Source organism: Diorhabda sublineata, chromosome 3, assembly GCF_026230105.1.
Source record: "Diorhabda sublineata isolate icDioSubl1.1 chromosome 3, icDioSubl1.1, whole genome shotgun sequence".
In the NCBI taxonomy this organism is placed as follows: Eukaryota; Metazoa; Arthropoda; class Insecta; order Coleoptera; family Chrysomelidae; genus Diorhabda; species Diorhabda sublineata.
The window spans coordinates 22,155,906-22,300,084 of NC_079476.1; the positions used below are offsets into that span (position 1 = coordinate 22,155,906).

Consider the following 144,179-nt stretch of genomic DNA (forward strand, 5'->3'; position numbering starts at 1 on the left):
TCTGTTTTCTATAACATATTTCAGTTTTTTTGATCACACAAAATACTCAGATTATTTAGTCCCGTGTTATCTGTCTAGACTGTTGTCATTAAGGCAATTTTATTTTTGAGTTTTGAGCAAAAAAATCAGTCTATTCCCTTATTTTTTCTGTTTATTTGTTAATTTTATAATCTATAGGATTCAATGGATTTTTTAAACCAAGTTCTACATGGGAGTTATGTGACCTATGACATCGACGTGTTGTCGGGGATCAAGAAAAGCATCAGAAAGTGAAAATTTATGTTCCAGTTCCGAAACCTCTGAACCGGGAGTCATCGGAGTTATAGAGTTTGTAGTATAGAAAGAATGGTAAGGCAACGGCATAGTTTCAGGTATTAAAATTTGTGAATTGTTACAACAACTTCTGATGTGGCTTTCCAAGGCGGTTTTCGAAATGAAACCTTTACTACATATAGGACAAATATTTGGTCTTTCGCCGGTATGCGTTCTCTCGTGAATTCTTAGAGGAGTTCTTTGGGTAAATGCTTTCGCACAATATTTACACACGTACGGCTTTTCGCCCGTATGTACTCTGGTGTGTTCGATGAGTTGTTCCTTTTTTGAAAAATGTTTAGGGCACGTTTGGCATCCATACGGTTTATAACCCGTATGAGTGCGATGATGGAATTTCAGTTTTTCCCTACTGGACAATTGTTTACCGCAAATATCGCAAAGTACGGAAGTATCTACGCCGGTTTCGTTGTGATTTTTCAAGTTATGTCTTCGCAAACCCGATGCGGAAGCATAATGTTTATTACAAATAGTACAATCGAATTTCACTAGGGGGCTACCTGTTAGGATTTCATAATGTGAAGTTCGTCTATGCGACGCTAAAAACCAAGAGAACATGAAATGTTTTCCACATATTTCGCACTGAAATGGTTTTTCGCCGGTATGGAAGTATTTGTGTTCTAAAGCGTGAGTACTAACGGTGAAAGCTTTATTACATATTTCGCATTTATATTTGGTCGCACCTTCGTGGGCTCGAACATGCATTTCTATGTGGTATTTTGAAGCGTTTCTATATGAACACAAATGGCAGTGATATTTACCGTCTTCACTATGAACTATGGAATGTAAGGCGAACGCCACGTTATTTTTGTACGTTTGTTCACAGACATCACATATTATCGGTTCGTCTAATTCTCCGACAGGTGGATGATCTTCGCTAATACGCTGTTTACGTTTCTTTTCTTTCTTTTCTCTTCCAATTTTCTTTGGTTTCTTTATCTCTGTTCCGTCCTTTATTAATTTCTTTTCCTTTCTTAGTTTCTCCTTCATTTCCTTTCTCTCTTTTTTTAATTTTTTTTTGAATAATTTGGTCTTTTTCATTTTTTCTTCTTTTGGAATCCACTCAGTTTCGGAATCAAAATCATATTCTAATTTTATTTCTGGTACAATATTTACCCTAAAAATATATATATTAGTATAACGAAATTAAATACTACAATCACCATCATTTTGTTCAGTTCAAATCAACCATTTGACCTGCATTCAATTTCTAAGTAACATATGATAATAGAAAAACATTGATCCATTATTTATTTCAGAGAATTGCCTTGTAATTTGCGAGATACAGGCTAATAAAGGATACACGCTACTGATTTGTTACAATTTGACAAAACTAATACTCTTGGTGTGTTTTGAAGAGGCTTTAACCTATAAAAGATATAAATGAAGATATGTATAACATTTTCACATTTAGATCAGTACTGAAAATGAACTATTTTACAGTTTGTCTTGAGTACATCGAAATAATAAGTTCAAGTGACATATCTCGAGTTCAAAACATGTATTTTCATTTTAATAATTGTTTTCTATTGGCAAAACTATGTGTGAATTCCTCAGACATTGGACGATTCGGTGACTGAACTTGACGAAGGGAGATTAGTCAAAATGCGCTTTGACATATCCTAATCCTACAAGATTGTGGCATGTTTCAAATTAATATATCGCGGAAAGAAAACTCTATATAATAATGGTTTCGAAAAAACTTTCAGTAAAGCACAAGCTACGAGTACATCGAATCGCACAAGACTGTTTGGAGCAGACAAAAAGTGATTTTACGAATATAACGGGTCATAAAAATCGCTTGTTTAAGTATGACTCTAAAAATAAGCGCCAAAGACAACAGTCGCTGTCACCAAATGATGCTCGTCTGCGTCTTTGACACCCGTCATCCATAAGGTGTTAGTGTCTTTCAAAACCTTAGCAAGGTAATTATTCAATAATAACTAATTTATTAGTCCCAAAGGTATATGCATTTCAAACCAATGGGTTCGGTTTGGATACAAAAAATTATCACTAATGGAAAATAAACAAATAAGGTGTAAAAATTGATTAATTAAACGTTCGATATGGCGTTAGGTAGAAGTTTAGTACGACTTAAAAGTCAAGGTGCTACAGTGACATCTTCAAAAAGACGAAAGTCGATGGAAGAAGAACCACGCAGAGAAAGTCCTTTGAATGATTTCCTTGGTAGTCTGTATTTTATGTTTTTTGCTGTGATGTATTATGAATGATGAATTGAGTTAATTATAAGAATAGAACTGACCGCCTTTCATCTTCCTTATAATTGAAAATTTATCGAAATAGACGTCGTTTGGGGACATAAGAAAATATTTAAAAAGTTGTAACAGACCGGCTAAAAGCTATCCCTGTATCCGAGTACCAGCACTTCTATGACAAATGAAAGAACCGTCTTAAACTTGAATTATATATCTGTCTACCACTCACATTAAATGATCTCAATTTAAGAAATAAATAAAAAAAGAAAACCAGTCTTGAGGTGGATGAGGTGCTATCTTTATTCATTCAACATTAATAATCTGTCTTTCAGAGCTAGTATCATGAATATATGGAGTTTGTGTTAGTAGAGCATCGTTTGATGATAGCAAGATCACCTGAACATCTTCATATTTAAATATACACTATGTAACTAGTAGTAACATGATATAATTTCGGAACGTAAGTTGTTGAGCGAGACACGCAACTTTTTTTACGTGTTGCATGTATTTTTTGATCTCTAATTGATTTAAAAAAAGTTCATTATTGTACCATACACCAATATATGAACCAAATTTCGCTAGGAAAGACTCATCTCTATTCAAACATAACAGTATTCATACTTTTCAAAGAATCCTAGTTTCTACTCTCTACTTTTGAAAAGTATAAATTCATTTAATGAGTCGAAAGTAGTTTGAAGTCTCTTTATAGTAAACAGTTTCCTTGGCATGTACAACGATCTAAAAATCTACATATCTCCTAAACCATAAATTTTATCGAATTAACCAAAGAGTAAATTTTTGTTGTAAAATCAATTGAAAAATCTTTAGAATGTACAGCTTGTCCCTGTAAAAGTTACGGATTGTTAACCATTGGGCTTGAGCCGTCCCCGGCCTTCAGACAGTAAAAATTCATAATGTTGGAATGTATAATTTAGAAAATATGTATAGATATATGTTCTCATTTAAAGGCCTATAAGTCAGAAACGAGGGGTCATATGAGAAATTTTTTTGTCACAGCATTATTTTCACGTCATCTACTCACTCCCGAATTGTTTGTATCAAGGATCGGAGCACTCTGTATAATTAAAATAAAGTTTTATTTTTGTAATATAAAAATCTTTAATGCACTAATTTTATAAAAATATAAAATGTTTTTGGAATGTTTACATTTAGTTTCTATATTTATCAATACAAAAATGATAAAACTCTATTCATACACGCGGGAAGAAATAAAATTACATTTCATTTTTTATTTTTTAGAAACACCACATATTCAATGATATATAGCATTTAAAGGAATTAATTAAAATTCGTTTGGGGAGAGTAACAAGGAAAATAAGATTTCACCATAGCTACTGGAGCTTTTTTTTGTAAAACAATTGGAAACCATTTTTCTACAAAATAAGTTTAGTGAACTATTAAGGCCGTTGTTTCATACATGCGATTTTCGATGCTACGACCCAATTGGTTAGAAATTTTGACGCTAATTCTTATCCAAATACTTATTCTTAACAATCCATCGGACGTCCCATGAGTTGAACTTTTTTCGAAGCTGTACGGTTTCTAACCTACCTTTTTAATGTTCCGATCTTTGTTTTGTTTGGTTATTTGGAGTTGGGATATGAAATTTAAATGAATTAAAATGAATATGGGTTATCTTCAGCTTCTGTTATAAAATAAACAGATAAGGACTAGAGTGCAAAATATTACGAATATTTTGGGTGAGAAATATTTCTAAAAATCAAAAAGTGCAAGGAACATATCATAATATACTCAACGTAAAACGGTTAGATAATGCATGGAAAATATTTGTTTTCGTAATCGTACCATAATTTTTTTCCACATATAACTATTATTATTGTTTGCACTAATATCATAAATAACACAATAATATAACATAATCTGGCAGGTATGAATTCTATATGAAAACAGGAGCTCCGGTTTACCTTGTTCTAAAACGTCTCGTCATTCCAATGCCGCCTAAAAAATTCTTTGGACAAGAAAGTTGGAGAAGTGTGGATTTGATTTTCTTGCAATAACCACAAATAATATTAGTCATTGTAGGTTGAGGTATCTTTAGAAATAAAAATATTTGTGCAGAGTTGAATTTATTCATTTTTCATTCTTGACTTTTAATACTTTTTATAGCCTCGCTTATTTTATTGTCCAATTATGTTACATCATATACATATCAAATTTTCGTATGAGATTCAATAATCAAATTCCATAAAATGAGTTTCTTCAGTTAACTCATTTCAAATATAATAAAATCTCTTGTAATTTTATAAAAAAATTAGTTTTCTTATTTCTTTCCACAAAGAAATCTCTAGAGAAGTTAAGTTAGTACAGTTCTTATACAATTGACCATAAATAAAGTTTTGCAATAATGAAATCTCCCAGTCAATATGGAAGAATCAAAAAATGAAAACAAACAATTAATTCCATTCATTGAGCTATTATTATGGTAAAATTAACAATTTATAAAAGTAGAAAACAATTTGAATAAGATTTTATATTCCAACAAATAGATATTATTTGGATATTATTTATGTACCCAGATAACACAGGATATAACATGTATATACATTCTAATATGCAAATAAGAATATATCAGAAGTCGCATATATATATATATATATATATATATATATATATATATATATATATATATATATATATATATATATATTTCATGTATAATCAATCACGTATGTATATTCATCTATGTGATTATATATAGGAGTGCGGTATGTAGAGGTGTATAATATGATACTTTGTAACCTTCAATGACTTAGTAATGACAGCGTTGTATATGTGATTGTAAATGATGAGGTTATGATTTTGTTCATCCAAATATCGAACTCTTTATCCGTTGTTCCAACCTTAAGCATAATTGATCAGGAAATAATTATCTTACACACATGCGCTTTACAAGAGATTTAAAAACTATAAGAAATATGTTTGGGATTCAAATCTTTATATAAACCATTTATTAAACAATGATACCCACATGAATACGCATAGTATGTACTGAAAATGTAAGTAGAAAGTATATTATTTCGGGTATATACATCTTTTCAACATAAAACATACCTAACTTTGATGCATTTATGTATATCTATAATATATACATAAATGTACAGAGAATTAATGCTGCTAAGATTCCAAAAAAATTTTGCTAGATGACCACGCCACCTGTATAAATGCTTGGGGTTGGAACATTTAAGTCTTTTATTTTTAATAAAATTTCTGATTTAAAATTTGAGGGATGTATATTCTTAGAATATATCTTGGATATTTGAGTATTTTCTAGGCATATGCCAAACGTACACCGTATATTTCTCTAAAAGACTAGGTATATGTTTGTGCTAACTGGGTGTTAATTATTTAATTGTTTAAAAGTAGCTGTAGGCGTATATTCTCGATATATCAATGCGTTCTAATATCTTTGATTTAGTAGTATTTTAGTGCTTCTCTGGGTTTCAACAAGTACCTGTGTTTTATACACAATAAGGTTAATAAGGCTACATTGCAGTGCACATGGCTTTTGTTGTTTAATTTATACAATCCAGTGGAGCCAAAATCGACAATGAATGTGAATAAAAAATTTCTAGCTGTATAGCCTTCAAATCAAATCTTCTTTTAAGATACACTCTACTCCATTTATGTAAAAAAATCTTCCTATAATCTCTAATTGTAGATTTTTATTCAATTATCTGCACTGCCAAATCAATTAACTTGAACATAAAATAAATAAAAAAAAGCAACAGTTACTAAATTTGATTTACAAAAAGACAAATATTTGATAATTTTTATAACAATTATTATTTGGGTAGAAAAGGCATAAACCGTTTTTAATCCTTGGATACTTATTTATCTGTAATAAAAAAATAAATCTCTGATTGTATCAAAAATGTTTACAAACATTTCTATTTTATTACTTTTTTATGCATGTAAGTGCATGTCCCGATTGAGCAGCTTTTGATATAAACCCTTTCCCGCAAATAGGACAATTATAAGGCTTTTCACCCGTATGCGTTTTAATATGATACCTAAACGGAGCCCTATGACCGAAATTCTTCCCACAGTAAGTACAAGTGAAAGGTTTTTCGCCTGTATGCACTCTTTCGTGTTCCTTTAATTGATCCTTTTTTGGAAATCTTCTTGGACAAGAAACACATGCAAACGGTCTGTCCCCCGTGTGAGTTCTTAAATGGTATTTTAACTTTTCTTTTGACGCAATTTTTTTTCCGCAAATATCACATATTACCGACCAGTCAGCACCGTTGTCGTTATGGTTGCTGTACATGTGGCGTTGAAGACCGGGAAGAGATTCGTAATGCTTGTTGCATATCTAAAAGGAAAGAAACGTTTTATTTAATAAAGACAATCAATAATTGAATTATTTTCAAAATAAAGAGGATATATTTTTATATATTTATATTAGAACATAGATATGTGGAGAAAAGTTCTAGAGTAGATTAATTTTACAGTTTCTACGAATGATTTTAATATCAACATCAAAGCTTTGATTTAGACTCACCTTGCAATCGTATTTGGCCAAGGGTTTTCCAAAAATAACTTCGTAATGTGCCGATCGCCTGTGTTTGGTTAATATTCTCGAAAACATAAAATGTCCACCACATATCTCGCATTGAAAAGGCTTCTCTCCAGTATGGAAATACTTATGCTCCTTTGCATGAGTGCTTATATTGAAGGGTTTATTACAAATTTCGCACTTGTACTTCGAAGAACCTTCGTGAGCTCTAACATGGGCTTCTAGACGGTACTTGGAGTTATTTGTGTACTCACAAAAATGGCAAGAGTATTTCTCATCTTTACTATGATTTATGGAATGTAAGGCATATTCGACATTTGTGTAGAAATCTGTGTTGCATTGTGAACATGATAGAGGTATTTCCAGTTTTACTGGCAGAATCGAGGGCTTCCTTTTCTTTTGTTCTATTTTGTTTAAATGTTTCTTTGACGAACGCTTTTTACGGATAATCCTAAAACATAATAAAGTTAAAATTAAAAATCAAATATTGGAAAGAACAGACTTATATTGTTTAATAAGTTTTATCTAAAAATGTTTAGTTTTCTACAAGCCAAGGCTCTATTCAATAATAATAACAATATGAATTATGAAATTAATAGGAACATAAATGATTATCAATGAAATACTTACATTTCTAAACACTATATCACTTAGAGATGCATACAATGTTTTTATTTCTCATTAATGAGGAGAATAAAGGTCAATCCTCACATATCCATGCTGTGACATACCGTGACCTTCAGTGCGGTGCGTGTTCAAACATGAACGACAACGTGACAACTTGGCGCCCTTCATACTGTAAAGAACTGGTAGTTTCTGAGCCAACTTCATAAGAGGCTCGTCGTTCATATTACAAATATGACACGCTGATGGTGAACGTTCTGGTTGTCCAATCGAGGTGGTTACACCAGAAAACATAAGAAAAGTTCACAAATTGGTTATATTCAATCGTAAATTGAAATTGCGTGAGATAGCTGAAACCGTGAAGATATCAGAAGGCAGTGTGTTTACAATTATGCATGAACATTTGACCACGAGAAAGCTTTTTCAAAGTGGGTGCCACGTTTACTCACCGTCGATCAAAAACAACAACATGTTGATGATTCGGAGCAGTGTTTGGCCATGTTAACATGTAATAAATCACTATCCATCACATCTCTTCGAAATCAAAGCGATCATCATCTGAGTGGACTTCAGCCGGTTAACAACGCTTGTAGCATCCAAAGGCACAGCCAGTCAGCTGTTGATCCAAAAGGAGACAATGAATAGCGAATACTACATAGAGTTTTTGGATCGTTTGAATGAAAAAATCAAGGAAAACTGCCTAACATTTCGAAGAAGAAATCACTGTTCCACCAAGACAATACACCGATTCACAAGTTGATGATAACGATGGTTAAAGTGAACTTCGAGAATTGCTTTCTCATCCACCGTATAGTCCACATCAGGCCCAGAGTAACTACTAGCTGTTCGCTGGTTTTGAAAAAATACTCGTTGGAAAGTAATTCAGCTCAAACGAAGAAGCAATTGCTGAAACTGAAGCCTATTTTGAGGCAAAAGACAAATCCAATCTCTGACTAACGCACTCCAACTTTGAATCGCCATTTAAATACTAATACAAATACACAATACAAATACTAATACTAATAATAATGATCCTTACTGTTTCTAAGTATTAGAAGGAGCTCTAAATTTTCTCACGACCAAATTTTCGAGTAGAGACTAATTTTAAATGATATATTGTCCATATTTACAACTTTTTTAATACATTGAATCAACTGACGATTATTATTAAGATATCAATAATGGAAATTGAACTGGTACTAAAAAAAGAGAATGAAACAGAATTATAAATTCATTGAAATAGACATTTATTCATGAGTCATACTAAAATGGTTCAAAATACTACTTCAGTCTTCTTTTATCTAATGAATCATATCGTTTTCAATGTTTTTCTGTTTTTAGCTGTTCTTCAGGAACCTCCTAAGCTTCTTCTTACATCTTGACATTTCTAGAATATATTCCGTATTTTTATATGCCACGATTGCCACTCAATTTCATATAAGCTTCGTTATTATGACCATAAATTTGGTTACTTTGGTTTTTCACATAGAATATTTTTTACAAATTAATAGTCATCGATTGTATCAAACTCTAATCTGTACCTTCCATACATATCTTGGGAAAGGTTCTTGGACTATTTTATATACCACCAGGTGAAGAGGTTTGTACTTCACTTCTTTGGAATGTCAGGCTACAGTCCCATATGTAATTATTGGTACGTTAAGCATATTGTACATCCAGCGCAGTCTTTTCGCGCTAAAAACGTTATAAGAGCTTTTGTTACTATTTACTCTAAGCTTTTTTTTTCTGTTTCGAGAAAGGCCATTCAAACTCAGAAAATATTTTTTCAAGTAAATAATAAAGTAAAAAATCTGCAGCATTTTAAAAGTCAAGCAGCTTTTCTACAGCTCCTTGTATGACTATCCATGGCAGGTTTAGAAATGAAGCCTTTTCCACAAAACCTACAAACATTGGGCTTTTCGCCGGTATGAGTTTTCTTGTGGTACCACAATGGAGCACGATGTGCAAATGTTTTACCACAATCTTTACATGAAAAAGGTTTTTCACCAGTATGAACAGGCATGTGAGCTTGAAGAAAATCTTTTTTAGCAAATTTCTTACCACAAATAACACAAGAAAACGGTTTATCTCCACTATGAATCCTCAGATGAAACTTCAGTTTATCTTTGTTTTTAATTTTTTTGCCACAAACATCGCACATTACAGAACGGTCGATCCCGGATTCGTCATGCTTGCTGAACATGTGCCTTTGTAAACCTGGGTATGATTCGTAATGCTTGCCGCATATTTTACAATCGTATTTAACGAGGGGCTTACCGGTTAAGACCGAATAATGGGATAAACGCCTATGGGCGCTTAGTAAACGACTATACATGAAACGTTTACCGCATATTTCACACGGAAAAGGTTTTTCACCTGTATGGAAGTAAACATGCTCTAAAGCGTGAGTACCTATCTTGAAAGTCTTGTCACACATTCCACATTTGTACAAATTTGAGCCCTCGTGACATCTGATATGTTTTTCGAAACGGTATACGGATTTGAGTTTGAAATCACACAAGTGGCATTGATACTCGTTATTTTCGCTGTGTTCGACGGAGTGAAGGGCGAAATCTACGTTATTGGGAAAGTATTTAAAGCATTTTTTACATTCTAAGGCTTGATTTAAAATTACTGGTTCTACTATAGGTTTTTTATGTATCACTTTACGAGATTTTTTAGTGACTTTGTTGAATTTTCTCCTTCGGCTTTTATTGTTGCGTTCCTTCCTACAAAATAAAATCGTATTACTAATAAAACACGATTATTTGTTTAATTTTGTACTACTTACTTCTGTAAATTGTATTTTCAATGATGTTGTCTAATTTCAAGTGTCACAGAGACACAATACACACATTTGTTTATTTATTGTTTTAATTAAAGCAAGAAACAGTAAATTATATAAAAATAGTTTAAGAACCTTTAAATTTCACAGCTTTAACTTAGATTTTTGCCAATTTAGTACTGCGTCATATTTTTCTTTGTCTCTCCTTTCATTTTATTTTCTATCCTATTAACCTATTGAACTGTTAGATATTCATATTTAGTTGCATATTGGCATCAATTATCGTTAAAAACATTTTTGGGTTTGATTAAATTGTCAACATTGATGGCAATTGTAGAGGAATCACATTACTAAGTACAGTCACTAAGATATGTACGAGAATAATGGGAACAGACTAGATGAACTAGAGGAAACAAAGAAGATTCACAACAAGGATTCAGAGAAGAACATCAACTACATAATTAAATAAATAACTAAAACACAATAAGAGAAGATGGACAGATACATCTGTGATAAGAAATTCTAGTTGGTAGAATAATTTATGCATGAAATGGTACCTTTCATCATTATTTACCTCATTTTCATGGTCTAAGTAACGAAAGCAAGAATTTGATTAGTATTCCTTCAAGGTTAAAAACCTCAAACAATGTCATTATGAATTGAATGAATGAATAATTCATTCCAAAACAAGGGTAAAAAAGAACTACTGTTGGATATTCAAGCGAGAAAGTAAAGATGTAAATCGGAAACAAGTTCGAAGAATCATAAAATAAAAAATATTCGGAAACAAAAGGAGTTAACATAAATAGTAAGTTTATTGTCTCAAATAAGTTTATGTCTGTTTATGTCTTAATTTTACATGCAAATTGGATATGGTACACTTCAATATAGTATATATTTTATAATAGTATAAACATTTTGTGCAGATTACTCAACATAATATAAAGAGTACACCTGGTCTCTCCATTATTCTATGGTACATACAATATCGGTACGATTTCTAATAACTTCGCTGTGACTTTCTATCAAACGCTAGTAACACATCATGTTATTTTATCATCAATTTAATGATTGTGCATATTTTGTATTCAATGATAATTTATACAGATAGAGTTTAGGCAGCTCTGCTATGCTATTAATTTAGAACTGATTATAGTAATAGTAGAATGACATGTAAGTTTGTAACATGCCATTCGGCTTGTTATGTTTTTCTTCAAACATTTTGAATATTCCTCTGTTCACGTATTTTGACCCAGTAGTCAAAATTTAATTCTAACAGTCGAGTTTTTGAAGAAATTATTTGTTATCGACCTCCCACGCTATTCGAAGTATTTGATAAACGTTGCTAAATCGTCCTCTATCTACACTCTAAAAGTGTTTAAATCAATATAAATTCAGTAAAATTTGTGGTTATTTTTTTATATCCGCTAGTAAGTTTTTCTTATATCTTTTTAACTTTGCTTTTTATCTATATTTTTCACAGAATTCCACTTATCTTTATAATTTTCCTCTTAAGCAAATTTTGTATTTTTCGTGTAAATTCGTATTATTCTATTTTCTATTCATTCGAGGAATAGAACGATAAGAATAGAACAGATTTCTGTTTGGTTCTATGTAAAGAAAATATAGTATAGTATACGCTCCATTTTATTCAAATCTGTTCTACCTACTCCTTCCTTCTTTAGTAATTTCCATCTGCTTTTCTGTTCCCTTTTGCATTTTAGCTGCCAAGCTGGAGGTGCCTCGAAGGACTCAACCAGTACACCACAAATTAACAAATTTAACTCAATTCCAACATCTCGGAATTCAGTTGAGGCATGCAACCATCCCGGCATTCCATAGAGATTTCCCAGTATTATATTTAATAGATAGAAATCCAAGTTGTTTTTAATTTGTAACTGCGTGTATTCGCTTTTTATGTTTTTTAAAAAATTTATTTGTTGCTGATACTTTTTTTATTGATCGCAGCAATAAATATTATTTTGGAGAATCGTGTCCGGGGTAGTTTGTTAAATTAACTCATAAGGTGTTTGCAGCATTTCCACCTTTTAATGTCGTTCGTTAAAAAGCTGTTCAATTTAATATTAATTGCCCACCCTATCTAAGTACCAGTTGTTTATATAGTTAAACTGAGGCCGAATACCATTTCATGAGGAAGAGTGTCCAGCTGGTTCCAAGTTAGAAGGTGTTCTCCTGACTTCTACTATCAACTCTGCTTCGAAAGTCGAATCGTTCTTCAGAAGAGAAATCACTTTTTTTGAATCTAATATGTGAAAAGGTCGTGACTTTCAAACATGAAAGAATTTTTTCAAGAGTCCGTTAAAGTGGTTGAAATAAAATAACAATTTGTAAATAATGGTATAATTGAAACTAAAAAATAAAGCATTTTCAAATTAAAAATTTGCAGACATCACTTGATTACATAATCTCTTTTTTGAATAGGTAACTAATTAATTCTAAACACACTCAATTCTTCAAACTTACAAGTAATATCTTCCAAATTATTTATAATTAGGAGTTGCAAAAATAGTTTTCCAAGAAAGCGCCTTGGATTAGTTAGATCAGATCAAATAACTAAAGCCATCTTTGTAATCGGCACAATTAAGCCTATCATAAAGTTATACTCTGCTAATGTTTTTAATACGCAAACTCAATTTCCACCACTGGATCAATCTCAATCTTTGTTCAACCGAACTCCATTATATCGAAGCTTAGACATTTGGTTTATTATAATTCATAGCCACGTTCTATGGAAATTTACAAATGAACATTGAAATTAGGTTGATTAGCTATTTTACTATGATATGCTTTTATTCCGCACAATATTTTCTCTAATTGTATAGAGTCGGTAAAAGTTTGGGTCAATCGAAGTATAAAAAACTTTTAATTCTGTTAAATGTAAATCAAAGTATAAATCTATCATAGATCTTTATCATAATGATAATTCAAATCAACAAAATAAATAACTATTTTCTCTGGAATAAAGTTATAAAGTGTTAAATCTATAATTTGGATCAAGCTATTTGTAATTCGTCCATTCCAACTTGGCATTTGATCTTGAGAATGCTGTAAATACCGTAAAAATTCCCGAAGTATAATTTTTTTATCCATTTTGAGTTGATTTTTTGTTATTTCCAAACATTAAGATGTTTCTCGCCAGCAAAAAGCTTTTCTGGCAAGTACATAGTTTTATTGATTCTCGATGATAGGGAGCACAAACCAAGAAAACTCTATTTTTAAATTTTTAATGGCATTCCTAATCAGGTTTAAATCTTTGACGTGGAGCTCATCATTTTGTTTTAATACTGATCGTTTCAATTCTATATGAAGTATATTCCGATTATAGATGGTGATTGTGGTAGTATATGGAAATGACAAGTCCGTTTGAGCTAACTTGGTCAAGTTTTGTTAGTGCTCAGTAGTGTATTGCGAACAATTGATCAAATCTGATTCGGGAAGTTCTAATAATTGGACCTGGAATTTACTTATTACAATTAAAAACAAAAGTATGCAGACTCTATTCTCGCATATACAAGTACCAAGATAGAATGGTCGAATGATACGCATTTCCCATTGGACACTATAATGACTCAAATTCTTTTCTAAATAAGTGCTCACTATTTAAAAATACAGAAATATGAGTGGCTTCAGTGAAGCTTTTTCGTCAAAAGTCTCTCAAAAAAGCAATTTTTTTTCAAAATTTTTGTTTTTTTATATTATTCAAATCCAGAAACTTTTCAAAAGGGAGAAAATAATTATAAGTATTGTTAAAATAATATTATGTATATAAGGAATGTTCTTCACGGTTTTCTTTGAAAAAAATTATATTTTCGTAAAACTATGTTTTCATCATCGAAGAATTAATTAACCAAGTATTGTTGTACTATACATTTGCTATAAAAGTTCATATAATTTAGATAATTAACCTTATAAATGACAATTTATTATCATTTATCATAAATATTTCTACGAATTTATCTGAAAAACAAACATGTTAATAGAAAATTGAAAATATCTAGTAGAATCAAAACTATTAAAGTAAAAAAGTAAATTTTATCATCTACATACTTTTTAATGAAGAACAGTATATTTATATATCGAAATAAACGATTCCTACTATTCACCTCTGAAATAATTTCGAAAAAATATTCTGCTGTTCTTCAAAGGAGAAAACAATATTCAAATACATCTCATCTGAAGAGTGTGATGTCAATCGACCATTTTGTCGATATTAATATCCCCAATGTTGCAAGGAGGGATTTGTAGCCTCTGACTAGTTTCTACGTTATCACGTCTCATCAGAGTGGTTTAACAACCCTCGTTCGAGTTTGAGGACCGAACTGAAGACAACATCAAAGAGCGTCGCTATTTAGTTCATGTAGTTAAACATTAAACATTATCGGCGACTGCCCTGGATTTCTACCTTACCAGTGCTTCGCAAGTAGAAGTAAGGATGTTGCCGGTGACCGTTCGAAGGGGAATGTTTAACTACATGAACTAAATAACGACGCTTTTTGGCGTTGTCTTCAGTTCTGCTCTCAAACCCGAACGAGGGTTGTTAAACCGCTCTGATGAGACCTAATAAAGTCGAAACTAGTCAGGGGTTACAAACTCTTCCTTTCAACTGCGAGACGTTGGTGATTTTAATAACGAAGCAAAAATCGATTGACATTATGCTCTTCAGAGGAGATGTAATTCAATATTCGTCGCGGCATTAGCCAGGAAAGTAGTTGTTTTTTCCTTTAAAAAACGGTAGTTAATGTTTTTGAAATATTACATTTCTAACTAATTTTGAGAGGTGAATAGTAGGAATCATATATTTTGATTAAAAGTCAGTTCTTTCTCGATATTTTATATCAATAGGAATTAGTTATTTTAATTGTTGTTTTTCAGCTGCAAGCGACTATTTGTTAATTTTATATGGGATAATTTTAAATTTAGAAATGTAGATATTAACTTATTTTTTTTTACATCAGAGTAGAAAAATTTTATTTTGCTATTTTGAGGAGGATATTTTCGTAATTTTTCAGGTTCTGTTTGGCTTTAATTCCATAAGTTCACTGTTATGCTAGGTAGGCATGTATATTTTTTGAAAGAGTTCTGATTTTAGATAATATGAAAAAGCAAAAATTGAAAAAATAATTCAAAATTTGAGCTATTTATGAGAACTTCCGAAGATTGTCTTTTTTACGACTTCATTGATGCGATTATATAAAATTATATATACAAATTGTTACAAATTTTATTTGTTTATCAAAGGATATTCGTTGAACAGTTTAACAGGAAACATACAGCTCTTCATGTGAATTCGCATATTCGCCCTAGAAATGAAGCCTTTTCCGCAAACGCTGCATACAAAAGATCTTTCTCCGGTATGCGTTTTAATGTGATACCGATAGGGAGCGCCATGGGCGAACTTCTTACCGCAATACATACAAACGTAAGGTTTTTCACCGGTATGAACCCTCATGTGAGCTCTTAAAATATCTTTGGAAATGAACTTTCTCGGACAAATAGTACACGGGAAAGGTCTATCTCCAGTGTGGGTCCTTAAATGCTGACCTAATTTGCCTTTACAGGACAATCTCATACCGCAAATATCACAAATTACTGACGTGTCAACGCCATATTCCTTGTGATTATAGGAGTAATGCCCTTTGAGTGCGGTTGAGTTTTTATAAGCTTTATCGCAAAGATGACACTTGTAAATTTGAATATTTTTTTCATCGGCGTGAACCAATTTTTTATGTGTATCTAAATAAACGTTTCGTACGTCTTTACCGCATATTTCGCATTGTACGAAGCTTTTCGCGTTATGAGTTTTTGAATGTTTGTAAGCGCATCTTTTAATTTTGAAAATTTTGCCGCATTTTTCGCATTTCCAAAGATCGTGGCTTCGGATATGATTTTTGAAAACGGATTTTTTATCTTTGGAAAAGTCACACATATGACAGGTGTATAAGTTATCTTTAGAATGACATATAGAGTGCATTCCAAGATCAATATGCGTTTGAAAAGTTTGACCGCATTGTTTGCAATTAACAGGTTCTGGTACTTCGTTGAGATTAACAAATTTTTCTATTTTTATTAAATCTAATTTAATATTTCTTCCTCTTCTTTTCTTCTTTCCAGGTTTTTCTTCTTTATTGTCGTTTTCATCATCGGAATCGAATAGTTTACTAAGATCTGATTTTTCAATATCAATATCTTCAGATTTAAAAGATATCTCTGATTTAATAAATGTTGTATCTTTATCTTCTATTTCATTATTTCGTTTTCTCTTTTTCACTGGTTTCTTCTTTTCTAGTTCCGCCGGCGAATCCTGTGATTTTTTTCTATAAATTCTCTTCTTCTTATTAGCGCCGTCCGGAAACCAATCGTTATCTGATACTGTATCGCTGTCATTCCTTTCATTTTTAACTTGCTTCTTTGTTATTTTCAGTCTTTTTGTTTTGGTCTTCGATCTAAAAATATGTTGATTAGTTTCATACAATTTAATTAGGAACAGGTCCGAATTGAAAGAATGGCAAAATTGAAATTTTATTAAGAACATTTTTATCATCACCTATTATAAAACAGATTTTACTTAATAGATAAAATCGTTTACGAGGAAGGTTTATGTATGTAATTTATATCAATCACTATAGATAATGAAACAAAACATTATATTACATATTATAAATCAAAGACTTTCGAAGCATATAAACATATAACAATAAAGTGATTTAAAAGGAAGATTGTTAAGGTCTTGTGCTTACTGATGTGATTTTCACTAATGTATAGATTGATTCAAGAGGAAGGTTCAGATATATAAATTGTAAAAGTTTGGTGTTACTTACTACAGATTATGAAGCAATCACTATATGTTATTTTTGCTGAATTTTTACGTTGTTTATGATACAACTTAGAAGCTACTGAACAGATATTTCTGCGATTTCCACCAATAGATAGATTGTCTCAAGAGGAAGGTTAAGGTATATAATTTCTGCCTCGAAACAGATGTAAAAGATGCATACTTACTTTCGACATACTATGACTATGAAGAAAATTACGCCTCAATGGTAGAAGTTTGTAATCTCAGTACTGCATGTCATAACAGCGAATCTCAAGCTTTCTGACCTAGTGGTCTAATACACTATTTTTAACGAAAGTACTTTTCCATAAATGGTTTTCCGTCTTCTCAAAACTGTCGATACTGGAACCAATGCAGTCCCCATTACATTGTTAAAGTAGAAGTTAGTATTTCAAAAAATGTTTCTACGAAACTACTCATTCTACATAAAGGATTACTGATTGGCTGAATTATAAGTTTGGTGGAAAATGGTTTGAGAGAATGATTGTGATTTGTTGGCCTGCTAGATCCACAGATCTTATAATAATGAATTTTTCGTGGGTAATTGATTACTGATTAACTGAATAATAAGTTTCGTGAAAGATTATTTGGAAGAATGAATCTGATGTGTTGGCCTGCTAGATCCCCAGAACTTTCAGAATGATTTTTTTTTGTGGGAATTGAAAAAACAAATAGTTTATCAAGATCAAATTCCGAATGATAGTGAGATACACAAAAAGCAGAATAACTCGCGCAGCAGGATCAATTAGAGAATAAGACAACTTCTGGACAATTCCGAAAACAAGTACATAGATATAGGAGGGAAATTATCTGTTACAAAAGTTCATATATCGGGGGATACATTGTATTTGATAGTTTATAGTTGTTAGTCTATCTATTTAGTTAAATCGTATTTTTTTTGAAAAAAGACAAAAATATTACTGTTGAAAATTTTATTTACTTAATTTTAATTACAAATAATGACCCGTAGGATTATATTGTTTGATGAATTTTGTAACTAAATAAATAATACTCATTTTTATCAAGAAAAAACTGTTTGATGATAAATAAATTAGTACGACACTACCCACAATTAACAAATCAATTGAGTCCCCAGAGGGTTTTTAAAAAAACTATAACTTATTAAAAGTAATTCTATTCTCTGAGCAAATCAATTTTTTTTTCTTCTAATCCTTCTCACAAACTGAAAATTATATTCAAACATTTAACTGTTTTTCTAAATTACGTAGCTCCCGGAATATTCAATGAGCTACTGAAGCGATATATTTTATCTCGATAGAACTTATGAAAGACTCAACGATTATAGTACTCTTATATTTCCATATTTATGATAAATATACCCTGATCTTACAGACTCCTCGTCATTCAATTCGACAATATCTACGCTTAACGATTCATCACGCCTGATTTACACGGACCGAGTAGAATGAGTGAGTCAGCGACTTAACATTCGCTCTCCTACTCCTACCTAATGTCGGCAAATCACTTCGTCGAGTAGCGGGAAAGTGGGCAAAACCAATTACTTGCAGGGCGAATCGAATGTTTTAATTGGGAAGCAAGTTGCTTTACCCAGTAGCTACTTTCTCCCCCATAATATGCCCCAGCGAAGCGTCAGTTCCCTGTCAGCTTCTAGGTTAGCTGAAGTTTTTATTTTGCTAGGTTTTTCGTTTATTTAACTCAGAACTTCCCAAACCGCCACTTTCAAAATACTTATTACTAGTTTTAGTTGATACATGTCCCTTATATTATCAACTCGTTAAACAATCAGACCTAACTATGGAAATTTAAGTACACTACTGTTGTACAGCTTTCTGTGGACTTCTGGGAGTGCACCTGAACCACTTTGGAACTCACTGGGGAAGTTTTTAAGATCGTTCTTGGACAATGAATGCTGGTGAAGGAGGGGACGCTGGATGCATTACATGTGGACATGAAAACCTATACTCTAGGTTCCTCTAAATAGTCTAATGGGTTCTTTTAAAACCTTTTCTAAGTTTTTCCTTAAGTTCTTAGCGAGTGTATAAATGTTAAAATTGAAGAAGTCTGTTATCGAGTCATTATAGAAACTCAATGCTAAAACAAGATGTCTGTCAACAGCTACGGTCTGTAATGTGTTAACGACGAGGACTGGATACAATGCTCCAATTATTATAAATGAAGCTTGTGCTGACATTCCTGAATGTTCGACACCTATATATGTGATCGGTGTCAGATGCTAGAGGTGTACAAAATTTAATTTTTGTAATATATAAGGGGTAGTCCTGAAGACGAAAATATGTAACCAGTTTCGTTCGGATCGTTAGAAATATATATCAATAAACAAATTATAAACTAAATACAGTATCATTTCAACAAATCGGTCTTTCGAATATAAGCAACAAAGGTTTGCAGTGAAATCTGTCCGGTTCTAGGTGCCACCAAAGTTTACTTCATGTTTTAGATAACGTTCATGCAGAAGTTGCAATTTTTTTGTTTATTATGATTTTAATATCTATTGAGATAGTTAAGTTGTCAATAAAGAAAGGTTGTTGATTTAATAATATTAACAAAATAAAGAAATGTGCGTCTTAAAACGAATATCACCAAACGAGAGTTTCGATTCGTCATTGGTCACAGAATTTGGGGGATCCTGGTCTATACCCTTATAAGAACAGGAAGCAAATCCACGAGATAATATTCTATAGAATAGATTTATTGAAATCAAAATTTGGATTGATCTTGAATGGTCGTTCAAGGTCGTACAATTTGACGAAAGGTATGTTTGAGAAACTGAATCAAGATTGCAGGTTGAGTAGCGATCTTCCAAATAAGTCCTATCGAGCTCTGAAACACGTTTTATGTTCAAATTGATCGCCTTTTTTGAAATCGAACTTCTGAAACATTTTAGAATATTTAGTCACTAATATATCAAACTCAATTTCCTCATGGTGAATTTATGCACATTCCAAATGAACTAAATTCGAATTTTCTTCTTTTTTCATCTTATCTGAGTGGTGCAGCTCTTCAGATGAATTTTCATGTTAGCTTTTGAAATAAATCCTTTATTACACAAAGGACACGTATGTTTTTTTTCGCCTGTGTGAGTTTTGATGTGATATCTATAAGGAGCACTGTGCGCGAATTTTTTGCCGCAAAATTTACACTCGTATGGCTTTTCTCCCGTGTGAACTCTCATATGCGCCGCAAGGATATCTTTAGCGATAAATTTCTTAGGGCAAATATCGCAACTGAAAGGTTTGTCGCCTGTGTGAGTGCGTAAATGTTGTGGGAGTTTACCTTTACAAGACAATCTCATTCCGCAAATATCGCAAACGACGGAAACGTCGATACCCAATTCTTTATGAAAAGCGGAATAATGTTGTCTCAAGCTACTGGGATTTTGATATTCCTTGTCACATATGGGACATTTGGTTATGAAGTTGGATCTTTCGTTACTGTGCAGTATCTTCTTGTGTATAGATAGACATTGTTTCTTCAAATATTTACCGCATATTTCACATTGTACGGGATTTTGCACGGTATGTGATTGCGAATGTTTATAAGCGCAAAGTCTACTTTTTAAAATTCTGCTACATTTTTCACATTTATAAAGATCATGACTCTTCACGTGGATTTTGAAGGATTTTTTATTATCTTTTCGATAATCACACATATGACACGAGTAGAAACCGTCTTCATTATGTACTGTCGAATGAAGACCAAATTCGATATGAGTTAAAAACGCTTTGGAACAATGTGTACAGATAAGCGGTTTCGTTACTTCGTTCAAGTTTATAAATTTTTCCAATACTAATTCCGGTGATTTTCGTCTTCCGCGTTTCTTTACGGGAGGTTTAGATTCTTCGAAATCTAAGTCAGGTTCGTCTTTAACGAATGTATCCCAATTATCCTCGAATAGAGACGCGATATCGTTCTTGATTTTCTGTTGTCGTTTGCGCAATTTTTTAGATCTAAAAAAATATAGACGTCATATATTTATTAACATGAAACATAAAAACAACATAGATTATGAAACGTTCAATCAATCCAGACGAATAAGTCAAAAAATCTAATTTAAACGAGGTTTTCCGCACCTAAAAATTGCTTTTAGACTTAAGCCTAACGTATGTCGCAATAGTTTATAATAATATAATATTAAAATAACTTTGTTAACAAATAATTGTTTATTTTTTTGACATTGTCTCAAAAACTTCTTTTTTATGTTGCATTAAAATGTTGAATATTTATAATTTGATTGGACAGGTTCCTAAGCACTTCTCAAAACCAGATTATTTCACACAGAAGCATTTACCTTGCTGCAATCGAATTTGAAGGAGGAATATCATGTCTGAACCTCCCAAAAACTGGGGTTTTTCCAAAAAAAAAAGCACAAATTAACAACAATTGGTAAAAAATATTAAGACCAAAGATTTCTAAATATAACCCAAACCAATTAGCACGAATACCAAGAAGCTGTCGTCAACTAAGATACATTTTGCGAATGGGGGAATCATTGTTATGGGTCATGGAATATACTTCACATTTGAAAAGGAAAGATGGTTTTTATAGTTTCATTCGAACAATAAAATAATATATATGAGAAGCGGGGATGGGTAAAAAATCCGCGTTCTTTTTTGCCTATATACTTTGTCCAACGTTTCTCCAATTTGTTATTTCTGAAGGTATTGAAAATGTGTATTTGTTTATGATATGATTGCAACGAGTTAGACAATAATAATAACAGAGTAGATGATAGATGAATTCATGGGTCGTATGTATGCATTGTTCTGGTACAGAAAAATGTTATTCATTTTCCAAATGCAGTATTTTTATCCAAATTTTCATTTTATACACCCCATAAGTTGGTATAATATTTATTAAAGGCTGTGTAGCATTCGCCATGACTTCAAATCCACCTTTTTAGACTCAGATTCACTGTTTTGACTGCTGTTTGATCACTAGTATATTGTGGAAGATCCACGTTTTGACCAAGATATTGAAATTGCGCAATAACTATTCCACGTTGCGATTAATACGAAGTTATACGTTTGTACAAATCTTAGGGGAAACTTATTAATTCAAACGAAATCGCTGAACCATGTGAGATGCCTATGGTTTCCAAAAAGTCTTAAGTAGGATGTTCCAGAAAGTTTGCTATCTTTAGTACCAATTGATAAAGCATTGGTATTTATCAAGCTAAATCTTGGTTCAGCTTTATGAATACTTCAAATCTCAACGTGATAGTTTATCAATGACTATCAACACCGACTTAACAAGTAGTATGTTGAAATTTGGAGGAGGCAAATAATTAATGCCTGTTGACAGAAGATTTGTTGCCTTTTCAAATAGATGCTTTGGGGAGTTGTTTTGGCCATACAGTCACTCTGCACCTATACCTAGAGATATTTTGTACAAGACTCTACAAAATACATAAACTCCTCCCAAACAAGGCTATTTTTTTGAGATTCTTGCGACCCACTTCTCTAGGTGTTAGTACTACTTTAAGGTACTTGAGCTTTTTAGTAAAATGGGCAGGACATTCGCAGAGTAAATGCTCTGCTGTGTCCAGGGCTTGCTTGCCTATCTTCTGAAGATAGTATTTGATGGAGCAGTGATCTGCCAGAAGAGTTACCATCAGTTTTATGTTATTTCTGGTTATCAGGAGAAGTTCTTTAGACTTCTTAGCTGATATACTTATGTATCTTTTGGATTGACTTAGGCCTGGAGTGTTTTTCCAATAAGACTCCATTTGATTATCTAGCCATTCGTTCAGTTCGTTATTGATGTGGCATCTCGTAAGACCACAGTAGGGTTCTGGTCAAAGGTATGTAGTCGTTGCACCTTTTTTGACAAGGCTGTCTACTTTCTCATTTCCTGGTGTTAACTGATGGCCTGAAGGCAACATCAGGGTTACTTTCTTTTTGTTAGCTAGTGCTTCTAGAGTTTATTTACACTCCCATACTAGTTTGCATGTGCAGTAAAGAGCTTTCAGGATCTTTAAGTCGGCTTCCCTCTCTGCTGGAATGGATATGTGCTTTTTAGAGAGGTTTTTAGCCAAACACTTTTAAACACCTTTGTTTATTGCTAGCAACTCTACCTGAAAAATAGTGGGTGGTGTTCGTAGAGTGATGGAGAGGTCCAGAAATGTCCAGTCCAGCTTCTTGCTCCAGTTATTTACTTAAGAGGCGCTCTAGTGGATATTACGAATTAAATATACATATTGGATAATAGTTACCCTTAAATTATCAATTTCCTCCAGCTCCTTCTCTACAGTTTATCTATCGTATCTTGTATACTTAGATTGACATATTACTACAGGCATAAAACAAGTTGGAGTTAATTGTTTTAAAAGAAACTCGAACATATTTTAAAAATTTAATAATCAAATAAAAATGTAAAAATGATCTTGAAAGTTCTATTTAATATTAGACCGGCAATTTTTCATGTGATTTCTCATAGGAGCCTTCAAAATGAATCCTTTATTACAAATCGGACAGTGGTGATCTTTTTCTCCAGTATGAGTTTTCACGTGATACCTATAGGGAGCTCCATGAGCAAATCTCTTCCCGCAATATTTACATATATACGGTTTTTCTCCAGTATGAACTCTCAGATGTGCCACCAAAATATCTTTAGAAATAAACTTCCTCGGACAAGATTGACAGGCGAATGGTTTATCCCCAGTATGAGTTCTTAAATGCTGAGCTAAAGTAGCTTTGCAAGATAAACGCATACCGCAAATATCGCAAACCACCGACATGTCGATACCCATTTCTTTATGGAATGCTGAATAATGTTGACGCAAACTCCCAGAATTCTGGTACTCCTTACCACAAATAGGACATTTCGCTAAAGTTTTGTTATCGGAATGTAGAGATCTTTTGTGTAAATATAAACATTGTTTCTTGAGATGTTTCCCGCACAGTTCGCATTGTACAGTCGTAGGAGTTTGATGAGATTTAACATGCTTATCGGCGGAAAATTTAGTTTTCAATATTTTATCACATTTTTCACATTTAAATACGTCGTGAGTTTTTACGTGTTTTTTAAAAGCGTGTTTGGTGTCTATAGAATATTCGCACAGATGACAAGAATATAGACCGTCTTCGTTATGAATTCTGGAATGATAACCGTATTCCACGTGCGTCAGGAAAGCTTTTGAGCATATTTTACATATTAGTGGTTGTGTGATTTCGTTGAGATTCACAATTTGATCTAAATTATATTCTTTCTCGGGATTTTTTTGTCGCTTTTGCTTATGTTCTTTGTTTTTATTAGTTTCTTGAAAAATAAAGTCTGGATCTTGTGTTCGCTGGGATGTTTTACGTTTAGTTTTCGATGATCTGAAAAATAGAGTATTTCAATAAAGTTTGAATTAACTCTTTATAAACTTTCTGTTAAATTTAATCCAAAAAGATACTTACTCGCTGTAATATGTCTTAAAAGAGCTGCACAAAATATAATCGAATAACCAAACGAGACATAACCGGTATGGGAAGGTTGTGGAAGTTTGTAATGGCGGAATTGCTGATGATCAGATTATCAAAGGATTTTTACCAGCAAAAAGAATATTACTAAGCAAACCGAGTCGTAGGATGTCCTAAGAAAGAGGAGGGCAGTTTACTCTCTAAATTAGAGGTACTTAAAATGCTAGTACGTTTCAACCATCTTCCCAAAAAATAGTCAACAAAAGTGAAGCTACAACGATGGAAATTTGTGTAGACTCCGTCGAGCCTTCCATATACCTCCGGGGGTTTCCCTGCACCACTATTGGAATTACTGTTATAAATAATACACTACTTGTTTGGGAAATGTGTATAGTCTCTCTCCTAAATTTCTTGGAAGTTCACCTGGACCACTTTAGGAATTACTGGTCTAAATTATACAACAACACCAATACGTTGGAGGGATGTATGTAATCTTTCCTTTAGATCTCTAAGAGTTCACCTGTACTACTTTAGGAATCCAACACCTACACGTCAGAAAGATGTGTGTAATCTCCCCCATAGATTACTGGGGGCTCACCTGGAATACTATAAGAACCACTGATCTAACAATAGAAATTTGTGAAGAGCCCTTTCGAGCTTTCCAAGGACCTCTGGGAGTTCACCTGGACCAATCTGGGAATAACTCCCCTGATGATGCAACAACTCCAGCACGTTGCAGGAATGTGTATAGCCTACCTCCTAGATCTCTGTGGGTTTACATGGGCTTGTGAAGACCCTGTCTAGCCTTTCAGGGTTTTCTATGCGTTCACCAGGACCACTTTGGGAATCGCTGCTCTAAATGATGCAAACAACATAAACACATCAGAGGGATGTGTGTAGTTTCTCCCCTAGATCTACAATTGCATCCTTATGAATTTTTGAGCGTTGTGTTGATAATTCTGTATTCCTATTTATTTATCGTATCAATTAAATAAAACTCAAATGGACAATTTTTATTTGCAAACATTAATATACATAATTCCACTTCTTTATAGTGATAATTCTCAATTAAAAATTAATTTTAAAACACGAACTTGCATACTTTCTTATGAGATTCTAGATTATGTTTGGCTATAAATCGTCTGTAGCAATGCGGACATTCTAGATATTCTTCTTTATGGATTTTTCCATGATAAAATAGTCCTGAAATGAATATTCCAAAAATAATATCAATACCACAATTCTATGAACTTGTTTGGAATAAAACAATCTGAAAAAAAATGAAAAGAAATTGTCAGGTATTTGGCACAACAAGAGCAAACTTATGCTCAACTATAGAATTTGACATAGACATAGTCAAATAGGACGGTAGTAAATTCGGCCAGACAGCAAGTGTGGTAAATTCGGCTGTTTAAATAATGAAAGAAAGAAAAACCTGAACTAATTCTGTATTAAAAATTAGGGTAAACCGATTTAGTAAGAACGATTGTCCCTTTTTGGTTTTCGGATACTTACCTGACTCATGTGACACTTTTTGGTCGAATTTACCAGTGAATTTGAAGGTACCTCTGTGAAACTGTAGATCAGTTAATTAATTTGGCCGAATTTTTATCCCCTGGTCAAATGCTTCTCATCATTATATTATATAAACCATATATAAACCAAGACGACTTTTGAAGAAGCGCTTATAATACTCATTCGAACCACGAAAATAGTAATTTTACTAATTAGATGTTCTTAGTAGTTCCGCCAAAAAACACGTGCAATCAGATAAAAAAAGCTGGGTGAGTATTTAAAAGAAGTTTCCCCATTATTTGCATTTTATGAAATATTTAGTTTGGTTTCGATCGTTGACAGTGGCGATTCGCAGTATTGTATTTAATACATGTTCAATTTGCTTTTCGGATCCAGAAACTTCTGCTTGTTTTAATAGAGTGTGAATCTAAACATATATTATAGGATATAGTACGAATCACAAGTCATAGTTTTAACAGCGCTAGTGGTGCTAAGACGAAGTATATCTTCTCCAATAAGTTTAACTAAGAAGGCCAAAATAATCATACAATTTCAGTCCTCATTCTAGCCTAGTATGGGAATATACACTGTAAATAAATTGGGTATTGTAAAAAAGTCACTATAATATTGATACAGAGGCACTACATTATGGAGTGGCCAAAAAAGCAGCATTTATTGGATCAGAATATTTCTGGAGTCATTGGAAAATCAGTAATTGAAATAGCCACTGAGACATGTTCGTATTAGAATTCTAGGCTAAAATGAAGGAATACTCAGTTTCACTAAAGTAGATCTAATAAGTATTTATAGAGTACTCACGATATTACAAAAAAAAATCAATACAAAACGACTATCATTACCACAAAAACTAATTAAAGCTTACAGGTGTTGAAGCGATAACATCAATTGCTCATCAGTTTACGACCGCCATGTTGACGAAGATCATCTGTTTTCTTTGATTATCCACTTCTACAATTGGTCTATATTTTTACAGGAATGAGGATATCCTGAGCTTCTTATAAAAAATTGATTGAAAACTTTTCGCGGCTAAAGGCGAATTTGTGGTTGCAACAAAATGCGTGCTATCTAATTATTGAACTAATGCGTGAAGTTTTTGGCGTCTAATTTGCAAAAATCTAGATCTTCCTTGGTCTACTCGTTTACTAGATTCAACAGCAATAGACATATTTTTGCTGTTATTAATTTAAAGTTTAAAAAATTAATCTAAATAAACGATGATTACAACATAACATTATTTGATTCAGTACAATCAGTTTACGGAACTCCACAACGTATTTGCTGAGATTATTGAGGAGTATTATACTTGAAACTCTTTTATGCTAATGAAAAATATTATAAAAAACGCACCTGATCTATGCTTGTACTTCTTACCGCAAATATTACAGTGAAATGGAGTTTCTCCGGTATGTACAGGCATGTGATAATCTAGCAACGTTTTTGTTCGAAATAGTTTTGGACACGCCGAGCATAAGAATAATTTTTGTTCGTTATGCCTTATCCTCTTGTGATTCAGTAATCCAGCGTTATTGTAAGTACCGTAGCCGCACAATTCACAAATCACAGTTTTCTTTATTCCAAACTCTTCGTGGTTTTCAGCGTAATGTTTTCTCAAGTGTAGTACTCTGGAATAATATTTATCGCAGACGGAGCATTTCATTTTATACTTTTCGACAGCGTGAAAAAATATTCTGTGGTATTGATAGTCTTTTCTTTGTACGGGAATATCGCACATTATGCACTTTATCAATTCTCGTTGTCGTTCGTGTTGCAATTTGTGGCGAATGAATTTGCGATTGTTGCTAAAGGTCGAAGGACATTCGTCGCATTGTAGTTTCATCATTATAATGCCATTTACGTTACTACAGCTGTAAATAATCGTCATGTTCAAGACATATAATGGATTTATTGATAATTTGTTCATTCCAGCATTAGTGGTTCATTAGCAGTTTAAAGAAAAGTTTTCCCGAAACGCATATACGTCAATTTCCTACTTTAACTATATTTTATCTACTACTTAAAATGTATCCCAATACTTTTTCAGTAATTTCCTTTAATTCAGTTAAAATGACATAAGAAACTAAGCAAAAAAATATTTGAGGAACGTCTAATCAGTCAATCGATATGGAAATATTCATATGAATGTCTACCTTAAAGGAATCCTTCAAAGTTGAAGTTACATAGCAAAGAGCCATTGGAGCTTTCAAGTCATAAGATGGTTTAGGAATGTTTAGAAAAAATCATGATCTATACAAAAAGAATATAGATACTTTCCAATGGGTTCGTAACACCCTGCAGTAGAGAGGAATCAAATAGCAGACAGATTTGCTGAAGTAGGACCTGACCCATTTGGTGGAGAATTTTGAACAAGACAATGGAGATAAGGACACAATATCATTATGAGGGGTGGGGTGGTGTTAGAGTAAACAGTGTATTCAGTGGACTTCATAATAATTACCAGAGAGGCTAATGCTGATCCAAAATATTCGTACCTGGAATGAGGAAGGACGGGAATAATGACAGAACCAATGAAGGTCATTTTTCCCTGCGCGTATGGAAGAGAAATTTCTATTTTAAAACGGAGAAAATATTTCAAAAACCTTTCAGTGAACTGATTTTCTATCTCTACAATGTTACTTTTACTTCATTGTTTGTTTGTGAGTGAATCCGCAATTCCGCGCCACAATGTTGAGGTACTTGAAAACATGTTAAATTTAACACAACTACTCAAAACGAATTTTTACTACGCAAGCTCAATTCAGTTACAATAATTTATCAAAATAAGCATTATAATTTCCACGTGAAAATACTTTTGAGGCTGGATATCAAACCTCATAAATTTGACAGTGCAGAGGCGTATAGGGAGTGCAAAATATGACGATTGCGGGAAATTTATCTCTGTACCAAGTTGCATCCCTAAGAAGTTTTAGATCTTCAATATATTGCCAAAAAAAAAAGAGAAAAACTAGTACACTTCTTTGTGTTTATCGAGCTCTGCTTTCAACATTTCCCTGTCATGACCAGGAAATTTCCTCCCACGCTTCTTCTACAGTTTCCTTCACGAAAACCTAATACCAATAACATATTCACTTGTTCGAAAAATGAGAATGTTCCACTCATAAAAAAAATAATTTAATTAGTAGAAGAAGTGAATTGTAAATTGCCATAATTGATTCATAGCCAATTTTTAATTTTTTGTAACTTTTTTATCAACATAGCTGAAAACATGTTTTATGAAAAATTATAAGAAAAAAATTTAGAATAATATTATTCATGGTATGAAAATTAATGTTTTTCCAAATCAATTGACAGTTAAAAAACTTGAGATGAAATTTTAAATTTAGGTCACCTCTAATTAACCTCCCAAAATGAATCAATTGCCTTTTTATTACCATTACTTAATGCCCTTAATAATCTCGTACAGTATACTAAATTTGGTATTTTAAGTTAGAGAGTCGCAAAGAAATTAACTGTTTTTCGAAATTTTGTGCTCTTCTTTGGGGTCCTATAACTTTTCAAAGATGCAACTTCTTATAAAATTGAATCGTCATATTTTGGGCTTCCTTATCCGCTACAATGCTGTGTCGGTTCTATCCGACATTCTATATATCATAAGTTTAAAATTAATTTTACTATGAAGTGAATTTAATAATTATTTGACGTATTTGTAGATGAGAATATTTAAAAATGTATATTTATATGATTTTAAAAATTAAATTTAATATAATAATAAAAATTCTATTTTTTCAATTTACTAATGCATCGTTTAATCTGTCACAGATCTACAGTTATTTTACCCAATTCTAAGCAGTTTTGTTATGAATAGATTTTTTTACAATATATAATTGATTTATTAAGAAATTTTTGGAATAGTAGTATTTTTTTATTCTAAGGGATATTTATATAAAAAAAATTCAGTTTTGAACAATGTTAAGCAAAAAAATAATACTTACGATTTCATTTTTGTTGAGTTGCACTATTCTATCAAAATCTAACGTATTTTCATTATCAAAAATGATAGATAAGTAAACTTCATAAATTTTTGACGTTTTAGGAGTAGAACGAGATTGGTTACAATATGAAGCATCCATGTAATATTTTCCGAAAACAAGTACAATTTATTAAAAATATAAAACCTTTCATTTATGGTAATAAGTTCTGGAAACGGTGATAATTTATATCCAGAACTGTTTTCATAAAAACCAACGAAAATGAAACAATGAAAATTATACAAAAAATATTATTTATTTTCCGCACCACATATTTTTATATGAATTCTCATGTTACTTTTGGAAGTGAATAATTTGTAACAAACAGGACAACTGTACTCACGGATACCAGCTTGAGTTTTCAAATGATATTCTAAACCACTTTTGTATGAGTCAGTTTTACCGTAAATATTACAAACGAACGGTTTGATACCAGTGTGGACATTGTGCACAAGAGTATCTTTTCTCTGGAACAAACTGAACATTTAACTGAACCAGGTGATTTGCCTTGATGTTCTGCCAATTGATGTTGTTTCACGAGATGTTTCAACATCTTCTTCCCGCAAAGGGGGAAGAAGATGTTGAAACATCTACAGCTACTCTATCTATGGAGTTTAATGTGTTAAAAGCTAATTGTTTTAACTTAAGCGGTACGTTACATTTTTTACAAACGTAGTTATTGTGTTTAGTTATGTATCCAATTTTCTTTTATTGTTTCAAAATTACATAAAGTGCAGTGGTACAACTTTTTTTTCGTGCTGCGATGACGAATGGAGACCAAACTCAAGTTAGTTTAGAAATATTCAAGACATACAGCGCAAGTTGTCGGTTCTTGAAATTCAGTTGTATTCGGTATATATTCTGCAAATAATTGTTTATCCAATTCTATTTTAGTATTATTATCAGTCTTTGGATTATCTTGAAGTTTGTTGGTTGTTGGAGGTTCATGGTTCGAAGTTGGAACGTTGGTAATGATTTTTTGCCAAAGTAGTTTTTGGTACCTAAATAATCAATTCGAGAGACATTTTGTATCAATTGGCTGTTACAATTGGCATTTTGGTTGCCAAAATTCCAAAATTATTAGATTGCGTAATGGAACTGGAGCAAAAAGTAATACATTTAACATTTAACACATTCAAGTTAATTATTATTCCATCATATACTTATTTTTGTATTCACTATTATCACTGCACTACCCCTGTGGTTAGGTATATATAGGTATGTATATATTTAAATGAGCTTATAAGACCACCGATGCCCTATAGCACAACACTCATTGAATACGCAGACCCTTCTACAGTGGACTAGACAAAGATGCCCATAAAATTGAAACAACCAATAGAGTCGTAAAGGACATCACAGATTAGACGCACTGGAAAAAGCTACAATTAGCTGCAATGACAACCGAAATTGTCTTAATCACAGCCAGACAATCAGAAGAAAGATAAAGAAAACACACTTGTCACCAGCCAAGAAGTAATTAAATATTAGAAGATTTATTTTGTTATATGTATATTCAGTACCACATTCGTTAAATAGCTAAAGGTAAATAAGACAAGAAGGAATCCACAAGAAGAATATTATTTAGTACTGTACCGGCACAGAGAAAACAAAATCATATGAATATACTGATTAGAATCTAAAAAACACTGGCAGTCATGAAGACCTATCGAACATCTTCAACGAAAGACTACCTAGTAGAAGAGAAAAAAATGCTCTCAAAATAGGGATAAATTAAAAGAGAAGTTCGCAGATTAAGTAAGGAAAAAAATGAATAGACAAAAAATAGTAATAGCAGATCTGAGAATTTTGAACAACGGAGCATGGAGAAGAAAACTAGAAAACTCACTAAAACGGAAAGACGTAACTGAGGTATTGAGGAACAAATCTATACCTCGAAATAAAACCCGACCGTTGTAACTCACTTGAGGCTAATGAAGGGGTTTTAGTCGGTATAGCGCCCGATACGAGCCAAGGACCGTTTACCAAGAAGTTTTTTTTTAATGGAAAGAAAAAAAATCACCACACTAACACAAACAATTACATTATCTGAGGTGAGTTGTCATCTTCATAAACCGAAAGTAAACAACTTCTAAGTAGTTATTATTATTTTCGATGAAACCCGAACAGGATCAATATATTCCTTCAGTAATTCCAGATAGGTTGAGAGGCAGCCAGTGGCTTTTTTTGAGGATGATTATTTGAGACTATTACACAGATATGGATGTTTTTATTCACGTCTAATATCAAGGTCGTAGGGTTTCAACTTCCCTAATTCTAAGTCACTAGAGGCATTGCCGATTTAGCACAATATTAATTAGCACTAACAAGACAACGTTGTGTTTTTTATTGAAATTACCAAAAAGTACTTTCAATATATCAAAACAAATTATGATAACGCAAGTTCTGCAGCTAAAAAAATTGACACCATTCCAGTGCAATTGAATTAGAAAGATCGAGAGATACAGTGGTTTATATTTATCCAATAAATTTTAATGTTGTTTATACCCATTTTATCAAATTTTGCAATGTTTTGTAGCTTTAAAGCAGAACAATCGCAAATACAATATCCAAAATAATTTACTCATCCTTAGGACAAACTTTTTCATCTTATTTTTTTTTGATCTCAAAAGAAAATTTTTAATATATTCACATAGGAACTTTTCGCAAACTTTACTTAACTTAAGACATTTAATGTTACTTACAATAAATTTAAGAGTGAATTTATAAACAAGTAACTCAAAATTTCACTTTCCCGGTAGCAAGTATATCGCAAGTTTTGATATGTAGTCTCCAATTAGCCTTAGAAATGAAACCTTTTCCACAAATAGTACAAGAATAGTTTTTTTCACCGGTATGTGTTTTGATATGATACCGATACGGAGCGTTTTGTCCAAAACCTTTACCACAATACGAACACTTATAAGGTTTCTCTCCTGTATGCACCACCATATGAGACCGTAGAGTGTCTATAGCTCTAAACTTTTTATAACAAACAGTACAAGAATGCGGTTTATCTCCAGTATGGATACTCAGGTGTTTCATCAGTTTGCTTTTACTTGATATTCTTTTGCCGCAAATGTCGCACACTACAGACACGTCTATACCAAGCTCTCTGTGGTTAGCTGAAATATGTTTCCTCACGCTTGACGAGTACCTGAAAATAATTTAATCATCATAGAAAGATTTTTGATGGATAATAGAGATTCTGACTTAGCACCCTTTTATGAAAGGTAGTTGATACTATTCGGAATGAAATTCAGACTAAAGGAAAATACTATGTAGATAATTACAGGGTAAAAGACATAATAGTGACGTTTTTCAGTCTTTCACCATATTTCTGATCAGACCCCAAGATAGTATTTAACCTCAAATACCTCACAGATAGCTCAAATTATGGACACGATCTGGCGTTTTCACAAAAGTTATGCAGGCTTAAAAAACATGTAGAGTCGCATCTTGAGTTTTGGGACAAAAATACTTTTTTGTCCCAAATTAGAAATATAAAGCAGAATCATTAATCTGTATGTAAGCATCCACTTCATGTACATGAAGAAACTATGCGCAGAAACGGGACGGAGCCTCTGAACATGCATTAAAAATCCTGCATATGGCGGTTTTTTCCAGCGTAAGCGACCTATTCAACGTCTGTCTCTTATTCTTATACATTCCCCGATTATGGAAAACTTCCAACACGGTTCTCAGTCCCAAAGACCCTACTAAGTGTGAACCTTGTGGCCTTATAAATTTTTAAATGATTTATCAAGGACAGAATCATCTTCACACTATCGTAACTTATGCAATCAACGCTGCCCCCATAATCATCTATGTCCAGAAAGCTTTCGACTAGGCCGCCACATTCAATAATAAAATTGATATATTCATCTTATTGATCGTTTCATAAGTGTTAAAACGGTTATCGCTTATCTAAACCATTCACCTCATTGACAAGTCCTATAATGCGTATGATACTACGATAACTATTGTTTCCGCCACAGACGTACGCTATCTCAACTTCTGATCCCAAAATCTCCTGATTTAATTATTAAATTGAGCATATTACCTCTACCATGTAATTTCCGACTAATGCTTTGGGGTAAACGTCTTGAGACCCGCAGAGAAGCCATTTACTTAGGATTTACACATATTCTCAATTGGACGTCCGATATGAACACTGTTCTGGACAGAGGTACTCAGAAGTACTCACATAAACTTCATCCAACTCATTACAGAATATAAAGCAAACGCCTACTGCACCCTACAAAACTATCAACTTAAAGGCTCTAGTCTTAGAAACGGTACTACCAATATAAGTGTCGATTCGGCCTCAGCAATACAATCTGAACTCTGTCTAAATGACCTTCAAGCCATTTCACCTACTGAATTAATACTAGATGACCCATTTCTTTAGACCCAAGAGGAAAATTGCCTATGGGCACTAAGGCTGCTAGCGACGTTTTACGAAGAGCTTTTCAGCCGACGATAGTGATTAATATAGTCGCAACTGGATGCGTTCTGACATGAAAACACCTACTATACTCTCGAGAAGCTGTTGGTCGAGCCATTTTGTTTTTATTCTCACTGTCAAAATGAATCTACACGAGATAGTGGACGAGCGCATATACAGTTCCACAAGGAATGAAACTAAAATCGTACAAACCCAGCCGCGAAGAGGAAAATTTTTCCTATGTCAGGGCCATTCCAAAAACATATCATATCCCACGTGAAACCACCCTATTTTAAAAAAAAATAGCCCAACGAGACTCGCAAAAACACTCTACATACAGCTTAGTTTGTATTAGAATTTTTACATTACCTATAAGCTTTATTGCATATTGGACAGAAATGCGTCTGGTTGTTCATTTCATCAGTATGTACAATCTTCATATGAGTCTTCAACGACTGGCTTTGCAAACTTTTACCGCATATTTCGCATTGTACTTTGTTATTTTCCATATGTCTTTCGCCATGTTTATACGCCGAATGTCGTTTTTTGAAAATTTTCTCGCATATTTTACATTTAAAAACACTGTGTTGCAACATGTGCGCTTTGATTTGTTTCTTTTGATCAGTTTTGTAATCACAAAAATGACATGTATACTGATTATCGTTATTGTGTTTTACTGAATGATAAGCGTATTCTCGATTAGTTTGAAAAGACTCGTTACACACTGAACATTTTAAAGGATTAGGTAGTTCGTCCAAATTTATTATGTTAGGATTGCTGTCTTTTTGTAATAATCTTTGTACTTCTCTTAGTGACGGTTTTTTAGGTTTGTGCTCACGTTTTTTACGTACTTTCTCTTCAATTACTTCCGGCTTTTCTTCTTCTACAACATTATCACCCCTCACGTGTCCAATACCTTTTTTTGTAATTTCATTTGGTGGTTTCTCCAATCTATTTACTGATGGATCATCAGTTTTTTTTACTGGACTTTTAATTTTCCTACAAAATAATTTATTTAATATTTTGATGCTGAAAATCAAGTAAACGAATATTTAAAATAGTAAATTTTTCTTCTGGTTACACACTTATTAGCTTAAAATATTTTATTATACTATGAGAACTATTTATAAGTATCTTATACAAAAGTATAATTGTCTACATAAGAAAGAAAGATTACAAATCTAGTTAGATAGTAAGCAAATACAATGGGACTCTCATCGTATCGATAAACAAGCTTTTAAACGTCTTCGACAGAGAATTTTACTGGCTGTCAAGCATCTAAATGATACGTATCGGTGTATCTTCTCTTCATTGCTAGGTAGTTCTTCATTTTCCAATATATCCAGATCCCTTCAGATAAAGCTGCAAGAAGTTTTGAATTAAACGAATCATCGAGAAGCCTGAACTGTTTCAACCTAATACGGTGTATGTGGATCATATCTACTAATCTTGTGGAGTTTCTTCTTATTTAGAATCGCTCTCTATTAAATTTTAGTCATTAATGTAATAATTCAATCACTGTCATCAACAGAAATCTCATAGTGAGGATATTAGCTTTCTATGATCTCACATAAATCCTCACTGTTTTATACAGTCCGATTAATTTAGCAAATCATGCGATGTTTTAGTAATCTAGAGGCTTAAGTAATAACAATAATAAATGAAAGAGAAATTGATCTGAAATGCTTACATCACAATAATAATGAAGAATAAATGAAGAAAAAGATTATTTTTGAACAGATTTGAAAACGTATCACTGTCTATATTTCGGCCTGTATAGAAAATTCGAAAATGCGAAAAGCCTCGTTTTAAAATGAATAGATTGTTGGTTCGTTTTCCTAACTGAGAAGATTACAAACAATAAATTTTTATTTTTCAGTTAGTTTAAAACCGTGGATATCTTATGCATAATTTGTTTTAAAATAAAGCATAAAAGATCAAAAAACTTTATTTACATGTTTTAAGCTGCTGCGCATTTTTGCTGCAATAAAATTTCCAATGACCTGAATAAATTGTCAGGACCAAGACCTGCAAAGACGCCTTACTCACTGGTGATAAAACATCCTAAGCTGTGGGAGAGAAAAAAAACTACAGAAAGGTGAAAAAGTTCATAGGAAAGACAAACCGTTCCGTCTGGGTGACCATAGTATACAACCCTTGAACCTCGCTGGTCATCTTGAAGCTCGGACCATCGCACTTTTGTAACCCACTAGTTAAGAGAGAAAGAACGTCGAAGGTCCAAAAAATACTGAGCTCGGATTTTATCCTAGCACATGATTCAGGCTTGAGTATCATGATTATACGCGGAGCAATGGTCAGCGCTTTGATACCACCATATACTTCTAAATTTTTTGCTATGGTCGCAGAGTAAAAGGTTATAGTACGCTTAAGTACAGGACGTACTGAAGCCTTTCCATTCTTTGTAATAGTAATAATTCAATTAAACATCTAAATATTATTAGTTAGTTTATAAACAGGGATAAAGTCTTCTCTAACATTTCTAAAAACTTTTTGATCTCATTTCGTACAACTTTTCTTGAATTTTCCAAATCTCAATACTGAGTTTCATAAAACATCGGCCGATCTCTTAATCTTCTTGAGTGAAATGAGCCACAAAATAATTTCACCTTTTTAACCAAATTCAAGTAGATCACAATGAATAAAGTTCTAATGGAAGAATACCAGCACATATGCTGGATGTTTGCATACTGCCGATGTCCTATGAAAAGTTATAGATTTTCATTCTTTATCGCTACTTTATTAGCATATAAACATACTTAATAAGCTTGTCAATAAGCTTCTACTTTTATCTAACCAATTTCATTCTGTTGGGATGAATATATTATTCGGATAAAATAAGATTCACATTTTTCTATAAAGAAATATATTTTATTCACTAATAACTAAGTCTTTTCTTACATATGAGCACTTAAGAATATTTTTTACAAGTTATAAGAATACAATCAGAACACATTTAGTCATTAACCCGATGATAGGGTAGGTATCACATACCTAGGGCAAATTGTAATTAATTATAATTTCAGCAAGCTTACATGAAAGTACAAGGAATTTCAGTAATTCATGTGCTTTATTTGACGGCATAAAGAAATCTAGATATGGAATATGTTTCGAAAGCTCACAGAACAATCAGGAAAATAGCTCCTGGAAGTTGATCTGGATACAAACATCTATGAGGGCAGTTTCACCTTTCAGAAATTGACAATACTTTCGTGACAGTTATTATATTATTAGTTTTTAGCATATACCTAACATTATCTATTCAAATTTTACATGGTATTACCGTTAAGTCAGTTTTAATACTTATATAAAAAAGCCCTCAATGTTGACTGAATATGATGGAACAAGAATCCTAATTTTCTTTTATGTAGAGACCAATTCAAGCCGATAAGGAAATGCTACATAAATTTTCTCCTGGGAATTAATCGTACCATGGAATCATGTGTAAATGGTTCTCTCTGATTTATAACCACCAAGACAGTCAATTACTATAACTACTTAACCATTTGGTTTTTCAGAAAAATATCTCGATATTGGACCTAGTAGTCACTACCTCATTCCATAATTTTTTTCCAAGCTAAGTGTTACATAGGCCATTCTTATATTATAGTATTGTAGAATTACTTCTTTCCAGTTGATTTTTCTGAGATGTAAACTCAGCTTTCTAGTGCTTCCTGGTGATTCATTTTGAGACCACCATTTGCTTCTATTAATTCTACTAACCTCAATTATGAACTTTCTCGTCGTACAAATGCTTTGAAGTTCATTGCGCAACTACTTGTATTGAGGTGAATGTGTGTCCCGCCTCATAAGCACACTTTCTGGGTTGGATCAATAAATATTCTCCTGCTCAGTTTTCTCCAAAGAGTCATTGCTATTCTCATGTTTTTGCTATTAAACGATTCCCTTATTAATTAGCCTTTATTAATAAGCCATTATTAATAGTTTGCTTTTTAGTAGTGTATTATTGGCACTGTTCTTCAAAATTTAGTCCTGCCTGGACATAAAATATTACCGCAAATTCGCTTGTTGGATGTTGAAGTTGGAAGCAATAGCCACGTAGCTGAATTGGTAGGTTCATAAAAGTTTGGAGCCCTCATTGAGATCGATGAATACTCAGATTCGTCCATCTTTAGGAGTATTGCTCGCACATTCGAAGCTCGTCTCCCAAGCATACTCTGAGGATGCTCGTCTCAATACAGAAGATAACAATTCGACTTACAGGCGATTCAGACTGGATCAAAAACTTGGCCAGCTTAGGACATAGAGGTCGCTGACCTGACTCTGTTTTATCGATACTGCTACAGCAGATGCTCTTCCGAGCTATCCAACATAATCCCACCACGAGAAGTATTCGCAAAACCTACTCGATAGTCAGACGTGGTTGATTAACACCAAGGCACGTCTTACCCGAGCACTACAACATACAGAAGCTCAACATTAATATCCACATGACAGGCACCGTTAACTTATTATAGGGTTTAACCTCTTGTACTCGTTTTTAAATTTTTCTTGTTTACGTTTCCCACAACAACCTCTCTAGAGCTAAATTGCACAATTGAGATGCCTCGCCCTCTTCTATACATTTGTTACAAAGTTTTTTGTTTCTGTATGGATGGATTCTTAGTCATTGTAATTAATGTTCTTGATCTAGTTTATATCCCTTTTAAACCTTTCAGAAGTTTTTGGCGAAACAATTGCTTGTTTGGATTTTATTTTTGTCATATCTATTCCCATATTCAATTCATAGCCTAAACATCTGTTTGATATTACGAATTGCAACAAAAATTAACTTTCCTCACGTGAATTCTCATTGACCCTGGCTTTTACATCTTTGGATTATTAGCAATGCTCGCTGCAGTGAGAGATATATATGGTCATAGTGTTTTAGTATCAAAGAATCATCATAATTTTATGCCGATATCATCTCCTGAATTTTGACGTATGAATTCATAAACACCTTGACTGAGTTTAAATAAGGCTGCAAAATATTTAAAACTGTTTCTTACAATTGACCTCTTCAACCACAGAGTGTTGGATTCATAAGTTCGTCACATCTCCTACCATTTAAAACCTTTGCCTCTTCTTCCGTACACTAGCTTCGAAGTGTTCAATACATTACTTCGGGTCGGGTTTCTTTTTCTCCCTTTGGATCTATTCCTCCTTTCTCTCGCTTGAATCGCTCTCCTTTACCTTTTTTGGTACGCAGAGCTATCTGAATGTATTGTATGTATCCTCCCACCATGACAGTGTCTGCTGACAGTTCGCCGATGTGCATCATTCACTGTAAGAAAAACGTGTGCGAATCCCTCTCGCTTATCGTGTGTAAGGTACGCTCAAAATATCCATTACCTCACATAAATTGTATTAAGATTATACGCAACTTTGTCATGGTGCCCCTCTATTCGGTTTCTACATTCCTAATTCGAACCTGCTTCAAAAAAGGCAAACACAGTTTCATCTACATCATCTAAAGTGATGGAGATCGTGCCTATATATGTTTTTTTAAGATCGTTAACTCCGTGAAAATCCACTATTGAGTCACTTTAAGTTCAAACCAGCGTTGTCTTTATGGTCAGTCACCGTAATAGATAGAATTTTGCTTTTTGGAACGCATAGAATGTATTTTAGTGAATAAAATAGTGTTAAATGGTCTGATATTACCAGTTTTTGATTAATTATTTGAATATCGCTTGTTTCTATAACATAATTTGCAGATCCAAAAATAATTAGGCAGACGTGGTGCATTGGGGATTAACGACCATACCGACTCTATTTACAGTTACAACTTCTTTTTTGATAAAACAACTTTTCAAATGAATCCTCATGTTGCCTTTAGAGATAAACCCTTTACCGCAAATCGGACAGCTGCACGATTTTTCTCCCGTGTGAGTTTTAAGATGGTAACGGTAAGGAGCACCTTGAGCGAACTCCTTACCACAATACATACAAATGTAGGGTTTCTCCCCTGTATGCACCCTCATATGCGAAGTCATGAGATCTTTGGTAATGAATTTTCTAGAACAGATAGGACAAGGAAAAGGTTTGTCTCCCGTATGGGTACGCAAGTGTTGTCTAAGTTTGCTTTTACACGAAAGACTTTTACCGCAAACGTCACATATAACTGTATAATCTACTCCCAATTCTCTATGTTGACTAGAATAATGCATTTTTAAACCGCTTTTATACAGATAAGATTTGAGACAAATTTTGCATTGATGTTTTAATAAAGGTCCGTCCGAAGCGATTTCCATGTGGATGTTCGCCATGTGCGTCGTTAAACCCCATTCGGAGTTTAACTGTTTACCGCATATTTTGCAATCAAAATCTTTCTCCCAGCTATGAGAGTGATTCAGTGCTGTAGATTCTCTTTTATAGATTCTATTGCATATCTCGCATTTGAATCTTTTATGAGATAGTACGTGTTTTTCGAATGATTTCTTTTTTAAAACTTTTTTGTTGCAAATGTGGCAAGAGTAGAAACCGTTGCTTTCGTGAGTTTTGGAATGGAAAGCGAAATCTAATAGGTTTTCGAATGTTTTCTCACATAATGGACATGTTCTTGGTTCTTCGTTATCAAATAAGTTTTGAATTTTATTTTCTTTTTCTTTGGTTACTTTTATTCTTCCATTGTCTGTATTCAATTGTTGTATTTTTGATTTGGAATTTCGATTACATATCCTATTCGATTTTTTCGTTTTTGTATATTTTCTTCTAGTCTTTTTGTACCTAAAATGTGATTTAATTAATACGAAAACAAACAATAAAAAAACGAAATTTATTATGAAAAAGCTCGAAAAAGACAGTTGGTTATATACAAGACAATTTTGAATCAATCTGAAAATTTAACTCTCCATATTTCTTTCACAACATAGTTCCGTAGCTTCACACACTTTTGTTGTGATCGCTGCAAGTTGCAGCTCGTTTAGGTGCCTTCGGGTTACAAAGACAACGGTGGAGTGAACACTCTCGCAAGATTGGGATCAGCAAATCCTCCAGTGAGTTCAGAATTAATTCTCTCTGTAGCCAAAAGTGCTGCTAATACATTACAAGAGTCTGCTTGCACCAGGCATGAGACAAGTTAAGGTACGCATAGATGGGGCTTCCGTTTCTCTTATCGAACAATTGCTCTACTTATACAGGTACGAAATTCGAGTTTTGACTGGCATTTTAGAAGAACTTTGTCATTTAATACCGCATCTCCTCATTATGGATATCATGGACGTCCCGGAGTACCGCTGGTGTGTGGAAGAGTAAGAAGTTGCATACCATGTCATCTATGTATACCCAACATTCACACTTGGGAAAGCCTCAGAGTTTGTCAAAGTGCCTGTTCGGCTGCAAAAAGGATACCGATCTTTGGTAATTTTACGTGAAGCACGATAAACATTTTGTGACACAATTCATCATTTCCACATTATTTTACCATAGAGAAAATAGTAAAGAGAGAAAGCGAGGTATGGGTCCGAACGGGTGGCAGAGAGAGAAATAACATCGATATACCCTTCTCTATTTCAATCTACTGTATTCTGTTTGGAACGAAATGACATCGAAGTTTTAAGTGGTAGGAATTGCAAAAGAGGAGAATGGCGAGTAGAAGGAGATAGAGAGTGGTAAATCGATGTTCTTTCTCTCTCGTCTAATAGTACAATACAATTTATATGTCACTCACTGTATCTGCAATATTTTCTCTAAGGTTTCTTCATAGTTAAAAGTATAAAAATTAATTCTTAGGCGAAAAGTCATATTTTGACATCCTTGACGAACGTCACGTATATATCAAGTTCAAATAGAAATAAAAAACAAATTTCTCAATAAATTATTTATTTACAATAATCTTACAAACTTTTAAATTTGTACAAAAAGTTACATTTGTACAAAAATCTAATGGGAATCACAAAACTATTGAACTGTCTGAAAATGGTTCCTCTGATATCAGATAATAATTCACATCCTTTAATATAATCGTTTGATTTCCAATAAAATACGAGACTTTCTGTTTTTTACAATAATTATTGTCGGTTATTAATTTCTTGTGCATACAAATGTCTTCATATATCTCAAAAATTAAAAAACCAAAGGATTCAAATGACGAGTCACCGCATGCTTTGAGGATTCGATTCCACGTCTAATCGATCTATGAAGAAACTGATAATAATTCCCTTCATCAAGAAAAAATGTGATTAGGCGTTACCTATATAAAAAACATCTTTGATTTAACATTAACTGAAGAAATTATGAATATAATTTACAAAATAAATTCCAAACAAACATCAATTACTGATGTTTAAAGTATGCGTCTCTGGGAACATGTGTATTCTTGTCAATTATGACAATTCTTCAAGTAAATAACGCCTATACCAGTTTCTGCTATAGCTATATGTTCATGCGCAGCCCATCGCGTACAACTTAACTATGACCATGGGAACATATGTATTATATCAAACAGTAAAGCTGTTTCCTAAGCATTTAACTCTAAATTAATTACTTAGAGCTCATATGGACATGTACGGTTGCCGTGTCCCTCATCGACTTCCATGTTGGGTATCATATTGATAATCATTGCTTTACTTACTGCTACGCGGATAAGCTGAGTTTTCTGGAATCTTTGACGCAGATTTTTTAGCCACGATCTTGTGGGCCGGCCTATATTTCCCGTGCTAATTATTTTGCCTTGAACTACCAAGTGAAGAAAATCTTTACTGGGTTCACTGGGCGCAAACAATGAAGTTATTTTGACATGTACTACACCGGAGTGCACACAATGAACAAAGTGATCACGAAGAAAGTCTGGATAACTTTTTTTCAAAGAGCACACCACCTTTTATATTTTTTACATAGAATCATCAAGCCTACTTATGAATAATTGGGAAAGCGATAGGAAATCGGAAACGTGGAGTCTAGATCTCTTTCTATTCTATTAACTGGACCCAAAAAATCCTTTCATCAAGCAAAGAAGAGCTAAAGATAGTTATTGGTATGGTTATTGGATACTATCCGGTAAATTAACACCTTGAAAACATCAAAGACAATTCTTGTTATTTCTGAAAGGAAATCAATGAGTATTGCATCTTGATGTGTCACACAGATATTTCAGTATACGTGTTTTTGACACAAACTCACCTGGTTTGAGTTATAAGAAGTAGAATTAAGAGAGACCAACGATAGATTAGAGCAATTGGAGAGAAATCTGAAGAAACAAAAGCTAACCATCAAGGGAATTTTTATATAATCAAAAGACAACAATACACTTGGAGAAGAAATGGGAAAATTCATAAACAAAGTTATTGGTTTGGGAATTGAGGCAAAAATAAACAGTAAAGAAACCGTTTGCATGACCGATCAAAACTGTAAGTTTAATGTATTAAATATTATAAAGTGTTGAATCCTTGATATACATATATATGTGTACGTGTATGTAAATTAATCCCTGATAGAGGCACAGCATGTTTTCGTGTGAATTTTAAGATTACTATTAGAAATAAAAGCTTTACCACAAATAGTACAATTATACCTACGATCTCCTGTGTGAATTTTAATATGATACCTATAAGGCGCAGATTGACCGAACCTTTTACCGCAGAAAGAGCAAACGTACGGTTTTTCACCAGTATGCACCCGCATATGCGAAGTTAATAAACACTTGGTAGCAAAATGTCTAACGCATATTGAACAAGGGAAAGGTTTTTGTCCGGTATGTGTGCGCATGTGTCGCGTAAGTCTAGTTCTATTCGATATTCTTTTACCACAAACTTCACAAATCACCGTTAAATCGACACCCATTTCTCGGTGCATACTGGAATAATGTCTTCGTAAACCCGTTTCCGATTCGTAATGTTTTTTACAGAGAGGACAGTCGAATTTGACTAGAGGTTTCCCGGTTATAATTTCATGATGAATCGTATTTAAATGCGTATCTAAACTTTTCGAATTCGCTAAATGTTTACCGCAAATTTCGCATTGGTACATTTTCTCGCCGGTGTGACTGTAGGAATGTTTTAATGCCGCACGGGCTTTCCGGAATATTTTGTTACAAACTTGACATTTGTAACCCGCGTGACCGTTGATGTGTCTTCTTATTCGGAATTTGGTGGCTACGGAAAATCCGCATAGATGGCAGCTGTGTATCTTAGACTCGCTGTGATTTTTGGAATGGAGAGCTAGTTCTAAATGACTATTGAATGCTTTTTTACACGTTGGGCATAACAGTGGTTTATCTAGTTTTAATAAGTCGATTAATTTCATCATTTTTTCGTCTATTTCTGGTTCTGGAACTGTGATTGGAGTTTTTTTCTTAAATTTTTTGTTGTTCAACCTAAAAAATAATGAGTGTTATTCACGAAAGGAGACGGATGAAAAATCAATACTTACTAAGCTAAATCACTGATACTTATGTGTTACAGTGTCGATAGCCATCATTTTGAATATCTAATTAATTTAATATTAATGAAAATTAATTATCATAGTTTTGCATTTGCTTTTGACGTGAAAAAAATACACATTGAGTTTCATGTTTACATTAATTTGAGCTGAATTCATCCAGTAACGAACTCGTCCAGTAATATATACCAAGAAGCTTGTCCTGTTCTAATATATTATCGACTATTCGCGGATGCGCAAGGTCTTTTTTTTGTTTTTTCGTTCTACTTGCTTTCTTGTGAATGTTTTCAAAAAAACAATTTCTAAGAAAGTCTTTTTCTTTGTTTACAGTAATCTATAGATCTCAAGTAACCATAAGTTTTAATATATGAAGCAACCGTAAATCAATTAAGTATTCGATTGCATAAGGACAGTGACAAGTGAATGCAAAAGTTGACTAAAGACTTTATTCAAATAAATTAGATGTTAAGTTTGTACATAAACATTAGTGAATAGTTAAGCGTGTAAGTGTTAATAGTTACTAGTTGGTGTATAAATAAATTACGCGATTAAGATACACCGTTAGTTTGAATTCATATTACCAGTTTTGTGATTGAATATTGTTTATATAAATAAGTAGAAAATTACAATAGAGAATTCGAAAAAAAACCATCAATGTTACTTGATAGGTAGATAGGTCATTTATTTTTGAAGTTAGATGTCGAAAATATACATTCTTATACGGAATAAATTGTCTTTTTGATTGGGCGGAGCTTATATAATAAATTATGTTATTTTTTGTTGTGGAGGCCCTTTTTTTTTAATTAATGGCATCATATTATCTTTCCCCTTATATTATCTAAATTGGAATCTCTAATAGTCGTTTTTAATTTCGACTGTTACATTATGACGTTTACTTGGTACCATACAACCATCAGTATTAGATATAGTAAAGAAAATCACGAATATTACTTACAAAATATTATTTATTTATACATTTGAATAAATATACAATTGAAATATACAAACGAAATGAATCCATTTCTTATATTCATCAAGAATTTCACGTAAACACACAATATTTGATAGACAGTTCAAATTTGCTATTCATTTTATTTTAGTAGTATCAAGTACAAGTATGTATCTTTACTTAAAAATTCATGGGCCTGAATATTAGCAGTGTCTGAATAAGATATATGCTAGGATCACTGCTAATTAAACCTGATGCAGGCTATACGAAGAAACGCGAGTGACTCGTCTAATTGTCACTTCATTTCTTGTCGGTTTATCTTAAGCAACTCGAAGGAGGCGAGGCAGTCAACCATATTCTTCAGCTCGCTCAATTTTTTGCTAACTTCTGCATAGTAAAGACGCGTGAAATTTTGTATCATACTGAAGCAGAGTAATGATTTGTTCATTACTAGAATTTTACCAAATTGAAATCCAAAAAATCCTTACCACAAGGATAAAAACAAAGAGATTACTCCGTGAAATAAATATATATCCTATTGTGGTGTATTGAAGTCATCCATCGTTTTGATTTCCTTTTCTTTACTAAGTTGGAATTTCTGAAATCGTTGGTGATGTTCATACTGAACACAGTGTTATACTACCACTCCACCAATACTCATAATTATCTTCAGAGACTGAAGGAGAAGTGTCAGTATCTGAAGACGATAACTTGGTTATTGGTATGTGCGTCAGGCAGTGTAATAGTAAATGTTGGTGTATTGGTAAGTGTTAAAATTCCTGCTAATTATAAAGTTAACGCAGAAAAAGTGGCACCATTCATCAAATTATATTTGAAAGCATCCGTAGTTTCGGGCTCTTTTGTACAGACTAATGGTAGAGGAGCTTCCGGATCATTCCTTTTGGCATCGGCTACTTCGACAAGAGAAATTTCCGTCAAAACTCGCGGCGGCGTAACTAAATCCAAAAAAAAAATAGTAACCACCGCAAAACAAAACTTCATTATTGGAGGAAATAAATCGAAAAGTATCAAGAAATCTAGTACCACTTCAACAACAATACCTGTTACCGAAGAAATAGTATCCAGAGCCACTAAAAGAATCGATAAAAAAACTTCGTTGAAAGGACGGGTGGCATCCAATACAGCTAGCGCCGTTTCATCCGAAATTAAAACAAAGAAACCTACTAAAGCAAAAAATCCAATAAAGGTAGTTTCTAGTGTAAACAGAAGGTTCATTTTTTCATATTTTTTTTTTTTAGTTAGGTGATATAAACGCCGGGAGACGACGCTTGAATTCGATTACCAAGAAATGGTTTCCATCATTTTTTTTGTTATTTCAGTTTAAGGTGACAAATTGTCACAATACGGGTTGTTAGCTTCGAGGAGGTCTAAAACTTGATATCTGTGGGGCAGTTGATTATTTCGTTAAGGTTTCGGAGGTGACTAGAAAATCTAAGACACCTCGATTTTGATATTCGATTGATCACAATTTTTCATATGAATTTTCATATTACTCAACGAAATAAAACCTTTTTTACATATGAGACAAATGTGAGATCGTTCTCCGGTGTGAGTTTTGATGTGGTATCTATAAGGAGCCAGCTGCGCAAATTTTTTTCCACAAAATGAACAAGTAAAAGGTTTTTCGCCCGTATGGATGCGCTCGTGTATTTTCAATTCCTGTTTTTTGGAAAAACCTTTATTACAAACTTGACACACATGTGGTTTATAACCGGTATGGACTCTTAGATGATATTTCAATTTGTTTCTGGTAGCGATCGTTTTTCCACAAATGTCACAAACAACTGAGTAATCATAACCGAGTTCTTTATGACTCGATGAATAATGTCGTACTAATCCCGAGTGACTTTCATAATGTTTATTACAAACTTTACAGTCGTACTTTTGTAGAGGTTTGCCTGTGATTATTTCATAGTGAGTATTTCGTCGGTGAGCGGTTAAACTCTTGGTATAAGGAAAATGTTTCCCGCATATTTCGCATTGGAAGGGCTTTTCGCCTGTATGGAAATATTTGTGTTCCATGGCATCTTTACTTTGCTTGAACGTTTTTGTACAAATAGGACATTTATATTTATTAATACCTTCGTGTTCTCGCATATGCAGATCAAAGGGAGTTTTAGAAATGTTTGAATAATCGCATATATGGCAAGAATATGTACCATCTTTACTATGTTCTTTGGAATGGAATGCAAAATCTAAGTTATTTTTAAATTCTCTTAGACAGAATTTACATATTAAAGGTTCATCTAAATCTAATGGTTTGGCTAATAGCATAGGATCTTTGGTATAAACTGCTCTGGTTTTTTTTTCGCGTGGTTTGACATCTCCGTTTTCTTTGAGTTTATTTTTTTCGTATTTCCGTTTTTTTCTAACACTGAAACAAACTTTTAATTAATATTTGATATTACAATAGGTATGATTTACAACTTACTACCCATCAAACGTATATAAGAAACAAAAAAACACTTTACTATCAAAAATTATTATTACAAACAAAAAACTCTATTATATACAGTTTTTATCAAAGATTTCGACTACTCACTACAGAATTTTCATGATTTTGACAAAATAATTATGTTCTTTGCGGTAATCGATTTATTGTCTTCAAAAAAAAATTGGTAGTCTCAAATTGGGAAAAGAATAAAAAAATAGTAATTGATCTATGTAAATTTTAAATTGATCCAATTATTTGATTGATTTTTTAATTCATAAACGAAAACGGAACTTTTCTCTTTGAATTAAAGTGATTCCAGATGATTGAAAACGAACGCGTTCGTTACGTTGGCCACTGGAACTAAAGTATAATCGCTGCAAATGACCATTAATATAAAAATAAACCAATGGTAAACTTTATCAGATGTATTCCCGGCTTTAGACGATATAATACAAACGAGGATACTAAATTTTTTCGAATAATACCTTTTCTTGAGACTTTTTTATCTGATTTTCGTATACAAAAAACTGTCACAAGTAATTTTAAAAACATTGAATTCGTCACATATATCAAACATGAATGTATAACACCAAGTTGTTATCCTCTTTACCTATGTTAGATGTATTTTTATGAGGCGGTTAGAGATCTATTGTAGTTTTATGAATCTAGATCGGATCCACCAGCTTTTATCTTACAATGTCTATTAGTTTAGAGACTGAATATTTATTATAGTTCTTTAGAACTGTCTTTCGCAGTTTCTTATTCTGATCCGCAGAATCTACGATGTGAAAAACATGAATTCTAGATACCTATTGAGCTCACAATACTCTGTTGACAGACACAACAGTTTTGACCGTTTTTCTGTCTATTGTTTCGCTTTGACCTAGTGAGTTATTTCAGCATAGTCTATAATTATACTCTGCATATTTCTTGGTGGTAAAGCAGAAGCATTCCGATCCAATGAATGGCATTGACGCAGCTTATTTGGCCATTTCGTTGTTATTATGACCTTCTAGCCCCGATACCCAGGCCACCGTGACTTTATTGCGATTACACAGCGTATTTAGAGCACACCACCCTATATCAGATTAGAGATAACGTCTACAGGATGGAACGCCTTCGGCGCTGCTGTTTGCATGTTGCAATTAAATGATTTGTTCTTTTCTACCTTTCGGTTTCTTTCACAAACTAGTAGATTATCGTTATTTCTACTTAAAATATTGTGTCTAAATTACAAATTCTTCTCTTGATATCGTTACTCATCTTCACGAGTTTTGTTTCATATTTTGTTTACAAAAACTGATGAGCCCGCAAAAGACTGGAAAAGTGAGTTAATGACACATTTTGAATTCCATACAATTATTTACCTGTTGTAGATTTAAATAAAACAAACCATTTTCTTTGAATCTCATATATTACAATTTCAGGTGATATTTTCAGATTTATGGCAATTCTTTACGTGAAGTTTTAAATTTCCCGCGGAAATATATCCCTTCCCGCATATTATACAGCTAAAAGGTTTCTCGCCGGTATGTAACTTCAAATGATAATTAAAAGAGGAACTATGAGCAAATCTCTTTTCGCAATATCTACACGTATATCGTTTTTCTCCAGTATGCACGGATCGGTGCTGTTTCAAATCAAACGGGCGGGAAAAGCTTTTAGAACATAATTCGCAAGGATGGGGTTTGTCGGCAGTGTGAGTCGGCATGTGTTTGTTTAATTGCGCTTTGCTCGAAAAATTCATACCGCAAATTTCGCAAAGAGCCGGCATCGATTTACAAAATTCTTTATGATGACGGAAATTGTGATGGGATAAACCAGCGTGATTACTGTAATGTTTGTTACATAAACTGCAATCGAACTTTTCTTGTTTTCTGCCAGTAATAATTTCGTAATGTATTTTACTTCTGTGGTTTTTCGCCGAAGCTGAGGTGGAAAATGTTTTTCCGCAAATATCACACTCGAACGGTTTTTTGTTTTCGTGGATATATTGATGTTCGTAAGCTATTTTTAGGGTAGGGAATTGTCTTTCGCATAAAGGGCATTGGTACTTTCTTATACCTTCGTGATCCCTTATATGTTTCTCAAGCATTGACTTCTTCTGGTGTTGAAACTCTTCACAGATATGACACTGATATAAATCTTTTTTACTGTGCATGATGGAATGGAATCCAAAATCTATATTATTCGTATATGTCTTATGGCAGATTTTGCACGTCAGTGGAACTTCTAATTCAGCAGGTTTCACTATGTACTGATCATGATCTTGTTGTGGGATTTTGGCTAGGATCCCTCTCATACCATTTCTTCGTGATTCTACTTTTATACGAGCTTTCACTCTAGCTTGTTTTGGGAAAACACTAAAACAAATTTAATTAGATTGACATTCTAAAACAATAAATAAACCTCCCCGACTTTTCTTATTGTTGATATTTGATTTCCAGAATTTCCAGCAGACTAAACAATATACTGCTGCTAATAAAGAAAGAGCCAAGTACTAAACTCACCCTATTTTTAAATTGTTCTATTAGATTGTTCTTCCCAGCGACTATAATTTGTTGAATCAGTAAATTTGTACTTTGTACTAAACAAGACCCGGTCCTAATCAGCTGCTCTCCAACTCGGGTGTCTTCTGGGTAATACTAATCTCTGAACGCGATGTCGCGTTGTTAATCCGTTGCAGGTCTTCTTAACCTTATTCTTTTGCCGAGGGTTTAATCACTTTTACTAAGCTCTTCTCGGTACATTTTGCAATTTCCTGGCTGAGGTTTTATGCAGTTTTCTATCATAAAAATCGTTTTCGTACTGCAGTTGTGGCCTTACGACGGAATTGACCAGAACGTCTTGAAAATGCCTTGGTATCTTCATACTACTTTAACAATCGACTTACTGATCATTGAAGAGCTTTACAATATGCATATTTCAGACTTGATTTTATCTTTCAAGACATTGTAATTTAGATAAACTGTTAATTTCGTGCTAAGCTCTAATCGTATTACTAAAAGATATAGCGTTCAAAATTATAAAAAAAAATATCAGAGTAAATGTGATTGCAAAACCTAAGCTCAGATATTCTCAAAACCAAAAAAGTGTTAATAATAATAAGAAGGCATTTACAATAAATAGGATCTTTTTCCGTAAAACATTGTGCTACGTGTCCACATTTGGAGTACAGGAAGTACAAGGGATATATAATACTGCTTGTAAGGATCATAAATTTTGGCTGTTTCTCGTTATATTTGTTGACGACTTATTATCTTATTATCTTATTATCTTTTTTTTGTTGACCTTTTTGTAGTCTCGTTAGAATTACGACTGCATCTCTGGTCTATATGGTGTCCCTCTTGTTTATTATAAGGGACACGATGGATTCTAACCCCCAATCTAAAATAAACAGCTTAGCCGGAGCAGACTTTTCCGGAGAATACTTCATAATAAGCAGATTTTTCTAATTTGGGGAACATACTACCGATCCAAAATCTTTTTGGTGATGGAATGTGTTCGGGCGATACTTACTTGACGCATAAAAGCGATAACAACCAAACTGGTATGCTTTAGGTTTGTGCTGCAGTGCAAAAAGTTTCACATGAACTACAAGGTCCAGGCTTCATCCATTTTATTACTCCAAATGAGTATGTGAGAATAGAATTGGAATATCTGGACACGTTGATGATATTCAAGCTGCACTTTTTACTACTATTACTACACTAAGACACAATTACACTAATTGGTGCACGTTTCGTTAACTAAATTATCGTTTTCAGAGATAGGTTATTCAAAAACAAAATTTTTTATTAGTTTTATTCTGTTTTTATACTTCCGTCTTGATAATTGTTTTTATGTTTGTGTGGTTGATTGATGGGTTTGATGTTAAACACAAAAAATATTATACAGCGTGTCTTATGAAATTTGTACAGGACAATTTCTCGAAAACTGTTCGCATGACATCGAGAATATCATAAATCGATGTTTTCTGGTGGATCGTGCATACAGAGCAAAATATTGAATGAACATGGAATGTTTAGCTATGCCAAAGTAACTGATACTTATACACGTTGCATCTGTAAGTTCCTCTTTACTATCTAATTTTTTTGAGCAATAATCACGCCAACTTCAGCTTGTTATGAACCCAGAGCAATTACACTGATAACAATAAAAAAGAAAGAAATAAAAAACAAAAAAACGAAATTTTTATCTCCAAATTTAACTTATTCATATATATAATTCATTTCATCATTACATAGCTTTATTAATATTGATAGAGCGTGGCAAGATTTCAGATGAATCCGCAAATTTCCATCGGAAATATATTTTTTCCCACAAATTGGACAATTCTTATCTTTTTCTCCGGTATGTATCTTCATGTGGTATCGATGCGCGGAGTCGTGAGCAAATTTTTTCCCGCAATACAAGCAAGTATACCGTTTTTCCCCTGTATGAATCCGCTCATGTATATTTTTGGTACTGTTTACGGCGAAAGTTTTATCACAAAATCTGCAAGAATACGGTCTATCACCTGTAAGGGTGCGCATATGTCGTAACATATCGCTGTGACTTCCGAATTGCGCACCGCAATATTCGCAAAGAATATTATAGCGATGCTGGTTATGCGATTTGAATTTATGTTTGTTTAATTGAGCCGTACTAGTGATAGTTTCTTCACAAATTATACATCTGAAGGTATTCAATGAGTCATTGAGAATATGAGGGTGATTTTTTCTTTTATGGGTGATTACGGACGCGGAATGGTGGAATCCTCTTCCGCATATATCGCAATGGAAAGGTGTTTGGCCATTGTGCAAATATTGATGTTCATAAGCGACGACTAGTCGTGCAAATTGTTTTTCGCATATGGGACATTTATACATTTTTTTACCTTCGTGATCTCGTACGTGAAGCTCTAAATTAGTTTTATTATTAATTTGGTAGTCGCATATATGACATGTGTACATTTTATTCTTATCATGTTCACATGAATGTAAGGCAAAGTCTACGTTGTTTTTGAAATATTTATCACAGTTTTCACATTTTAAGGGAATGTCTAATTTGGCAGGTTTCACAAAATATTTTCCTGTATTGTCCAACTTTTTGCTAGAAAAGTAGTTTTCTCTTTTTTTCTTTTGGCATGTCCTAAAACATCTTAGATTACAAATATAATTTTATTTAAAATATATTATTAAAAATTAAATCTTTATGATTACGGAGTTTTAAACATATCTATTACTACTCTAAATTAGTATTCCCAATAAATATTCTTTCTGTAGATAAAGTATTTATACGAGGGTGGTTCAAATATAAACCGGAATTTTTGAATCGTAGTGCGAAAAATTTAGTGTTGCAAAAACGGCAGCACTGGATGTTAGATTAGTCAGCTACGAAATGTAAAGAACAGGCGAAACCTCGCTTTTTAGTATACCTACTTACAGCACAAAGTCGCGATATTGCTAAAGGTCAACGCCAGACCGTATACAGCTCGGCCTATGATAAAAAAGTTGAACGAATTAGGTTAGGAAACACTGGATCACCCTCTTTATAGTGCCGATTTGTGGCCATGCGTCTATTATTTATTTGTTGTGTTGAAAGAGGCACTTGGCGAACTGCGATTCGAGAGCAATGGGGTGGTAGAATACCTCGTGCGCGAATAGTTTCGTGATAAGCAGATTTTCTCGAAAAATATATCCGAAAGCTTCAAGAGAGGTGGCAAAAGAATATAGAGAGTGATTAAGACTATCTAGAGGAACTAGAAACAATTTTAGCTCTGTAATTTAATCGTAAAATTGCTGTAGCAAAATTCCGGTCTATATTTGAATCACCCTCGTAGTTTATTTTTTTTTTTTGATGACAAACGTAGAAAAAAAGTAATGATTACATAATTTCAGAATGATCAAATCCAAAACTTATCGTAATTAATATTACAAAGATTTATAAATAAGTACGTTGTTCTGTTACTTTTTGTAAAACTTTTCCTACTGTTTCCAGAATCATCAGATCAAGTTTTCAAAAATTACCTTCCTTTTAAGTGACAAGTCTTATAGTTTCATGTCACATAAACTTTTTTCTCCATACCTTTCTATCTTTTATTTGTTCTTTTATCCTCTTTGTTTCAGCTGTATCTTTCATTCATTCTTTCATTACAATTTTTATCTATTGTTTTAGATTCGAATGTTTTTTTTGGTATTCTGTTTTTTGGGTATCCGGCACATGAGTTCAAACAAGACATAGTCAGATGGGGACGTAAACGTAGAAGAGCTTGGAATGAACACGTGGACAAAATGACCAGAGAAAGAGTAGCAAAGATCGCACGAGACGGTAAACCAGGGACACGACGACCTTTAGGAAGACTTCCAAAAAGATGGGTGGATTCATGGACATCAACATCTCAAGGATGACAAGTTGGGAACTACAGGCATAAGGCCTATAATATGTTAAAGAAGAAGAGTCCATATCATCTCAATTCTGCTTCATATATCTTATCTCTAAGTAATTTCCGCTCCAGTATTCCTCTATATCTTTAATTTATTATTCATTTTCAGTTTTATTTTCTTGGATTGCAATTTACGGGCTAATTGATTTTCATTCAATGTCCATGTCTCTGTAAAACAAGGTACACTTTTTTCACCGTTTTCCTTTATTTTGTGCTCAAGTTTTCATTTATTATTGGGATATTCATATCTTATCAGTTTGTTTTTCTAGTATTTGAATATTATGTATCTTATCTTCTCTTGCATTTTTAATGTCTTAGTTTTATTTGTAATCAATTCTAGATTCATTTTATTCATTCCTGTATTTAATATTTCGAGAATATTAAGTAAATCTTAGTCCCTATGTTGAATGTTTTCATCTGACTCATTTCTTTGTTTTATCTATAACCATTGAGAAAAGAAGTGGGCTTAGTACACATCTTTGTTTAACATCTATATTTGTGGTAAATTCTCTCGATTCTTATTCGCTTTTACCATTTATATTCTCTAATTTGGTCAAAGGCATTCTCCAAATATATGAAGCATAAGTAATTTTTCTTTATTTATGAATGTCTCACTAATTCTAAATAGTAAGTCGTTTGTGCTTCTTCCACTGCCAATACCACATCATGAATTTTCTAGAGTGACTTCGACATTATTTCTTATTTTTTTCTCTACTACTCTAATCATTATTTTTGCTATGCTAGTTATTGTTATACCTCGGTAGTATTTATAATTTCTTTGGCCGCTACTTTTATTACGCAGAAAAGAAGAAGAGGAAGACAAAAAGAAGATTTATTAAAGTAGCTATGAGATATAACAACTATTTTAACAGTAATTTTAAGAAACGGTTGCTTGAAGCATTACACCAGCTATGAAAAAAATATTTCCACACGTTTTGTCACTTACTTAGTTTTTAATTTTTGTAATTTGCGACATAGTTGTTTCTTCATTAATAAAAAATACGAGGTTACCGTTATATTTCAAATTGAATGATACTCAATTATACAAGAATGTCATCTGATAACAAAAAATAAAGGATAGCTATCTGAGGACTTCTCATAAAACGTCAGTTAGATTGGATAATTTTATTGATGATTCTGCATTATTAAACAAAATAATTCTAATCATAGTACAAACATAATTACTGTTCAAGGAATCAATCTCCTATGCAAACTAAAATATCAGGTAGTAAGTATGAAATTACAAATAAGTCAACTAGGTATTATAAATAAAAATTATCTGTTTCGTTTCGTTTTCGTAGAGTAAAGTAATTGATAGAATTGGTGGAAAAGAAAGCGAATTTCATTCGAAAATTCAAGCAAAACTAATGTTCGTTTATGTAACAATCATCTGTAAATAATTTTAATGTTTATCAACAATGTTCGACAATTCGACAATTGTACATTTTGACTGATTCCGTTTATTCAGTTTTTACACACATACATTGCATGTTCATTTGCGATTTGAAACGGTACTTAGATCACTTTTGATATCCTCAGATTTCAAATTATAGTTTTACTTTAGTTTCTTTGTAATATGAGGACAATCTTTTTATGAAGTTAAATGTAAAGTAAACTAAGAGACATTCATAAGCATAAAAATGCATTTAGTGAGTTTTAACCGACGATATTTTAACTTTGCTGGTATAAAAGCCATGCTGGTTCTTTTACCACGAATAATTTTTTTATGAAATGTAAAATGAAGTTTTTCTTCTTTTGTTTAAAACACACCCAACAAAAATCGTTCTCTTATTCTTTTAATCATTAAATCGTTGTGTCAATTATTTTTAATACTAAAAAATACCTAATATTACTGTTATCATCCACGTATTGACAACATTGTAAGAAACTTTAATAGCTTTGTTCTTGGTAGGTATCCTGAACTTCTAACTTATGAGTTTTTATACATACTTGATAAGATTCACTTAAAAAAAGTAACAACACAAAGTCCGAATTATAAACCATTATCAACAATAAATTACCTTGCGATACCAAATATCATAGTGCTTATTCTATTTAATTATTGTTGTTCAAAATACGTTTATTTTAAGTAAATGTTTCGAGTTTAAAAAAGATCTAAGGTGTTCGAAGTGACTTAAAATTCAAATCAAAATTGTATCCCGAGGTTACGAATTCACTCAACACAAACAATAGAGAAAAGAATGTAATAAATTCTGTCTCAACTTCAATGCCATTCAAAAAGTTTTTTTTTATTATTCATCTGATGTGTGATTGAATGATTGAGAGAAAATATCGATATAATACGAATTTTTTAATGTTTATTTGTATAAAGCTCGGACATTTGTCTACGTTTACATAAATATTTACAGATCAATGACGCCCGTATACAAATCAATTTTTAGATTGACGTTGTTATCGTTCGATCTTTTCAACATTTTTAGTTCACATCCCTTTACGTGGTTTTTCCAGGAACTTTTAGCAATAAAAGACTTACTGCAATATCGGCATATGTGTGGTCTTAAGCCGATATGGTTTTTTATGTGATATCTGTAAGGTGAATGTTGTTTGAAAGCTTTACCACAAAATTTGCATTCGTATGGTTTTTCGCCGGTGTGCGTTCTCATATGTATTTTCAATTGAACATCTCTTACGAACGATTTACTACAAATCAAACATCTAAATATATTTCCCGAATGAGCTTTTTGATGCGATTTCAATTTTTCTCTACAAGAAAGTATTTTACCACATATATCACAAATAACAGAAGGATCCACGCTTTTGTGTTTAAGATGTATATGACGGTATAAACCGGATGGAAATTTATAGGTTATGTTGCATTCTTTACACTCGAACGATTTGGATTTATTATGGAGTCCTCGTATATGTGATGAGAGATGTTTTTGGAATTGGAAATGTTTGCCGCATATTTCGCATTGATAAGGACTACCACTAATATGACAGTTCTCGTGGTCTCTTAGTTCGCTTTTACCATTAAAATACTCCTCACAAATTTGGCATTTATATCTTAGACAACCATCGTGGGTTCGGATGTGAGTTTCGATTGTGTATTTAGTTTTTAAAGTAGTATTACATAAATGACAAAAAAAGGTACCATCTTTGCGATGATTAACAGAATGAAAGGCGAAAGCTAAATTAGTTTTGAAGGTTTCTTGACAGTGTTCACATTTGATAGGTTCGTCAAGAAGCGGTGGTTCGTTTGTTTCTTTCCTAGGATTTTTTGCTAACCTGTAACAATTTTGTCGAATTTCGGATTTATTCTTATTAATTGTTCGCTTTAGTTTCAATTTTTTAAGTTTTTGTTTCCTGAAACGCAAAAAAAGATTAAAATTCATAGTCCAAGATATTGACAGAATCGCTCAAGATAGTAGCCTGCCAGATATTTTGATAAATTTCTTGTGTGTAATGGCAGTTCCAATCCAAATAAAGCTATACAGTGTGTTCATAAAATAACAGACGCTCGTGATTATTACAATTTCTGTTTAGAAAATGAAAGTCAATAATAGTATATTACACACCGAGGTGAGAAGAATTATGTATTTTAGTTAATTGTTGGTTTTTATTGTTTGCCATTAAATATTATAATGTTTGTCAACATCTTATATTTAAAAAAATATTTACCTAGAATAGATGAGAATAATTTTAACGATCACAATATTTTAAAGGGCCGGAAATGAGGGCGGGTTGTAGAGGTGTGTAATATGACACTTTCTAACCTTCAATGACGTTAATAATGACAGCATTATATATATGGTTGTAAATAAAAGTTTTTCATATAATACAGACAGACTTAATGTGATAGACGCCAAATTGTGCCACTTTAAGGTTTTTTGTTTAATATAGACATTGTATTCAGTGGAATAAATATTGTTCACCAAGATAGTTTGAAAAAAGTATATTCACCTTATTTGTACCCATAAGGCTAGAAATAATTTAAGCAATAATTGTTGGAACGAAACAATTCTTTTAATTCTGTGAAGTAGTAAATAATAATTCTTAATGTGAACGTTTCGAAATTTATTCTTTTAAAAAAATATTTGATAAAGTAGAAACATAGAAATTAGTTCTAGGATAAAAAAAGATTTTATTGGAAATCAATGATACCAACAAAGGCCTCTTGGTTAACCCTACACTAATTTTCTATCAGTTCTCATTTTTTTGCCTTGGAAGTACTTTTTGTTTGTTACTTTCTTGTTTCTATTATCACTTTCTATTGTATTCCACAGCATATAAAAATCTTTATTAACTTCTTGGGCAGTCGAATTATTCCACAAATATTTTTAGCAAAAGCTTCAAATTCGGAAGTTTTAAAATTCTGTGAATATCGCAATAGAATATTCGCGTTTTCTTTTTTATTTCCATTGTTTACTTCATCTTCTTTGGCGGCATCAACGAATTTCCGTGATTTTTATTCGATTTCATGACTTACTCCTCTTCTGCGTATTTTTTGATTCATTCTCCAGACATATTACTTGCATAAGATTAAAGTAAGATACTGTGTTCTCGAGATACTTGTCCATTATTTCAATAGATGGAGGTCGATACGTGAGATGAGAGCAAAACTACTTCTGCAATGGTATTGGGGTTAAACAACCATATTTCGGTGGCTCTGATTTCAGATAGTATTTTCAGCGGACGTCGATTTCATTCAAACTGATGGTTCACTCAAAAAAAAAAATGCTTTTGAATATTGCTGTCTAATAGCTGCGGTCTGTAAGCTAAACAAAGTGTTGTTCATCAAAAAGTGCTATGTAACTTTCACTTTAGTTTTTAAGTTACAAATATAACTCTGAGATAACAAATTCACTTTATTATTTAATTTTACTGAAATTATCTTCGCTTGTTGTATTAAGTACAATTCTGATGGGCTCCTTATCAACGTCTGTAAGCAGATTATGGTTTCACGAAGTGAGAACATCTGTGTAAATATTTTCGTCAATTGATGACCATCATTTTAAAATTTCGTCATTTGAATTTGAATAAAAAAAAAACTATAGGAAAAACGGGATAGGACGGATGTTAAATACAGCAAAATATCTGATATGTTTAAAATTCTATTTCACCAATTCATCATAAAAAAATCAATATATAGGTAATAGAAATCACAAAAAATATATTATAAAAAAATGTTTAGTTAAAAAGTGATTCTACATTGTTATTAATATCTAGGTGTTTTTCACATGTTCTACAAGTTCTTAGTATTTGTTTCAAGTTATTTTGATGGTAAAAATAAAGTGTATACATAAAATTCCATTCATATAATAAAACTACTAGTACGATTACTAGCAATAGGTTACTGAATTCATTCATTCATTTCACAGCCAATTTAAAATTTTACAATTAGCTATGAATTACTACAACACAATTATTTCAAAAATTTTTGAGCTAAAATTTACAATTAAATTAAAAGTATTCACATGGTGATTATACAGTGTTTCCATAATATGACCTAAGTTGTTAAAATTTGGATTTTTGTTTAAAACATAAATGTACAATGTAAAATAGCCAGACATATCTTTCAATTATCGCATAGAGAACAGCCTAGACTGCATAACTTTGCTTTTTACTGTACTTATAGTCAGTAGAGAATAATTTTGGGAGACTCACGCAGTACTGTACACGATAAGTAGGGGTGGGTAAAATAATTGATTAATCGAAAAATAATCGATTAATCGGGTGATCGATTAATCGATATATATTTTTAAAAATAATCGGTAATCGATTAATTGAAAATAATCGAAAAATAATCGATTAATCGGAAATACTCGATTAATCGAAAATAATCAATTTATCGAAGATTGATTATTTTTCATGATTTTCCCACTTTTGTACTTTTTTGTGTTCCTGTAACCTGTAACTCAATATTCTGTTCTGTACGTATACTGGATCCAAAACTTGACATCGGCAACTTCTTTTTTTTTCTTTGCAGAAACTTACCTATTAAGAATAAAATCCACTCTCTGAGAAATGAATAATAAGAAATATTTGTTTGTTTAATTTGGGTGGGAGTCAAATCATAATGTTATTTTTCAACTTTATAGCTGCCGTAATAAATAAATATTTGTTTTGATTTTTCGATCTCTTTGGCCCGCATTGTATTAAATGGATCACAATTATTGATTATATTAATCAATTACATAAAATTAACTAAGAGCACACTCCCTTTTAATTAATCGCTTGAACCAAATACAAATAACATTTAAACTTATTTAGTTAACTAGATACAAAAATTATTCTTAAAAAGCTCTTTACAAATGGCATTTACCTTAAAAAACAATAGAAAATATCATTATTTTATTTGATGTCACATAGTGTCCAGCGGCCCGCGTCTTTCAAGTTTTTTATTTTATTTAATATAGGTGTCGATGTCGGCGAGAGATTGTTGTGTAAGGTGGAGCTTGTGGACAACATCCTATGAGAATTTGGTTTTATAAAATACAATGTTTCTTGCCTATTTTCATTCTCAAAAATGCGTAATGGTTTTGGTTTAATTGAATTTAAAAGAGAGTTTTTAAGCGGCTTTATTACAAAGTAAAAGACTAAAATAGTTATTTGTATGCTTAGGCCATGAAATACCTTTTTAACGTACCGAAAAAACGATTATCGCCGAGACCGCTTGCGGCCGAGGCAAGATAATCTTGAGGTCGTTAAAAAGCTTCGCGGCTATGGCATACACTATTTTTCATACAATCGTTAAAATAATCAAATAATGTAATAATCAATTAAACGATTAAAAAATGTATTTTCTGAATAATTATTTCAACATAATTCAATATCAGAATCTTACTTCCAAATATCTTCTGTAGGTTCATTATTTGGTTTGTTTTTTTTTTGGGAATCAAACCATAATGTCTTCTGTATGTTCCTAGTGGTATACTCGCCCTTTATCTTATTTTTTGTAGGAATCAAACCACAATCGTTCTTTTGAAGCTTTATTTCCTATTTTCGAATAATCGAAAATTGAATATTTTCGATTAATTGATTATTACCGATTTATCGATTATTTTGGATTGATCGACTATTTCCGATTGTTCGATTAATCGAAAATAATCGATTATTTTATATAATCGATTATATTTTTTGATAATTGCCCAGCCCTAGCGATAAGACTTTTGAATTTTGAGCCGAAATTTACACTGGGAAGTTCACACACATCTCCTGCAGCGGTATGAAGAGGAAGGAGAAAATTAATTGCACCGAATATTCACCACAGACGAAACTGTGAACGCGCAGTATTATATTAACTTCCTAGATAAGATGGTAAACCTGTCTACAGATCAAAACGACATGATATTCCAATCCGTAGTGCGATATTGCTGCGAGACAACGCCAGACCGCATACACGGCGCATTTTATTTGGTCCATTGAAAGAGGCAATTGACGGACGGAGACTCCAAAGCAATGCGGAAGTAGAATCCTTAATGCCAAGAGATTTTTACGAAAAAGACATCCGAATGCTTCCGGAGAGATGTAATGAGACAGATACTGTGGGGAAAAACTGTAATAAATTTCAGCTCTGTAGCTTAATAATAATATTTGAACCAGCCTCGTATTTTCTATGAGTATACCTCAAAACCAATAATGGACCTGGTAAAAATTAGTCAAGAGGAATATAGGATTAAAACGAATCGAGAAATAACTGACGAGCCCTAGTGGCGAAGATGTGAAAACATCCAAGTCCAGGGAGTTATGTTAGAAACTGATGTGTACAGATAGATTATGGGGATTGATCCACCCCAATAAGACGATCTAGAGACTGTTTTTTTGGTGCAATATCATTTTGTCAGAAAAAGTATATGAAAAAGAAAGTTAAAATATTGTATACAAAAATCTGATAATGAACTCAAAATGGCAATACCAAATCTTCTTTTTATAACAGACTTTCTGGAGCTGGTGATATTCATACTGAATACACTGAACAGATTCCATTTTTAGATAACTTCGTAATAAGGAATATTGATAGGTTAGAGTTTGATATATTTAGGAAAAACGCCTATCTATACGTGCAGGTACTTCTCGACTGATTCTTTCTATTGCATTTAACATAAGATATCCAGTTTCCATGTCCTTGTAGATAGTTTCCGGAATTAGCAAAAAGCTATATACCCCGCAACAGCTTTTCAATGCCGATATTCGTCCATTTTTGTAGTATATCTTGCACATTCAGAGCTCGACTCCCAAGCATACCCTTAGAATACTCTACTCAATACAGAAGAGACTTATAGGGGACCTAGAGTTGACCAGAAACTTGGAGAGCTTAGATCATGGAAGAAAGGTTGCTGAGCTACTATCACGGAAGAGGCTCTTCTGAGCTGTCCAATATAATCCTACGTAATGGTATTTGCAAACCTACTCGACAGGCACACGTGGTTCATGACCACCAACGTCAATTTGGAAAACTGTAATCACCTACCAAGGCACATCTTTCCCAAACACCACAATCTACAAAGTTCAAGATTAAAATCCACAGACGAATAAGTGGGTATGGCACATAATTCTAGCGGATTGGTGAATGAAAAACATGAAAAATCATGTGATTAAGTACTGCTTCGGATTCCTTCAAATTCAAGGATTCCTATTTATAAACAAAATATATACTTCTATTTCTTATTTTATAAACAAAATATAAATTCAGTAACTGTACCTAGATTAGATAACCAAATTCACTTACTCCTAAATTAATAAAAAACGATCGATTTTTTAATTACCTATTTCTAATATCTAATGGGAACTTACATGGATGCTATATATTCTTACATATCATTTTTCGTTATTGAATAGACAATATATCGAGATACAAATTCTATATTAATGGTCGGATAAATTGCTAGCGTAAAAATCAAAGTTCGAATTGAAAACGACAAATTGATCAACCACACATCTAATTTTTGATAATTTAAACAATACATTATACATAACAAAAGTTGTCTGGGTTATTTAATTTAGAAAACGATTCTCGTTAAGGTGGAACGATAAAAGTTGACACTAACAAAAAACATCGAACTTGAGAGTTGAAGAATCACTTATAAGGTGTTAGCAGATGCTTTACTGAAGAATTGGGAGAATTATATCGAAACATTTAAATGTTACAAAACTTCCTGTGCAAACCCCAGGAAGTTGATCATCAAAATCAAGTAGGAAGAAGAATAAACGGTCAGAGTTGCTAGGTAAAAAGTTACAGTTTTCTGGTATACCGACATTTATTTGGTACAGTTAATTGGGGCATTAAAAAATCCGAGATCCCTTAAGTAGTGGTATTGTCAATCTACTCTACAGTCTTGACTTGGCACCAAAGTGTACCTTTTGTAGAATCGCTACTAAAAATATGTAAAATTGCTTCGAAGAAAAGTTGATTATTTTCTGGGAAATATTCCATTGAAAGGGAGAAATTGAATCATTGGTTTGACAGTTTTTATGTATGGAGAAGTGTAATGAGTTGATATTACAGATAGAGTGAGCAAGCATGGCTTCGGAAAGGAAAAGAGCTTGATTTATGTATTGTTGTTCTTTACGAAAGAGAAAGCAGTAGATAGACAAATTTACCAGCAACTGTTTAATAGTTTTCAATTTATTTACATTGCACAATTAAATTTATATATAGAATTCGGGTTCAAAACGTCCTACAACGTTGTCAGATGCCACATTACCACTCTTTCCTGTTGTTGCAGTCTTTTCCTTCAGTTTTCTTACACTCAATGGTCTTCCTTTCTTCCTATACCAAATCAAATGTTTTTCCTCAATATATTCTATAATTTTCTTTAGGTTTATTTGCTGTTTTATTGTGCGTTTCTGATTTTATCTAACCTTGACATTATATTTGCTCTTCTAAAGGCGTCCATTGCATGGCTTCTATTTTTTTTTCTAGCTATCTGTCCACGTTTCCGATCCATATAGCAACAGACTTCTAATCCTGCATTGTGGATCCTAGGTTTTTGGTGTTTTCCTATTTTGTTATTCCATTTAGTGATTTAACTATTGTTCTTGATCTGTTTATTCCAATTTTTTTTATAATCTGTCCTTATCAACAATAAGTCCTATATATTTATAGTTTTTATTATTTCGTTGTTTTCTATTCTCTGTAGTTTGCACATTTTACCTGATAATCTGCAAATTTGAGGGTGTATAAACAGGTGTTAACGTCGATTTGGATTTCCATTTATTCTTCCAAGTTTCTGAAACAGATATTTTGAAAAGTGTTGACTGTGAAGAATACCGATACTTTATTTTCGATTGTGCGGACTTCATATCCTTATATAAATTCTGGATGGCTTTTAAAAGAGTATAGTTAATGTTGGTGTGTTATCGTAAGCCTTTTATAAATCTATAAATATTAGGCGTACTGGTCTATGTCCTTTTCTTTTCTTCTCTATCAACTGCGTTGTCTATACAGAACCTTCCAGCTCTAAACCCACTCTGTTCTTCTTTGTAATTAGTATATTCCTGTTCTAATCAGATTTCTTATTTTTCTATATCCCACGATAATTGTTGCATTTTAGTATTTGTTTGCAAGACGCTTTCAACTATAGGCATGCTTACTCTATTTGTAATATAATAATATATACACTGAGACTCAATGTTACTATTAGTAGAAGAGTATAGAATGTATAATATTTCCTGTTAGTTACGTTATATTGAAGATCAATTTGTGTAAGTGAGAGTAAAACTTGAAAAAATTCTATTAACTGATAAATAAACTAAAACGTTTTTCATAAGCATCCAAAACTAAATATGTTATCTAAGGTTTAAAGCAATTTCTTACATGGCTTTTCATTCCCGCGTTGGAAATGAAACCTTTATTACATAGAGGACAAATATAATTCTTTTCTCCAGTATGAGTTTTGATATGGTATCTATAAGGCGACCTTTGACCGAACGTCTTACCGCAATATTTGCAAACATACGGTTTTTCTCCGGTATGCACTCTAGAATGTTCAATGAGGAGATCCCTCATGGCGAACCTTTTAGGACACACCAGACACGCGTACGGTTTATCTCCGCTGTGTACTCTGAGATGATATTTCAACCTACCCATACAAGATATTTTTTTACCACATATCTCGCATATAACAGAGAGATCTGGTTGTATATTTTTGTGTTTGATATTGGTATGACTGGTAAGACCCGTAGATGATTCGAATTCCTTCTCACAATATTCGCAGCGGAATTTCTCCCTCGGTTTTCCGGTTAATATTTGAGAATGAGTTTTGATGCGATGATTCGCAAGTCCTCTAGAGTACATAAAATGTTTACCGCAAATTTCGCACTGAAAAGGCTTTTCACCGGTATGGAAATTCCTGTGTTCATCGGCGTGACTACCGCACCTAAACGCCTTTTGACATATCTCGCATTTATACTTGGTACTACCTTCGTGCAACCTAACGTGGATTTCGAAACGGTCTTTACGTAGATTAGTGAAGCGGCATAAGTGACATGAATATTTGGATTCTTTACTGTGCTCTATAGAATGCAGAGCAAACTCCAAGTTAGTATTGAAGTACTGATCGCATTCTTTACATTTGATAGGTTCTTCTAATTTCACTGGATCTGGTAACGGAAGTTTTTTATAATCTTTTCCGTTCAAGTCTCGCTTTCTAATTTTTGGTTTTCGTCCAGTTGCAGGGCGACCACGTTTTTTCGGACTAAAACAGAAAAATATTTTAGTATTCCCAATGCGAAGCAACATTCTTGATTTTTCTATTGGATACAGTGTGTTCATAAAGTTATTTAATTTAATAATTTTTCGGTTTATAGAAAAAATTTGAATACAAGTTTTCCAAATAATTAAGGACATCGGCAGCCGACCAAAAGTATAAAGAGTGCATCGTTACATGAAATCAAAATTAAAACATTGTTCATGTCAAACCAATGGTAGATTTTTCTGTTATTTTTCCTCTAACGTAAGTACCAATAATTATGGCACAAAATTTTTAACCATATTTTCGTAATAAGTATCTTGACTGAAGCTTTCCATTAACGATAATTACCAGGTTAGTGTTCCTCTACTATATAGGAGTATTTTTCTGCGAACTCTTAGGATCTTAACATCTATTTCCCGTACTATATCATCCCCCACGTGATGTTGAAGTACAAAATCAACTTATTTAGTTAGGCGATGGGTAATATATCTTTCAGAATCTTTAGCTTCCTCCCTCGTCTCACATAAGGTCGGGTCATATTTCTAAATTGGCAAGTGTGAGTTTTTCCCATAACAATGATTCTCTCATTAGCAAATTGTATCCTCCTTAGTTGAATACAGCATCTGGGTATTAGTGCTAATTGGTTTGGGATATATTTATAACTTTTTTTCGACAATTTCTTGCTAATTTCAACAATACTATACTTTTTGAAGTATTCACGCGCAAATTTTCTTACGAAAACCCCGACTCTAACTTTTGCTTTTCTTACTAATCTAATAATTCTTGGGTAACAATTCTTTTCCATTTTTTGGAACGTTTAGACATGGTATTCCTTCTACACATTCAGCTATAGCACGGTAAATGTTTTTGCGTAAAATATTTTGGTTCTGATAAATCTATTTTTAAACTCCTAAATTTTGCCGTCTCTCGCACTACGAAAGAGAGAATTTGGATCTAGGGTTCGTCCTCGCAAAATCTACAAGTTGCATCCTCTGCTAAACCTAGCGTCTTCAATTATACATATACAAGTTCTGTAGAAAATCCTTGCACATTAATTTAGAAAACTGCATTACAACATGATGCTTGTCAAAAATAGTTGCAGCAATAACAAATACAGTTAATAATAACTGTAACAACAATAGTTTAGAAGAGAAATATCTTCAAAAAAGTAATTTAAACGTTTGTATCAGAAAGTTGTATCTACACCACATTACTTACTTATCGTGACGTCTAATGTGTATTTCCATCCGATCTCTCCTTATATTTTTATAATTCGAACATAAATGACATCTATATTTATTATCCGAACTATGTTTAATAGAATGTATAGCAAAATCGACATCGTAATCAAAATGTTTATCGCATTCATTGCAATATATAGGTTGTTCGCGTTTAACTAATTCAGGTAGAGGAGATGAATCCCTTTTTGATTTCTGCATTTTAAGTCTCATTCTCATTTCGGATAAATCTTTGAGTTTTTTCCTTTTCTTTTGCCTACAATATTAACTTTCGTTATTATTTATTTAAAAAATTTTATATTTTATCAAAATGGTCTTACAATTACGTTGATTGTCTTGGTACTACTTGGCAACTGATATACTAAAACTTCCTGGTAATTGTAGAAATAAAAGTTTTATTGAAGGAAATTATTTAGCTGTATTCACTAGAAAACTTTTCACCGTTTATTCATTGTCATTAGTACATTGCAATTAAAATAATTAACAGCCTATATGATATGTCAAATGCTCAGGGCCAACTTAAGGCGTGTGTGGTGGTGGCACACGTGTTGTTTACTGGTGGGACTCGAAAGAAACAAAAATAATAAAAACCTCATACACTGGCGTAGTGGAAATTAGAGTATGAACATAGAAATTGAATTTGTATACCTTTTGTTTAATAAATAAAATGTCGATTAATATACTGCAATGTTTTTCTTATTTAACTATAAATAGTTTCATACACTGAGGTTTATACACAATTTATACACTCAATTATTGCCACTTTATTCATACACTTACACTAAATCCACTAAACTATTCATTATTCACTAAAGTATACCTTATTAGTTAACACACTAATTTATTTAATCACACTTTTTACTTGTGTATCCCGATGTGTTCGTGATGACCACTACGATTGTTGAAGACTCGTAAACAAATAAAAACGTCTTATTTAACATTGATTCTATAAAAACGGCCACCACAGTTATAAAAACAATATAAAGAGATATGTAAAAAAGACATCCTCCGCATCCTTCAAACTTTAAATTCTATAAACATAATAAAACACAACCGGCTTCACGGTCTACGTCAGTGGATGAGTACGTAACAATACGTTCTGTCGCTTTGACAAATGATTGATTGAGTCACATAACTCACAGGACGTTTGCTCTGTGTCTCTCACAACTCCCTCTATTCGTGTTTTCGAAATAATGGGTGCACACGTCTGCTCTCTGGTGTCTACACATCTTTAGTTTATAAAAACAATAAAATATAAGCATTTTTTCGACTGTTAATGCTAGCGAGATTCTTGGGTCGCTCTTTTAAGTGATGCAAAGAGTTTTACATATGTTAAGGGTTAAGATAAATTAACAGTTAAACTAAAGTTTACATAGACATAAAAGGTGTTTTCGTAATATTTATATTCTGCTTAGGAATAAAGCAAAACAGAATAAATACAGCAAATAATGTTATTGCCTAAAAATCTACAATATTTTTTGACTTTGTTCCCTTCTATTGTTACTTTTTTAAATGTAAAAATACTAATAGGATATTATTGTCTAGTAAAATACAACTCAGTTATATTAACAATGGGACGCACCTGAAAGCTGGAGAATCTTCTCTAATTTTTTTATATTGAGCGTATTTTTTGCACTTTCAAATAGGAATAGAAACACTTTATTCGTTTTAAGTCTTCAATTGCTCAGATGCTCAAAAGTTTCTCGTATTGCAACTCTAACAACTAACAGCGAACTCAAAATGTTTTAGGTTTCACAATAACACGAGACTCATCAGTCTTTGCTCAAAAAATCTATTTTTTTTTTGACAGACGATGAGACCGTTCGTTCTATAAAGGGTGAAGCCCTAGTTCTGCTTGATACTTCAAATATCCATATTTGAGACACTATTTCAGTTGTTTCCAAAGTATTAATTGACATTTATGTATATTACTCCATTAGTTTCATTTGTATATCTGATTTTTCTGATAATTTCTTTTTGTATTCCTCGTATAAGACTAAAAAAGATAGACCTACTTAACGGACTGTATAAACTCGCAATCCCAGACTTACAGAATCGATATGCAACCATCAACACATCTGTGTGTATAAATGATTGATTTAAAATAGCAAATTGAACTTAGAAGTAAAAAATACGGAGGAACACGTTTTTACGAGGATGTATTGATATATATTTAGCCTAGATCAGTTTCATGCATAAACAAAATATTGCGTTACCATAGCAACGAACAATAACTTATTAGAAGTGTCAAAGTTTGACGTCAAAAAAGTAAACCAGAGTTACGCAATAAATTAAAGCCGATTTACGAAGATATGCTTAATACCCTTGGTGATCAATGTCCTTCGTATCAGACCATGAAAAATTGGACCGCAAGCTTCAAAAGAGGTAAATTTTCCATTGAAGATGATGACTGATCCGGAAGGCCAGTTTCTATGGCAGTCCCCGAAAATATCGATGTAATTCATGACATGATTTTATCAGACCGTCGAATTGGGCTAAAGCGCGTTCATCATATAGTTCATGTCAATTAGGACATGAGAAAAAATGCTGCAAAATGGATCCCCCAATGGTTGAATGCTGACCAAGGGTGCAAGTGTGCAAGGGTAGAAGCATCGCGTTCGATTTGTGGTCGATTTGAAAATGATGTAGACTTCTTAAACTGAATTGTTACTATGGATGAGCCTTGGGTACATTTCTACGATCCAGAAACAGAGCAACAATCGATGGAATGGCGACACTTTGGTTCTCCAAAACCTAAGAAGTTTCGTGTCCAAAAATCTGCTGGAAAAGTTCTTGCTTCAGTTTTTTGGGATTGCCATGGAGTAATAATAATTGATTTTTATGTTTAAGGGTAGAACAATAACAGGAGATTACTATTCCACATTATTGACCACTCTACGTGATTTTGTAACCAATAGATCTGATTCGAAGTCAAGGGACTGTCCGATTGATTTTTTTTTTTTCGATTCCTGAAACTTATTCACTGAGTATTCCTTTTCCATTATTCGTTTATTTCCCTATTTTCTTTAAAAGCTTGAAATGGCTGTCTATGATAAAATGAACAGTAGTGTTTCACGGAGGGTATCTAGGTGATTAAAATATAAATGTGGTACGTATTTCTAAGACAGCTTAACTGGTAAAGCTTATAGGTATCAGTGGAAAAACTCGTACATCGTTGGGTAGACCAAACATGGTAATTATAGAGGCGAAAGTAGCGATTATCAGAACTCTTAATAAACAAAATATAAACCAAATACAGTCTTTATTATTTTATAAAATAGGTTTTTCGATTACACTCAACAATTATTGTAGCCGTGGGTCTTCATCATCCAAACCTGAATAAATATAACTGTCGAGGAGAGAAGTAATTAATGGATAAGTTGATTGTCTAGATCAACAATTTTCCTACAAGTCAATTTTTTCAGAGCAGCGTTAATATTCAAAATCTCATTATTCTAAGTCTTGTTGCAATCTGTCTGCGCGGAATAACATAATTTGGCATGATATTCCAGCTCAATTTTCGACTTAAAAACAAATCTACATAAATTACAAGCATTTCCAGGTCTATCAACATTATGAGTCTTTTCGTGTGTCTTTAATGGCGTTCTTTGCGCAAATCCTTTACCACATAATTTGCAAACATACGGTTTTTCGCCGGTATGTGTGCGAATGTGTTCTATCAGCTGATCTTTTTTAGAAAAATTTTTCGGACAAATATGACACGCAAAAGGTTTATAACCAGTATGAATTCTTAGATGAAATTTCAATCTTTTTTTGTTGGCTAGTTTTTTGCCGCATATTTCACAAATTACTGTTAGATCTATTTCGTTAGCTTTATGAATTTTTATAATGTGCGTTCTGAGACCTTCTGCTGATTTGTAATGTTTCTTGCATTCTATACAATCAAACTTGACCAGAGGTTTTCCTAAAAGAATAATTAGATCTTTAGGCATATTGGAGCAGCAGTGTTATAGTTAAATAATTCTTTAGACTATCAATATTTTATAATGGGAAGAAAAATTTGATGATGGTCGATATGGGTTTGATCCCCTCAATCGCAAGAGTTTTTATTATAATTATGGAAGACAGAATAGAGCAGCATAAGGACTGATTGAGCGATGAACAAGAGTGATTCCGAAAAAGTAAGTCATGTCTAGCAATGTATTTATAATAATACAAATCACAGAAAAGAAGCCAAATACATCGAAACGCAATCAACATTTATAGATATAGATGAAGCATATGATAACAGGTTTTACAGAGATGGTACAGGAAATGTGAGAAGATTGGTATAACGAAACAAAGGAATTTACTTCAATCTCTACTGACGGTAAAGTTATTTTTGCACAACAAAAAGAGGGCATTAAGTATATGACAAGAAATCTGGCTGATCTGATTATATAAGACGAAATAAGAGAATAAATATGATAACGAGGAAAAGTTGAACGCATTAAAAATGAAAAACATAGCACTGCAATGGTGTAGTTACATTCAAACAATACCAAAACGAATATTGGAATGAAAGTCTTCAGGGATACGTAGAGGACATGCAATGGTAGATACAGAATTGAGAATAGAAGACTGAAATGTAAGAGGACTGTGGATGGCAAGAATGAAGAATTCTCAAGAAGAATGTATGAGTCACGTCTGGAATCTGCCTAAACCTTGTGGCTTAACAAAGTTACAGAAAAGCGATAGAGTAGATTTTTTACTGAACTATATAATATTGGAGTTTTTACTTATAAACCTTGATGAAAATACCTGTTAAAACCTCGTAGTGATAACTCCTTCGATGCGACGCCAAACGTGAAGAAAACATAAAATATTTCCCACAAATTTCACATTGAAAAGGCATTTCTCCGGTATGGAAATTTTTATGCTCTTCTGCTTGCTTTTGGCCCATAAATCCCTTCCCGCAAGTTTCACATTTGAATTTATTCGTACCCTCATGGGTTCGAACATGAATACCAATTTTATATTTATAGGAATTTTTGTAGTTACACAGATGGCACGTATATTTATTGTCTTTACTATGGACTAGAGAATGAAAAGCAAAATCTACGTTATTATTGAACGTAGCTGTACAATCATCACATTGTAGCGGATCTTCTAGAAGTAGAGGTGGAGGGTGTGGTGATGTTTTTCTAGATTTTTGTTTCAAAGCGTTAGTTTGAATTGTTTCCTTGCGTTTTCGTCCTGATGAATTATAAGTTAAATTAATTTTTTTATAATTTATCTTTTGTTTCCTAAAATCGAAATGGTAAATTAGATATGTATCAAAATATGTATCCATCAAATACTTACTTGTTCACCTCAAAAAGACAAAAATATTGCATTTGATTGATAAATTGTAACATTTAACAAATATTCATGAATTACCATGAATATTGTGTTTTCATAGTTCGGGAAAGTTGCGTTGAAAAATGAAATTTTTCGAGAGACGAAATATTTTGTGCCTAATTAAAAATATACGTTTCATTAAATTTTTACTTCTTTATTTGGTTTTCTGAAAATGTATTTTGATTTGTGGACTCTTTTAATAAAAAATCAGTTCAAAATAACAATTGTTTCGACCTATTTTGACTGAAATAGGTAGATATCATTTTGAACTGATTTTTTATTAAAAAATACCTAAAGGATAAATCATCACGAAAAAAATGAAAATGTATTACCCTTGTGCGCAAGTACAGACGACAAATAAAAACAAATTTATAATTAGGTTTGACTTTATTGTTTTTCAAAATATTGAGGTACCTCCAAAACATGTGATTTCAACGAATTAACCGCTACCTCAGGTGTAGAAAAACGTGGACCTCGCAATTTATTTTTGATCTACGGGAATAGGAAGAAATAATTGCGTGCCAAACAAGGACTATACGGAGCTTGACCCATTAATTTGATGCTATGACTGTTCTAAAACGTTTTTGTTTGAAATAATGTGCTAGAGCTGATATTGTCGTGGTGGAAAATGATTTTTCTTCGGCGATTAGTACCATTTAGAATTAACTTTTCTACTTTGCTCTAATAGAACAGTGGAGACAGATATTCCAACTATGTTATAGAGCATGGAATTTCCCACTATTTTGAGGTTTGCAATTTTTTCATACGAGTAAAAATGAAAGATATTTTCATATAAAAGATTTAAATTTAAAATAATTGATATATATTTTTGAATGGGGAAAAGATATTCCACCTACGACAAAATTTATATGGTTATATGGTGACAAAATTTATATGGTTATATGGTTTATATCTTTAGTACGTAAGTATTTCAACGAAAAATACTCCTAAATACCCTAAATAACAAATGGCGAAATACAATTTTCAAAAGCATGAAAAAATAGTTTAGCGGTTTGCCGTGACCTTCTATTAGCTCTATAAAAATCTTGAAGAATTCAAACCGACGGTCATTGTCACTTTTTACTTTTTGTGTTTTGTCAGAAAACTCTTATTTTAACAAAATAACAATTAGTTAATGTACTACACAGTGTTGTTATTCAGGTCATTCAAATAATCACCATTTTACTTTCATGTTTTAATTCTAAAATCCAAAATTATTAAAACAATTACTAGATGATTGTAGAGGGTTTATGTATGTGTCTCCCTTGAACTAGAAATTGACGTATATTCTATGATTGATTGATTGAGAAAAATTTATTGGTGAATATAGTTTTAAACATTTCTATACTAAAACTTTTTATTAATTTACAAACGAAATAATAACAATAATTGTGCTTTATATCAGAAAAAGAAATCAGTCTCAAATATACATACAATTCATTGAAAAAAAAATACTTATTCTACTTAACAATAAAATTTAATAATTATTCACAAGCATTTGTAGTATATTAAATTATTACAATTTATTACAAATACGAACTACACAATGTTGCTGAATGTGGAAGGTCAACTTTACTCAGGAATGTAGATCTTTACATATTCAAGCATGTAAAAATTGGTAGTATACCAAAAAAATGCTAAATCAAAAGTGAAGTGCCATAAAATCTTATATCCTTTGCAAGAGTTTTGTCAAGTATTTCCAAGTTCCAACATTTCTAAATTGAAAACCCAGTGATGCGATTCGTTTCTTGTGTCTTTCAAAATAGTACGTGCAGTTGACTCTGGTTTGTCAATTATTCTATACTGATATATACAAAAACGTAAATGCTACATAAAGAAGATTCAATATCAGCAGTAACATGCTATAAACACACATAAAAACTTATCATTAACGTTCTTCTTTGCTCCTTTGATACAATTGGTGACTAAAGTTGACAAGGATTGTGAGAAAGATTTTTTACCAATAGTAGAAAGTACCAAGTAAAACTAGCCAAATTGAAAATTGAAAACCCATTCGTGGCAGGTACACTTTGTGGATCGTCTTTATTTTTATATTGAAAGATGAAGATATGTGAATACTACATCAAGAATACGCAAAGTCAGCACTAAAACGCTATAAACTCACATAAAACTTATCATTCTCGTTGTTTTCACTGATTTAATATAATTCTCTAGGTGGTTTGTTCCAAACTGTTAGCCTGGACCGTTTTTGGAACCGTTTGTCTGATATTTTTATGCAATTTCCGACTATACACGGTTCTTGTAACAGTACTTGCTATCAAATATCGAAATGATCGTCCCGAACACAAAACAGAATCGTTCGTATAACGGTTGGAGCACGTAATTTATATTGCGCAGAATCTTTACCGTACCGAGGACGGTTTTTTGATGGATTGAAACGAATCTTAAGATTGTGAAAAAGATACTTTGGAAGCAATTTGTCAAATCTTTTTGAAAAGAAATATTCCCAAGTATGTATCGTTTCTAACAATTTATTGCAAAACACTTTCTATCTAATTCAAAAACCCATGCGATACCCCACTTCACTTCAATTGTCCGTATTTTTATATTGAGGCATACAGAAAAGTGAACGGTACATAAAAAAAGACCTATACTCAACAGTAAAACGCTATAATTTCTCTTTTCTCTTTCTCCCTTGCTCAAATTTATAACCCAGATAACGATCAAGCAGTTTATATAGTATCTACATATGCTTGTCAATAATTATTTATAAATATCAACAATTAAAAACATGTAGATATATAATAATACTAATATAATCTATAAATGTTGATTTTGCAATTTGTTACGCTATTACGGTGCTCCGTAGACCAAAACATTATCAATAAAAAGATATACAGAAATGCACATAGATTATCTATATAACTTTTGAGATATTATGAATGTTATAGAATTGAAATTAAATGTGTAAATAAAATCTTTTCATGATTTGTAGCAACTAAAAAAAGTCCAATAATGTAATAAAAATTATATGCTAATTATCAAAGGTAATAATACATTTCAAATATTTGAAGGGATCAAGCATATTATGGGTGATCTAGACAAAAGAACTCAAATTAATAAAAAATTGAAATTGCAACAAGTTTATAATCTCCATTTCAACTCATCAAATTACGCGGTGACAATAAAAAACTATTTCATCGAATTGAAGCTCTTCGACAGCAGATTGAACAAGTAAAAACCAAACCAACAACACTTTCCAAGCGCAGACGGAGAGAAAATCATTCCGTTATAGAGGTACCTGTAGATTAGAAGAGGTGGAAAAAGTTAGGAGGTGTAGCTATTGAATAACGAGACAAGCGCAGCTATAGGAAAAGTACGCTTGCGCAAAAGATTAACGACTGTCAGCTGTTTAGCTTGTAGTAGGGATGACAATTGTTTCCAAAAATGATCGATTTTTAAATCGATTCGTTCGTTACCTGATGAATCGTTTCATTAAAAAATGGATGTCTAAAAGATCGATTTCTACGAAATAGATTTTTTTTTCAAGTTTGTATTTACAATGTAAATATAAATCTATTTATTTTCTAAATGTATTTGTTACATTAAAAAGTTGCTTCATATCTAAGCTATTTAAAAACAACAGTCTGTCAAGTCTACTGAGATCCAAGCGGATCCGCTTATTATTAGCGATGTTGTCGGCAATTGAAGAAAGGCACCAACAAGAAACAGATGATCCCAACATGGTGACGAGATTTTTTTTTGGTCTAGCTAGTAAAGTATAGGATCATACTTTAAGCTCACAACAGCCTGTGAAAAATAATGTTTAATTTTTTTTACCAAAACAGAAAAAATCGAATGTCAATTTTCAAGAGTGAAACGATTCAGTATAACATATCGATTTAAAAAATCGATTTATTTGGTCCAAGGAATATATTGTTCTATCAATCGATTTCAGATCGCCATCCCTAGCTTGACGCATACTCTTTCGAATGCGATGTCTACCGTATCCATGTGTTTCTAGTGTTTAAGAGTTTTCAAGATAACCAAGACGATGAAAACGAATAAATGAAGATGAATTTATTTTATTTGGCTGATCCACTCCGTATGTAAATACCATCGGAACGAAACATCTCTTCCACTTTCTAAGAACTATGAAACTATCGTGGACAAATTTCCTCCCCTTTTACATACTTTTAAAGGTTTTTCTAAATCGTCTGTCCAAAAAAATTGTTTTTAAGTAAATATATTTGAAAGTTAAAGAAATTTTCTTTCAAATACACTATAGATATACTCTGAGAAAAAACATTAATGCATTCGTTTTGATAATCAAGGTTTCTTAAACACTGTTCCGACGTTCAACTCCAAGCAAACGTCCCGTTTCCAATTCCAATAGTTTTGAACTTTCAATTTTTATTTTATAGACAATGTACTGTATCGGGGCGTTTTTTGAATTCAATTATATGTGCTAAAATCTTTTGGGCATATCTTTTAATTTTCTGTGTACGACAATTTATGAACTCATGAACATTTTTATATACATAGAGTGTAAAACATAATTCTTATAATAATAATAAAAAATAAAATATATGCTAATACAACAATGCTAGTTTGTCAATGATATTTGTACATAAAATGTGGCTGTGAATTAGAAAGCAATGAAAATTTAATTTAAAGTCATTCAATTTTTTCAAAAAATCCATTTAAATAGTTTTAATTGGGAGAAGGAACATTCTTATTGATCTAGACTATCTTATTTCCAACATTAGAAATGACTATGGCAACTAATTTCGATAAGACAGAATCATTTGAAATGGATTTTCATTTGAGAAAAATAGAGTATTAGTTTGGTGTTACTTTTGGGGAATTTTCCAATTTTTTTTTTGGATAAACAGTCTAAATTTAGAATTGCTGCTTTTTAGTTATATAATAAGGATATTGAACGAAGGGGCTTCAATCCAGACAGATAAAATAAATAACATTTTTTAATGCCTCAGGTTTTTCTGTATCGATCGCAATATCAAGTAGAAAAATCCATAAAGCTAATTTAGGACACAAGCGACTTTTAAGGAGAATGCAATTGCGCAAAGGTAACAATGATTAAGTAGGGCATTAGATCCACAACAATTGGGTAATGAATAAAGGGATGTGATTTCCACAGATGAGTCTCGTTATGGATTGATTTCAGAAAGTAAACTAATATGAATAAATCCATTAATGCCATTGTATTAACAAGACATTCATTCGTTTGAAGGAGGTATAACTGAGGTCTAGGAAGGAATTTGTTATCATAGATTGATTGATATATGACAAACAGGTGCATAAGCATGAAATGGTAGCCAATAATTTCATATCGCTAGAGCATCAGTCAATTTTTACCGAAAATAATGCGTGAAACGACGTTGAACTGCGGTGGTTTTAGAAGAAATAGAAAAAAGAAAAAAAAGTTTTGTTTATTCTAGAGTTTCCATAGAGGTCACATGATCTGAATTTCATAGAGTATGCTTAGAAATAGTTACAATTGCTCATCTGCAATCAGAAACAATAGAGGAGCTTTAAAAATCTCAGATCACAACTTTTGGCATAGATCGCCTGTAGTTTGAACATATTTTTCTGTTAAATTCTTTGTTAACTTCTTGTGTTTTATTATTCTATATCAGTAGTTAATAAATACCATCCAATTTTTCGTTCTAGCTTTTAGAAGCGAATTTAATCAATAGGTATCCTCAATTTTTGAATAACTGTAGCGTGGTTCAATGGATGGAAGAAGAAGAGAAAAAATATGTCTTTATCATTTCCAATGGTATGCTAGAACTCACCAACCATTTTGTTGATTGCTATTTTGATATGATAAAGACTGAAGTTTAGTCCAAAAAAGCGTGCCAGTTGTAGACCTAGAAATATCTTACATCCGCTTCATATTTAAATTAAAGAAAAATGTTGAGAAGTCCATGAATGAAAAGAGTGAAAAATTTAATTACTAAAACAAGTCATTTGAAATTAGCCAAGTTAAAGGTGGATATTTTAATTGGACCAGAAATATTTAATCATATAAGGTTGCAAATATGTGTTAGTTGTATTTAGTTTTAGAATGGTCGCTTTTGTAAACTCTTATTTACATGAACTGAATGTCATCAATGCTTTCTATTTAACAGTACTCGAACCCTTTTGAAATAAAAAATGAACATCGAAAATGAAAGTACCTACAAAATAAAACAATAAAGGAAAAATAGAAATAAAACGTTTTAGGTTTGTGGTTCCACTTTATAATTTAAACCATACGCTGCGGCAAAAGGTAATTGTGCAGCAAAACAGACTTTAATGTGATTTTCCAGTTCGACCTTGGATCTAACTACCAGTCCGCAAAGTGTGCAAGAACTCCCAGGTCGATCCGCGTTATGGGTTCGTTCGTGGGTTTTTAAAGGAGTTCGTTGTGCAAATCCCTTACCGCATAGTTTACAAACATACGGTTTTTCGCCGGTATGTGTGCGAATGTGTTCTATCAGTTGATCTTTTTTTGAAAAACTTTTCGGACACACGTGACAAGCGTGAGGTTTATAACCAGTATGTGTGCGTAAATGAAATTTAAGTTTCTCTTTACTCGAAAGTCGTTTACCACATATTTCGCAAATTACAGATAAATCTATTTCATTTGATTTGTGCTTCTTTATGTTGTGTCGTCGAAGACCGCTCGCCGACTCGTAGTGCTTATTACACTCGATGCAATCGAATTTTACCAAAGGTTTTCCTAGAACAAGATTATTGGAAACTCGCTGAACAGTCTTTTACTGTGTTAAGATTAGTATCTACAGTTTTTGCATCATGAATGGTTCAAAGAAACGTTGTTTAAACAATCCAGATCATGTTTGCTATAAGTATATGTGAAGAATTTGTGTTGAAATATTGAAGAAAAGTTATATCAGAGTTGATGATAAATAACACTGTTTGAGATTCTCTTGTATGAAAATTAGAAGTATCAAGTTCCAAATTGTGATTATGAATGGCGTGTTTAAGATTATGGAAAAATGGGAAATTTGGAATACTGACTATTTAACGAGTTTTACTAAATATCTTAAATAACTTTAAAAACTGTTAAGTAGAACACAAACGCCCGTGCTCGCGTTAGAGTTGGCGCTGGGAGAGGGCCAAACTTGTTCGATGCTCGCTGTCCAGTGTTTAGCCAATAAAAAGAGATATCCAGGTCATATGACCAAGCATATACAGCAGCAATAAGCAAATTCAACCAAAACTGATCGAAATATCATTAACAAATCTAAAAAATGTCGAAACTTGAAACATATGAAATTTCGAAATGCGACAAATATGTTTTAGTTATGGGAAATTAAATTTCTGGTTTTAGAAATTTTATGAGGTAGCTAGAGCTAAAGGTTTGGTCAGTTTTCGTAAATAAAAAATAACCTGTAGAAGATCTCTGCTGCAATTAAAAAAAATATTTCCTGGGTAGTAAATACTTCCATGATCAAGATAAGATGAAGCAATGTAGAAAATTATTTTGTGTTTTTTTGTACAATATCTATTTTTTGTGTTAATTGACTTTTAGATATACCTCGTATATTGTTATAAAATCTTTTTTTTTTTTTGGAAAATTTGTTATTTGATGCAACTGATAGTATTGAGATTAAAAATAAACTTACCTGTCAAGATTTCGTAATGCGAGGTTCTTCTGTGAGAAGCCAAATGCCAAGAAAACATAAAATGCTTTCCACATATTTCACATTGAAACGGTTTTTCTCCGGTATGGAAATTTTTATGTTCCAAAGCGTGCGTACTTATTGTAAAAGCTTTATCGCATATTTCGCATTTATATTTCGTAGTACCTTCATGCGCTCTAACATGCATTTCCATATGATATTTTGAACTATTACGATAGTTACATAAATGACACGTATATTTTCCGTCATCACTGTGACTTAATGAATGAAAAGCGAAATCTACATTATTATTGTAAGATGCATTACAAATTTCACATTGTATAGGTTCCGGCAATTCCATAGGAGGAGGATGATGTAGAACTATTTTTTTAGGATTCTGATTTTTACGTCTAGATTTTTCTAGTTGATCGGTTTTTGGAAGGTTTTTACTACCTTTTTTCCGTCCCCTTTTAGATTTAACAATTATTTCTTTCTTCTCGTCTTCCGGGTAACTGGCATCTTCCTTCTCTTGCTTTATTTCTATTTCTTCTTTTTTAATTACATCGAGAAATTCACTATTTTTCGATTCTTTTTTAATTTTTTGTTTTCGTCTATTAGACATTTTAGATTTGCTAAAATAAGAAGAATATTAGTAATTTTACTGTGCAAAATAACTATTGAAACCTCACTTACACATTATCTTCAACAACTGCCAGAATTTTTAATGAAAATAGTATAATAATTTACTTATCTTTTTATAGTACTGCTTAAAACTATTTCGAAATTTAATATTTCGAAAATATAATCTGGCGTTTTTTAGAGGAGAAAACAACTACTTTCCTGGCTAATGCTTCGACAAATATTGAATTACATCTCCTCTGAAGAACGTGATTTTCATCGACCTTTTTGTTAATATCAACATCCCCGACAATAAAACTATTATTTAGCTTTATAGTTTTATCTTCAGAATTATTTAAGCGTTAATCTAATGAACTAAATCTATATTATAGTTGAATCTATGAGTACTATGCCCAAAGTAAACTTAACCTGTTTATATCGACAAATTTTTTGAAAGACGGTGCTTCAGCTTTTGTATAATTAAGCCGAAGAAGTGACCCTCCAATTCGTTGAAGAAGCGTGTGACCTCTGCACAGACTTTATCTTCTTGAAGCGTGTGTCGCCTAAGTATTCCTTAAGCTTAAGAGATGTCATCTATCGTTTTGTTAGGTAAGGTGTATGGGTATAGCACCTTGTTGGATGCGTTTACTTCTTTGTTCTAGGTTCAAATATATCGATTTCTTTAAGGAATTGAATAATTTTTTTGGTTGAGGTTAGTTTAGCGCTATTCGACTTATTAAAAGAATTTGATTCTAGTTTCTTTCAATTTGAAGATGTTAGTGTCAATAGAAGTTTTCAGAAACTATGATCGTTTCAACTCGACCATGATCTGAATTCTCGGAAAGTAACCCGGATCACGTTCATTGTCATTAGAAAACTGATGGAGTTAATCGGGTCGTAGATATATGATATGATCCTTTCTTCCCGTAGGAAAGTTGACAGGTTGTCTCATTTGTCTATGGTTTTTTGAACTTTGAAGTATAGATCTCTTATTTATGAAGAACTTTTTCTGTTGTATAAGTTATAAGGCGTTTATGAAGTCAAATGAGTTTTTGAGAACATGATTTGCATAAAGCCTTAAGTTCGGCAGAGGATTTTAATTTAAAATTGTTGTTTCAGAAGATAACAAATCTTACTTCAGATTATGAAGATAAGAAAAATTTAGGAAGTAAGTAAGGGAGGTATGATTTGTCAAAAGAGATGGGTGATGGGTACCAAATGGATCCAATATACTGTACTTTATTTGGAGCGATGCTACGGAGACTGATATTAAGTTAGCAGAAGAGGTTTGAGCTATCTTAAGATCATTCTGCTGTATTTGTTGGTTAGGTTTTTTGGCATAAAGAGTATTTTCAATTAAATTTGTCTTAATGAGTTGAGACTTTCTATTGGGAAAGTTCAGAATTATCAAGTCTTGCAGATTGTCTTCACCAGCCAAATATCTTTCTGTTGTATGTACTAGTAGTATAAATATACTTTGAACAAACATCTTTCTTTGAATTCACTTCAACAAATGCGGTCGTTTTCAGCACTTTAATAATAATAATTATGTAACTTTACCACTGGATTGAAACTTCTAGTTAATGCGATTCACCTTACCATAATACAAAATGTACATAAAGTACTATCATGAATTGTTTCTATAGGAATTTTCACAACAAATATTCCTCTCAAGAGATACAATCATTTTGAAATAATTTTTCACAGTCCATGCTTTTATCGGTTTTGCACAAGAACACTAATGAAGATAAAAACTCTTTTGGGTTTGAATGTTGTTGAAACATTTGAGTTTTGGGCGCTATTTTTTATTTTATATTAAATATATAAATAATTTCACAAAATTTATGAATTAAATGGAACAATTGAGGGATTTTATGTCACAAAATAAATTTTTATTTATTTGGAATGACGTTTTTTTTAATGAAAACAACAAAGTATATAATCGTTTATATTACTTACACTACATAACAAAAAACATGAAACAATAAATAGATACAGTATTAAAAAGTTTTAAAATTTTTATTCAGTATACAATTGCATTAAAATAAATATGGATATTAATCAATTCAATACAAATATGTATCGTAATATTAAAGTGGTTAAGTAAAATTAGTGGAGCTCAAAATATCTTTTTTTATAAAATATGATTTAAATATAAAATAAAGCATAGAAAGAAACATATTTGAAAGCACTATTAACAATTTTTATTTTTTTTTTCATAAATAAAAATAGATTTATTTCGTTTATCACTGATCTCTAGACAATTAAAAAAATTTGTTAGGAACTTCTTATAACCAGAATTTGAAATCAAACATCGGATAAAAACGATACTGAACAAGAAGATGACGATATGGTGATATTCGATGAGCTTCGAGACCATTAGAAAAATTAAACTTTCGATATGATTGATTATATGGGAGATGAGGGGAATAAACTCTTCAAGAAAGGGCTAAGAATTGTTGGGAGATAGAGAAATTTACCCTAGAAGTGCTAATTCATTAAAAGGATAACAAACTCTACGAGGTTAAGTTTACTCAGCGTTCCTGAAAAAAATTGAGGATCAGTTAGAAGAATCACAATGTATATTTCAGATAAAACTGCGTGTAATTGATCAAAAGAAAGTCCTAAACTTTTTCAAAACAAAATGAAACCAATCAGGCAAAACATCATGAAGTTGAATGTGATCCATACATCGCTGATGTTATACCTCTCCTTGTTGAATGCGCTTAGATTTTACAACGCTTTTTAAACACCTATCCAGAAGAATTGTCGAATGTGGAAAATGGTCAATACCGATCACTATACAGGTCAGTTTGGAAAATGATTTCCCACCAAGAAAATGCGTTTTTAGCTGCGATAACAAATTCGAATTGCTTCTATCTTGAATAAATTTTGATTCTCAGCTCTTTTTGTAAACAAATGTCAAGTGAAAGTGTTTTTTCAAAAAGTTGGAAAAACAAATAATGAAGCTAATGTTAATAATGGACAAAAGTTTTCTAATGTTTGGAGCCGTTTTCCCAGAAAAAATGTTTGTCAAACAAAGAAGTTTTATAAAACACTTAAAATACTTCACGATCATTGAATAGAACATTTTTTTGTAAATAAGTGATTATAAAGTTCTAATTTTTGAATCATATATCATTTTCATCACTCTGCCCTAGCACAAGTCACCGATTATGTAAACTGAGATATAACCACTGAAGTCTAACAAATTAAAGACGAAATTAGTCAGTTACATCGATACCTAAACACATTCGGATCCAAGCATTATGAACTACGAGAGATATTATTTCGTCACTGGGAGAATTACAAAATAAATACTTATGTTCAAGATTATAACGTGGTTTTAATATCCAATAAAGATGGAATTAAAGGAAGTCGTCAGTAAAGTGGGTTATGATTAGAACACAATACAAGTAGCTGCAGATCCTCCGAGGCGCAGGTATCGCTTAGGGATGTGAAGGAGACTGATCTTATGGTTGGCTTAGGGAATGACGCCATCGAGGCTTAGCGTAATAACATAGTAATGGTTGTATTGAATCGTCAGAAATGATTCTCGAAATAATTGAACGTAGACATAGGCGAGGTAACACTAACATCAACAGAAGCACTGCACGACTTTTCTGTACCAAAACGGTATACAATTTATCAAAAATCTTGACCAACATAATGAGTTTACGAATTAAAAAGAGAAAAGTTTTTCTAGAAGTAATTTCACGCCATCCTAGTCGATGATGTAGAAGTATGAGCAGATATTTTAAAGCAAAAAAGTGTCGGATCGTGGTAATACAATCACGTATAGACCGTCTACCAAAAGTCTACGATCTCGAAACGGGAAGCAACAAAACGAACAAGGTCAAAGTAAGAGTAGGGGTAGAAAAAGAAAAATAATATGAAGACATTAGGAAGAACTGCCACAAGATTAGATGTAGGCCTGATACCGAACGATTAAACGTCTACTTCTTCAAAATAGGTCTACTCTACACCCAACAATGTTTTAGAACTGTTCGCAACAACTTTAGGCAAGCTTCTTAACTATGCAAGCCTAAAGAGCTACTTATACAAAAAGAACGGTATTTGTATAAACTTGAAGCCTACATGTTGGGCGTCGCAGAATTACACAGAAGGATTAGTGAACTTGATAGCGGACGGCATAAGACGCATTCGTACTGGATTGAAGTTACTTTCATACGGTTCCTTTCCAATCTTCCTCACGCTTTAGCACTGGGAAAGAGGAGGGGTTGTAAACCATCATGATACTTTCGAAATTTTTTTCTGTATATCGACTATATAGTATTGGATGATACATACATTTTAACTCTATTATTTATTGCAATCAACCATCATTTCTTCGGAAAGAAGCATTCAGAATAAAGTTGGATCGAGATACCTTGGTGTTAATAGTCCTTGTTGTTAAGTTGAAGGATTTTGCAAGTTATAATTTGTTCTCGTTTACAGTGATTGCCAAGGTCGATTTAAGATTAATTTTTGTTTAGTAATATTTTTGAAGAATATATTTTATTTCACCATATGTTGTACCTTCCGAACAATTGAGGTAAATACTTCTTCGCTTATTTATTTTTATATAAAACAATTATCGAATAGTCCACAGGATTATGATGTTATCGTGATGTTACTAATATAATTTTTTATTTTCGTTATCTGTTATATCTATTACGTCTTCTTTTGTCTGTTTTTGACATGGCATTTTTTCCATACCGTTGGAATAAATCGATGTTGAAATCATTGAAGCGCCAGCACTGTACAGAAAGTCTGGATCTTCATTTTGGAAAGCAGAAGACTACAAAACAAGTATGTTGTCTGATATTTTTATTTACCCTTAATGTGGATGACTAATTTCATATTTACTTTGTGAAACCACATCGTTTTGATTTTATAAAAAAATTACCCTGACCGAAAATATCCCGAATCTACTAAACATTAAATAAATTATTGATACGTAGGAAACGGTATTAAACAATTTTTCATGTGCGCTTCTAAGGACGTTTTCGAAATAAATCCACTTCCGCAAATTCTACAAACGTTTGGTCTTTCCCCCGTATGGGTACGCACGTGTAACACCAGCGGAGTCCGCTGAGAAAAGCCCCTTCCACAATGGGGACAAATATATGGTTTTTCTCCAGTATGTACGCGCATATGTTCGATCATCTGATGTTTTTTAGAAAAACATTTCCCGCATACTTCACAAGGATACGGCTTATCACCCGTATGTGTGCGCATATGAAATTTAAGTTTCTCTTTAGTGGAAATAGTTTTTCCACAAATTTCACATATGACCGTTAAATCGACGTTATTATGAATGGTCATCTTGTGACGTCTAAGACCGAACGCCGATTCGTAATGCTTCTTGCATATGCTACAATCGTATTTTACCAAAGGACTACCGGTGAGGATTTCGTAATGGGAGGTTCGTCGATGGGAAGCTAATTGTCGAGAAAACATAAAGTGTTTCCCGCATATTTCACATTGAAACGGCTTTTCGCCTGTATGGAAATATTTATGTTCGATAGCGTAGGTACTAATGGTGAACGCTTTACCGCATATTTCACATTTGAACTTCGTGGAACCCTCGTGAGCTCTAACGTGCATTTCTATACTATATTTTTTAGCGTTTCTATAATTGCTACAAATATGACAGGTGAATTTACCGTCCTCGCTGTGTTTAATAGAATGAAAAGCGAAATCGACATGATTATAATAGGAATCCGAACAGTTATCGCAATGAATCGGTTCTTCTAATTTGATTGGTGGAGGATGAGATACAGTTATTTTTTTAACAACTTTCTTCGGTGTTGTATTTTTTCGTCGCGATTTCTTTTCTTCTTCGGTATCGGATGTTTTCTCTTTTTTGAGTCTTCTTTTTTTAGGGGATTTCGCTAGTGGTAACTTTGATGATTTAATGTCAGATCTGGAAATGAGTTTGTTAATAATGTTTTAAATACTATATCGATATACGTTATACAATTTATAAGATAATGTTAATTCATACGTTTTATTAACTACAATATATATGCAAAACTTACTAATAGCGAATCCAAGTTGTCTTTTATATTCATTTTTACCCTATTTAAATATAAAATTTTCATGTTTATAATTATATTTGTTAGTAATAGTTGTTAAATTATAATTATTTAATTTTCCGAAAGTGTCTCTATTCATCGATATAAATTTCTTTAATTTCTTAGCCCTTTTGTTATATAAATGCATCTAAATATTCAATGATTTTGACGTTTCGATTTTTATCAAAATATACGCCATTTTTAAACTGGACTGATTTCATTTTAAGTTGGCAATTCTGTAGATTTCTTATTGGTCAAATTGCAGCCGGTTTTAAAAATGAAATATCAACTTTGAATAAAATTTTAACTGAAATAAGAAATGCTTAGATTTACCACAAATTTTAATATGAATTGAATAGCGTAACAAAATAATAAAATTGTACCTGAGCTGCCATCATATCATTTTGAATCGAACTTTTCAGAATTTAATTGAGCCCGAGTAAAAAATGAAGTTCCAGCCAAAAAAACTAATTTTAACATAAAATATGTAAAAGATCTTCCAATGCAAGGGTTGTGGATGATCTTTTAGAACCGATAATAGTTTCTTTCTCTATAGATGACTGTAAGGCAGATTCTCAGCGACTACTTATTTATAATTTTATATAAATTTATTTAGTGTTTCTACAAACAATTTAATCAATAGTTCTGATATAGGTACTGTGAAATATTTGTTACAAATAATTTTTAATGAAAAATTATACAAATCAATGATCCTTTGTTGTATTTTTAAATCAAATAAGTTATTTTACTTGCAATGGAATATTTTCTTATATTTCATACTCGACCTATTTTTTTTTCAACTGATCTTCATTCATGATATAGCTGAATTTTTGAAAAATAAACATGTTCTCCTCTCTGAATAATGACTCAAATTTAATCCTTGTTTTAAAATTGTGCACCAAATTTGAGAACTGTTATTAACCTTAACCTTAAATCATATCAATGTATAAAACATGTTTGTTAAATATATAATATCTTCTATAATAATCTGTCCGAAGAGAGCAAAGCCAAGCGTACTATTACATACCATATAGAACCGTTTCTTGTGGAAACTACCAGATCAAATAAGACAGAAATTACAGAAGAAGTTTGTCTTATTTTGAATGACACTTGATTGTAGTATTTTATAATTTCAAATAGTTATTTTTGTTTTATAAACCACTATAATGGAAAATGATAACTCTTTATTAAATTAAAAATCCAAGCTTTCGGAAACTACGATATAAGTGGAGAAGTAAATAAAAATTCATGTCCATGTCCATGTATATAACATGCATGTTAAATTTATAATATTAAAGTTCAATTTCACGATAAATTCCTAAGTGTTTTCTTAACGGAGTAAGTTATAGCAAAAGATTTAGGAATTGGGTTGCACATTAACTGTGCATGTTGTAATTAATATTAGGTTAAAAATTCTAGAATACCTAAAAATATGTAGTTGAAATTGATTTAATTATTAAGTAATGCACATATTTTCACAAAATATTATTTGATGTCAACTGATGATTTAAGATATATATGTGTAATTTTAACCGATAAATCTCTAGCCCGGGTTCTATATAAATATAAGATAGATCCTGATTCTTTCGTTAATATTTTCAAATAATCAACTATTACATAAATAAAACTAGTTATAGTACAATCATATTTATTATATCAACACCGTTTAAATTGTACCATCAACATTTATGTACGGTACAAAGCTCGAATAATACATTGATTGAAATGTTTTTTTCAATATTTTTTACAACCAACTATTCACATTTTGCTTCCAATACATATAAAATATGAAAAAAATCAACTAGCATAATTAAATGTAAAATAGATTTATTCATTATATCCATAAGATCCAAAAAAATAAATGAAGTTACAAAAAAGTAAATGTAGCTTGAGTGCCAACTGATTATTCATAAAAAATACTTTATAGAAGAGATCAATAAATGAATTTTACTTTAAGAAAATATCGTTGTCCTCCAAACGTCAGTTTACCACAAGTGTTAGTTTTAATTTACAGTTAGATATTTACAATTTTCAACTTTTATAAAATTTGGTCCGCAAATAACAGTAGCTTACACGATTTTCATAACATAGTTATGAATTATTTTGGTACCTTCCAAATAATACAAAACATATTGCTAATAACACTATTCAATAAGTTATTCAGATCCTTTTTGTTTAGTTGTATTGATTCTGTTTGGTTAAGGAAAGTTTTTTAAAAGCAAAAAATCATACATGGCTCAGTTGCAAAATTTCTCCTGATTTTTGTTATATTTGAGGAGAATTCACAAGCCAGACCAGACAAATATGATAACGACTTATTCCATATTTTTTGGTGTTACAATTGGAGGTCATGATAAACAGGGGATCCTCATGTGTACTATATCTGCTGTAGCATGTCATTGGATCAGTGGATAAAAGGAAAAAGAAATAGTATGCCTTTTACAGTTCCAACGACAACTCACCAACCATTTTAATGATTGCTATTTCAGTAAGATATAGTTATTCCAAAAAAGGAAAGCATGAGATTGAATATGTAAATTCTTCATAATGCTGACTTAACAGTATCTACAGCGCCTTCGGAATGGCAAGATTTTGTTTTGGGATGTAATGGAGATAATAAGAGTTCACGGGAACATCCAACAATCAATATACTGACCCAACATTCACGCCTCTTTCTAATACTGGCGAGACACATTCGATTGTTCAAAATGGTTAGGTTAGGTAAGTTATTTGGCAACAATCACTTCTTATTTCCCGTCTTAAGGAGTAAAATATTACTGCTGCATTTTACAATATGGAAAATTCATAACATATTTCTCATGATTGTCTTATGCAGAAGCGCTCAATATTCTATTTGTGAATGACGCTTGTTCATAGAGTCCAAGAAAAACCATGAATAAAGAGGGTGGATGATTTTTTAAGTGAGTGTAAGTTAAATGGTTATTAATTATTAAATGTTGTGAGGGGATTTTTGGGCAAAAATATGGATACAATATACAAACTGCTAGTTGATGAATTTGTACATTCCTCTAATCACCTGACACTGAATGAATGAATTGGAAATTCAATTTCTACATTCCCATTTACCATTTTTTACTGAGAATAAGGAATTTATTAACGTAAAGTACAATGAAAATACTGTACCAAGGCCGATGGGATCTAGCCATGGTGGGTGATAAATGATGTTTTTTAAGAGGGAAGATGACCCACCATAAAAGAGAAAAATAAAATGTGCTACAAATAAATATTTAACGTAACGATTTTATAAGTGATCTTTATTAAATAATAAAAGTCGCTATAAAATGCTATTCAGCTTCATGTTCAAGAAACAGTTTTTGTCCATCAGTGTATGTGTGCAAGTTTGTTAACTTAGAGATTATGATATTAAGAAAATATGTATATAGTTAAGTTGAACTGATGGAGATAGTTGTATTATTTGGAGGTAATTCAGTTGGTTAACTCATTCTATATATAATAAACACACAATAAATCAACAATTTTGATTATGAATTACAATTGCACAACAAAATTGCATAGCACTTTAAATAGATAGAGATCAAAAGGCGAGATTAAAAATATATAACACCATAAAAATCTACATCTAAAAACGAAACCATTTTTTAAAAGTACATTGAAATCTAACAAAGCTACTCATTTTTGAGTATATGTAGTAAAATATACGAGAGTCTTATTGCTGTATTTTTGGAATCACGTAGTCTCAAAATAGTTCCATAATTCAATAAATTGTCTGATCAACTGTGACCCAAAAAGGTAGAACACATTCCCTTACCATATGTACAAGGACAAAATATTGTGAGTCATGAAGGATATAATATATTTTCAAAAACAAAAGAAGTAATATTGTGTATCAAGTACCTTCTAATGACTGTGACGCTGTTTACATTGGGCAGACATCTCAGTATTTAGAAAATAGATCAAAAAGTCATCAATAGAATAAAAAAAGCTGCATCAAATATCAAAAAAAACATATAACTAATTATATAAATTAAAAAACCCTTGGAACAGATTCAAATATAAGAGAGAGATATAACTATGAATAATAGAATTGGATGTTGCTACTTATTTTTAAGATTTAACAATTGAGAATAAAAAATTATTAACTGTGGTTGAAAATAGATTTTTCTTTCAATAATCAAGTTATAACGGATCTAGTGATTAACATGGTTATGAAAGTTGTGAATGTCAAATTATATTTTGATAAAGACCGCAATAGGTCGAAACGTCTGTTTTAAAACGAATTGAACAAGACCTAAAATCAAGACAATTTATCAACAAAGTATATATATATATATATATATATATATATATTAATAAAACAATGGTTGTATAACTAAATTAGATTTAGAATCCTACTAGTAGTTGTTGACTTACAGATTTTACTCAACAGACAAGTCATGAATCCAAAAAAATTTACTACGATAAGAGCTTGTTAATAATTTAGATAAAAATAGCTTCTTTCAAAATTACATATGATCAATATCACAACTACATAAAGTCAAGACATTTTAACAAAAATTACATGAAACGCAGTGACTTAATGTATTAATGTAATATGTTTGGCACTTTTCATAGTTTTGACGTTCCAAATCTGGTCTTGATAAAAAAAAAACTTATAAATGATTCATCTTAATTATATCTAAAATATTCTAAAATATAAAGTATGTATAGAAATTTAGAAAAACTAACAATAAAAATATTAGAAAGCTCCATTTATCACGGAAAGTGAAACAATCTTATAAATCAATAAATTATTTTTCACGTTTCAATTTGTACAAAAATATTACCTGATACTGATAACGCTGACATATGAACAGTTCACTTTCCACATTAATATATATTTCTCATTTCTATTTATATGTAATTTTTGTTTTAAATTGTTTTCTAATATCTATGTATAAATGTATATATTTTTCATCCTTGATGGTTTTGTCTACTTTCCAAATATTGCGATGTCTTTCGTATATAAACGCAATTGTTACAAATAAACTTATTTGTAATATTATTACGTACATTGATTGTTGTTTTATATGTTTTGAATAGGTTAATCATCCTTATTTCAGGACAATTAGTGTCTTTTAATAGGTTTTTGTTTTTTTTACAGTAGCTATACATTGTGATTAGGGATGTAATGGATAGAACAGTATCTAGAACTAATAATCACTCACGTTTCTTGGGAGATAGAGCAACATGAACTTGGGTTGAATTTGTATACAATTCATTTTTTAAATATTTGTTCATATTATCAAGAAATGGATTTTTATTATTTTGTCCAACCGCCATTGGAAATAGAAGTTTTTTTGATAAGAATTCACAACTTGACATACATTTTTCTGTACGATACAAAATACAAGAAGTAATATTAAATGTAACGTTCCTTATAGTATTCGGGAAGCTGTTTATATAGGACAGACATCTCAATATTTGGAAAATAGATTAGAATAAAATAGAGCATGAAATATGGAGAAATATACATTTAATCATAAAATCCGGAGCTATATAAGAGATTCATGTGATGCTATTTAAAAAATAAAGTATATTAATAAATAACTTATATTTAAGAAATTCAAAAATTCTTGAAACGGGGCAAATACAAAATACAAGAGAATTTTTAAAGTTGTTCTCATTCAGAATCATAAAAATGAGATTGGAACAAAATTTATAATTCTACTATATAAACTTCAACATTTCAACAAGTCATTTACACTGATAATTTTTTTTTTTTTTTGGTACTTTAAGAGAGTTTTTGTAAGGTTGAAACGGATCGTACTTATATTGATAAAAAACTAAGAAAGCTGCGAAGCAACGGGACCATTATACTCGTATTTCCCACAGATAAAAAAAGTTCTCAAGTCAATCAAGTGATTTGACTAACATTTGGTTAGTTGTTAATCCAAAATAATTCTCCCTAGAATTGCTTGAAATAAAAATAGCATCAAATCAAACTGAGCACGCTTTTCCATTGCTTTCCTCCATATCAAACAGCATTTGAATGCGACATTTCAAGAATGGAATTTTTTTCCAGATAACTCGGGACACGAAGTTATATGTTTGATTATGTCATTAATATACTTCCAGATATTAACGTTTCATACCACTAGTCTTCAGCAGGAGACGTATTTTTATTTCAACGCATACATTTCAGAATACAAGATTCAAAACAGTTTGAATGATGATTATATCTAATCTTGTACTAACTGCAAAAGTAATATACATAAAGCATCATTAAGACTCCAATACACGCCTCGTATCTGACAGAAATGAACGAACTGGTCGGGAGGAAACGAAATCGAAAAGGATCACCAAATATACTCGCAAAGAATGTGGTCAATAATATCTTTATTGGCACATGGAAAATCAGTGGTTAGACAAAAAAAAATAACCAGGATCCGTCGTAAAGTGAGGTCGATTCGAGAGGAAAGTCTTGTGTGTTTGATTGGAATTATCAAGGTTTAGAAATCATTACAGATGGTCGAACCGTCAATTTTTCGGAGAAATATCCAGGGTTAGTTCGAAGTCAGATTACTATTTATCTAGATTCACGGAGAAATTTTTGCGTGGAAAAAACTTGATTCGAAAGATGTTGACAATGTAGTGCGCCAATTTTTTGCATCTAATTTTAATGATTGGATTTACCAAGGTTTCAAAGAGTTTGTTGAATGTAGGATATGATGGGCTGTACTTCGATTATTGAGGCTTTCTTTTTGAATTCAATCAACTATTAAAGAAGAAAAAATACAGATTTTATTCAGAAGATCGTTTTTCTATTACTGGGAAAAGGTAATTGTTCATTCTTGTATTTAGAAATCTATTTCTTGGAAAAAAACTAAAAGTATTCACGATTTTTTTAATAATTAGTATTAAGATGGGAACGGAAACGTCATCATATTCTGTAAATGTGCACAAGATCCTATTTGCCCGCAAATATTACATGTGATCTCTTCATTCGTTTTAAAGGGGTTTCTAGAAATATGGGGACAGTAACCCAAGTCTCCACAAATATAACAAGCTCCGTCGTCTCTCGTCGGCGTCATCATACTCATTTTAAGTAAGTGTTCACATAGATTTTCTGATCCACAGACAGGGCACGATATACCTTCATTTTTACTAGTTTTCAAAGGCATAGCTGGTAAATGGGGGCAAGGACCGATTTCACCACATATTACGCAAGGAGCAATACTTTTACGGTGGGGAAATTTTTTAGGAAAATGTGGGCAATTTCCGGAAACACCACAAACTACGCAAGCCGTTGATTCTTCTCTGTTATGAGTTTTTTCGTGGGTTTTCAGTGGTGTTCTTTGAGTGAAACCCCTACCGCAATATTTACAAATATATGGTTTTTCGCCGGTGTGTACTCTAACGTGTTCGACGAGTTGATCTTTCTTGGAAAAGCTTTTCGGGCAGTAATGACACGCGTGGGGTTTATAACCTGTATGCGTCCTAAGATGAAACTTTAGTTTTTCCCTACTAGATAATCTTTTTCCGCAGATATCGCAAAGTACGGAACCATCGATTTTTTTGTGTTTACTTAGCTTATGTCTGCTCAAACTAGAAGCTGTAGCGTAATGTTTGTTACAAATGGAACAGTCGTATTTTACCAAAGGATTCCCGGTGAGGATTTCGTAATGCGTTGATTTTCTGTGTCTGGATAAAAACCAAGAATACATGAAATGTTTTCCGCATATTTCACATTGGAACGGCTTTTCTCCCGTATGAAAATACTTGTGTTCAGCGGCGTGAGTACTTATAGTGAAACCTTGATTACAAATTTCACATTTATACTTGGTGGTGCCTTCGTGAGCTCGTACATGCATCTCTATTTGGTATTTGGATGCGTTTCTAAAATTTATACATAAGTGACAGGTGTATTTACCGTCTTGGTCATGTGATTTTGAATGTAACGCAAAATCTATATTATTATCGAACATTGAGTCACATTCCTCGCATTTAATTGGTTGCTCTAGTTTTAATGGTGGAGGATGATCATCGGGATATTTTCTTTTATATTTTGATTTTCTTAGAGTCTTTGTTTTTCGTTTTTTCTTACGTTCGTCGTACCTAAAAATGAGTAAATTTCAGTAAAACACGTATAACTATATAAAACAACGCGTTCAGAGAGATAAAAACGAAATACACTACATCACATCAGACCAAACATTTTTTTTACGTTAGGTAGCTGTTATTGTTTGTACTTACCCATATATTTCGTTGTGATTTGTTTTTGGAAGAAATTGGAGGGGATTTTTTGTGGGACATGGTTTGATTTAGCAATAACCCTGATAAAGGAACAGTACATCACATTAATAGGGTAGATAGTTGATATTTATGCACTGCGCACAGTTCAGAGCTCTCAAACTTCTGTGCTCGAAAGCATCTCGATCCAGAAAATTTACGCCGTGATTTTAGGTCCATAGTTTAAAGCTATCAGGCGCAACTTTACCAATACACGAATCATCAACTTTCTGCCTAAAAATACGAGCAAAATATGCGTTCTTTCGACCAAGGTATGAAGACATAGTATATTATCCTACTCGGGCAGAAGGTAAGTTCAAAGATCATGATACTCGGTGCAGAGCTCTCAAACTTCTGCCCTTGTGGTGTATACTATTTTTATTCATAGCCAGTCGAAAGTCCATACTGAAAGACTTTTAGGCTTTGTAGTGATTTGTATAATTAGTTCCACTCCATTATAGCAATCTCCAATCTCCTTTTAGTCTGCAGATTCTTCTGTTAAGATCATTTTTTAAAGTTATTCTTCAATATAATAAAGTTGATCTATTTTACACACGTCATTGTCAAACTGTTACTATCAATCGTAAATAACCAGCGTGAAAAAAACATGGTAAGTAACAAATAACTAATGTCATTCGTGAAAGCATTTTTTGCTTCCGCTGTTACAGAGGGCGAAGCTGCAGCTTTACCAATGCACGAATCTTAACTTTCTACATCGAAATAGGTTCAAAGATGCGAACTTTTGACCGAGGTATAAAAATAAAATTTTCTGTGCCGGGTTTGAGTGATTCTTTTGTAGGTGTTTTAATTTGAGGCACATATCGCTCATTGCAGGTGTCCGCCAACTATATCGGGTGATATCAAATTTAAGAGTTTGGTAAGAGAATGAAATATAATAAAACAAAAAGGCTCGACGAATCAAAAAGCTGTGCCGACTAGACGTAATGGCGTAATCCACTGTAGCTATAAAAAATGATTTGATATTTTCTTGAAAACACACGTGGTCTATTAAAACAATTTTTGTTTCGTACTATATTATTTCATAAACAAAATGTTCATTTTAACATTTATATCTAGAAAACTATTTACATTTAAAATGATGATAAATGCATGAAATAGTTTCAATAAATATAGTAATAGTAGGAATTGTATGTTTTCTTCCAATATTCCAATAAAAATTTGTGTTTTAGTCAACAAACCGTGATATCGAAAAGAGGCGGTTCACACCACGATAAAGACCGTGACCGAAAACGTGTTGGAAGACTGAAAGTCTTACTTAAACGAGTAATTAAACGAAGTTTTCGTCATTTTCAGTAAATTAAATGTATGATCTTCTATTTGTAGCTCTCCCAAAATTCTTCATACTCTGTCAAAATGATATCCATAATATTTATTATAATTTTGTTTATACGACGTATATGCTTGTGCATTTTGGTACCACTTTTTGGTGCTAGTTTGAATTATTAGTGGGTATTGGCTACTCTACTAAATTATTATCTACCTGAATAAACTACTAGCCGTGTTTGAGCCAGGCGTTATACGGGAATCAGTTGTCGTGGGCGACCAATGCAGAAGACAGAGATGCGGAACAAGAGACCTCTAGACGGTGTATGACCTGTACTAGTGATAAAAAATATTAAAAATCACGTCGTTTTCTGATGGAGATTGTTTGAAATGATTAGACAACAACCTGGGTTATTTAATTTACAACTGAACTCATACAGATATGAAACGATAGAAAATAATTTTATATAATTTCTGACAGATACGTTCATCTACAATCTACAACGGACAAGATATTACAGTTTCCCAAACATATCGAAAACTTACCAACTCACCTTAATGTTGATACTAATTTTTCTTATCGTTCTTTTTTAATATATATTCAGAATGTGATTTATATCAAATATTCTTGACCTCTAATTGTATTTAATTCGTTAGAAGACGATCTTCGATTCCTTTTTTAATAATAAAATAACAACAGATGTGCGTCTTCTGTTTTGTTCAACAGTACCTGGATAACTCGATAATTTTCTATTACAATGTGAATTTATAATTTTCAAGAAGACTATACCACTCACAACCAACTCGTACTGGAAATCTCCGGTTTCAGTAGTGGCGCGAACTGCGAACTATATTTCAGAATCACGTAAACAAAAACTTTTCGTTTACTTTTTTTTTAATTTAGAAAAAAACTGTGATAGAAAGAAACTTTTTACATATACTCAAATATATACGTTAATAATTGAGAATGATAAACGTTTTTAGAACAATATTTATTATTAAAAATAATAATTACATATAATGACAACAACTTCGTCTTAAAATAATACCCACGCCATATAAAATTAATAGAATCAGTCATTAATTATAGTAAATATATATATTATCATAAAAAAAATTATTACAAAGCTGTTTTCAGAATCTCTTACGCCCGTGTATATAATATATAATATAAAATTGCACTATGTCTACTTTTTTCAAAAGTGTGTAGTAAGTACTAAATAGATTATATTATAATGAACTCGTCCACGACATGGACCGCGAAGCCGGTCCTGTTAAGTCATAATGAAAGTATAGAAGTTAGCTCCAGTTCGCAGAATTCGTTTGACGTTTTTTTTTATACAGAGGTCGGTATAAGTCGATCAGCAAATTTCTATTTAGAGAAAAAATACGATAAAATGAAAGAAATTACAAGAGGGATTCTAAAAAAGGTTACTGTAAGTTTTCAAATTAATGCCTATATTGATCAATGCATTTACGGCAACGTTTCTCAACGGAGAAGTAGGTCCGGCGAAGCATATCAAGCGGGAAGGATGCGTGGTCCTTGAGAAGGCCTCACAGGAAGAAATCATAGAATGTCACTCTACGAATTCTCGTCTACCTATACATTTTCTGAAATGAACACTAAGGTAATCCCGCACACATAACGCGTAGTGCGGTGAATCTCCATCCTGCATGAAAAGTTGTCCATTTGTCCGTGTAAATCTTCGAGCATTTTCAAATAACTTTGACCCATCATGAGACCCTCAAAAAATTACGGACCCATTACTTCATCGGAGTACCAAATGGAATGCTGGAACTGCCGATCATCCTAAATCCGAGCTACAGCTCGCACAATTCCAATCTGCGTTCGAAATCATCCTAGTGAAGTGCGTGGAGGAGTCGCGGACGCTAAACTCGTTAGTACATCCTTTGCAGCATATTACATACATATTTTCGTTAGTTGATACATATACTAGTCGTCGGCAACAGAGCCCGTTTATAATAATTTCAGGTACGTCTTCCACACTGTTGTTAAAATTCGGTAAACATAGTTTCTCGTAATCCGCGTTCGTAACAAAAAAAAAACTCTTTCTTGAAGAGTGAACTTGTATCGGTTATTCATTCTCAAAACGCGTCTACTCATTTTAATCTTTTTCGACAGCGTTGCCAAACTTATAAGCTGGACTTATGTCTATTTTTCGTGAGCGTTGCCTGACTTATTCCGATCTCTGTATTGTCTTTTTTTGACCAGTCTAAGAAGACTTTTATATTTATTTGATTACTTTCTAGAATTCTAGAAATTACTTTCTGTCATAAATTCGTGCGGTGAAAGTTAGTTTATAATCCAAAGTCTAAGTGAATGAAAGGAAATAGTAAAAAAGTGACCGATAATTTTAAGTTAGTTAAGTCTAATGTGAGTGCTCAAATATATTAAGTAAATAAGATGCAGTGTGTTTAAATTCACCCCACCTTTAGAAATAGTTTAAGTAAATAAAAAAAAAACATTACAATATAGGAATAAAATCGGCAGTTCAGAATTCCGAACTTTTTTCACCAACTTTACTTCCCGAAAATAATGAATTATTATACTTGAAACAACTGAACTTTCTGTTTATCTTTTGCGCATTTCAGAGCTCTTGATTCGTTTGCCAAGCAGTATAATATTCAGGTAGTAACCGTTTTCGGTAATTGAATACAACATATATTTACAAATTAATTTATTCAAAATATTTAGTATATAATGGACCGTAAACTCTAGAAAAACAACAACACATTAATAAACAAAAAAACAGTTTCTTTTGCACTGATAATGCTGAGTAAATCACTGAGTAAGATTTTAAATAAGGTTACAGACGAGCGATATTTTGAAATTGGCAGTAAAATCCTGTCTCATATGAAAAGCATGTAAACAACGATTGACTATGTCGTGGATTTCTACCAAACAGAAACCGCATCGGAAACTTCCATTTGTCTTCGACGGTGACAATTTTTTGTTTGTGTTGCTAGTAAAGACGGTAACTTCAGAGGATTTTTGCATACAGGCGGTTAGATGGAAATATTTTTCGAAATATGTATGTTTAGATGCCGTATTCTGTGTACCTTGCGCAGTGTGTATACAAGGTGTTCCGAGACTTACTAAATATCAGAAATCATAGAATTCCTTATGAAATACGAGGTTTTTAGAGATATTTGTTAATTTAAAGTGAAGTTATTAGAGAATAGGATTTTGAAGGAATCAAATGAGAAAGGAAGTGATCCGGCAAAAATTCGAGAGTGAGCAGATGACGTGAAAATAATGCTGTGAAGGATTTCCCATCTATGTTATGTGATATTTCTCTAGACATGCGTGATGGAGCTCATCCCACTTGATGATGTAAAAAACAATCTTAATAACAAAACATGTATTATGAAAATGTATTCATAGTAGGAACTAGTTTCCGTATTTAACACAATTAATGGAATTAAAATTGCAGATACTAGACATAAATACATTAAACTGTAATATCTTTCACCAGAGACAGAATTTGAATGTTATACCGAAAAAAAAGTAGTGTCTAATTAGTTATCTATACTGTAAAACGTATTGAACACTGCCTGCCCAGTGTAAATGAGTGATAGCTTCAAAGTTGAGTCCGTTTAGTTGCAACGTTTTTCAAAGCTTTCGGTTTTGACGAGTTTGTTTGATGGAAAACCGCCTTATTATTTTGCTTTTCACACATGGAGACAACTGAAATTAAAACTTGACCGGCATTTTGAGACTACAAGAGTGATTCTCGAAAAAGGTAGAACCAAACACGTAACAACACATTTATTTTTTTTTTCTTATTTTCTTGTATTTGGAAAAACTAGTATAAATGACTTGAGGAACATATGAACAACGTTTATAAAATTGATATATTCATGGAAATTCTCCGTGAGAATGATGGTTTTTTGCTGTTTTGAACAGTACAAGTTTTCGGAGTTGATATGTTTTTAAAAATCCAAATCACAAAGATGCAATAAATAGATTGCTTACACCACAGATTTTCGGAATTATAAAAGTTGTTATAGTGGTAGTAATCAATGTGTTCAGTAGGTGGTCTTATTATTCAGAGAAGTGCGAAAGTGCCGAAGAAAGATCGATCTGATTCAAATGTCCATGAGTTTTTAACTGATTCAAAGTTTGCAGATAACCCCTAAAGCTCTAAGGAAACGATCAGTAAAACAGATCTTGTAAACAAAGCAATTTTTGAGCGATAATAGTGCTTTCTCTTTTTTGATATTCATTATATACGTTAGAGAACTGCCGCTACCGCTTGCTCCATTTCCTCTATGGTCACAGACCTATGGGCGAATAACTACAAGTATCGATGACTCCTCCAATTATGAGTTTCGAAGTGTATGTCCGTTGAATCCCAAAAATGTTTATCGAAGGCTACAATATAAATCGAATCGCGTAAGATCCAAAATTTTGAAAGCCATACAACAATGAGGAAAATTGTTTCTTAAAGAACATTATTACTAGAGATGATATTCAGTTAATGTGGGACAATCCGGAGTCAAAGCAACAAATGTACATGCATCCCACTAGAAAAAATTAGAGTTGGACCAAAGAAGAAACAGTGTCTACATGAAACAGGAAACCACAATAAAAATTATCTTGGGCAAATGTAGAGGTTTGTTTCCATCAGGTTTGCTTATTATTCATGACAATGTGTGCCAAAGTGATAAAATAATTTCTTTAACAGATTAAGTGTGAATTATTACACTATCTATCTTATGGTCCTGATCTCACACCAAGTGACTATCATCTCTTTTTAGAAGTGAAGGCGTGGGTAGGACCCCAACGTTTCACTACCAACGAAGAGCTTCTAAACGTTCACTGGTGAAAGACTTATTTGCAGATTTGTGATTTTTTTTTAAAAATAAGTATGAATATACGAATCTTTCGGTGATGAAATCATGTTGGTTATTGAATATTCTTTTCTTCCTGGCTTATCAGAACTTGAACAAAGGCTCTTTTATATTACGTTTCCGCTTTTTTCTAGCAAATGACAAAAATGATAAGAAGGATTCTCACACTGTTTGTCTGAACACACTTTTTACCACCACTATCAACACTAAATGACAATAATTTTTTCGAATGATTGTATAATTAATCAAAAGGAATGTGTAATTTGCAATGCTTCATGTGACTATCCATGGCACTTTTAGATATGAATCCTCTAGTGCAGAGGATACAAATATAAGGTGCTTCGCCAGTATGGGACCTTTCATGAATCTTCAAAGGAGACCTTTGCGTAAATCCCTTTCCGCAATATTTACATATATACGGTTTCTCCCCAGTATGAACTCTCAAATGTTCCTTTTTCTGTTCTTTGGTAGAGAAACATTTGCCGCATACTTCACAAGCATGAGGACGGTATCCCGTATGTACCCTACGATGGAACTTCAACTTCTCGTTACTAGAGATTTTTTTACCGCAAATGTCACAAAGAACGGACGTATCGATTCCTTCGTAGTTGTGATTTCTCAAATTGTGCCTTTTGAGACCGCTAGAAGACGTGTAATGTTTGTTACAAGTTGTACAATCGTACTTTATTAAAGGAGTGCCGGTGATAATTTCCCAATGTTGTGTTCGTCTGTGCGAAGCTAAAAATCTGGAAAACATAAAATGTTTCCCGCATATTTCACATTGAAACGGTTTTTCTCCCGAGTGAAAGTATTTGTGTTCCAAAGCGTGGGTACTAACAGTGAACGCTTTATTACAAATTTCGCATTTGTAACTGGTAGTACCTTCGTGAGCTCGTACATGCATCTCTATGTGATATTTTGAGGCGTTTTTATAGTTACAGATATGACAAGAATATTTTCCATCGTCGCTATGTTGGATAGAATGTAAAGAAAAGGCCACGTTATTTTTATATGTATCACTACAAAGATCGCACTGTATAGGTTCGTCCAGTTCTACTGGTGGAGGATGTGCTATATCACTTTTCTTTCTGGTAATTCTTTTCATTTTTGCTATTTTTACTGGGTTTCTTCCAATTTCATTTTGTTGTAAATTCTTCTCTTTTTTTAATCTTCTTTTTCTCACTTTTTTCGGTTTGGTTGTTATTTCGTCGCTATCTACACCATCTTCTTCTTGATATTCTTCATCATCGTCATCGACGTCTTTCAGTTTTTCCCTTTTTATTTTCATTTTATTCGAGTTTTCCGACAGTGTTTCAATGTTACATTTATCGTCGTTCATTCCATTTTTAATGTTTACTGCGGACCTAGAATGACATCTTTTTAGAAAAAATGTAATTAAAACAGAATAAATTACACTGCTCTCAAAATTAAACGAAAAATGAAATATTAACAATAAATAATATAAAAAATTGTATCGATTAATAGATTAACAGAATCAAATTTTATCTCTATAATAACAAGGCTTACAAGAATATTCTAATAATTGATATTAGCTAAATTCAAGTAATCGTACATTTAACTGTTTCGTTGGAGTTTTTTATTCCAAAATTGCTGAAGTGTCAATTCGTGTGATATTGGGATACATGGTACCCAAATATCTTCGTCCAAGAACCGACTTTCTTCAACAATTTTTATTTATTTGATAGTTAAATTATATGAGGCCACCTCCTCCAACAGTTTTTCCACTGGATTTCTATTCTATATTATATAAGATTAGTTTCTAATTATAAAAATGAAGATTCTACAGAAATTCAACTATGCTGAAATTGAATATCAATCACCGCACCGTTTCGGCCTAGTCGTTCAGGTCATCGTTGGCGTGGTCTCAATAGATTTTCTGGCAGAGGAAACTACAAGTATTTATCACCACAAAAACAAGAAGGAAACAAGAAATGCAACGAAGAAGCAAGAGTAAAAACACCCACAGAGTAATCAGAAGATCAGAAAGTCAAGAAATGACCAATGTACGTCATCCTGGGAGGAGGAAGATTCAGCTGAACACACCTTCTTTTGGTGTGCAAAGAGAATGAAGCTCCGAGGTGATTTCATACAATAGGCGGTGGTACTTAACTCGAAGACAAGAAAAATGATCGAATGGAAGGATATATATGGGGTGCTATAATCTTCTGTATGTGAACGAAGACAAGGAAGTCAATAGAGAAGGCAAGGAGAAGATTAGAGAATTCCTATGGAAAGGTAATTAAATGAAACTCAACAAAGAAAACTACCAAGACATAAACAGAAGCAGAGAAGAGAGAAATGTAGGAATAAATCGAAGTAATACTAAATCAGAAGTACCGAATAGATAGTTGTAGATGGTGTTGTAGTATTCAATAGGTCCAGCACTGTTTTGAGTTACACCTCGTGCATGAGCATGAGCAAATGAAAAATATCCCAAAGAATTGATACTACAAAATTGGACGCAATGAGAAAGATATTTTATATACTTTGTTTTCATCCCCAACTTTATGAGTAAATGTTATAGTATACTGCAAATAGCACTTCATCCAGCTACTACATCAAAGGATATATGGAACAAATACCAAAAGAAGTAATAACTTATAAAATACAGTCCCACAAGTATTAAGAGAAAAATAAATTGACAATCCTTTTGCAGTCTACTTCGTCCACCCGCCCTATTCCTTTCCGTAAGTTTAAACCTAGGATTTTTCTTCGAGTGTTCATAGGAATTTGATATTCTCTTAAAGGATCCTTCGTAGTTTCATCTTCAATTCCACAAAGCCAGTTCAAATCAGCGGGGTTGTTTTTATCTATAATAAGCAGCTTTTATCTGCACTTTGATTAGGCCTCTTAAAGGTTTCTCTTAAATGAAAAATTGGGTCTGTCTGTAGCCATATTACTGGAGCAATGTGTAATTTTTTCTTCTTTCTCACATCTTTAACAGGTTAGGGTCCTGTCGGCAATTACATTGCCCGTATGTCTCGTAAGTCCAGCAATTACACCGTACTTTCATCACACAGCTCATTAAATTCCTTATTGTTTTCCAGAATCAACGATTCAAGAGAATGTTTAAATGGTAATAAAAATAACAAGTTTTTACTTTATCTTTGAGTTCTTTAATAAAATTATTAACATACAATTTTATACAATAAACAAATTTGAATTAAATAAGACATACTGGAAATCATAATTGGTGAAAATCGCACGCTGTGCAACCTCTAACCCATTTATTAGTGAGGTTATGATGATTTTTGCGATGACTCAATAAACATCTTGAAAACATAAAGTTGGTATTACAAAGTTTACATTCATAAGGTTTATATGATTTATGAAAATAAACGTGTTCGACGGCATCGATTTTCCTAGAAAATCCTTTGTCACAAACAGAACATCGGTGAACGGTAGCGTTGAGATGCATCTTAATGTGATCTACAATTTCTGAATCGGACATTTTAGATTGTAAAGCGCAAAGATAACAGTTGAATTTACGGTTTTCGTTATGTTGTACCGAATGTAAAGCGTAGTTAATATTATCCTTGTATGTATTTTTGCAAATATAACAGAAAATGCTGGAGGAAGGAAATATGGGTACCGGGAGATGTTCTTCCGGTAATGTCTCTTTTTTATTGATTGTTTTGTTAATTTTTAGAACACAATCTGGATGAGATTTTTTAACGTGAGCCTGTAAACTACAAAGAAACATAAATCCTTTGGAGCATAACTCGCAAAAAACGGTGCTGCTGCCTTTTATACCGGAGTGACATATTTCGTGTTCGATTGCTGAATATTTCGAAAATAATTTTGCTTGGCAATACTGGCAGGTGTATTTTGGTTTATTTTCATGTATTCTTATATGTGTTTCGATTTGGTCTAATGTCATTTTTGCGGTTATGTGGCAAATATGGCAACTGAATATGCCATCCAAAGAATGTTTTATGGAATGTTTGGCGTATTTTATGGATGATTTGAAATCTTTTTCGCATACGTTACAATAAGGTGGCTGTCCGTCAGTTCTCGTACTTTTATTGCCACTAATTACTATGTAAATATTTTCGGTTATTTCTTCATCCCTAAAACAAAACAATGTTACTGAAAGTTTATCTTTTGGATTAATGTTATGCTTTTGGGACAAGGAGTATTTTTTTAACCACCCATTAAAGGTATCTACTCAAACTGGAGACTAAATTCTAACGTTATTGGAATTTTGAAATCTTATGACAAAATTTTTTTCTAATATTGATAAAAATCAATTCCCACACAACTGAAGAAACAGTTACCGATTGAGAAAGAATGTTGCGATTTTCATAAGTCTACCGCAACCACTAATACATCTTCACCTCATTGAAACTCTCAATTTTCAATCTCCACTAATCAGAGTTCATAGTAGTAGAATCAAACCCATTGGAAAAGGAAAAGGAAAAAAAAGTGATCTGTGGTTGGGAAGTGGAAGGGGATTTGCAGTAAGATAAATCCTATGGAAAACATCGAAATTAAAGATATTGAAAAGATCCATTACTTTTGTTTTTGTATTTTTTTCACATAACCTAAAATTTTTTTCAATTTTCAGTTGAAAATTCTGTAACATGCCATTCGGCTTGTTACGTTTTTCTTCCACCATTTTGAAGATTCCTTTGCTCACGTATTGTGGCACAGTAGTCACTTCGGATTTAAATATTCTAACATTCGAGTTTTTCACCTCTCAAATTTTAATTAATTTGTGTTGATTTTATTCTTTATATTCGCTGGTAAATGGTTGTTCTTTCTACTCGTTTCTTCTTTATTAATTTCCATCTGCGTTCCCGATTCCTTCCTCATTTTATTTTTTTCCTGCAACTATCCATAGATAAGTCTTATCTTTAATATATAAATAAGTGTGAATACTTTTGTTCGTTGTGTTCTTTTGGATACGAAGTTAATACGAATTTACTATTTTTTCAATAAATTTATTTATTGCTGATTCTTTTTCATTGTTCTTAGCAATAAATATTAATTTCGATAATCGTGTCCGGGAATAGTTTTAGGTTGTTCAATTTTTAATTTAATTCATAATATGTTTCCAGCTTGTCCACCCTTTTTATTAATGCTAAAATTATACATGATGATTTAAAAAAATTTTTCGCGTTTTACACCTTTAGAAAGTAGAAATTTCAACGAATAAAAAGCCCACAGAATTTTTCAAATATTTTGACGTCAGAATTTTTCATTGAAAATAAGGTCAAAATAAGGTGAAAAAAATAATCAAAATAAAAAAAAATTATAGTTCGGACATAAAAATGTAAATCGTTACCGAATAACGTAAAAAATACTTTTTTTAAGATAGAAATTGAAAACCAAAGCTTCATTATGGAATTTTTCATATAAATTGTTTATACTAAGCTATAGAAGTGAAAGCAAGAAATAAATCTTTGGGTCGCAGTGTATATTATAACCCAATATCCACATAAATAAATAAATTTTGAGGATACGTTTAAAAATGCGTTTCTCACTTCCATTTTGTTATGTTCTCTTCTCATTCCCAATGGGTTTAAAAAATTATCGACCCTAGTCTAAATTCAGTGCACATACTTAAGCTCCTTCATATTCTCATCATTATATCTGCTCAAAATCATGTTCTCTATTGGAGTGATTTGGTGTTAGTTACAGAAATAAACACAAGTGAATTTGGTTCTTAACCTCACAGTCTTATAAATAATGGAGAAAAACTCAAGTTAAGCTTCATGAGAAATCAGTGCACCTTTAAGAAGCACTAAGCAATCAAAAATCTTCATTCATATGATAATAGTTATTCAAAAGATGTAAAAATTTGGAATCGAGGCGAGCAGAATAGGTTATGAGTGCCGCGTCTCATTACACAGCTGAATAATATGATTATTTTTTAAAAATCATACCATTACCATCAATGGTAACAGAACATTTTGAATTATGCTTAATTAAAAGGAGCTGGTTGACATATAATTGACTGCTGTCGAAAATGTTCAAAATGATATGGAATTCATTGATCTAAAGTAATAATAAATTCAAATGTTTTATTAATTTTATTTAATTAGTATACATGTTGTTGTTATCTAACCATACGTTATATTTTGTCTTATTACAAAACTATCAGTTCAAAACGAAATAGAATAGAGTCTAATAGAAAAAACGCACAAATCACTTCATTTTTTTTACCGTTGGTTTAATGGGATATAAATATACCATAGCAACGAATACAGAGCCCATAGAATCTCATAAACACGATATTAACGAAATATAATCCACGTTGATACCAGAGAGCGTATTTAATGTAGTAATTACTAGAATTAGTTGTGCGATGTTTGCGAAAATAATTTGAAAAGAAAACTAAAGTAACCCAATTCTGTTAGTAACTACATCAAATACTGACAATGTACTATCCTTCTCTCTCTTGAAAAATAACAGGTTAAGTTAAAATCCTAGTTATGAGCTTCTATTTTCTCTGTGTTCATTTGTATCAGTGATGACTGCCCGTCAAAAACTACCGTTTGTATTGCCTTCATTGTTAATTGTTTTATGCACATATAATAAATCATTTCACCAATGAAAGACTAAGCTAGTATTACTTATAGTCTTGATAAACTCTTTTAAATAGATGTTTGTCCAATATCATGTTTGTACGGAAGGTATTTAGTAGTTATAATTCAGACCAATTACTCCTATTAAGTTATGTGTAACTTAAGTGTTCTACAATTGATGAAAAAGTGGAATAATACACCGCAAATGAGTTTAGCGTATCCCCATTAAGATATTGAGCCACTGTTTTATAAATAGGTGCATAAGTTATTCCTACAGTGGTTCAAGCTTCAACACGACCAGGGAATACCAGTTAACGCACCTCTGCTACAAGTTTAAGCGAGCTTATTCACTAGACAGTTAAACATGCAAAATTTCTCATATTTCGTGAATTGGCTAATTAAAGTAAAACACAACATCGTCACTGATAAGATTGGTGGCAAGTCTTTGTCAGTTCAAGAGAATAATGCAACCAATTGGTTAGAAAAAGTTTGTTTTGCTCCACGTGCGCAATTTAAAGATGAAATTTTTAATGTAGATGAGACCGGCGTGTCTTATAAATCAACCGCGCTTATAAGACGTTGAAATTCAGAGGTGAAAAAAGTACAGAAATAAATTTATCAAGAGAAAGCATAACTGTGACAGTTATTGCCAAATCTGACCCTCCCAGATGTTTAAAAAATGTACGGCATTTGACAGTGGAAGACTGCTGATATTTTTAACAAATGGATGGTATCCTGAACTTACGGAAATAACAAAAAACCTGCTGTTAGTTGACAATTGTCCTGCACATTCCCATAGTGAATACTAAAGAAGTATAACTATGTTGTTTCTATCTGTATATCCATGGATCAAGGGAAGATTCAAACTTTGAAACATTTATCTTCAAAATTATACACTTAAACAGTAGTGTTGAGTACCCAAAAATCACTGTTCTTGATGTTATTCTAATGATACCCTCTCACTCACGGCCCAACTCACGATTTTTAACTATTACAAACACGCTGGTTTTGTCCACAGTAATGTAAAATGTATCATAACTTCAAACACAGATTATTTTAACGAAGACAACGTACCACTGAGCATTTAGCACTGATGATGCCGTTTGTGAAGAACCGTGTGAAGATATGTTATCACCAACGATGCGGAAAGTAAAGATAATGACAATGATGATAACGAACCACAGGAGATTCATCCAACTTTAATTCGAGGAAGACGCCGAGGACACTGGTCCGCCCTCTCAATCTGCATCAGTTCTGATTAGGGTTGGTTAGGTGAGTTTGGGTTGGGTTCGGTTAAGATAGGTTGCTTTGGATACCTACCCCATCCTATCTGTTACCTCCTTTCAGTGTTTTATTATGTATGAGAAATTTTCTCAGGATAAGAAGTGGGTGGTAAACCAAGGTTTCACCCACTCACATAACAGACTTTCTACGTTAGTTTTTATGTGTATTGTGGGTGTATTTCATCACTTTAATCGTTTATATATTATGTAATTATATGTTTTTGTGATTTTGAATTTATAAGAGCCACGGAAATGAAACGTTTGAGATTCCTATAAAATATTTATATTTATATAATTAAGAAAATCAAGTTAGGTACATGTGTTATTAAGAAACAATCCTGCTGAATATAGTTTAGATGGGCAATCTTCAATTCATAAATTTCAAACCAAACCGTTCAATACCACAATATTTAGTTCATTTGGTTGTAAGAAATTCTGTATCTAGGTATATTATACTAGTTTATGAGGGGCTATAATTACTACTATTACAAAAAATTCCATCAACTGAAATAAAATAAGAGCCGAGATACAAAAATTCAAAGTAGAAGATTTTGTTCTTGGTAATATTCAATTGATTCGTATAAATATATCTTTTTGTATGGAATTTGTGGTATTTTGAGGTTATGACTCGATTACGTTTATTTTTTCTACATAGTTTTAGATAAATACATAAATACAAGTACTTATTCTAAGAAGCCTTACAAAAAATTGGTAACACATTTTTTTAGCTATTAATACAAATATATAACAATGAAAATAAACAATCACAATTACGAAATGACATAAAATAAATAATAAAAACTAAATACGAAATCCTTTATTTCTCTTTTTCTAAAAATACAGCGAGGAGTATTTTAGAAATTATAGAAAACAAATAAATTATAAGATTAGTTTCAGATAAGAATATAGATGGTAGGTTCGTAACTTTATATTATAATTATAGGAGAAAAAACGTAAAAACTACATTTTACAAGTGATGGAACACATATTTTTTGTGGTAGAACATCTATTGCAATAGCTATAACTCACTGATATTAGCAGTTTTACACTCAGAACGAATAGTTTCCACTGGCAATATTATAACCATGTTTTATCATACCAAATTATTTATTTCATATTATTATAATGACCTACACAGTTATTACGAGTTCCTTCAATCAATAATCATCATATCCACTTACTATAGGTAAATTGCAAGTCGTATTAGTTATATTACAAGAGAAGAAGGTTAGTTACTGCAACAATCTACAGGGGTTGAGACATCCCCAATTTTGGTGACATCTTTTCCACTCTGAAACTAATGTCGCGGGAACATGGTTTTGAATGTCTTCAACAGCTTCTTGAGGCGATAAAAATCCATCTGGAACATATAGACGCCTTTATCTGTCTGTAAGTCACATGCCGATCTATTTTAAATATGTTGCGGTTAGCATCGATGTTTCTCGGAATGACAACCAATTTTGGCTAACCTTCTAGACATTCATCCATCATGACATGAAAATTCTGCAAACTAATTGTAAACAGTCTTCTCCGACGCTACTTCAATACCAAAGTGATTCTGTGTATTGTTGGCACATCAAAAGAAAACAGCCTTAACGGATGATTTCCATATTTGTGAAAACTTGTTTCTTTCAAAACGTTCACTATCGAGTTTATAGATATAAGAGTAGAGCTTTTAGGGCTTCCGCAAATTGTAAGCCTTCCCCAATCACTGGCATTTCTCAAGGATCAGTACTAAGTTCTACAGCTTCTCCGTGGTAAATACGTTCCCTCTACATGCCAATAACAAAAAACCTTCTACAAGAGAGAACCCCATATCTAGGAATATCATTTTCCCCAAAAAAATCCATGTTGATAATATTGTGAATTAGTGCAAAATCCTGGATATGACTTTCGCTTCTCAACTCAACTGGAATCATCATATTCATGATATAAAAGGCATCTGTCTAAAGAGGCTAAACATAATTAAAATCTTCAGCCACCTTCAATGGATCACCCAATTTGAATTGCAACTAAGTGAAGGATAAGGCTGTTACTTCGAACTTAGTTAGTGGACCACCTCTAATATCAGTGAGCATAGAATGTTTGTTTTATCCATGTTTCAATATTTATTTTCAATTCTAAAACTAGGTTTCATTTTTAGGTATTTTTACTTTTAATGGGTCTAAATGTGAAAAGTTTAGTTAGAAATGAAATCAGGTTTTCACAAGTCAATAATTAAATACCATCAAGTGAAATTTGTAGCTTTATAAAATAATATAACTACAATTCTATTCGCAAGCACAGTCTTTTGGAAACTTAAGCTCTATATCTATGGAACTACGTGAATCATAATTTGTATTTTTAAAATTCGAATATGAATGAGATAAGACATAAACAAATATTATACGAAAATACTATTTACGATACTCTGAGGATGTTGGAATAATAAAATTCAATTATCTGATTAATTGTTTCTCAGAATTCTCTTTATTTTTATTATCTTGTAAATCACGAGATACCTGGTAGATACGAATAATACATAAAAATTACTACGATAATAACAGTACGTCTACGTCTAAGTAGAGATACATTAACTACAATCATATTATCATAAAAATAATATCTTTGATGCGCGGGCTTGAGGGCTAAGTCACAATTTGAGCATTATCTCGGTAACATACATTATAGCACGAAATCAGAGTTATCTTTTGGTATTCAGGTCTTAAGTGGAACTTGGAAAATCCGCTGTATCAATTATTATAGCCATAAATCAAGTTTTTTACTTCCTTCTTGGTGTGAAGGTCGTAAGTCAACATATGCCCCTAACTACTTAAATAACTTTAATTGATACATTAGGCTTAAGTCGATTTAAGTCCTTATGACTGCTCCAACAATAGTACAGTTGATAAGAATGGATATAAGGTACATCGTGGGGAACAAGAATACCCTCCCTTGGGGAGTTAGAGCTAGTTCTGCTTGCTTTGAATGAGATGTAATCAAATAATTGACACATTGACATGAAAAAAATGTAACAAAAATGAAATGAGATCGTAAATAATCATATAAATAAGCTCAGCCTACATAATCAGGTTTTGCATACGTGTGAACGTCGATAAGTCGCAAAATCAACAGAAAATATATATACTTTCTAAAAAAAATTGTCATTGTTGTTTGTTTTTATTATTTGGATTCATTCGTAAGCAAAAAATCTTTCTTCTTGTTCTTGTGTAATTTTCTAAATAAAGTAGCTAGATCGACATTTTTTTATACTATACATAAGAAGAGAACATCAGACCCAATTGTTCTAATAAGTTAAAGTGGAAATAAGGAAGAAATATGAAAACTTGAAGTGTCAAGATCGATAAATGCAAGTGTGAATATCTTCAACGTTATTGTCCATTTAATAACTTAAGTAAAACTCAATTCTAGCACGTGTAGTATAAAGTCTGTTCTGAAAGTAGTAGAACGGTTTTTCCTGAGAGAACGTGAGGTTGAGAGGCGGTTTGCGCGCGCACGATTGGAGTAGCAGAATTAGCGATCAAATTTTGTGTAAAGCTTAATAAAACCGTCAAAGAGACTCACAACATGATTAAGGAAGCCTACTGTGATGCTGCTATGGCTAGATTAGGTTTTGAGTGGCGCAAACTGTTCCGATAAGGTAGAGGAAGAGTGCTCTGGAAAATATGTCGCGAGTAAAAAATTTATCTAATTGTAGGATGAGTATTAGAACGATTGCTGATATATTGAACATCCCTCAAAATTTTGAGGTTGTGGCAGAAAAATTAGGTGTGAGGGAAGTGTGCGCGAAATTGGATCTTCTTAGATCTATTCCCGAGAATAATATCAGCACTGAAGGGAAGCATGAAGGCTCGGCAGAGGCGTTCCAACATACCAAGTTCAATAGCATTCCGGTCCAGGCTTACCTGGAAGCAATTTCAGAACATACCTTGTATACTAGGTGATTAAGAGACTGAGATAATTAAGCCAACTTCGATAATCCAATTTTAAAAATATAAATAAATGGATTCATTTAAATTATTCAAAATATTACTTATACAAAACTGTTGAGATGATAAAGCCTAACATTATTCGTTTGTCCATTTTTTACCATTCAAATAAATTGAATTCAATAAACTCAAGAGATCAAGTTCGATTTTAATATGCTAATTATCTAGATTATTTTAATGGATCATATTTTTTTAGAAAACATAAATACTCAACATGTATTTATATTCAAATATATTGAGTTTTCATCACCCACTTTCTCGGACCTTTTATTCATCTTTTTTAGGTTTTTCTTGTCCGTTAAAATTAGAATAGATTAGATGGGGCAATTTCAAAATAAATACAATCCATTATATTCGAACTAACTTGTAAATACATAAGCTAGTAACTAACATATCTAGTTTAGAAGTCCAGTCTAGTTAAATATAATGACTAGTTCCTGTCCGAACAATCTAATACATTAACTTACATTTATGCTTGTAAAGTAAAAACAAATCAAGGTAAAACGATTATTACGCACAAATTGGATATTTCCAATTTATATTGGCACTAACAATACCAAGATTCTCAACAAATTTTCGTCAGAAAAACAATGATAGCATGTTTAATTACTACATCCATGGTGAACTGATTTTAAGTTCATTCGAGGACGTAGATATTGAGATACCATGAGCCTACCTACCTTACCAATGAATTGGCGGAAAATAGGATCCCAACAAACAGTTTCTGCTCAGTAAATCATGTGAACTGTGTTTTAGAATAGAAAGGGAGTTTTTCTGATGGATATGTCCCATCACAACAATGCGATCAATTCAGTATCATACTGAAAGACAAATTACTGTCTGCGGAGACTGAAGGTAAACAACTTCTGTCTCTGAAGACGATAACTTGGTTATCGAAACGCGCGTCAGACAGGGTAATTGTGAGTGTTGGTGTAAACAGTGTATTCAGTATTACACTAAAATTATAGTATTTTTTGTGGAATGAATAAAATCACTTCAATTTATGAAATGACTTTGAAAACGTTGAATTTTGAATGTATGGTTAATTGTGACTTGGAGGCACGCGAACCCCCTGCTGTTTATAATTTAATAATAAATAATACATAGTGAGTGATAAGCGTAAACCATAATTGATATACAAAAGAAGATAGTTCTAATGGGTCACATATACATTGATTCATAGGGAGAGTACAAGGATTACAAATTAATTCTAAAAATGTGGTCAGAATTTCAGAAATAAGGTTGACATTCACTGTATCCACAGCCTACAATTTTATTCTTCTTTTATTTTTCTTCTTCACCAAAAGCATACGATTATTGATAATAAAGAAAATAGATTAAGATTCGAACTGAGGGTATGCAGTCCCAATAGTATTATGTGTTGAAAGCTTTTACATTTCAGATTTATTTTTACATTACAGCATATTTCAATATTATCAAATACATTTTCGACATACTATATATAATATACAACAAATATCATTAATATTCTCAAACTTAACATTCTATCTGAAATATCATATTTTGAAAAATGACCTAATTATCGAAAAAAAAACAAGCAAATGTCCTAATACAATCTTTGAATCGAATGTTTATGTTTTCAAACTTTGTAAATTTTAAATTAATTCAGAATACAATGTGTTCTCGAAGGATTCATACAAATGGACAATATTTTTCATTATCAAATTTAGGAAAAATAGTCTTTTTTGATAATTTCTGTTTGATATAAAATGCAACATTCAGATAATCAGAAATTTAAAAAAGCTCGACCCCGTAGCACTTTGAGCCCGTGCGGAAAAAATAATCAATCCAAAATACAAGCACAAACGCAAATACTAAAATCACGCGACAAAATTCTGGAAGTGATTGATTCAGCTCACCCATTTACGAAATATCACCTTTAAAAGGTGGTAACTAAAATTGAGTTTTCATTATTCTATTTCTGAAATAATAGTATTGCTAGAAACTTGAAATTTTGTAATCGTGCACTCGTATAGAACTAACTATGGGTATTTTTTCAATCTTTACTGTTTTCCACCCAATTTATTAGAAAAATTTTAAATAATGGTGGCGATTTTTTTCTGTGCAGCTATTTGTTTTGGGATAAAATTTATTAATAAAAAATATATATTTCTAAATTAATTACATCAATTACGCAATTTCATATTTCTAGCTTTACTGAAATTTTAGAAAAAAAATAAAAACTCAATTTCAGTCACCATCTTTTAAGGGTGTTACCTCGGAATGAGATGGGCTAAGGAAAATTTGTTATAGGAAAGATCCATCTTAATTTCATACTATCAATCACCTCCTAAATTTTGTCGCATGAATTTGGAATCACCCTGTATCTCTGCCACGAGATCAGATATACTTAGAGCGATGGTTATGCCCTCTAGGGGAAATGGAAGATGATAAAAATATTCTAAACGAGGTTCAGTTTTTTCTAGGTACATTGAAAATATAGATTGTAAGTTATTTGTTGCCTATTTCAGTTACTTTAAATATTAATCGCATTTAAAAACTTGAAGACTCAAGACGAAGATTGTTGTATAGTAGAAGTATAGAAGAAGTTGTATAAGTAGATTCAGTTCGGCATTATGCCTCACTAGAATCTGAATACAAAAATGCTGTGAAAGCTCAATATGTTTCCCCATCAACTTCGAACCCAGCTAATATTCCAATGACCAGAACTTCCTTCCAAAATTGTTCAAATAAAACTTTTAATTTCACTTTTCAATAAAATATAAGAATCATTTAATGTTGTGTGTATTATGCATTTCAATTATTAACTTTATTTTGAAAATATAAAAATAAAGAATGCTCTGAAAAAGTACAGTGTACGACACGTGAAAAAATAACGTATTTCTCACTTACTTGTGAGCAATATGTATTTTTTCTCACTTATTGTACAATCTACTATTAATTAACGTGATTTTTAACAAGTAATGAAACGTTTGTTGAAATCTGTAATGAAATGATGTTTGTTTTAGTTTCAGTGAGGAATTGCCAACGAAATAAAATTTTCAAAAGATGATTAAAGTTTGTATTTCTTCCAGGAAGATAAGCATTTTTTATTCACTCTTTCTTAACAGTCTTTTATAAACGAACAAAGTTATAGAGCGAATGTATAAGTACATTAAAAATATTTCTCTACCATTTCTCTAGAATAGGACATTTTTAATGAATAACTTTTTGTCTATTCAACTGAAAAAATATTAATAATATTTGTTTTTTTGAGAATATTGAAATTTTTAATAATCTACATTTGCTCCTGCACACGTTTTCATATGTGTATCCATTACTCCTTTAGAAATGAAGCCTTTATTACATATTTTACATACGTAAGGTCTTTCTCCCGTATGAGTTCTTTCGTGAATTCTCAATGGAGACCTTTGGGTGAAACCTTTACCGCAATACTGGCATTTATAAGGTTTCTCTCCAGTATGTACCCTCTCGTGTTCTTTAAGCTGTTCCTTCCGAGAAAAACTCTTAGTACAAATTTCACAAGAAAAAGGTTTATAACCAGTATGAGTTCTTCTATGAAATTTGAGCTTCTCCTTACTGGAGAGCCTTTTTCCACATATATCGCAAAGTACTGAAGGATCTATGCCGGAATTATGTTTACTGAGATTATGCCTTTTTAAACCAGTTGAAGATGTATAATGTTTATTACAGAGAGTACAATCGTATTTAACTAGAGGGCTACCTGTAACTACTTCCCAATGTTGAGTACGTCTATGTGATGTTAAAAACCATGAAAACATAAAATGCTTCCCGCATATATCGCATTCGAAAGGTTTTTCGCCGGTATGGTAGTATTTGTGTTCTATGGCGTGGGTGCTGACGGTAAAGGCTTTGTCACAAACTTCGCATTTATATTTCGTCGTACCTTCGTGTGCCCGTATGTGCATTTCTATATGGTACTTTGAAGAATTCTTAAACTCGCAGAGATGGCAAGCAAATTTTCCGTCTTCGTTATGTTTGTCGGTATGAAGAGCAAACTCGACGTTATTTTTGTAAGTGACATCGCATATATCGCAGTGAACTGGTTCGTCTAAAGGAGGAGGTTGAAGTTTATCTACAGCTTTCGATTTTCTCTTCTGTTTCTTTTTCAAGCAATTCAAAATATTTTCGTTCGAAATCTTATTATCGTTGGGTAGGTTTGGTCCTTCTGGCCGACTTAGATCTTGTGGTAAATCAAGAGGATTAGGAAAATTCAAAGTTTCATTGAAACCATTGAAATTATTCAAATTACTATCGTTCATCTGTGGAAAATTATCCATGGGTTCTTGTTTTATAGGCGTTATAGTGAGACCTGGGCCGTAAAGTAATGTTTTCAAAATACCAGAGTCGAAATACCTAAAAAAATAATCATGTGAGAACAATGTTTGTTAAGAAAATCATGATACTAATACACATCTACTTACATATTCATATTAGAAAGTATAATGAAAAAAATTGTGGAATATAATCACTTTTGGGATAGTGAGAAATAAATAACATTATAATTTGCAACTAAAAAATCAATGGAAAATATCTTGGGTAATGGACGTAAAGGTTTACATACGTTATAATTCACGAATAAAGTTTACGAACGTTAGCGAGCGGCATAAATCACCGAGTGAATAATAACTCATTGTAAGCGAGTAGAATACTACATTTTATCTGCGACTGCTAAGTATATTTGTTGGAAAATTTTGTTACATTATTAAAAACACTATTATTTTATTCTAAACAAATATAAAATATACGAAGGCCGTTTTTTTGTCAACCTCCAATAGGCTATAAATAAAAGACAAGCTCACATGAAACAATAATTTTGCGTCCTTGGCCTCCTTCATCATGCACATCATTACGGCCACCACTCATGAAGTTTTCCCCATACACACGACTCTTTCTCCGATGGAGTTCTGCAGCACTATGACCTTCAGTCTATAGAAAACGAATTCGCAATTCATACATCAATAATAACGGACATGTTTACGTGGCTGTAACACAACGCCGATTGACGCCTGAATAACAACAATGGCAGAGTGTGTAGTGCGAGAGCTTCGCAGTCGCATACAGTGCATTGTAATAATCGAATTTCTTTATAATAACTAACAGAAAAATCTATATATTAGTTTCACAAATATTGGATATCTAATGTTACAAGAATATGGCATTTATAGTTATTGATAAACTCTTTTACCAGTTCAAAATTCATATGTCATATTATATACTTTCCTTGACTTTTCCGGAACTTTTTATATTGTAACGAATTCAGATTGCTCACATGTTTTTGAGCTTTCGATATAAGGTTTTACTGCAAAACATGGTTATGAGAGAATTCAAGCAACCGTAATTTGTAATTTGCTTATAGAGGTTTTTAACTAAGACGAGTGCAGGAAAGGTGTGTCTTACTTTCTTTCAGAGGTTAACTAATAGTATTCAAAACATTTAGTTGTATACAAGATAAATACAATTTATTAGAGTGATAATTTTACAAATAGAGAAAATACAATTCGATTCATTCAAAGAAATCTGTTAACTTCTTTTGCGTTAGGACGCAATATTCAGCTTATGTTTTTCCAATTCATAAGTTTTGTCGAATATAGTCCCTATCAATAACTGCTGCTTATTCAAAACAAAAAACTTGCAGAAAGTCTCCAAAGCCTTCGAAGTTTGTTGCTTTTTTGGAATTTTTTCGAATTTTCTAATTAAATCTCTGATTCACCTTCACTTTCAATCCCGTCAGTCACACAATTTTGAATATCTTCCTCGTTGAATTCTGCATACTACGCCCTTTCTGTGAATTTTACTACTATAAGTATGTTAATTTCAGGGACAATATTTTCGTCCAAATACGTGGCAGTATAATCAACAACTTCTCTACGGTAAAATCGTATAAATGTATATTTAATGACTTGATCTAAAGGTTTAACTTTACTAATGGTATTAATAATTCCAAGTTTTTTGCTTTAACATCATTTGCTTGTTGACTTTTTCTAACCAATCTTTAAACTTTAGTCATGCTTTTAAATAGTTCACATAATTAATAGATAAAGTCTTGACACCTTCAAAATATCTAGGCTGATTTCCCATATTGATTGATTTATTTTTTCGGCTATTTTTTCATAACGTTTTTTAAAACTCTCTAACCAGTCATTATTGACTGAAAAGTTTCGGAATCCCAATTTCGATTGAGATTTTTGTTTCAACAACGGTCAATCCATGTGAATATTCGTAACAATAGTTTGCTTTATACATTCCATTTGATATTTTTCAACGTGAGGAAGCTCAGAGAGCCGGCTACTCTTTATGCTTTCGTTCAGAGCGCTGAGTCTCTACAGAATCTTTAAATATTATGGTTTTATAAAAAGTAGATTGCAGTAATCCAATTTCACTCTGTATTACTACGCGATTTCCTCAATTGGAAAATATTCATTTTTCAGTCCTTCATGATGAATACATAGCTTGGAATATATATATTAAAACTTTGTTGTTGTATTACCACAATCCGACAATAATCATATTCTGGTATCTATACAATAATAATTGCATACTAATCATAGACATTTTTACTGTTTTTTAAAATTATTTATTTTGGCAATAACAATAAATGATACTTATTTTATTTTCATTAAATAAATGAAAGGAAATGCAATTTATTCTAGAATAATTCCCCGGCAGCTCCTCATATGAGCATCTAAAACACTTTTACAAATACAACCCTTTCCACATAATCTACAAACATAAGGCCTTTCTCCGGTGTGTATTCTCTGATGGATTTTGAGCGGGGCTCTTTGAGAAAACGCTTTTTGACAATAAGGACAAACAAAAGGTTTTTCTCCGGTATGTGTGCGTTCGTGTTCCACTAATAATCCTTTTTTCCTGAAACTTTTTCCGCATGTTGTACACGTGTGTGGCTTTTCTCCGGTATGTGTTCGTTTGTGAAACTTCAGGGTTTCGTTGTTTGCTAAGCTTTTGCCGCATATTTCGCATAATGGTGGTACCATCGGACATTTATTGTGCTTACGAAAATGGTGTTTTCTTAATCCTGATCTAGTACCGAATGACATATTACAAATATCGCAAACTAGAGAAGCGGGATCTATGATATTGGGATGGAACAATCTTCTATGGGTGAATAGCAGCCATGAAAACATGAAATGTTTCTCGCACACGTCGCACCGATATGGCATTTCGCCAGAATGGAAATTTTTATGTTCTATGGCTTGAATACATTCTGGAAAAGTCGCCATACAAAGTTCACATTGATATTCCTTGCCCATGTTTCCATGGAACTTCATGTGCTTGACTATACCTTTGACTTTGGAACTTTTGTGGTTGCAATAGTGGCAGTGGTATTTTTGATCGAGGGAATGCTTAGCAGAATGCATTGCGAAAAATATACTCGAACCGATTTTTTCGTCACATAGTTCACAGGCGAATTTCAAATGATTTTCTTCCGAATTTTCTTCTTTTACAACTACATCTTGCGATAATTTTGATTTTGAACGTTTCTTCCTTGATTTGGTTTTCGACCTGAAAAGTGAGTTGTGAGTATTTTTTCCACAAAAATTTTTATGTAAAAAAAATTTAACTTAATTCGCTTCACACACCATGTTTTTATAAACTTATATTTCATTTACGAATTTTTACAAAGAAAAATGTGTTTTTATTGAATACTTATGTATAAAATGATAAGAAGTATACGAGATGTACTTCAAAATATCTATCAACATATTTTTTCAATGGTACCATGTACAGTAGAATATAGTCCGGGAGCCAACAATATAAATACACGACCAAGCTCCTATTAAGAGATTATCAGTAGTATGCATCAGAAAATTGTATAGTGAACGTCAGCTGTAACTATCCTAATATATTTTCAGTGATTTTCTCTCAAATAACAATTTTATTGATGATAGCTTCTATGAGTTAAGCGGAAGAATCTATTGCATTAGCTGACCAGGTTTTCCTCGATTCACTGCTTCAATTTTCAACTGGGTAAAATTAACTGAAATTCTTTTTTTTTGTCGTGCGTGTGAGGCTACTGCTGCTTATCCCACCTACCGAGCCGCAACGGACGTTCACTAGCCTTTGTTACATAATTCTCTGATGCATATCACCAATTATCTTTAATTTTCACCTGGCTCCCGGACTAATAGGTATCTCCTTACAAAGCAGAGCTTTCAGTCCACAGAAAGAGCGTATTCGGTTAGAATAATGGAATTTACCCAAACATTAAGAGCGCTTGTAATCGTCCGTTTTTTTCACCGTACAGCGGACCGTGTTTTTTGGAATCGAGGTGGTGTATGATTTATAATGGATGTGTGTGCATGCACCGGACATTATAAATCATAAACCACCGCGAATCCGGCAAAAAACACTGTCCACTGTCCGGTAAAAAGAAACGGACGTCTACAAGGGTTCTAACGCTTGATAATGACTTGTTATATATTAAAATTTTTACAGCGTTGTCAATACGTAGATAAAACCAGTAATATTGGATATTTTTGAAAATGATGTTTATAGCAGTGAGTTTCAAATATTTATTATTCTTTATAAAAAGCTCTGCATGACTTGTAGATCCATAGTCAGGACAAAAATTTTTTAAATATTGTAAAGGATAGCAGGAAAACAACAAAAATAATGATAGGAGATTAGAGATCCTCAGTATCTGCTTCTTTATCATCAGAAAAATTCTGTTTCGACGCACTACTCTTAAAATTTTTACTCGCGTTTTTTTGTATGTTTGCAGTCACTCAGTAGAAGAATCGTTGACATAAATCTTTTAAATTATTTATATTGAATGTGATATTTTTTTAGCAAACGATTTTAAACTGGTCGAGATCTGCTCAATTGGATCAAGATCTGGGTGATATGGAGGTGATCTTAAAATTTCTGTTGCATAACATACATACATAAAGTTAGTCATGCATTTTTACTAAACCGTACATCGTTGATTTTGATATTCGTGAAGGAAGATTGGGTATTACTTTGTTTTAGAATTACTTATAATACTTTTCAAAAGGTACATCGTCATGATAGGCGCCTGTTTGAGTATCAGACAGAAAAATTGAGGCAGCTACTTGAACAAAACCGAAATCATCACCAGCCTGCACAATAATCCGAATACTTTCATCAAAACATTACTTCAACTTTTGCAAGTGGTTTGTGAAAAGTGAATGAATACTTATTAACAGATTTTGTGTCTATAAGAAGTTTCTGAATTTCTTCCAATACAAGTCATCGATTTGTTTGTATTTTTCTCTAACGGAATCCATGTCACTTAAAATTTTGAGTTTAAAGGCTACCTTGATAGCCCGCAGACCGTTCAATTCTAACTTTATTTAATTTACAATCTATTGAACAGAATAATTCATAAGACGGTTGGTTCTTCTTACCAATACGAGTTCTGATAAAGTGATGCACAAAATTTATGTGTACAACGTTAATTAAAAAAAATTACAAAAACACGGTTATTTTTTTCAATTGATCTGTTTATCAGTGACAACTATCATTATATTAATTTTATTATTATAGTTCATTTAACCGAAAAGGAAAAGATAGAAATTGTTATAATGGAAGATTATGTCGATAGATTTTGAGGTCATGAGGAAGCATGCTTTATTTAACCAAAACACATTTTGAAATAATAAAATTATCATATTAATAATATATAATTGATAAAAGGTCTCAACTGTTCCTAATTGTTCCTAATTTTAAAATTTGGATTCGATAAAAAGCTTAATAATAATTGTGTTAACTCATACTGAATACCACTCCAGAAAGAATCTGTAGGAAACCTTAAGGTTAAAATAGCAACAATTAACAAAAAACAAAAATTAGACTTTATTTTGATAATTAGATAAGGAAAATTTTAGTATGGTTACAAAATAATAGAAAAAAATTTGATATAAATAACAGATAAATATCTATAACCGTACTCAGTTCTGTCTTCTATATAATGATGTATAATGTTCCTTATACGAAAGCGGTTCAAATATGATCGAGAAAACACTGTTAGCTGGGCCCTTTACTAACGGTGTGGCATAGTTTTCGTCGAGTACCTTCCGCATTTGCGCAACGTATTGTCATTTGATTTTCGATGTGAGAAGGCATTAAAGATATTCTATTTTCAGTGTTCACGAAATCAAAATAAGCGCCTTAGTAGGTATGCTGTATTTAAATGGACCAAAGCGTTCAAAGATGGCCGCGAAACCGTCTAACATGAGCGCCAAAACAAAAAAAAATCGCTGCTGTATTTAAATGGACCAAAGCGTTCAAAGATAGCCGCGAAATCGTCTAGAAGGAACGTCGAAACAAGACAAAAATCGCTGATGTATTTGAATGTACCAAAGCGTTCAAACTTGGCCGCGAAATCGTCTAGAAGGAACGTCGAAACAAAACAAAAATCGCTGCTGTATTTGAATGGACCAAAGCGTTCAAGGATCACCGCGAAATCGTCGAGAAGGAGCGTCGAATCAAAACAAAAATCGCTGCTGTATTTGAATGGGCCTAAGCGTTCAAAGAAAGATGGCCGCGAAACCGTCGAGAATGAGCACCGAAACAAAAAAAAATAACAAAATGGGTTCAGTGAAGAAATGTGATCATTCAGAAAGTTTAGAGGACCGTAGGTTAAATATTCGAAAAATTTTGACTGAACTCAGCATTAGGATTGGTATTGTAAAGTCTATCATCTACGAACACCTTCAATATCGCGAAATAACGACACGATGGATTCCCAAACTGTTTACTTGGAGCAAAAATCCATTCCAAGCAATACGAAGGGTGAACTAAAGCAAAGTGTCGTCTAAAGATTGGAGGAAGAAAGAGGGAGAGGCACCAGTCAAAGCGAAAACAAGCAGGTTCGCTGATAAGATTTTATGTCTACTTTATTCTGGAACCGACGTCACGGGGAGTGCTATACGTTGACTTCCTGCACACACAACGTTCAATAAATGCTGCATCTAACTTCCTGGAAACACATGTGAAACTTGCTTCTCGCTTGAAACGGAAAAGCATTCCAGCGCAAAGTACGATTTTTCTTCAGAATAACACGCACCGTTATACCACGCGTTTCATGCTCGATACAATATCATAACTAGGATTGGAGATACCAGAATATCCTCCCTACAGTTTGGTCTTCTGAAAGAAGCCTTCGAAGGTTAAAAAGTCATCTCCGACGACGAGGTAGAGGAGTTTGGTGTCCGAGTTGTCTAAAGAATTCTCCGATTCTCCAAAAATGTGTAACATGAATAGCCTAAAGCAACTGTACATTTTTGTGATTATATTCTATAATAAATTAATTTACCAGAGCGTTTGTCTTGATTATATTTGAACTGCCTTCGTAAAAAAATTATTCATTTCTCAATCGAGTGATAATTCCATAACAATAAATGAATCAAGCAGTACTATGTTTGTTTTTTTGATGTATAGTGAGGGCTCCTTTACTAACAAAACCCGTATTGCAAATAGTACAATTATATGGACGTTCGCCACTATGGTATCTCATATGAACTGTCAAAGGTGTTCTTTGAGTAAACGATTTCCCACAATCCGGACATTCATAAGGTCTATCTCCAGTATGCGTACGCATGTGCAGCTTGAGCGTTGTTCTTAAAGCAAAACTTTTACCGCACTCTTTACATTCAATAGGTTTCAAACCTTGGTGTATTAATAGATGATCTCTAAGGCTACGTTTCGAATTCACTTTCTTACCGCAATGATCGCATACGAAAGCTTGACCGCCATCTTTATGTTTTCGATGGTAGTGCTGCCTCAAATATCGTTCTTGAAGGAAAGTTTTATGACAAATGTCACATTTAATGTTAGAATTAGTGACGTAGTCTGTTTTATGTCGTTGTAAGTGGCCTTGTAACGCTGCTTTATCATAGCAACTTCGGCCGCAGATATTACATATGTACGTAGCATTACCATGTTTCGAACCTATATGATATTGGTACTCTTGATTGGTTACGAATCCTTGTCCGCACACTTCACACTTCGCTATGAATTCTTTCAAATGCCTTTTTATGTGTACACTCAATGAACCTTTTGATTTTAGTACTTTAGAACAAATTTCACAATTATATGTATTGCCGTTGTGGGTATTCATGTGATTAGTAACTTCGTGTTTTCTTCGGAATGTTTTTTTACAAATTGTACACGGATAAGGACGGTTTTGGCTATGAGATATTTGATGTTTTCTTAATTTCTTCTTACTCTCAAATATTTTCCCGCATATATCGCACGACTGGAGATTTGTTATTTCATCTTCTAATAATTCTACTTTGACGTGAGATGATTCTCTAAAATAAGAAAAAAGGTTAAGGGCTATTTAATCAATTATTTATCTTCATTTGTTAACAATGTTATCAATTGTTCACTCTCTTAGACCATACAATTACATGAACTGCTACTTTGGTTGAAAAAATGGCGAAACATCTAAAAGGACTAACTTCAAAAAGGGTTTTTGATGATTTTATGGTTCGGTTATTTTACAAGAATTGGAAAGAACTTTTAGAAAAATTACAAGCAATTTCTATTTTTCGCAAGGAATTGAAATCGATTACTAAGTCCTTATTAAAAAAATCTGAAAGTAATTTTAATCCTCTATTGATGATTGGAATACAAAAAATTATATAATCTTTATTACTTTCATGACTTTGAATTCTTAGTTTCTTTGTAATGTACGAATATGAGCACAAACACTGAGTCACATAGTTCATTCAAAACAGAAGAAATCATTGGAGCGTCGGAATGTGTCGTATTATCGGTGATCCTCGAAGCAACTGGATTATCATTGTATTTTCCAGTTACTTTCATAATTGTTTGATTTTAAACGCCGATTTTCTACTGCAGCTATAATTTTTCACGTTTCTGGTAGTGGCAAATGAAATCTGAAAAATGGTTTTTCCCGTTTGGTCTTTATTTGTCAAGATGGATGAATTTTTTGTTAAGAAATGGAGGGACAGACTCAAGCATTCATTATTAATTTTTAATCGAACAACTATCATGAGCAGGTTTTAAGAATTCCAGTTGTATCTAAAATTTATTTATACTTTCACAAATTTCATCGTTGTTGTCAAATAAACATTTTTATTTTATATATAAAAAAATACAATGAACCACTGATTTACAATTTTTTTAAAAACATCTCTCAGAATCTAAAAACTAGTTATTCACATCTAAATAGGAAATTAGCCAGAAAATGATCTTTGGATTTATTTAGGGTTAATAGAAGTGAATAAATTTCAATAGATTTAATTTTATTATTATGTTAAGAATTTATATAAAAACCTCGTTAATATCAACAAAATTATATTACAATCACATGAAGTTAATCCATCAACGTTTTACAAATCCAGAAATATTTTGACGTAATCTTATGAAACCAGCGGTAGTAAACTTTATAATCTGCTAAACTAATTCGACATGTAAATTGGTCACCGGGATTTAAGGGTTTATTTAATCTCTATAAGTAAATTGGTCTTTGAAATGTTAGGAATAATTAAATTTTTAATGAAACAATACGCACAATTAGTAAACATGGCAACTTCTACCGCCCACGTAGTAGGAGAAAAGTTTGCGTTTTCGACCATATGTGTCTCTAACAAATAGTCACAAAATTCATCCAAAAGTTCACTTTTTGGTTTGTAAGACATTAAATTAATAAACAACTAAACAGCCCTCTTTAGATTTAAATAAGTCAGCCCAAAAGTGTTTCTAAGCCAGTCTTTAATTCAGAATTTCTTTCATAACCATGCTTAAACATCAAAACAAACCTACGTTAATGCCAGGTGGATGGGCTTTTCAAAATCAAAGAAAATTTGCCTTATATTCAAAGTAAGACCATACTTTTGATAAATCATGCGTTTTAATGGGTATAAGCATGTTTCATAGTTATCTTACTATCTTACAAACAAAAAACTAGTGGAGCATAATAATTAGAATATGAGTCCGAAATTAAATGTTATTATTAGAATAGAAGTCGTTTACAGACTAGAAGGCACTTTCCAGTAAATATGCCTTCAAATTATTGCGGAATGCGGGAAAAGATGATATCGATTGGATTGGCTTTGATTGGCAAGTGATTGTGCATTTTTTTGCATTGTAAAATATTGAGCCCTCAACTAATTCTGAACGTGGCCGTGCAACGATCTTTCTGAAATTGGAGAACCTTACGAATTAGGCAAATGGATTGAAAGATGAATAAGGAAGGAAGAGTCAGAATTTTCAATATTTTAAAGTAGTGCCAGTAGTGATGCCGAATAAATATGTAAAGCGTTGTTTCATAATGCAGCTTCTTTTAGCAATATCTCCATTAAGTTTCTCCACTTTTCAAGACCTTGTGGGAAACGTAAAATTTTCAAAACAATCAAATTTCTCCCACGTTAATTTTCAATAACTGACACCAACATTTTTCAGTATGATCCACGGACGAATTTACATGTATTTACATTAGTAGCGACCCTTTTCAATATGCAGGTAAAAGAATTACTAATAACAAGTATAAGGAGAATTTTTGTAGATAATTACATGATATTATTTATATCATGAAATTAAAAGATTCGCTAGCTTTTAGCATCATGAGATCAATTTCATTATAATGGTGGGTATGTACCTATTTGGTACTAAGTGAATTGTAGCAAATTTAAACCTTGCAGTTAGTTTGGTACATCCCACTACGTTCAAGCAGTTCTATGTCTATTTTTTTGATGTATAGTGAGAGCTCCTTTACTAACAAATCCTGTACTGCAAATAGTACAATTATATGGGCGTTCACCACTGTGATACCTCATATGAATCGTCAAGGGTGTTCTTTGGGTAAACGACTTTCCACAGTCCGGGCACTCATAAGGTTTCTGTCCAGTATGCGTACGCATATGTAGCTTGAGCGTTGTTCTTAAAGCGAAGCCTTTACCGCACTCTTTACATTTGATAGGTTTCAAACCTTGGTGGATTAAAAGATGATCTCTAAGGCTACGTTTCGAATTCACTTTTTTACCACAGTGATCGCATACAAAAGTTTGACCACCATCTTTGTGTACGCGTTGATAATGCTGTCGTAGGTATCGATCTCGGAGGAAAGTTTTTTGACACACGTCACATTTGATATTAGGATTTGAACCATAATCTGATTTGTGACTTTGTACGTGGCCTTGTAATGTGGCTTTGTCGTAGCAGCTCCGACCACAGATATAACAAATATACGTAGCGTTGCCGTGTTTGGAACCTATATGAAATTGATATTCTTGATTGGTTACGAAACCTTGTCCGCATATTTCGCATTTCGCTATGAATTCTTTTAGATGTCTTTTCATATGGATTTTTAATGAACCTTTGGATTTCATTACTTTGGAACAAATTTCACAATTATATGTATTGCCGTTGTGTGTATTCATATGACTTGTAACTTCATATTTTCTGCGGAATGTTTTTTTACAAATCGTACACGAATGGGGACGGTTTTCGCTATGCGATATTTGATGTTTCTTCAATTTCTTTCTGCTTATAAATATTTTTCCGCACTCGTCGCACGAATGGAGATTTGTTACTTCATCTTCTAATAATTCCACTTTAACGTGAGTCAACTCTCTAAAATAAAATACAAGTTAAGGGTAGATAATCTACTAATTCATATGTCAGAGTCGTCAGAATCAAAATTAGGTAGAAACGCCAAAAGTGTTATATATAAAATGAAAAATGTTAGATATTTATTAAGGTAAAATAACAAATATAAATTTAATAATGGAAATTATGTGAAAAAAATTCAATTATTGGTAACACAAAAATTTATTGTAGTAACTAACTATATAATTACTAAGATTATCCGATGATTTTCAAATAAACTTCATTGACTGTTAATCTTCATCAGCAAGAATCTTTTCGAAATATGAACTAACAACACTAAGCTTCAGCTACTCTGACTTATTTCAAATGTATACGACATTTTTTATGAAATTATTGAATAAATTTGTCTATTCAAAAAGTATGTTACATAAAGTATAAATTTCAAAGCTAACTTTGTGTGTCAAATTGTCAACTTCTCTTATATTATATACTTACAAGAATGTATGTGAACAGGTATATTCAAATATAATCATACAACCTCCGACAATAAACTTATGTGAATAGATATAAATAAATATAAATAAATTATTGTTACGAACAAGTTCGCTAAATGGTTCCCTAGGCCAGCCCTGTCTAGCTACTATGGAATTTTAAAAATTTTATTAATGGCGGAACTCGTTTATTTGTACATATTGTTTTTAGTAGCAGGCGGTTTATTTACAGAATTTCTTCTAAAAAAGTCTATTTACTTATTTCTTTTGTTTTTCTTTATTCTAGAACTGAGTAGAATTTCATTTAGGTATATAAACGATTTGTGTAAACACAGTTAAAAGGTTTTAAATAAATAATCGTAGTGAAAACAATGAATCAGTAAAAGTAATCGGAGAAATTATTTAACTGATATTTATAAGTAAATTATTATGAGTTAAGTGTATTGTATAGTGTGTAAATAAATTGAGAACGTAAGAGACAGAGTTTATTAATTCACCCTACGAATGTAAATAAATACGGAAAACGTTACATTAACCTTCATTCCATAACTATGCACAGTTGAGATCCTGTAAATGTCCTTCAAAATTCTGTTACATTTTGTTTAGTGTCATTATTATCGTCAAATCTATCAAAATGAGTCGTGAAAATAACAAAAAGAAATTGTTTTAGTGGCGACTTAGGTTGATATATGTGAGGGCTTTATACATAACCAACAGTTCTGCTGTTCGTTCTTTGGCAAAGTAGATAATTTTCTAAAGTGATGAACCGAAAGTTTGAATGAAATGTTTATATAGAGTGGAGGGACTGGAGAAGTCTCTAAGAATGGGTAAATTGTTTTGGTGTCGAATTAGGTTTATATGTGTGAAGGCTTGATATATAGCAAAGAGTTCTGCTGATAGTATGCTTGTGTAGGATCGAAGTTTATAAAGGAGTTTATGTGAATCAATTACGACAGCTTTCCTTACGCTTACCACCGATTTAGAGGCATCTTTTGGTATTTTTGATAACTTACCAGTCGCTATAAACTTGTATCTCATAAAACCTGGGGCAATTTGGACTCTTTACTAACCGTTATTTTATATTATGGACAGAAGTCAATTTGTTGATAGAACGTTCTAATTCTACCATAAACCAATATTGGGGTCTTCTATTTTTCAATGAGAATACTATGTTGAATTTGACTTATTGGCAAGACGAGTGACTGCATATTTAACAGTAAGAAGTTTTCGCGTTAGACTTAAGTTTGGATCCCCAAATTCATACTGTAAACTTTTCACTGGTGTAGTTCTGAGAGTTTCAAGTATAATCTTGAAAGCGAACTTTTGGAATGTCTCTAGTTGATTGATGACGGTTTTTTTGTCGAGTAGTATACTATGGTCTAATACTTATTTGATAAGAGATTTATAGCAACATTACAGTTAGTCCCTGAGCACCCATTTCTGATGAGTTAGCACCTTCAAAACATTCAATCTCTTTTGGCACACCAAGATTTTGGCCATGTAGTATAAGATTAGGGTTCGAGGTGTTAATTTTTCTCAACAAATAGCATGCTGAAAAACCTGTTTGCGAACTCCAGATCTCCAGGTCTAAAAGAAAATCTTGGGGAAAATTATTCATTGTCAAATTTGTACCTGTTAAGAAAACAACTAGGTCGTCAGCGAATATTCTTGCTCTTATATTTTCCAAAATAATATTTGAGGTTACAATAAACAATGTTGGACTCATTATGGGAACTTGCGGTGTCTCATTCTCTTATAATATATTTACATTGTATATATTTATCTATTTGCTATTAAGCAAGTGTAATAGATAGTTTCGCCAGTGTTGCCAGATCAACTATTTTGACTTTATTCACCAAACTTTATTGTATGAGGATGTATATTTGATTTATGCTCATAAATAGCTTAATATTTTATAGAGCTGCGTTAATTATTTGATTCAAGTTTATGAAAGTTTTTCATGTGAAGTCGTAAATTACCCATTGAAACGAATCTTTTTTCGCATATCAAACAACTGTGCGGCTTTTCACCTGTATGTAATTTCAAGTGATAGCTATAGGCGCCTCGGAAGGGAAATTTTTTACCACAATCGGAGCAGGTGTATCGTTTAGTTCCAGCATGTTGTACCAATTTATGCTGATTAAGTGTACCAACTTGTGTAAACGATTTTGAGCACAAATCACACGAGAACGGTTTGTCTCCAGTATGCTTATTCATATGTCTTCTTAATCGATATTCTGAAGGGAAATCCACTCCGCATATTTCGCAGAGTATAGATTTGAAATCGTATAAGTCTTTGTGATGTCGGAAGTTATGGTAAGATATACCGTCATAACTTCTATAATGTTTGTTACATAATTTACAATCAAATTTGTCTTGTTTTTGTCCGGTGAGAATTTTGTGATGTTTGAAGTTCTTATGGTTGTGTAGCGAAGAAGAAAAAACGAATTGTTTTGCGCAAATATCGCATTCAAATAGTTTTTGACCTCCGTGGTAGAATTGGTGCTCGTATGCCATTTTTAGTTGTACGAACTGTTTTTCGCACACAGGACATTTGTATTTTCTAATGCCTTCATGGTCTCGTATGTGCCTTTCGAATAAACTTTTATTTTTAATAGTGAAGTTTTCACACAAATGACAGTTATAGTATCCATTTGCATTATGATTAGCGGAGTGGTAACCTAAGTCGATGTTGCTGGTATACCAAGCATTACAAAGCTTACATACTACTGGGTTTTTCAATATTTTTGGTTTAACTAAACATGATTCGTACTCTTCTTGAGATATGATAGCAAGCATACCCCTATTATCATTTTTCTGTTTCGATACTTTCGTCCAACATTTATCGTCATCTTGTGTTGAAAACCTGAAACAGACAATTTTAGAAATAGGAAAACATAATCTAGTAAAAAATGTAGTTTTTTCTTAACTCTTTTTTAACTTTTGCCTCATCAAAACAAGAAGAAAACCACGAATCACATCGATGTCGTTAATTATTGATTACGATTCCGTTAGAGTGCGTTTTTCGTTAAGAGAAGCTCGATTCTATTGATCAATTAACTGCATTTTCGCCTCATAACGAGTTCCTAAGTGTAGTAAACACAAATTACAAAATATAAAACATACAAATCAAAATTACTGTCAACTCGATAGAAATAATCGTGATGACTAACATTTCAAAGGTCGGATTTTTACGAATTTGTAATTAAAAGAAGAAATTTAACTTTTTTAATGTTTGTATTTTATCTATATGGTTAATATCAACATATTTTGCAAAAATCTTTTGATAACAATATTTATATACTGGTTGAATAAGTTACAAAATCCAATTTCACTTTCCAAATAAATATTCATTGGAAAGTATTGGAATAGTGATAAATAAGTATAATATGATAAATAAAGACGAATTCCTTGGAATCCTTTATAGTTTTTAAGATAAAAATGGATTTTTGAATTTTTCCACGCTGGAAATCTCTCCATTATATTGTCGTTTATAGTTTTCTACATACAAAGGTTGTTTGAAAAGTTTACCAACTGAGCCTGAAAATATCAGCACCTATCAATATTATCACTTCATCTGGAAGCTTGGTTTTTACGTTGCGCGGTTGTGAAGACTGATTGATGGATTATTACTTTCCAAAATTGAAAAGTACCCATATTTGGTAAACATAAACGCAACAGTGAAAACTAATATCCAAAAAAAGTGTTTTAAATTTGCTTGAAAGCTTACTTGCTACAAAACTGAAAAGATACTCAGTTGCAGCTGTATTAGTTTCACTATAATAGATCTAAAAAGTAACCATGGAGTCCTCTTAACATCATAAAACAAAAAATATAAAACTATTTTGACTACCGAAAAAAAAACAGAAAAAATTTGCTTTCTAATATTACTTAGTACACCTGTGTAAAAAATAAGTTGAACACTGTGTAAGAAGACTAAATCATTATTTACTACGGAAAAACATTGGGCGGCTTATTTAAAACGAGGCCGATTCTGTCAAAAACTAGCGATAAAAGTCTAACTGGATGACCATTGGATTGAGGTTAGAGAGGTAGATGCCATCTTCATATCAAAAGAAAGCATTTACCACATACTTACTGAAGACTTATGTAAGTGTAAGTTATGTGTCGTGTTTGCTTACTTTCAACCAAAAGCAAATAATCATGTCCCAGGACTTATTGACGCAGTTTAAACAAAATGTATCTTTTTGCGTCGATTCATAAGTATATATGAAACCTCGATACACCACCACACTCCTGAAACGAATAAACATTTAAGACAATGAATTGCAGAGGGATAACCAACTCCGAGGAAGATTAATACAGTTCCATAGGTCAGAAAAGTGTTGGCAACAGTTTTTCGGAATAGTCATCGGATTAGGTTCATGTAAAATAATGACAGGAAAGTATCACGCAGTTTTTCTTGAACAGATTAGAAAAGAAATTACAAGAGGAGACCGGATTTTAAGAAAAATAAATTGTTTTTTCATTAGGACAACATTCCTCCTCACACAGTAATCGCCATGGCTAATATTCACGAATTGCACTTCAAAATGGTTGACTAGATCTGCCCATCAGCGACTATTTCCAGTTTCTCAACATTAAAGTTTCACGTACAGGATAAAAGTTCTCCTCAGACGAGGACGTTATATCATACGTAAACGATTATATTGAAGTACAATACAGCAACTAGTATTTTGAAGGTTTAAAAAGATTAAACTCCCCAGACAACCTTAGTATGTTGATGACAACTTGATTATAGAAATAAATAAATTAAGTAATTATCTTCTATCTAGACAGTTTATGGAAATTATCCATATGACGTTTTAGATTTCCTTTGGATAGAAATTTCTTTTCGCAGAGTAAACACCCATGCGGTTTTTCACCTGTGTGTAATTTGAGATGATAATTATACGACGATGGAAAAGGAAATGTTTTACTACAGTAACTACATTTATAAGGCTTCACCCCAGTATGTTGGACCAATTTATGTTGATTGAGAGTACTGGCATGAGAAAACCTTTTAGGACACTTATCGCAACTAAAAGTTTTCGGTTCCCTGTGCTTGTCCATGTGCTTCCTCAAACCACTATTATTAGGAAAGTCAACTCCACAAATTTCGCATATTAAAGGTATTGTTTCAAGTAAATCTTTGTGGTTTCTAAAATTATGATAACATAAACCGGCATAGCCTTTATAAGATTTATTACATAATTTACAAATGAATTTATCTGGGGTTTGTCCAGTGAGACTTTCGTAATGATACGAATTTTTGTGCTTCCTTAACGTAGCAGAAGCAAAGTATTGTTTACCGCATATGTCGCATTTGAATGGTTTCTTATTTTCATGCTGATATCGGTGCTCGTACGCTTCCCTTAAATAATTAAACTGTTTTTCGCATGCAGGACATTTAAATTTTTTGATCCCCTCGTGATTCCTTATGTGAATTTCGAATACAGTCTTATCTCTATGACTAAAACCGTCACACAAATGACACTGATATAGATGTTTCTCTTTATGATACGCAGAATGAATGCCAAAGTCGATGTTATTGGTGAACAAACAGTTGCAAATTTTACATATCAACGGATTTTCTAATTTTATTGGATCAACTACTAAAGAATCGTATTCCTCTGGGGAAATTTTCGCGAGAATGCCCTTATTACTATTTCTTCTTGTTGATGCTATATTCACAGCTAGTTTGAAATCAATCCTAAAACAAATTGACTAATTTTGTTAATCGCTCTACTAGACTTAAGTAAAATAAAGTTATGAGTTATAATCTCTATATTCTGTTAATTGCCAGAGACATTTTCAATCCCATTGATGACTAACGTTACCCAAAGGCATCATGTATCTTTTATAAATTCAAAAATTATGTAATTTTATTGATATTCATTATTAATAATGTCAATGTGTGCATAAAATATTTGTAATATATTTTTATGTAAATAATGTTCAACGAATCAGTCAACCTGGAAACTTATCTGCAAAAATCACGCGACCAAGAATTATTTTGTCAAGAAAAAGGAGTGTGTTGGTGAAATTATCAACAATAGTTTTTTGTATTAGTTTTATGCATTTTTACTAATAAATAATAAAATTACTGCCGCATATATTTCGAAACATAAATCATAGTTATCCTAATGGAAACAGTTTACTGCATTAAATAACTTACTGATACCATCCTCCTTAGCAACTAACCGACTTCGTATGCACCGATGCAAAATATTTAAACAAAACATTTTATTTTCTTAAAATACTCAACTGGTGAATAGAGACATTCAAATCAGTTTTGGTATCTCAAAAAAAAGTTTACCTTTGTATTGTTTATTGCGTGATCACAGCTATTCGGAAGGGCGCGAGAAGTATGTCACTTAAATAATGCGCCAGAAGCTCGACTGATTGGAAATTGGGTCGAAAAGTTAGAAGAGACTGGATCAACACTAGATAAACCAAAATACAGGCAACCTTCTAGAAAGGTCAAAAACTTGTTACTAGGTTTGTTCGTGACGAGCCTGATTTGTCTATTCAGAAGCTTGCTGTTGCTTTAAACGAACATAGATCATCATTATTTCACATTTTAAATAAAGATTTGGGTTTGCATCCTCACAAAATACAGTTGGTGCAAAAGTTGTAGCCCTCGGATGCTTGTCAGAAGTTTGACTAGATGATTAAGCGCTTTCCAACATTTATCAACATCTTGTTTTTCGGGTAAAGCTCATACACATCTCAATGATTACGTCAACAAACAAAATTGCCAATATTGTAGCGCCAATCCAAAACATAAACATCAGAAACCCCTGAAGTGACCTTATGGGCTGCGATGCTCTATTATAGTAAATTCACAACGTTAAGTCCAGATGTTACACGATTTCTTCCTGCCTGAAGAGCAAAACTTTAATGGTTATAATCAAAGAATATGAAACCAGCAAGACGGAGTAGCTTCACACATGTCTGATAGAGCTCTAGTCTTTCACATAGTTCCGATTTAGCACCTAAGGACTTTTTTCTCTAGGGTTACGTCAAATCTGAAGTTTATTCCAATAAAACGATTTCCCTGGTCCAATTAACGCAATGGTTTACATTTAGACGATGTTATTTTTAAAGAAATAAATTCTTAAGTAATGTATTTTAATATATAACAAACATTTTATCAATAAACTGAAACAATTTACTTAAAATTGTTTTTTAAATGTGAACTTTCCTTTGACACAATTGTAGTAGCTTGAATAGAGTAATTGTTGCAATTAATTATTGCATATTTACTACAATTTTTTAATTAGAAAAAGTTTTAAAGTCTGTATAATATAATGCAGATTTGCATTGATAATCACGAGTAGTCTTCTAGTCTAGGTAGATTCAGTTTGATCAACCTTTCCTCATAGGACAATCCATAAAAACCAGTGGGTAGGATTTTTCTGGCCCTTCTTTGCGTCTTCTCTAAAAGATCAATATCTTTTTGGAAGTAAGGTGACCAGATCTGGAATCCAAACTCCAAAATAGGGCGTATGTAAAATTTGTACATTTTGACGAAGAGCTCTGTTGTGATGTGTACAAATGCTTTTTTTATTAGATAAATTAATGAATTGACCCTTTTGACAATTTTGATGATTTGTGATTCCCACTTTAAGTTGTCGGTAATAGTGATACCTAAATCTTCTTGAACAGACACCACCTTCAGTGGGCTTCCATTTATTAGATATTCTATATTTGGATTGGTTCTTCCAATGTGAAGCACAGTACATTTTTGTATATTTAGGTTTAATAGCCACTTTTTGGTCCAGTTGAAAATGTTCGTTAAATCATTCTGTATGGTTTCACCACTTGTAAGAGGATTGTTAGATATCTTGGTATCATCGGCATATGAGCTTTTTGTTGACTGAATTAATGACAGCAGGTCTGTGGTGTACAAGATAAAAAGTACTGGGCCGAGCACTGAACCCTGTGGTACTCCGCTAACAACATTTCCAAATTCTGATACTTTTTGCCCAACTCTAACGTAGAATTTTCTGTCAGTCAAAAATGTCTCAATCCAGGATAACAGTTTTCCTCTAATTCCAAGATACTCCAGTTTTATCAGAAGTGGTTTAATTGGGGCCTTGTCAAAGGCCTTCTCAAAATCGAGATATACAGCATCAATTGGATTTCCTTTGTCCCATTCCTTAGTCCAAACGTCTAAATTAAGAAGCAGATTAGTGGTGACTGACCTTCCAGGGGTAAAGCCATGTTGTTCGGCAGGCAGAATATTTTCTTCATCCATGAACTTCAGTAACTCATCCACCATTATTCTTTCCATAATCTTACATGGGATTGATGTAAGGCTAATGGCTCTGTAGTTGGAGGCTATCTTTTTATCACCTTTCTTGTGTATGGGGGTTACTGAGGCCATTTTCCAATCTCTTGGTAGTTGTCCAGACTCAAGCGAAGTCTGCATTAATAAACATAAAGGATGGGACAAGCTCTGTCAACAATTTTTTAGGAAATATGGACTGATGCAGTCTGGACCTGGTGCTGAGTCGCTTCTTAAATTCTTCAAGGTTTTTTCCAATTTTTCAACTGCAAACTCGATACTGTCAAAGGACCTCTCTACTCTTGGCAGTTCATCAAAGCCTGGAAGTTCATCTAGCGCTTCAGTAACATACTGCTTACAAAACTGGTCTCTGAATACATTTGCCACAGCTGTCGCGTCTTGTACTGTATGATTCTCATCAGAGTTGATAACACAAGGAACAGATGATTTTGAACAGATTTGTTTCCTGATGTGACTGTAGAATGTCTTTGGGCTTCCAGTAGCAATGTTTATTTCATACTGTCGCCGAGATTGTCTTATTTTGGCTGTTAGTTGGTTATTATTAAGTCTGTAGCGAGCGAAACTTTCTTCTGATCTGATTCTGGCATGTTCGTCCCATAACCTACGCTTTTCTTCTATGACTTTAATTATCTCTCTAGTTATCCAAGGTTTGTTAAGTGACTTTTTACTTCTTGGTGCCCTAAAGGGTATATGCTTATCTACTGCCATGTCAATTATTGTTTTCAATTGATTCCACTTATCTTCGACCGACTCTGCTACTAAAATATTTTCAGGATTGTAATTGCTAATAAATTGATTGATAGAGTTAAAGTCTGCTTTCCAGAAATTTCTGTGTCGCTGTTGAGGCAAAATTCCTTTTTGACACTGCACTTGTAGGTTGACGAGTAACACCGAATGATTACTTTTACCTATTAGTGGACAATATTCAATTTTGGTTACTAAATTTTCGTCGTTACTGAGAACTAAATCCAGTAAAGAGGGTTCTTGCATTCCTCTGTATCTAGTGGGCCTGTCAACATGCTGGAACAAATTACTTTCAGTATACATAGAAGTAAAGAGACTGTACGTTTCATTTCTGGGCTCACCTAGTATTGGCCAGCTTAGGTTTGGTAAATTGAAATCCCCCATGACAAGGATGTTCTCAGTAAATGATGCTGCCTTAATACTTTCATAAAATTGCCTATCATTTTCTAGCAAAGAGTTTGGTGGTCTATAAACTCCTACCATCATAAGCCTTATCTCAGCTATTTGAATTTTAATCCACAGTGCTTCGTATGGGCTTAAATTTTCAGTGCTGTCATCATTCGTAATAACTTGTAGTCCTTGGTAGCATTTCGAAACATATATGGCGACCCCTCCATAACCATCAAAGCGATCCTTTCTGAACAAAGAGTAGTTATCAACATTTACTAACGTGCCTGGTATTGATTGATTTAGCCATGTTTCTGTGAGAACAACTACTGCTGGTTTTTTTTTGCATGTTTATGCAAATCATGTTTATGAAATTATTGAATCAAAATACAGAACAGGGTATTTACAAAACTTCAAAACGTCCACTTTCAAATTTTTTTTTTCCTAAAATAAAATAAATTCACTAAAATTAAATAGTCTGTTCTATCAACATGTATACCAGTGACAGTTCAATTAACATATTCACTTAATTGTCCTGATTGTTGTGTAGTTTCTTTTTCCTTGTTCCAATAGTACTTCTGGGAACTACTTATTTTTTTCAATACCCTTTTGTTTTTTATTAGCATTTCGTAAAATTCATCAGAAGAATGATCGAAATTCACTCAGTCCACCAACATGGAACTTACCGTTTCGATCTGTGGACGAGATTTTTCAGATGACCATTAACATACATTTTTTGTAAATCTATATGAGGATTGATTTCATAATTAATATTCTAGAAGTAAATCTAAATCTTTACCGAATATGTAATAAGAAATTACTTAGTATTAGTTTTTACTTATTTTATAAAACTTAAATAATTCAAATTTTTGTATTACTGGCAAAAAGCGGAACTTTTCGTAAACTAGTATCTCACAACAATTACTAGCTTTGGTAGAATTTTAGATTGAAGCTGTTACCCAACCCTAAATTCAAATAGATCTGTTACTATATACTAATGATATTAAACTGTAATATGTTGAGTAAACTCAGAACTGAAAGCCTCAAAGAATACAGATGATTTGTGAGGATGGATCAGTAGTTTGATTCCTTTACTTGAGCGATCTATTCCCAGCAAAAGTGATTGCAAGTTATATATCCACTATGAATGGTAGTCCGTTTTTAGAGCTCTGTGGATTCATCTTTTACCGTGGATTTATCTTTGTTTCACTCGTTCATTCGTTGGACAACAATTTTTCTGAATTTACGAAATTACCACTTTTCGATCGTGACTTGACTAGACACTTCTGGATTAACAGTTTCTATGTGAAGCTTCTTTCATGATATAATTATTTAATTAGGTAAAGTACTTACCTGTACTGAATGTTTGCGATTAACAATTACCAATTCTGATATTTATTTTGGTCAAAACGAACATATCTAATTGTAATATTGATATTGGTATAATTGGAGATGAACAAATAAGACTTTATAATCTTGTATTATAATTATTTTTTATGTAGTACATTTGTGAAAATTTTTCATGTGTAGTCGTAAATTTCCTAGTGAAACGAATTTCTTTTCGCAAATGAGACACCCATGCGGCTTTTCTCCAGTATGTAATTTCAAATGATAATTATACGCGGCATGAAAAGGAAATTGTTTTCCGCAGAAGCTACAAGTGTATCGTTTCGTTCCCGTATGTTTCACCGATTTATGTACATTTAACGTAGAAGAATGAGTGAAAGTTTTTGAACAATATTCGCAGGAAAACGGTTTCTCAACGGTATGTTTATTCATATGACTTTTTAATTTACTCCTATTGGGAAAATCCAAACCACAAATTTCGCAAAGCACGGGAGCTCTACTCGTAGAGTTTCTATGATGTCGAAAATTATGATAAGACATACCGGAACGGTTCCTATAATGTTTGTCACATAATTTACAATATAATTGTTCTTCTTTTTGATCGGCTAGAGTTTCATAATGTTCTTCCTTCTTATGCTCTTTTAATAAATAAGAAGAGTAGAATTGTTTTTGACATAAATCGCATTCGAATGATTTTTTATTTTCGTGTTTTAATCTATGTTCGTGGGCTCCTTTTAAAGTTTGAAACGGTTTTTCGCATATGGGACATTGAAATCTCGTTACGCCTTCGTGTTCTCTTATATGCTTTTCGAATACAATTTCGTCTTGATGACTGTATCCTTCACATATATGACATTCATATAAAAGTTTGTGTTTTATAGAATGGAATCCGAAGTCGATGTTATTTGTATATGAAGAATTACAAATTTGACATATTAGAGGATTTTCTAATTTAATTGGTTTCTTCAAATATAAATCGTATTCCTCTTGAGACAATTGTGCTTGGATATCTTTATTACCAAATCTTCTTTTTGATATTTGTTTCGCATATTTGTCTATTGCTTCCATTAATCTGAAACAATGAACGTTAATGGACAGTCGAGATTTCAATTTGTACCCAATTTACATGCAAATATATCAGTTGGAAAACAAAATCGGGAAGTCTAAGCAATTACGTAAATATTTATTCGCGTTCTTACTATTAATAGAATGAGACATTTATGCGTGGGTATTTCAGCCACAAGTTTATGAAAATTATTAAAAATCACACATTTCAGACAATATTAATTTTCTCTCTCGTTCGAGACACTTTAGCTATACTGCGCATGTTTGAGAATGCGCAGAACCGAGCTGGAACCTCGGAGAATAGAGAAATCTTTGTCTTCCTTAATCAAAATTGCTTCCACTTATAGAAACTGTCCATATGGAACTATTACATATATGACTTCAATAATTTTACATCAAAAAGTAGTTATGATTGACAGTTGGTTGTGAATTCTACCTTCTTGAACGTACAAGGTGTGAAGAAAAAATAAGTTTTCATATTTAAGAGAAACAATAATATAGCTACAGGGTGTTTCTACGACAACGCTCTACTACAGAGAGATTTCAATAAAAGATTTTGATATAGGAATACGAACCCTTACGGGGCCTAGTTGCTGAGATATAGTGTCAAACTTTTAAATGAAAAATTTGCCATAAATCAAGAAGGCCTATAAATTTTTTTTTCAAATTTGATGACCAATTTGCTCCTTAATAAAGTAATATTTTGACATAAACAAACTTTGGAAATATTTAACCTGTGACGCGCTGTCAGGGTTAGTTGTCACTTTCATCTCCCTATTTTTTACACCACTGGTGCAAATTCTTTCTTTAATTTTGTTTTGAATTGCCTAATTATTTTTAGTTAAAAAACTAATAATCTTTTATGGAGCTAAAATGAACGGTGTTGTAGAAATTTGCCTCTAACCAAAAGTAATATACAAATCTCTGTGGTAGAGCGTTGTCGGTTGAATATAGACACCCTGTATAATGAGATCGTATTGGAAATAATGGTACCAAAAAATCTCAAGAGATGTTTAAATCCATCTCCGGTGATAAGATAGTAACTTTGAAGACTTTTTAGCTTTTACAAATTTTCTTCAAAAATTGACCGATCTCGATATAAATTTTTTCAAGTGTGAATTGAAGTATTTTTCTGTAAATATTAAGTATGAAAATAAATTAACAACAAATGATTCTTTCGTAAAATGCATATTTAAAAAATTTAAAACACGTTTTTTTTAGTCTAAAACTCAGCAGATTTCATCGTGAAGATATTGAACTTTGAGGTTACTTTGCACCCCCGAGAAGAGGTGGCATTCACCCTGAGGTTAAAAGTACACCGTATAACTTTTGATTCTTGAGGTATTTACTACTTTCATGCCGAATTTGATGATAAGCGGAAATGACAATTTTATTTTGAGATTTTTAACTAATGAATAAAAACCGCGTATGGAATTTGAAAATCTGATAATTTCAGCTTCTCAGTCAGTGGTGATTATCAAAATCTTGAGTATTTTGCTACAGATTGAGGCCGTTCTACCACTCTATCCTCCACAAGAGTCCTTCAAAATAAATTATAGTTTGAAAAACTTGGTATTAGATTAAAATTACTGATGAGAAAAGCGTGTTTGATCTGTATTTTATTTTTTGTTTTCAAGTTCGATTTGCTATTTTGAACCTTTCTTTATTATGAACAGATGTGTTGTTGGTTGCATCTCGATTTTGTAAGTCTGGGACTGCGCTCTAACGTAGTAAGCTGTATCTTCCTTACTTTTATGCAAAGAATAGAAAAAGAAATTTATGAATCTAAATCTGGCGAATCAAGTCAATTACAAATATACAGATGAAACTAATAACATAAAAAAGGCCCCATGTTCTTCTATACGCTGGTATACATGCTTCAAACATGTTTTTTTCCTGTATATATCGGCCTACTTTCACAAAATTTATCATGTGTGCAACTCGTATCACAAATCAATTCAAAACAAAATCAATTTTTTTATTACCAATAATATAAAAATGCCAAAACGGAAGCATCCTTGAAAATAGGCGCTAAAAAAAATTCCACATATTGTTTTTTGAAAGTCATATAAATTTGATAATGCCAACGCCTTCTGTCTGCCATTCACACGACCATCGAGAAGCAAAACAGTGTGTAAACTCAGGCAAAGTATTAACTCTTATGAAGTCAAGAAGACATTTAGGTTGAAACAGTTTGCTATTCAAGATAAATATTACTATTTATTTTCATTAGTTTGATGAAAATTTTGACCTAGTATCCTTTTCCAAAGTGATGTTGAGTCCTTACACTCAATCACCTCTAATATAGTAACGATCAGAATTATTACGATATATGTCAAAAACTATTGAGAAAAAATAATAAAAGAATATATTACAACTTTTTATGTGGTACATTTATGAAAATGTTTCATGTGAAGTCTTAAATTTCCCATAGAAACGAACTTTTTCTCGCAAATGAGACACCCATGCGGTTTTTCCCCTGTGTGTAATTTCAAATGATAATCATATGCTGTGTGGAAAGG

The 144,179-nt window shown here is 32.4% G+C and overlaps 14 protein-coding genes across 14 annotated transcripts; all 14 read right to left on the minus strand.

Annotated features, from left to right (window-relative positions):
* Positions 1 to 204: 204 nt before the first annotated feature.
* LOC130441701 (zinc finger protein 470-like) lies at positions 205 to 1,320 on the minus strand. Its single transcript, XM_056775484.1, has one exon. It carries the CDS (start codon positions 1,318 to 1,320, stop codon positions 205 to 207), a length of 1,116 nt encoding a protein of 371 aa, XP_056631462.1.
* Positions 1,321 to 5,361: 4,041 nt separating this feature from the next.
* Positions 5,362 to 7,833, minus strand: LOC130441113 (oocyte zinc finger protein XlCOF19-like). The gene is made up of 3 exons (XM_056774648.1): positions 7,735 to 7,833; positions 7,090 to 7,555; positions 5,362 to 6,900 (listed from the first exon to the last, which is right to left on the minus strand). Coding segments are annotated over exons 1-3 (885 nt in total). The 5' UTR covers positions 7,737 to 7,833; the 3' UTR covers positions 5,362 to 6,483.
* A 1,723-nt stretch (positions 7,834 to 9,556) lies between these two features.
* On the minus strand, positions 9,557 to 18,958 carry LOC130441702 (zinc finger protein 431-like). Its single transcript, XM_056775485.1, has 4 exons — positions 18,936 to 18,958; positions 16,694 to 16,977; positions 15,907 to 16,591; positions 9,557 to 10,457 (listed from the first exon to the last, which is right to left on the minus strand). Exons 1-4 carry the CDS (start codon positions 18,956 to 18,958, stop codon positions 9,557 to 9,559), a joined length of 1,893 nt encoding a protein of 630 aa, XP_056631463.1.
* A 1,385-nt stretch (positions 18,959 to 20,343) lies between these two features.
* On the minus strand, positions 20,344 to 25,013 carry LOC130441704 (zinc finger protein 615-like). The gene is made up of 3 exons (XM_056775486.1): positions 25,003 to 25,013; positions 23,777 to 24,688; positions 20,344 to 21,316 (listed from the first exon to the last, which is right to left on the minus strand). The coding sequence occupies exons 1-3, from the start codon at positions 25,011 to 25,013 to the stop codon at positions 20,344 to 20,346; spliced, it is 1,896 nt and encodes a 631-aa protein (XP_056631464.1).
* Positions 25,014 to 31,087: 6,074 nt separating this feature from the next.
* LOC130441705 (zinc finger protein 16-like) lies at positions 31,088 to 37,036 on the minus strand. Its single transcript, XM_056775487.1, has 4 exons — positions 36,867 to 37,036; positions 35,111 to 35,740; positions 33,170 to 33,451; positions 31,088 to 31,295 (listed from the first exon to the last, which is right to left on the minus strand). The coding sequence occupies exons 1-4, from the start codon at positions 37,034 to 37,036 to the stop codon at positions 31,088 to 31,090; spliced, it is 1,290 nt and encodes a 429-aa protein (XP_056631465.1).
* A 3,452-nt stretch (positions 37,037 to 40,488) lies between these two features.
* Positions 40,489 to 45,007, minus strand: LOC130441706 (zinc finger protein 721-like). Its single transcript, XM_056775488.1, has 2 exons — positions 44,274 to 45,007; positions 40,489 to 41,488 (listed from the first exon to the last, which is right to left on the minus strand). The coding sequence occupies exons 1-2, from the start codon at positions 45,005 to 45,007 to the stop codon at positions 40,489 to 40,491; spliced, it is 1,734 nt and encodes a 577-aa protein (XP_056631466.1).
* A 1,867-nt stretch (positions 45,008 to 46,874) lies between these two features.
* LOC130441707 (zinc finger protein 728-like) lies at positions 46,875 to 59,410 on the minus strand. The gene is made up of 6 exons (XM_056775490.1): positions 59,358 to 59,410; positions 57,338 to 58,294; positions 52,969 to 53,676; positions 50,053 to 50,906; positions 47,627 to 48,493; positions 46,875 to 47,044 (listed from the first exon to the last, which is right to left on the minus strand). The coding sequence occupies exons 1-6, from the start codon at positions 59,408 to 59,410 to the stop codon at positions 46,875 to 46,877; spliced, it is 3,609 nt and encodes a 1,202-aa protein (XP_056631468.1).
* A 625-nt stretch (positions 59,411 to 60,035) lies between these two features.
* Positions 60,036 to 68,625, minus strand: LOC130441112 (zinc finger protein ZFP2-like). Its single transcript, XM_056774647.1, has 3 exons — positions 68,183 to 68,625; positions 67,843 to 68,118; positions 60,036 to 66,627 (listed from the first exon to the last, which is right to left on the minus strand). The coding sequence occupies exons 2-3, from the start codon at positions 68,079 to 68,081 to the stop codon at positions 65,724 to 65,726; spliced, it is 1,143 nt and encodes a 380-aa protein (XP_056630625.1). The 5' UTR covers positions 68,082 to 68,118; positions 68,183 to 68,625; the 3' UTR covers positions 60,036 to 65,723.
* A 2,692-nt stretch (positions 68,626 to 71,317) lies between these two features.
* On the minus strand, positions 71,318 to 86,296 carry LOC130441708 (zinc finger protein ZFP2-like). Its single transcript, XM_056775491.1, has 5 exons — positions 86,272 to 86,296; positions 80,819 to 81,361; positions 79,612 to 79,911; positions 72,624 to 73,058; positions 71,318 to 71,787 (listed from the first exon to the last, which is right to left on the minus strand). The coding sequence occupies exons 1-5, from the start codon at positions 86,294 to 86,296 to the stop codon at positions 71,318 to 71,320; spliced, it is 1,773 nt and encodes a 590-aa protein (XP_056631469.1).
* Positions 86,297 to 86,383: 87 nt separating this feature from the next.
* LOC130441709 (zinc finger protein 239-like) lies at positions 86,384 to 87,712 on the minus strand. The gene is made up of 2 exons (XM_056775492.1): positions 87,708 to 87,712; positions 86,384 to 87,362 (listed from the first exon to the last, which is right to left on the minus strand). The coding sequence occupies exons 1-2, from the start codon at positions 87,710 to 87,712 to the stop codon at positions 86,384 to 86,386; spliced, it is 984 nt and encodes a 327-aa protein (XP_056631470.1).
* Positions 87,713 to 94,391: 6,679 nt separating this feature from the next.
* On the minus strand, positions 94,392 to 95,345 carry LOC130441710 (zinc finger protein 239-like). The gene has a single exon (XM_056775493.1). It carries the CDS (start codon positions 95,343 to 95,345, stop codon positions 94,392 to 94,394), a length of 954 nt encoding a protein of 317 aa, XP_056631471.1.
* A 6,818-nt stretch (positions 95,346 to 102,163) lies between these two features.
* LOC130441711 (zinc finger protein 239-like) lies at positions 102,164 to 103,027 on the minus strand. The gene has a single exon (XM_056775494.1). The coding sequence runs from the start codon at positions 103,025 to 103,027 to the stop codon at positions 102,164 to 102,166; it is 864 nt and encodes a 287-aa protein (XP_056631472.1).
* Positions 103,028 to 105,127: 2,100 nt separating this feature from the next.
* Positions 105,128 to 107,552, minus strand: LOC130441712 (zinc finger protein 271-like). Its single transcript, XM_056775495.1, has 2 exons — positions 107,509 to 107,552; positions 105,128 to 106,013 (listed from the first exon to the last, which is right to left on the minus strand). Exons 1-2 carry the CDS (start codon positions 107,550 to 107,552, stop codon positions 105,128 to 105,130), a joined length of 930 nt encoding a protein of 309 aa, XP_056631473.1.
* A 9,444-nt stretch (positions 107,553 to 116,996) lies between these two features.
* On the minus strand, positions 116,997 to 118,180 carry LOC130441713 (zinc finger protein 239-like). Its single transcript, XM_056775496.1, has 2 exons — positions 118,173 to 118,180; positions 116,997 to 118,104 (listed from the first exon to the last, which is right to left on the minus strand). Exons 1-2 carry the CDS (start codon positions 118,178 to 118,180, stop codon positions 116,997 to 116,999), a joined length of 1,116 nt encoding a protein of 371 aa, XP_056631474.1.
* Positions 118,181 to 144,179: the final 25,999 nt, after the last annotated feature.

Bases quoted from the DNA above. Each gene is read 5' to 3' on its own strand.
- LOC130441701 (XM_056775484.1), bottom strand. From the start codon at position 1,320: ATGAAGGAGAAACTAAGAAAGGAAAAGAAATTAATAAAGGACGGAACA.
- LOC130441113 (XM_056774648.1), bottom strand. The intron at 6,901-7,089 runs GTGAGTCTAAAT...CTTTCCTTTTAG, and splicing joins TGGCCAAATACGATTGCAAG to ATATGCAACAAGCATTACGA.
- LOC130441702 (XM_056775485.1), bottom strand. From the start codon at position 18,958: ATGGGGGAGAAAGTAGCTACTGG. The intron at 16,592-16,693 runs GTAAACTATTCG...TAATAAAAATAG, and splicing joins TATTGAAAAATCAGATCTTA to AAAAATTTGTTAATCTCAAC. The intron at 10,458-15,906 runs GTATCACATTAA...TTTATTTTGTAG, and splicing joins GCCCATGGCGCTCCCTATCG to GAAGGAACGCAACAATAAAA.
- LOC130441704 (XM_056775486.1), bottom strand. The intron at 21,317-23,776 runs GTCTAATATTAA...ATATTTTTTTAG, and splicing joins AATCACATGAAAAATTGCCG to ATCTAAAAAATTGCGCAAAC.
- LOC130441705 (XM_056775487.1), bottom strand. From the start codon at position 37,036: ATGATACTCAAGCCTGAATCATGTGCTAGGATAAAATCCGAGCTCAGT. The intron at 35,741-36,866 runs GTTTGTCTTTCC...ATTATTTTGTAG, and splicing joins ATGGTCACCCAGACGGAACG to GAAAATTAAAAGTCCAGTAA. The intron at 31,296-33,169 runs GTATCATATCAA...TTGATTATTTAG, and splicing joins GGACAAAACGCTCCGTATCG to GTACCAAAAACTACTTTGGC.
- LOC130441706 (XM_056775488.1), bottom strand. From the start codon at position 45,007: ATGATGAAATTAATCGACTTATTAAAACTAGATAAACCACTGTTATGC. The intron at 41,489-44,273 runs GTATAATTGTAC...ATCACATTTTAG, and splicing joins ATTCACACAGGAGATCGTAG to GTACAAAAAGACTAGAAGAA.
- LOC130441707 (XM_056775490.1), bottom strand. From the start codon at position 59,410: ATGAAATCGAATAAAAATCACGGAAATTCGTTGATGCCGCCAAAGAAG. The intron at 53,677-57,337 runs GTAAATATTTAT...AAGATGTTTTAG, and splicing joins TATACGGGCGTCATTGATCT to GACATGCCAAAAGAAAAAAA. The intron at 50,907-52,968 runs GTATACTTGCTT...AATTTGTTTTAG, and splicing joins ATTCATACAGGGGAAAAACG to TGTTTTCCCAAAACAAGCTA.
- LOC130441112 (XM_056774647.1), bottom strand. From the start codon at position 68,081: ATGAGAATGAGACTTAAAATGCAGAAATCAAAAAGGGATTCATCTCCT. The intron at 66,628-67,842 runs GTAAGTAATGTG...TTTCTGTTTTAG, and splicing joins CACATTAGACGTCACGATAA to TCCGAAAAAACGTGGTCGCC.
- LOC130441708 (XM_056775491.1), bottom strand. From the start codon at position 86,296: ATGAAATTAGTCATCCACATTAAGG. The intron at 79,912-80,818 runs GTAAGTTTATTT...ATCTTGTTCTAG, and splicing joins GCATTACGAAATCTTGACAG to GAAAACCTTTGGTAAAATTC. The intron at 71,788-72,623 runs GTATTTTCATCA...TTATTCTTTTAG, and splicing joins TCACTACGAGGTTTTAACAG to GAAAACCTCTGGTCAAGTTT.
- LOC130441710 (XM_056775493.1), bottom strand. From the start codon at position 95,345: ATGCATGTACGAGCTCACGAAGGCACCACCAAGTATAAATGTGAAATT.
- LOC130441711 (XM_056775494.1), bottom strand. From the start codon at position 103,027: ATGAAAAGAATTACCAGAAAGAAAAGTGATATAGCACATCCTCCACCA.
- LOC130441712 (XM_056775495.1), bottom strand. From the start codon at position 107,552: ATGATTTTGAGCAGATATAATGATGAGAATATGAAGGAGCTTAA. The intron at 106,014-107,508 runs GTATGTGCACTG...GTTTTGTTTTAG, and splicing joins GAGAATATGAAGGAGCTTAA to GGATGAAGAAATAACCGAAA.